The 144179-nt window shown below is 46.9% G+C and overlaps 1 protein-coding gene and 1 pseudogene across 2 annotated transcripts; both read left to right on the forward strand.

Moving 5' to 3' along the window:
* Window positions 1-9429: 9429 nt before the first annotated feature.
* SERPINI2 (serpin family I member 2) lies at window positions 9430-109802 on the forward strand. 2 transcript variants are annotated; one of them, XM_085635183.1, is made up of 9 exons: window positions 9430-9545; window positions 9926-10212; window positions 17396-17626; window positions 61639-61833; window positions 61918-62110; window positions 88811-88908; window positions 94106-94192; window positions 102667-102753; window positions 109698-109802. In XM_085635183.1, the coding sequence occupies exons 2-9, from the start codon at window positions 9948-9950 to the stop codon at window positions 109772-109774; spliced, it is 1233 nt and encodes a 410-aa protein (XP_085491309.1). In that variant the 5' UTR covers window positions 9430-9545; window positions 9926-9947; the 3' UTR covers window positions 109775-109802. The 2 variants fall into 2 exon arrangements, with proteins under 2 accessions (XP_085491309.1, XP_085491310.1); XM_085635184.1 differs by having other exon boundaries at window positions 9481-9545; window positions 9929-10212.
* Window positions 99859-101630, forward strand: LOC146785839 (mechanosensitive cation channel TMEM63A pseudogene; annotated as a pseudogene).
* Window positions 109803-144179: the final 34377 nt, after the last annotated feature.

Below are 144179 nucleotides of genomic sequence, written 5' to 3' on the forward strand. Positions count from 1 at the left end.
TAGATGGTGGGTGTGTCGCCTCTGTACAGAGAGGCTGTTTAGGTTGCCACGTATTCAAAATGCCATTTCAGGGTGTCAAAGATAGTACGTAATCCCACTCAGCCGCCTATCACATGTGTCCAAATTCAGGACATAAAGGCTGTCATTTGTGACCAAGAAAAGACAACATTTGGGGTCAAATATGTAGCACCATGATGGAGAGAGTTGCACCCTGTGACTCAAGTCCCACAACATTAGCAACATGGACGTGAGGGGTAATCACTGCCCCTACATTCATCCACACTTTCATACTTGATTGATCATAGACATGACACATCTGTGGGAGTCAGAATGTTTTATTCACATTCGGTGGAGTGTTGAAGCTGGAGCAAGACAGGGCCATGCAAACCCGTCTTTACATTGTTGCCCCGTGGACGGTCAGCCAGAGTCCTTCAGGGATTGACAATTTCATCGGTAGAGGAAGAGTTCAGTTCGCAGTCTGATTGCTGTGTTATTGGTAACCAAACAGAATATGGAAGTCCAAGTCGAGGTCCAAGGTGAGTGTTGCAGAGTTTATTGGGGGACAGTGGAAGGTGATGATGCAGAGGGCAGAACCAAGCAGAAACAGGCCATATGGCGGAGATGAATGTTACCGCTTCCTTCTTACCACTAAGGCAGAATCATCCACATCTTCGTCCTCTGATGTCTCATGTGCCTCATATGTGGGTGGTGGGATTTTGTCTGCAGTACTGTGTGCCACTGACACATCAGGGGTCGGAGGTGGAATGTCTGCCGCACTGTGTGGCACTGACACATCAGGGGCCGGAGGTGGAATGTCTTCCGCACTGTGTGGCAGTGACACATCAGGGGCCAGAGGTAGATTGTCTGCCGCACTGTGAGGCACTGACACTTCAGGGGGCGGAGATGTTGGTGGAGTAGTAGCAACAGCATTCATCCGCACCAGGCCTTGTGGCAGAAATTCCACGATGAGGGTCTGCAGGGCATGGAAGATCCCAGCTACATCTCGCTGGAGTGCAGCCGTGGCAGTCATTCTTTCCGCCTACATCTGCTCCATGTTCTCCATGATCCTCAGCATGTGTCCCAACTCCCGGCACATCGCTGGAGCCCCTCTAACTAGACAGTTGTTCTTGTCTCAGAGTCAGGACTACAGTGATGTAAGCCATGGATTGTTGAAGAACATGGAGTGGACTGTGGGTGTCCGTTAGGGACTGTAAGAGGTCCCTGATGGGACTTAGACCCCAACGTATGGCATCTAGTTTGCCTGCCATGAGGTCAAACCCCACCCACACCTGATCAGCCATCTTCTCCTGGCACCCTAACACACGGCGTTGGAATGCTATGTGTTGTTCGTGGGGGTCCTGGGAGACAGCCGTGGTGGTGGTGGGTGCTTCCTGCTGTGTGGTCTGTGCAGGGTGTGGGGTCTCCTCGATGCAGCTGGGCTGCCCTGCTCCTGGGTGTGGGGTGCTGAGGGTGTCCATGAGCTGTTGGAGGGCATCAGGGTCGATGGTGAGGAGGTCCTCTTCTTCATCAGTGAAGAGATGTTCGGTCTGCTCTGCAGGAGGTGTTGATTCTCCCTCTGCAATGTGAAGGGGAGATACAGTTCAACATTGTGTTCACATGTATGTTGACGCATTGTACAAGTTTACATACAGACTGCATGACAATGTACATTGTGACTGTTTGGGAGGAGCTGCCTATTTGATGCAGAACAGTGGACATTTCGATAACATCACGGATGTGTGTTTGTACATTATCATCTCACATTTCCCTGCTATTTACTTATTTATTTATTTATTTATTAATTTTATAAAGCGCGACAGCTACCCAAAAGGGTTTCCCGGCGCTAGAAGACGAGGGCACTAAACAGACACCAGAGGAATTATTGGTCGAAAAGCCAGTGAGTTCCATAGTCGCGGTCCCAAGTTAGCAAAGGCGGCACCTCCTTTTTTAGAAAACCTGTACCTGGGTACAGTGAATAGATGCTGAGAGGAGGAGCGAAGGGAACGTGAGGGAGTATAGTGTTTGACAAGAGACTGAAGGTACGCCGGAGCGACCCCAGTTCTGATCCTGTGCATGAAGCTCAAAGCCTTAAACTTCACGCGGCTCTCAACTCTGAGCCAGTGGAGTTCCCGAAGTCGAGGGGTGATGTGGTCGGATCTCCGACAGCCACAGAGGAGGCGGGCGGCTGCATTTTGCACGAGTTGGAGTCTACGGGTGACTGCCCTGGAAGCCCCCAGGTAGAGAATGTTACCATAATCCAACCTCGAGGTCACCAGGGCATTCACTGCGGACTTCTGCACGTCCTTGGGTAACATCCAGAAAATTTTCCGGAGCCATCTCAGGATGGTAAAGCAGGTAGCCGCAACTTTGTTTGCTTGATGTTTCATGGACAAGGTGTTATCAATCGTAACACCTAAATTCCGTACTTGCTCTGAGGGAGTGGGGAGAGGGCCCATCACAGCTGGCCAGTGCCTAGGGTTCCAGAGTTCTGGTTTGTTGCCAAGCACCAGAACCTCAGTCTTGGCTCCGTTAAGTCTGAGTAGGTTAAGGCACATCCAATCAGATATCTCACTGAGACCTGTCTGTAAGGGAGAAGGCAGAGTTGGGTCTGCTTGGGAAAGGGAGAAAACAATTTGGGAATCATCAGCATAGGTGAAAAAATTTAAACCGGAACGTTGTGCAACAAGGGCTAAAGGGGCAACATAAAGGTTAAAAAGGAGGGGGCTAAGGATAGAACCTTGGGGAACCCCGTGAGGCGAAGGATACATTTTGGATTTCGAAGGATGTGAAGAAATTTGGAAGGTACGGTCCGAAAGGAAGGAAGTAAGCCATTTCAAGGCTTTCCCACCAATCCCCATAGTTGCGAGGGATCCGAGAAGTGTCTTATGTGACACAGTGTCGAATGCCGCACTGAGGTCCAGCAGTACTAGAGCCACTGTGTCACCACGGTCAAGCAAGCAACAAAGGTTTTCTGTGACTCCCAGAAGGGTGGTCTCCGTCGAGAAGCCGGAACGGAAACCGGATTGCGAAGTGTGTAGGAGATTATGAGTGGTCACAAAATGAGACAAGTGCTGGTGGATGTGCCTCTCCAAAATTTTAGAAAACACGGGTAATAAAGAAATGGGACGAAAATTGGAGTCGACCTTAGGATCTGCTGTGGGCTTTTTCAGCAAAGGAGTAACCATTGCGTGCTTCCAGCAGCTAGGAACAGTAGCCGTATTAATAGAATGATTAAGTAAGGTGCAAATAGTAGCCAGATGGGAGGTATCCAAGTGACGTAGCACTGAAACAGGTATGGGGTCACAGGGTGAGCCTGATTTAACTTTCCCCAGGAGGTCTCCAAGACTAAGTTGATGGAGGGGAGGCCAGCACTCAAGGAGAGCACTAGAAGAAGAAATCAAATCGGTAGGCTCTCCAGAACTGTCGGTGGGTTTACAGGCTCCATGTGCAGCGATGTCGCTATATATGTTATCGATCTTAGAGATAAAGAATTGTGCTAGTTCATCACATTTAGTGTTGGATAAGGGAGGGGGTTTGGCCGAAGTCTCTGAACCAGCAAGATTTTTAACTACGTTGAACAGGACTTTAGATTTGTTAACAGCTTCCGATATCATAGTGGATACATGGTTGGCTCTGGCTGAGACACAAGCTTTATGATACAGTTTCAACTCTTTTTTGTAGATAAGGCCCGCAGCTGGACAATACTCCCTTCTCCAGATTCGTTCTAGCTTTTTACAGCGAGACCTGTCAGATTTTAAAGACACGTTGTACCAAGGAGCGGGAGTTTTGTGAGGTTTAGTTTCCTTAGCAGTGGCCGGGGGGCAAAAGTCAATGGCTTCCAGGAGCCATGAATTGACAGCGCAAGCAGTCATTTCGATGTCCAAGGAATTCGGCATATCTTTAATGGGATGGTCAATAAGAAAGGAGTTGAGGGCAGCAATGTCCAGCTTGGCCCAGTCTCTTTTGCTAGCTCTCATTGGGGTACTAGGAGGTGTGGCTTTACTTACGGACAAGGCACATCTGATCAAAAAGTGGTCAGACCAATGAATGGGCAAGGCCGGAGAACATAGCAATTGGGAAATGTTTGAAAAAATGGGGTCGAGAAAATGACCACAGCGATGAGTGGGGCCTTGGTTTTGGAGGATCAGATTCATAGCCTCTAGGTCAGCAATAAGATTACTGCTGGTGCTGTTCCTAGTATCCTCTAGATGGATATTGAGGTCACCAATTAGCATAAAATTGCTAGATGTGACAAGGACTGAGGCAATATAATCTGAGAGTAAGGCCGTCCAGGCATTCACGGGGTCTGGTTGACGATAAACCAGGAGTCCACTAAGGGTAAATTTGGGGTGAAGTGCAAGTTTAAAAAACGCAGATTCACTATTGCTGATCTTGACGGGGTCAAATTGACATTGAAAAACATTGTTAAAAATTATTGCGATCCCCCCCCGATCCTTTTAGGTCGGTCGTACCTGACTATAGCATAGCCAGTGGGCAATGCCTCCGCAACATCTGGGCCTGAGCTCTCATGGAGCCAAGTCTCCGTGAGAAACAATGCATCTGGTATGCTATGCCGAATGTGATTGGCCAGTTTCTACACACAAGCGGCACCAGTGGTGTCCTCTGTTCTGTTGTGAACGTGTCGCAGTTTCTACCACATTGTTGTCAATGTTGATGTGCTCTGAATGTTATGTGTGTGTGCTGCATTTTGGGAGAGTTGCCCCTGCAGCTCCGATTTTGCTGACCCTTATCCCTTTCAGGTGGTGTGCCTTTGACTTCTGTGCTTATACAGTGCTGAGATGCTGCACACTTGGGTAAATTGAGCTCTTGGTGGGAGTTGGGACTCTGGGGCATGGTTTGTCTGCAGATGTGTTGTTGACGTCAGGGGGTGTTTGTGCACGTGGATGTGTCAGAGTGTGACCTGCTCCTTTACGGATGAGGTCCACACTCACCCACCTCAGTGTTGTGACGTGCAACATGTCATGATATATTGACTGCAGCCATGCTATTCGTCATGCAGTGTCACTTGCATTGTCAGTGTGACTCACAGACACGCCGCTTTGGTGGGTTTGGCACATGTGCATGGGTTGGTTGTGAGATTGGTGATGTGTGGGAAGGCCCCCCTCTGGGCACGTAGTTGAGGGGGGCCTAGTTGCTCTTTCTAGGTGTGCTGCAGTGTGCCAAGGGAATCGGGGACATGATCCAGAGTCGTTGTGGGTGTCCACTGTGTTATACTTAATTGTGCAGGTGTGCCATTGTGCTCATCTCTCCAGTACCTGGTCGTTACTCACCCTGTTGCTGTTGTGTCAGGTCATGTTGAGCAGTGTCTGGTCCCCCAACTCCTGCCACCGTCTCCACACTGATGACTGTGGACACCATTTCCTCCATCTCATCCAGCTCCTCCTGTGGTGCTGGACTCCCACCTTCAGTCTGCTTGCTGGTTGTTGCCACGTTTCTGCTGGGTTTTGCATTTCACATCATTCCAGCGCCTCTTGACCTCTTCCATTGCCCTCCTCAGCACTCTGACTGCATTAACCTTGTCCACAATGGACTGCCATATTCCATTTTTGTTTTGCCAATGACACAGTGGAGGTGATGAACAGTTGTTAATGGTGTTCTATCATATTCGTTATCAGGATACTGTTTTCCTGTGGACTGAACCGCGTCTTCCTTTTCTTCTTCTCCTTGCCCTTCCCTGACCCCAAGGTCCCAGGCTGGTCCTCTCTGGGGCTTGTGGGTTTCTGGTTGTCCTCTGTACTTGCTCCGGCTACCTCCATTATGCTTTGCAGTTGTTTTGGTTTTGTTTGTGAGTTTTTCTCTGCTTTTATAGTGATTTTTCCCGCCTAATGTGTGTGAATTGCATGCCTGGCGCAGCTTGTCACTGATTTTTTTATCGCGGTTGGGCCCATCGCCACTTTTTTCACGTTTGGCTTGAGATTTTTATCGCTGTCCTGGTACTTTTATCGCGGATGTTTGATGCGTTATCTGAAAACTATTGCATGTTACCGCTGTGTTGAGAATACGACGTTAACAACGAGTTATTTTCCCGCGATAGACGGCAATATGAAAAATTGCGTTAACCTATTTTGGCGATGATTATCGCACGTTCTTGAGAAGATCTCCAATATCTCCAACTCCCAGAGAACCAGGAAGGAAAGACCACACTTGAAGTCAGTTGCTGATTTTGTTGATTATTTCACAAACAAACAGTCGGCATGGAAAGAATCGCCCAATGCGTTTCGGTGAACAAGACCTTGATTACGGGCTACATTGCATAGTCCATCGTTTGTGTTTATATACACAGCGGGTATATCTGCTATTTACAATTGAAAATGAAGGCAATGCCATGCAACCCTAAAATCAATAACAATTGAAACAAGTGATACACAATAGTTACAAGTAACCAACGCGATGATACAATGTTAACCATTTGACCTGTGCAATCTCGGTAAGGGCTGTTTCAAATGATTCTGCCATTGCAATGAATGATGGTACATGTAGTTTGAAAGAAATCTATATCCCATATAAGAAACTAAAATGAACTATTTGCAATTAGGGGCACTGGGGCCCATAGTCACATGGATACTTTTTCCACCTTGAATGCTTAAATTGATAATACAACAATATCAATCACGGGTGATAACAACACACCAAGAATCCAGGTAGCTATGGGCTCCGGTGCCCCTAACTGCAATTGGTTAATTTTAGCCCCTATATAGGATATAGGTTTGTTTCAAACAACATGTACCATCATGCATTGCAATGGTATAATCATTTGAAACAGCTCTTGTCGGGATTGCACAGGTCAAATGGTTAACATTCCATCATGGCGTGTGGTTCACTTCCAATGGCTGGGGGCAATTTATATGTACAATAAAACATGCATGTTATCCTTTTAGCAGATGGGAGTTTAGGGAACTGTTCAATTAGCACCAATTGCTGATGTTGAAATCACACATGAAATGGGAATTTCTTGAAACAGAAACAGTTTCAAAGAAAGCTCTAAATAATGTACTACTGAAAATGAATTTAAACAATGCTGCGTAATTTCAACTGCATTTTACATGCAATGGTGGAAGGTGAAATAAATCATTTAAGCAAACAAATTCAACTTTAATGAGTGAGTAAGTGAAACTTTTGCAGAGCGCCCAAATGTTTAGGCGTCTTGGAGCAATCAGTTACTGAAAGACGAGGCAGAATGCCTATTTCCATTATTGACTAGCCAAGCTGTTGGTAAACAGCCATGTCTTTGAAGACTTTCTAAAAAAAGAGTGGTTTGATTCTGATCTCAGTTCCAACTGCGTCAAGTTCCAGAGTTTGCAGGCAAAGAAGAGAAAACGTCTCCCTCCCCATCTTTCTTTTTTTTTTTCCGGACAGAGAGGTGTCTTGCAGAACTAGGGGGCATATCAGCAACAACCGGCGATAATTATCGCTAAGCGCACTTAGCGCTAGGATAATTATCGCCGGCTAGCGTGGATTGTTATCGCTGAGATAGCCATTCCATTGAGTAGTGGCCTGAAACTAACACCGTATTAAGAGAAGTCAAATGCTTTGAGATATAATTTGAGACAATATGTAATACATTAGGAGGGCAAGGGTCCGTAGGAGAACCTGATTTGGTAGCTTCTAATAACCTTCTACTCTATCTTTTTTAGTTAGGGGGGAAAAGTTCACAAGGGAATGCGTATCACTATTTTTCTCCGTCCAAGAGAAGCAGAAGTCGACCTTTAGATTTGCAGAAAAATCTTTGTACACATCATTGACTTTAGTCTGAAAGAATTCAGCCAAATCTGCACAAAATTGTTTGGTAGGTGTGAGGGTCTGCGAATTATTAAATTTAGATAACGTTCTCACGGTTTCAAAAAGCTAACTTGAAGAATCGTTGGCTCTGCTATTTTTATCTGAGTAGGACCTTGTTTTTTTAGATTAAATGACATAACTCTTTAATTACTTTACAGATTAGCGACATCTAACAGCTGGTCAGAAAGTATAAACACACAGGTTTAGATCTTGCTTTCAATAGCCCACTTTGAAAGTGACAACAATAGCTGGTCAATTCCATGCATGAAAAGCAACAGCAGGGGGTAAGGCAAGGATATTTTAAGAAGATAGAGGAGGGTAAATTTTGTTGGAGTTAAAAATTGTACCCGTATGGGGTAGTTTTTGCAAGCAACAAAAGAGTTGCACGATTTTCAGACAATTTGGAGCAAATTAGGAAATAGTATAAATGATGGGGGTAGGCTGAAGGACAGATATTTAAAAAAACTTCGCAAAAAAGATTGTTATTGATTATACATAGTATTTTTAGTTGTTTATATTAGGGGACGTTTTTTAAAAATATTTTTGGGGCAAATAATGTTGATAATTTTTATCCTTGTTACTTTTACTTACAGGTTTCTTTTGCTGGATGTCTCAGATTATTTTTTATTTTTGTCTTTGTTCACAATCATTAACTATATTTTAGTTGCTAGGCTGTTAGGCATGCTTTAGAAGCATCTTGTTATTGTCTTTTTCATCTTCACGAAAGAAGAAAGATGATAATAAAATATATAACTATAATAATAATTATTAAAATTAAATAAAAGCAAACCAAAAGCACACTGCGCTTAAACGTTAAAAATATATTAGAAAGAAGCTACTGCATAATTGCATTGAATTTTCATATTTAAATACAATAATTTTTTGTTGTTGCATATTTTAAGGTCAAATAACACTCCAAAAATGCCAGAATGGCCTTAAAAAAAACTTTCAAAAGTGAGCGGACACCAGTTTAAAGCCCAGTAATTGTCATGGAAGGGCGTCGAATCATAGCGGACTACACCTGAAATTATTATAAATTATTAATGCAGGTGTGGCATGTACATGCATGGTGACAGCGGTCACATAATTGTTCCCCTCACCAACCATTGCAACTAAATGAAATAATATGTTCTAGCATAACTGAGTTATTACCCCAGAGGCGTTAATGTTCTAATGCATTTATTTCCACTGGCCAGTGAGGCATACGGTAAGTCGAAGTATATCTAAACTCCTGATTGCGATAATGGGATTACCACATATTTCCTGATTTTTACTAGGGGTGTATCACAAGTTTGGGCATGGGGAACCTTTCAGCCCCTCCCCCCCACTCAACAGGACCCCACCCCCCATTCAGCCCAAGGTCAATTATTATCTGTGAGATATGGAAGACGAAGGGACCTTAGTTCAAATTCTGCAAAGCGACCCATCCTTCTCGGATACACCCCTTATTTTTACCAGCCAAATTCTTTATTAGTGGTCACTGTAACTGTGTGGCAAACGGAGCCATTGATTTTACTTTCCTTCAAGCCACTTGTCCTTAGAATTAATGATTGACTAATGAGTAATACATTCTATAGTTCAGAAATAGAAACACAGGCTTTATCAGCCAGCTGTGAAATACAAGTAAGACAGAATTTGCCCTTCCATTTTTTCAGTAACCTGGCCGTGCCGCGAGCTGTCTTTACTAAGCCTTTTAGCGGTGTGGGGTGCTGATACGAACAGTCAGTAGACACACTCCGCATCATGTAAGTACTACAAGCCCCTTCTGAGCTGAAACGATGCTGAAAAAGAGCCCGCCTAGCCCATACCTTTTTAACGCTGGAGAGCTATTCATTTTAAATAATGCAGGTTTATATTTAATTCATATTTCTGCTCTAGCTTAATTAAACATGACACTTGCCATCATTGTGCTGAATTCTAAATCGCAGAGCAGATCTCACAGCACAGGCATCGTGTGTAATATGTAACAGTGGAACAGTGCCCTCACATGCGTATTTCTACAGAATAATCCGTTTGTTGACACCAGGGTACCTTTTTACATTTTGTAGTACTTACTTACTTACTTATATTTTGTAACAGTTACTCTTTCTTTTGCATTTTGATTTCACTTCGTTTGATTCCCCAGAAGGCTGCAATAAATCGTTACAATGAGAAGCGCCATCTTTCACAGTTTTCTGTTGGCACTATTTGGCGGGATTGCATCGTCAGGCGCCATTTTGAGTTTCTGGAGTGACGGAACCACAGAGTTTGCTGTGGGTCTCTACAAGAGCATCTGCTCGTCGGATTCAGCGGATAACGTTATGTATTCCCCCCTCAGCGCGACACTGATTCTTGGAATGGTACAGTTGGGGGCAAAGGGGAAAACACAGAAGCAGTTAAGAGAAGCCTTAAAACTACAAGGAACGGAAGAAAGTGAGTTCATCTTCAACAAAATGACGCATTATGCTACCAACACATGTGATAACTATGAAATGGATGTAATTGTCAAAAGATAACTACTAATTTCGATTATGCCATGGCATATACTGATATAAAAATATTTTGGTGATGAAAGCAGAAAGAATTTTTAGGTCAACATACGAGCTAATTGGGGAAAGTGGCATGTGATGCTCATCAAACAAGCATTGGCATAGCCAACAGGTTTTGACTTGGCAAGCTGGCATGATGGTTATTTTTTATTTTGTTTATTGTAAGCACATCAAAGAAAATAAAAACTTGATGTTTATATGCTTGCAAAATCAAATATCAATTAGAAAAAATGTAACTATTGCACAGAATTTTATTACAACAGGCAGATCCGGCTTTCGGGCAGTGCGACTGGTGCGGTTGCACAGAGCACTGACCTGTGGAGGGGGCGCTGACCTCAAGGGTGGGGCGCTGTTTTTAGCAATAACTTATGATTGGAGAGATGAGCACTTTTGCCTGGTGTTAGTGAGAGAATCCTAAGAGGTGGTTATGGGGGCGCCAAAACTGATTGTCGCACTGGGCACCACCAGCGCTAAAGCCGGCCCTGACAACAGGATGGGTACGTCCTAACAGGCACCCACGCTCAGAATGAGTATTGAAACCCTTTGAAGGTCTGGCCTAGAAGCAGCTTTAACTGTTTTTCCAGCCTCAAGTACTGAAAACAATACATGAGTAAAAATACATACATACACACATAAACAGATGGGCTTTAGGTCAACACTCCTCACACAGCATTTTGCCTGTTCATATGCGCACTCCACATCTGACTAAAAATAAGTGTACTTAAGTGCTATTTCTGCTGATCCAATAATTTAATTCTGGTTACACTAATTGAAAACCAATAATACTTTTTCTTTACACCTATAAGGATAATATTTTTCTGTGAGAAGGATTACAACTAGAATGGGTTTCTATACCTGTTCTATGTACACAAGTCTGCTGGGCCAGCACCAATAAAGTTCCATTAAAATGGAATGCAATGATTGTTTTAAATTAAACATGTTTATTGAAAGAATATGTAACATTTATGTTGATGCATTGTTTATTTTCTCCTTTTTATTTTTATGGCAAGTGCTTTGAATTCGAAATAAAAAAAGATGTACCATTTCAACAGCTTTCCAAGTCCAGCCCTGTTTGCGAATAAATGTCAGTTTTAATGCACTTCAAGGGAAAATATGATGGTCAGAGGTGCAGTGAAAGGGTACTATGGGCTTTGAATGACTTTCCCCTGAACACATAGTTCAAATACACAAGGGTGACTAATAAAAATGATGAAAAAACAATATTGGCAATATAAAGTATTGATCCACCAACACATTCTTTTTATTTGGACATGCACATGACTTTAGTCTAAATGCCATCACTCACAGTGTAGGAGGGTCAGTGCCTGAAATGGGATGATCTATGATCCGTTCTCTGTGGGAAGAAACAAAATGTGAATGTCAGCTGAACAGACCTACGTGCGAAGAGGACAGACACAAAGCCCCTTTAAGTGTGTATGTGTATGTATTTTTGATTTATATATTTTTTAAGTCTTGTTTACATTCACACTTTTGTTTCTCCCACAGAGCATACAACAGAGGTAATAAGCCATCCCTCTTTAGCTACTGGCTGCCCTCACTGTAAGCGACTTACTTTGCTTTTGCACAATAGGCACGTCAGCCACAAAATAGACACTTTCAGTGCCAGGACTGGTAAAATAATGTGAGTGTTTTTTTCAAAACATTGAGGTGCAGATTTACAAGCCCCTTGCGCCGCTTTTACGTCGCCGTTGCGTCACTTTTGTGACGCAGCGGCGGCGCAAAACCAGCGCCATGCTGCGGGGTATTTACAACGTGACGCATCTGGGAGATGCCTCACGTTGTAAAGCCCTGCACCAGAAGTAGGCGCTCCTGTGCGGGGGGGGGGGGGCGTTCCGTCACAGGAACGTCTCCTAAAAGTCACTTTTGAGCCAATGCTGCGTCAAAACCCTGGGCCTGCTTGAAGCAGGCGTAAGGATTGACGCAGCATTGTACAGATAGGGCACCCCAGAGCCTTGCTGGAGCTGCGTCACGCATGCGACGCAACTCCAGCAATGCGCTGCCTTTATGGCACAGATGCGTCACGCATCTGTCCGTTTTTGCCCCATGGTGCGCCGCATTGTAAATGCGGTGCATCCACGGTGGCGGAGTTGTGACGCACAATAACTGGCGCATCCCTGCTGATATGCAGGGATGCGCCAGTTATTCTAAATCTGCCCCTCTGTTTTTGTTTATAACTTATAGAGACGATATATGATGCTGGGCAATGACAGTTTTCTCTATAGCAGCCTTGCTTACAACAGCCAGTAATAATCCCAAAGCAATTCTTTGCCTTAAGGCTTGTTGCTCACGTGCTTAAGGGGTGCATTATAGTATCATGTTAGAATGAAAGCTTTCTATTTATGAAGGAACTGGTTCAGTACATGGCATCTGCACGCTCAGTTGTTTAGTCTGGAAGTAGACCCATTGTCAGCTTTAACTACAGCAGCGTAGCAAGGGAGGTCGGGGTTGGTGGTCCGCCCTGTGGGGCACAACTTATGGGGGCGGTGGTCTCCCCCTTCCCCGCTCTTACCTGCGGCCATCGCATGGAGGCCGTCAAGGTAATCGCCAGCACCCCTCCTCCCCCGCTCTTACACAATGCCGTAGGGCGGCAAATGCAGGGGCCGCCATGCATGTGCGGCTATAGGTTAAGTTATTCCACTGCTCAACTATAAACATGAATTAAGTTTGTTTTCTGTGCACAAACGCCGCTGATCAATCCTCAGTGCTTATTTTTGTCATATTTTACCCAAATGTATTTGTTTATTCATTGCAACGGTCTTTCTTAATAAGAATAGAAACGTCACCTTTTAGCCCCCTACCACTGTGTTTTTGTGCGGCACTTCCCATCACAGGGCTTGTCTTTCTGTTTGCTCTGCATGATGGATGTGAGTCGATCCTGCAGACATGTACACATATTTCAGATAGATAGTGCCAAGTGGTGTGCATTAATATTAAAGTACATTTCAATATAAACACATTTAAGCCTTATAGTGGTATATGAGAAAGCGTTTTGTTGCCCTTTTCACTTAGCCACAAATGTTTCTTTTTTTCTCTATGTACACTGCATTTCACAGAAATGCAGAACACGTAAAACCAAGCCAGTGAACTGTGTGTAACACAACCTCGCACTATGGGCCAGATGTACGAAGGATTTTACCGACTAGGTAACTTGTAATCGAATTACATTTTGATTTTGCGAATATGTTATAGGAAGGAGGGTGTTTAGGGCATACCTGTCTAATACTGAATAGCACTAGTATGTCTGAATGTTTTGAGACCGGGAATGCGGCCGCAAACATTTGCAGTTACTACCAACTTCAAGTTGGTGGTACACCATTCGCAAACGGGAAGGGATCTCCAAGGGACCCCTTCCCCTTTGTCCCACGGACCACTGCCTACTCTTAAAAAACTAAAAGGTAGCTTTTCATTTTTATTTTTGAAATGCATCCAATTTTCCTTTAAGGAAAACAAGCTGCATTACAAAAAAAAATATTGTATTATTTAAAAAGCAATCACAGACATGGTGGTCTGCTGACTCCAGAAGGCCACCATCTCTGTGATTGTAGCCATTGACAATGGGTTGCAAATTATGTCCTGCCTCATGAATATTGATGAGGCAGGTCCATTTGCAACCCTCTGGAATCGCTAACAGTGTATATCGCAGTTTGCGATTTCCTAATAATGAATTGCTAAAATTTGGTATTAGGAAATCGCAAACACGCAATTAAGTACATCTGGCCCTAAATATTTTATTAGAGTGTGAGCATAGAACTTAGTTACTTCCCATGTACAAGCAATTACCTCTTGATTAGCAAGAGGTAGAAATAGTAGATTGTGGTTACATTGCTTCAACTTGACATTTGAGGCATGCAGCTTACTGAAAATAGTCGCAACAAAAAAAAAATGCTTGGTTGCCAAGGCCAGACCTATTGGCTTTGCCAAAGCTTGTTTTATTGAGTTAGGTACAATACTCTTTATTGTGGCATCATGTCATAGAAGAGACGCACAAATAAATATATTAAAGAATACAAATCATTGTGGCCATATACAAATTCCAAAGAATATAGGAATAGGCATACAAGGTGAATAAATACATTAAAAAATAATTATTAAGATCAATAAAACACGATCGTTCTCCCTATCAATTCAATAAAGATAGAAATACAGTTTGAAGCAAAAAACCCTAGCGCTCAGAAGCCCTCTCATAAGCCAATCTGCTTTATATAGAAAGAATACCAGTGGTCTCCACGTGCTAATACATTCTGGGTATGTGTTGGAGTATCATGCCAGCTACCATTCACACATTGTTGGATTAATGTAAGGCACACTCAGCAGCTTTAACCAATCGTAATAAAACGTTTTTCCTCCTTATCCGCCACGTAGTAAATAAGTACCTTGAGGCTGCAAAGACAATATGTTTGCTGGTGTCCGATTATACAATTCTACAAGCCACTACATGCTGTGAGGTACCAAGATTCCTGCCGATAGGAATTAGCCATTTGGCCCTTGCCCTTTTGTACTCTGAGCAAAAAACAGCACGTGAGCCACTGTCTCTTTGATGTGGCCTCGGGATGGACAGGCCATCTCTGCTGACCTAGCAGGGCCCACCCATTTCGAGGTATTGGTGCAGAGTGGTAAGGACCCATGTCTAAACTGTAAATACAGTTTTCTAGCCAGGCTTGGTTCAGCTTCATCTAAAAATGGCCAGTATTGTAAAAATCCCTTCCCCAAAAAAGGAGATGGTCAGAGTGCCCAAGGCCTGGGTTGACAAGAGCATATGTAGTTTAGGATTCTTAAACCACCTTTTGAGCTCCAGTTTGCTGGTAATAAGCCAGTCCCCCCAGGGTCTTCCCAAAGGTTAGCCAGCCCCATACTCAGCAGTGACTCTCTTACATATTTGATCCAAGGAAGGTTACCAGCCCCTGGATGACTAAGTATCTCCTCTAGCCCACGGCGGTCGTGTAGCAATTCCAGAGTGGCCCAGAGTTTTCTCCAGTAAATTAATGGCCTGGCTGCAATTTTTTCTGAAATTGGCCTGAGCACCAGATCTAGCCTTAGCGGGATCAGAGGAGTGCTAACCGGAGGCACAGCGCTTGCCCCAGAAACTGATTCTCAACTATTTCCTATGGTTTTGTAATCTTGTGCCCCCATAGCTCGGCACCATGATGGGCTGCACCCTGTGCTTGATACGTCTAAATCTGCCCAAGCGGGGAAACTGGTTTATAGAAAGACCCCCAGTGAACCTTCAACAGCCCACCAACATGTTTCTCCAATGTAAGCCTTCGTTTAGAGATATGTTGGGCCCAGTCCAGTTTCTCATTGAGAGTAATATCAAGATATTCTATTAAATAGACCTGTTCGAACGGGGATCCGTTCAGGGTAGGTTTGGCAAATGTCATGGGACAGGGGTTGAAAACCATGTATTTGGTTTTGTTGACATTTATTGCCAACCCTCTCTGAACACAGAAGCTACTGAGTTCATCCGAAATCTACTGTATCCCCGTAGGCGACTTAGATAAAAGGAGTGTGTTGCCTGCGAACATTAGTGCTGGGACTTTCATGTTAGCTAGCCTGGGCGCATCATTATCACAAGAGTTTAGAGACGGGCAACCATATCATTAATATACAGGGTAAAGAGTGTCATGGCAATGACCCAGCCCTGCCTAACACCCCTGTTAGCTGGGAAGGGTTCTGTCACTTCTCCTTACCGTCCGCAGCAGACCTGGGAAAAGTTCTGTTCATGCAGTCTCTCAATAATTTGACAAGAGTACGCTAGGGCAACCATCTCTGCCAGCACATGTCACAACATATTTCTGGGGACCAGATCAAATGCAGATCTTAGATCTGCGAACACCGCGTAGAGTTTGGCGCTTTCAAGCACAATGGATGTCCAATATGTTAGCTGGAGCCTGAATACTTGATCAATCATAGATGTGCAATTACGAAAGGGGCACAGAACATCATTATCCTCTAGCCAATCTTGTAGTCTCGATAAGATGACTCTACCAAAGAGTTTCTGTGTGGTATCAATAAGACTAATGGGCCTATAATTATCTGCCACCAGTGGGGTTTTATTACATGAGACGGTTGTGACAATTAAACTTGTCCACGAGCCAGTGCTAAAAACACTTATTCATTCAATGTGGGTCACTGCTCAATCTTACCTGTGGGGCATCTGTTTGATGAGTGGACAGCTCACTGCAGGATTTTATCTTTTTGTGTTAGTTGTCATTGAAGGTGGGGACAAGGTAAAGTGTGAATTCTTGTTCTTATTCTATATACCTTAGGTTTTTACAAAACACTACACAAGTTCTCATGGGATGGGACTGCAGCAAGTTCTTTAGGCCAAAGGAGGAGGAAGCATGGTGGACCTGTGTTTTTCAGTATATGGTTTGTCTTTTTGAGGAAGAGGTTCGAAGTACACTATTATATTTGCCTGGATGTTGGAGCATCATGCAAGGGGTCACTTAACATGTTAGTGCATTTATCAGTCAAGAGGCCACTGTGGGGTCTGTATGTCAAAGCAAGTATGAGAGGCCGTAGGCACAGTAAAGTTTTTAATAATGTGGAACACTGAACAGTGGGTAGCTGGCATGAGACTTGAGTCAATGTGTGGTATTGGGGAGTTTCCGCCAACAACAGGATTACAAGAAATGAGAAAACACCACAATCCGGATGTCTCTTCTTGGGACATTTTAACTGAGGAAAAACAGCCATTTTCTGAGGCGAGAAAGTGGCTGAAAATGGGTACTAATCAGGTGCAGTATTACCGATTGTCCTGGTTATTTCACATTTCTGACTGTTCACCTGTGAGGGCTAAGGAACTGGACATCCTAGAATGACCAGCTCCCCCAATATCAGTAACTGCACATGCAAAATGACCACATCAGAAATTCAACATTAAGGAACACCTAATAGTCTAATTATATCAAGGGATCATTAATCTGCAATGTGTTTTTTACGAACAATCTTTTTTTCTGCCTAAACAGTGGGTAGAGCATGTTCATGACAAATACACTGGTTCAACGTCGGTTTCATGGAAATGACAATGTGTGCATTTCGTTTAGGTGAAGAATTATCAGGCTTCAGAACGCTCTTCTCAGCCTTCTCTGACAAAAATAAAGAATTCGCGTTTACTCTTGCAAGTGCCCTCTACTTTCAAGACGGATTTACTGTGAAAGAGGAATATCTCCATAGCAACAAGGATTTTTTTCAAAGCGACATAAAGCTGGTGAATTTCCAAGATGCAAAGACTGCCGCAGAGGCAATAAATGCATGGGTGGAAAGCAAAACACAGGGTAAGCAGAGCATTTTTATTGAGTAAATATCCTATTAGTAGTTTCTTGATGTAATAATGTATTAAGGGGCATTATCTGAACTTCTAACGTGTTATTTGCAATACATTTGATCAGATACCAATAGACACAACATGCCAATTAAAGCTGTAGGAGAGAAGAGGCATAATTCTAAAAATTGCATATTTCTGGGATTTTTACTAGCACCTGTGCTTATAAAATGTTATTTTTAAAACGTACACAACGTCCAAGTGGAAAAGAGAGTGTGCCAAGCTGTATAACCCTGATCCTTTGCCCTACAATAAAGCAAAACAAAAAAAAATCAATACCCAGAGCCTTGGAAGACACATGCATTATTTCTCACCCAGAGTAAATGATTAACACACCACAGTCATGAGTTCATGTTGAGCTTCTGGAATATAAAAGATATATCACTAAACAAAGTTCTGTTCGTAGTTTGAGGTTCTTTGGTTTCAGAGGAGATAAACCATAGGAAGATAAAACTCTTGTGGCGTCAAGCTGAGCCCTGCGGTAATCCAGAATCGGATGCAAAGATGTGGTTGCAATTGCAAATTAATGCAGTAATACCACACTTTGCCACCCTGCACAAAGTCACAGTGCAAAAGCTGGTGGAATTTCTGCAGGGAAAAAAACTGGCACCTCAGGTTTTGCAGCTCCAAACAGAGCAAAGCATTCAGTATTATCCCATTGTTCCACATTCAGAGACACCACGCCAGGGGCGTAACACAGGCCCCCGCATCCCCCGCAGTGCGGGGGGCCCCCAGAGCTGCAGGGGGGCCCTCAGCACTGTACTCACACTGGAGAGCTCCAAATTGAATCCAGAGCTGGGGCCCCTCGGTGTAACTTGCAGGGGGGCCCCTTCAACTTTCGTTACGCCACTGCACCACGCGCGCCTTGCAGGGAGGCAATACTGAAAATGGTAAACATCATATGCAGGATCACTAATTAGAAGGAATGTGACCTCTTAAAATAACTCAGAATGAAGGGGCATATTATCAAGAAAGGGCGTTAAAATTATCGCCGCTTTAGCGGCAGAAAACTGCCGCTAAAGCGGCGATAATGTGCTTGATAATATGCCCTGGAGAATTCCCACAGAAGCCCATGTTCTGGTGTCAACATGGGCTTCTATTGGAATTCTCTGCAACATATTATCAAGCCCAATATCGCCGCTGCAGTTTTCTGCCGCTAAAACAGCGATAATTTTAACGCTGTGCTTGATAATATGCCCCTAAGTCCTCTAAGGGTGAACAAATCAATATTACACATTACAAAGGGGCGCCTTGTCGCCCCGCCAATCGCACTGCTGCGTAACGCCTCCTTGGCAAAACTTTATATGAGGTAATCCATTGTTTAACAATTCTTAGACAATTTTTAAACATGACTTTTACTCAAATGTTTTTCCTTTGTTTAACTAAGTCCACACACCGGATGTGTATGCCATTTCCCAAGCTTCTAATGTTCAAACTGGGTCCATACAGACTTCTTGAAAGAACACGAATAGAGCATTCTTCATAAAAGGCAGCGTTTATTCGATAAAAATACCCAATGCATTTCGGGCATGATTGCCCTTCTTCAGGGGTCACTGTAAATAATCATGAACACATTATCACAAATACTGTATAACATGATATCCACACTTTTTCTAAACAAACTGTTTTTTCGTCGGTATATGTGGTATTCCACTGTCTTTACCTTGAGCCCTTATGAGGTTTGTACGATTATTTAGATATGCCTTTGTATTATACCCGTTGAAAAATAGTCAGCCCAGGTACATAGGTTCCTCATTACTTCTATCCTAAGGCTTGTCAAAAGATCTGTGCTATTACACTGATGCGCTAACCTTTACTCCATATTAATCATACATTCCGATTTCACCCTTCACAAAAGCATCAACCCAAGTACTTGTATTCCCGTTTCGATTCTATCCTAGTACCCTTCAAGTATCTTTATTTTTCGCCCATCGATTAATCTTTAATCATGCCTCTCTACGTGGTGTTCTAAACTAATGGTTCTTCACGTACCTGCCGTGCAACGTTTAAAAACAACTCCTGCTTTGACGTTTCTTAAATCCTGGCCTAAGGCTCGACTCGTTTCTCCTTCTTTATGTATAACTTTTGGCCCCTCCCTCTTATCACCTAATTGGCTCACTACATATGAATTTCCCGCCGTTGGGTATTTTTATCGAATAAACGCTGCCTTTTATGAAGAATGCTCTATTCGTGTTCTTTCAAGAAGTCTGTATGGACACAGTTTGAACATTAGAAGCTTGGGAAATGGCATACACATCCGGTGTGTGGACTTAGTTAAACAAAGGAAAAACATTTGAGTAAAAGTCATGTTTAAAAATTGTCCAAGAATTGTTAAACAATGGATTACCTCATATAAAGTTTTGCCAAGGAGGCGTTACGCAGCAGTGCGATTGGCGGGGCGACAAGGCGCCCCTTTGTAATGTGTTTTATATTCAGTGCCAGTTGGGTAGGGCACTTAACCAAGTCTGCACGCAATAATGGAACACGTTTACAAATCGGAAAACGGAGAATTGAAACACGAGGAGTGCATCCCGTCTTTATGATTGATGTTTGAACAAATCAATAGCCACTCAGCATTAAATCCATAAATTTTGGTTGATAAGCCGTGTCCCGGGCTGGGGGTGGGGTGCCACCCTCCCCGATTGGGGAGGTGGAGAGTGCAGGCACAGTGGCGTGGCCGTAATGCAACAACCGCAGCTTCGACTTTGCATAATTTCCCAAGGATGTCGCAGTTGCTCCGGTGTAACAAAATCCCACCAACTCTCCCTGGGACATAGGCCAAGTAGGGCACAAAGCTGGGAATGTGTGTGATAGGGCAACAGGGGCAGGCAAGGTTAAGGAAGGGGGCAGGTGTCGCTAGGGGTAAGAGGTTCGAAGGGCTCTAAAAACCAGATTAGAGGTAACAGGAAAGAGAACATTGGACAGTAAAGACAGTGAAAAAAGAAGGAAATTATGGCAGGCGTGGTTCAGGGACGAGCAAGCCACTGAGGAGGAAAAGCAGAGGGTAGAAGAAGGCTAGAGGGGCCCAAGCAAGTCATGAAATGGAAGGGGTTAAGCTCAAGTTAAGAAGTTAATTAGACTGGGAAGCAAAACACACAAGATGATGGACGGAATGTTGCACATTGGCAAAACATTCACCCCCAGTCACAGATCTGGTTTAATCCATCGTTAATTTGCTCACCACGCCACCCCAGTTCAGACATGGCCATATGCAAATCAGTCTTGACCCTGTGCCTCATGGGAACAGTCCAGCCCAAACTGCCAAGCCATGTCTTCCCTGGACCCGAATCAAGCATCCTAGGACCAGTTTTGGGGTTTCACCCCTCTTCAGCCAGGATAGCTTGACTCCAGTGGCGTAGTGAGCACCGGACCCACGTCTGGGCATACCCTTCCCACATAGGGCAAACAGCAAAACACACAAGATGATGGACGGAATGTTGCACATTGGCAAAACAATAGATCTTTTTGCAGTTGTCACCCCGAGGGGGACGGGTATGCTCAGACGTGAGTCCCGTGCTCTCCATGCCACTGGAATCAAGCTATCCTGGCTGACGAGGGCTGAAACCGGTCCTAGGATGCTTGTTTCCAGTCCAGGGAGGACCTGTCCTGGCAGTTCGGGCTGGACTGTTCCCATAGGGCACAGGGTCAAGACTGATTTGCATATGGGTGGGTCCAAACTGGAATGGCACGGTGAGCAAAAAAACGATGGATTTAGGCCCAGATCTCTGTACTGGGGTGAATGTATGACATTGTTTTGCATTCTGTCCATCAATAGTTCTTTTTGCATTTGTCACCCCGAGTGGGACGGGTATGCTCACACGTGAGTCCCGTGCTCTCCTTGCCACTGGAATCAAGCTATCCTGGCTGAAGAGGGGTGAAACCCTGAAACCGGTCCTAGGATGCTTGTTTCCAATCCAGGGAGGACCTTGACTGGAAGTTCGGGCTGGACTTTTCCCATAGGGCACAGGGTCAAGACTGATTTGCATATGGCTGGCTCCAAACTGGAATGGCATGGTGAGCAAAAAAAAGATGGATTTAGGTCCAGATCTCTGTACTGGGGTGAATGAATGACATTGTTCTGCATTCTGTCCTTCAATAGTTCTTTTTGCATTTGTCACCCTGTTAGAAAAGGTAGACGGACCGGGAGGGTCGGCCGGGGTCAGGAGGAGAGGTCTCCGGGGAGAGCCGTCTCCAGCGATCGTACAGACAAGTAACTTCCCCCCCACAGACAGATATCACACACGGATAAGGTTCAGCGTTCTTTATAAGCACTTATTTAAGGTACGGTTGAATGGTACAAGGAGGTCTGGACTCAGGGGTCCCCTCGATTAGAGTCTCGCAAGGTAGGGAAGGGGGTAGCGGGGCAGTCTATTTACCAATCAGGTAGTTCTGATGAGATGATGATGAGCTCACAATCCTCGAGCTTGGTGGTTAGGTGGTACGGACCGCGGCAGCGCCAGCAGGTCCCGGTGTGGATGGTCGATACAACGGGCCGCGGCAGCGCCAGCAGGTCCCCGGAAGATATACGGTCCGCGGCAGCGCCAGCAGGTCCCGGTGAGGATGGTCGTTACAACGGGCCGCGGCAGCGCCAGCAGGTCCCCGGAAGATATACGGTCCGCGGCAGCGCCAGCAGGTCCCGGTGAGGATGGTCGTTACAACGGGCCGCGGCAGCGCCAGCAGGTCCCAGGAAGATGACTGTTGCAGAAGGCCGCGGCAGCACCAGCAGGCAGGACGATGGTTCACAAGAGCGGGCTACGGCAGCGCCAGTAGACCGTCAAGGTTGAGTTCACTCGGTGTCTCTCGACTCCAGGATACAACTGCCTTCCTGCTCCGGAGCTGCCTCAGTTATAGGGCTGGTGCCCTTTGATGTCCGGACCCTCGCACTTGGAGGTCGGAGGGTCCGGGATGAAGGTGTCCAGACACCCAGCAGGGGGTGGAGCCAGTGCCTGGGGGAGCTGGGGGCGATCGGCACCTGGCGGGGGAGAGCCCTTGACAGTTCGTTCTCCCATTGACTTGCCAAGTGGTCCGCTCACCTCCTGGGTGGATGGTGGTGCCGGGATGTCGGGGCCGGCCAGGCCCGGGGTTAGGGTCGAGGGGAGGCCATGCGGCCGCGTGGTGCAGGGCCCCAGATGGCGGCTTGACCCGGCCGGGGAAGCCGGTGGGGCTGGACCCCGTGATGAGTAGGGGTCCGAGGGCAGAGGGTCCGTCGGGAGACGGAGTACAGGTGCTTGTCGTGGGGATATGCCAGGTGGGCCGGAGTTCGGGCCCTGTCGAGCGGGGAGGGAGCAAGCCGTCTGTGAGGCCTGTCCAACATGCGTCCCCCCCAGCTGAAGGCGGGGAGAGTCACCCATCTCCTTGGGGACTCTCTTCGTCGAGGCGGAAAAAGCGGGACAGGCCATCCGCGTTGGCGTGGTCTTGGCCTGGTCGGTGCTCCACGGTGAAGTCCATTCCCTGCAGGGAAATGGACCAGCGCAAGAGTTTTGGGTTTTCCCCCCGCATCTGCATCAGCCATTGCAGGGGTCGATGGTCGGTTTGTACCCGGAAGTGGGTACCGAAGAGATAGGGTCGGAGCTTTTTGAGGGCCCACACTACTGCAAATGCCTCCCTCTCGATGGTGCTCCAACGCTGTTCTCGGGCCAGGAGACGTCGACTGATGAAGGCCACCGGCTGGTCATGACCTTCGGGGTTCAACTGAGAGAGGACGGCTCCGATGCCGTGGTCGGAGGCGTCGGTCTGCACCACAAATTCCCGACTGTAATCCGGGGCCTGGAGCACCGGGGCGGTGCACAGGGCGGCCTTCAGCTCCTCGAAGGCCGCTTGACAATCAGGAGTCCAGTTGACCCGCTTCGGTTGGTTCTTGGATGTGAGACCCGTGAGGGGCCCCACGATGCTGCCGTAGTCCTTCACGAACCGCCGGTAGTAGCCGGTGAGCCCCAGGAAGGCTCGGACTTCGGTCTGGGTGACGGGGGGCTGCCAGGACTGGATGGCAGCAATCTTAAGTTGTAGTGGGGCCACCAGCCCGCTCCCCACTTGGTGCCCAAGGTAGGTCACCGACCCTTGGCCAATCTGGCACTTGCCGGCCTTAATGGTGAGGCCGGCCCGCTGGAGGGCGTGTAGGACCTCCTGGAGGTGACGGAGGTGGTCGGACCAGTGGCGGCTGTATACGGCGATATCGTCCAGGTAGGCAGCGCTGAATTCTTCAAGTCCCGCCAAGACCTGGTTCACAAGGCGTTGGAACGTGGCGGGGGCATTCTTCATGCCAAAGGGCATGACCTTAAATTGATAGTGGCCATCGGGGGTAGAGAAGGCTGACCGTTCCTGAGCCCTGGGTGTGAGGCCGATCTGCCAGTAGCCCGCCGTTAGGTCGAAGATACTAAGGTAGCGGGCGGCACCCAGCCGGTCGATCAGCTCGTCTGCTCGGGGGATGGGATGAGCGTCGGTCCGGGTGACAGCGTTCAAGCCCCGGTAGTCGACGCAGAATCTCAGTTCAGGGGCGGAGCCGGGGGCAGCGGCCTTGGGAACTAATACGACCGGACTGGCCCAGGGACTGTCCGAGGGCTCGATGACCCCGATCGTGAGCATCTTGGCCACTTCCTCCTGTATGCAGGCCCGTACCCGATCTGGTACGCGGTAGGCCCGGTGCCGGACAGGGGGACTGTCCCCGGTGTCTACGTCGTGCAGACACCAGGGGGTGACCCCGGGGGTGAGGGAGAACAGGGCAGCGAACTGCAGCAGGAGGTCCCGGCAGTCCTGGCGTTGCTCCGAAGTGAGGGCGTCAGAGAGCCGGACCCCGTCCACGGAGCCGTCCTTCTCCTGAGTCTTCAGGAGATCCGGGAGGGGCTCGGAGTCTTCTTCCGTGCCACTGTCTGTAGCCATCAAGAGGCTTAGTTCGGATCGCACAAAGTGTGGTTTGAGCCGGTTGGTGTGGAGGACCCGAAGGGGGTTCCGGGAAGACCCCATGTCGATGAGGTAAGTGACGGGGCTTTTGCGCTCGACCACTTTGAAGGGCCCCGTCCACTTATCCTGCAAGGCACATGGTTCGGTGGGGGACATCACCCATACTTGCTGCCCAGGCTCGAATTCAACGGAGGAGGCATTGTGGTCATACCACCTCTTCATGTCCTCCTGGCTGGCCTCGAGGTTCGCCTTGGCCATCTCCCTGAAGCGCCGGGTCTGGTTTCGTAAGGCCAGGATGTATTTGAAGACGTCTGGAGGGGTCGTGAGGGGGGCCATCTCCCAACCTTCCTTGACTAGGCTGAGGGGCCCTCGCACAGGGTGCCCGTAGAGGAGTTCAAAGGGGCTAAAACCGAGGGACTTCTGGGGAACTTCTCGGTAGGCGAAGAGGAGGCACGGGAGCAGTACATCCCACTGGCGACGGAGAGGCTCTTCCAATCCCCCAATCATCCCTTTGAGAGTGCGGTTAAAACGCTCCACTAGTCCGTTCCCTTGGGGGTGATAGGGGGTCGTGAATCTGTAGGTGACCCCGCATTGTTGCCAGAGGGACTTCATGTATTTGGATATGAAATTCGTACCTCGGTCGCTGACGACTTCTCGGGGGAAGCCTACCCGGGAGAAGATCCCCATCAGGGCCCGGCCAACCACCGGAGCGGTCACTGTCCGTAGGGGCACCGCCTCGGGGTAGCGGGTGGCATGGTCCACTAGTACCAAGATGAACCTGTGTCCTTGCGCCGTGCGGGGGTCCAGAGGTCCCACAATGTCTATCCCCACCCTCTCGAACGGGGTGGTGACCACAGGGAAGGGTTGCAGAGGGGCTTTCAGCTTCCGACCACTCTTCCCGCTGGCTTGGCACGTGGGGCAAGATCGGCAGTGGTTCAGGACGTCATTCCTCATTTTCGGCCAGAAAAAGTGGGTCACCAGGCGACTGTACGTTTTGTCCTGGCCCAGGTGTCCAGCCAGGGGGACGTCGTGGGCCAGGTTGAGCAGAAAGTCTCGGAAGCGGAGCGGTACCACCAGAACTCGACCGGCCCCCAGCTCGGCGATTCTTTGCTCGATGTAGAGCAGGTCGTTATCCCAGTAGACCCAGTGGGTTCCGGTGGTGTCCCCGGCGTTTTGGGTGCTGGCTTGTTGGCGGAGTCCCTCGAGGGAGGGACAGGTCTTTTGTTCCTGGCGGAACTGTTCTTGGGTGGGCCCCCCTTCTTGCCGCCACTGAGCCAGATCCGGAAGGTCCTGGTGTTGCGCGTCTTCTTCGGTAGTCGGGTCCGGGAGGTCGGACTCGCCGTTGTCCTCTACGGGGGCAACCGGGGGCGGAGGTGCTGGCCATTCGGTTTCTTCTGATCGGGGGGCGGCACGGGCGGCCATGGATCGGGTGGTCACGCAGGCCCAGTCCGGGAGGCCCAGCATCCCCAAGTGCTCTCTTCTCTCGACGGTGGCCCACGGGGAACTCTCGAGGTCATTCCCCAGGAGGCAGTCCACGGGGGCATCGTCCCGGACCGTCACCTTCAGTAGGCCGGAGACCCCTCCCCATTCAAACGGGACGCAGGCCATCTTACACATGCTCTCAGAGTTATCCGCCGAGCGGACGGGGCAGAGAATGTTCGGCAGGATCTGCTCGGGCTTTACCAGGTGACAGCGGACGGCCGTCACGCTGGCGCCGGTGTCACGCAAGGCCTCGGCTCTCTGTCCATTAATGGTCACCCACTGACCGTATTTTCTGGTGTTGGCGGGTAGGGGAGCCCGCGGAACCATGTCTCTTCCCCCTAAGCATGCCAGGACCATGGCGGCCGGTTCCCACCCTTGCTGGGCCGGCTCATACTCTTCGGGTCCCTCCGATGATTGCTCTTCCCCGAGGGCAGTGGCAGCTACCTGGCGGGGCTTGGGTGTTTGGTTCTGCGGGCAGCTCGGGTCATTGGCGTAGTGGCCGACTCGCTGGCATCGGTGGCACGTGACGTTGGCCCGGAACCCAGGACGCAACGGGGGGTTGCTCCGGCCGGCCGGAGGCGGGGTGCTGGCCACGGGGGTTGCCGGCAAGGCGTCTCTCCCTCGCCCCTGGCCTCCTCCTCCACCCCGAGGACGGTGCTGGCTTTGGTTGCTTCGATTCTGCTCGTGTGGCCCTCTCCGGCCCACTCGGGTGCTTTCCCATCGGTCAGCTTCGGCGGCGAGCTGCCGGGGGTCAGTCAGCTTACTGTCGAGTAGGTGCTGCCTGAGCTCGACGAAACAGTTGTTTGACAGGTGCTCCCATACCATAAGGTTGAAGAGTTGTTCGTAGGTGGTGACCTGACTTCCCTTGATCCAACCCTCGAAGGCCCGGCTGAAATAGTTCACGTATTCTACCCAAGTTGTACCTGGGATCCGGGTGCAGTCTCGGAACCTCTGGCGGTACATCTCGGGCGTGAGGCCGTAGCGGGCGAGGAGGGCAGCCTTCATGTGGTCGTAGGACGACATTTGGTGATCGGGGAGCTGTAGTAGGGCATCGCGACCCTCGTTGATAAATCTCCCCCAAAGTCCGGCTCCCCAATCACTCCGGTCGATCCGGTGGGAGGTCATTGCGATCTCATAGGCTTTAAACCACTGTTGTATGTCGTCTTCTCGGACATACTCGCGGACCACATCCTTGGGGATGTGAACTTTTTTCTCAATTGGCCCCGGGGTGTGTGGTCGCTCAGGCACCCCCAGTTCCTTATTCTGTTTGCGCAGTTCTATTTCCGCCAGTCGGCGCTCGTGCTCGAGCGTTATTTTTTTCTCTTCCAGCTCTCTCTGTCTCTGCTTTTCTTCTCGTTCCTCTCGAAGCCGCATATGCTCGAGGTTGAGTTTCTGTTCAGCTAACTTGAGTTCCCCATCCATCTTGAGTCGTGCCATCTCTAATTCGTGTAATCTGACTCTGTCTCTTTCTCGTATCTCCTCCTGCGAGAGGCCCGTTCCCCGCTCCTCGGGAGCCGTGGCGTTCCCCTCTGGTGTGATGCTGTTTTGGTCTGGTGTGACGCTGCTTTGGTCGGAGGGTCCTGCGACCCCAGTTTCTGTCCATGACTCAAGAGCGCGCTTTAGATCATCCTTGGTACTCAGGCCGGTGGTAGCAATGCCAAGTTCTATGCAAAATTGTCTCAGTTCGCGGTGGTTGTATTCTTCTAATTTCTCCATTTGGAACTTCTCGGTGGAGCTGCTATCTTTGGTCGACATCGTGTTTTGTCGTGGGGTGAGCTACTCTCTGTACGATTACGCGTTGATTCGGATCGCGCCGCTGGCCACCAATGTTAGAAAAGGTAGACGGACCGGGAGGGTCGGCCGGGGTCAGGAGGAGAGGTCTCCGGGGAGAGCCGTCTCCAGCGATCGTACAGACAAGTAACTTCCCCCCCACAGACAGATATCACACACGGATAAGGTTCAGCGTTCTTTATAAGCACTTATTTAAGGTACGGTTGAATGGTACAAGGAGGTCTGGACTCAGGGGTCCCCTCGATTAGAGTCTCGCAAGGTAGGGAAGGGGGTAGCGGGGCAGTCTATTTACCAATCAGGTAGTTCTGATGAGATGATGATGAGCTCACAATCCTCGAGCTTGGTGGTTAGGTGGTACGGACCGCGGCAGCGCCAGCAGGTCCCGGTGTGGATGGTCGATACAACGGGCCGCGGCAGCGCCAGCAGGTCCCCGGAAGATATACGGTCCGCGGCAGCGCCAGCAGGTCCCGGTGAGGATGGTCGTTACAACGGGCCGCGGCAGCGCCAGCAGGTCCCCGGAAGATATACGGTCCGCGGCAGCGCCAGCAGGTCCCGGTGAGGATGGTCGTTACAACGGGCCGCGGCAGCGCCAGCAGGTCCCAGGAAGATGACTGTTGCAGAAGGCCGCGGCAGCGCCAGCAGGCAGGACGATGGTTCACAAGAGCGGGCTACGGCAGCGCCAGTAGACCGTCAAGGTTGAGTTCACTCGGTGTCTCTCGACTCCAGGATACAACTGCCTTCCTGCTCCGGAGCTGCCTCAGTTATAGGGCTGGTGCCCTTTGATGTCCGGACCCTCGCACTTGGAGGTCGGAGGGTCCGGGATGAAGGTGTCCAGACACCCAGCAGGGGGTGGAGCCAGTGCCTGGGGGAGCTGGGGGCGATCGGCACCTGGCGGGGGAGAGCCCTTGACAGTTCGTTCTCCCATTGACTTGCCAAGTGGTCCGCTCACCTCCTGGGTGGATGGTGGTGCCGGGATGTCGGGGCCGGCCAGGCCCGGGGTTAGGGTCGAGGGGAGGCCATGCGGCCGCGTGGTGCAGGGCCCCAGATGGCGGCTTGACCCGGCCGGGGAAGCCGGTGGGGCTGGACCCCGTGATGAGTAGGGGTCCGAGGGCAGAGGGTCCGTCGGGAGACGGAGTACAGGTGCTTGTCGTGGGGATATGCCAGGTGGGCCGGAGTTCGGGCCCTGTCGAGCGGGGAGGGAGCAAGCCGTCTGTGAGGCCTGTCCAACACACCCCGAGTGGGACGGGTTTGCTCAGACGTGAGTCCCGTGCTCTCCATGCCACTGGAATCAAGCTATCCTGGCTGAAGAGGGGTGAAACCCCGAAACCGGTCCTAGGATGCTTGTTTTCAGTCCAGGAAGGACCTGGCCTGGCAGTTCAGGCTGGACTGTTCTCATAGGGCACAGGGTCAAGACTGACTTGCATATGGCTGGGTCCAAACTGGAAAGGTACGGTGAGCAAAAAAAACAATGGATTTAGGCCCAGATCTCTGTACTGGGGTGATTGTATGACATTGTTCTGCATTCTGTCCATCAATAGTTCTTTTTGCATTTGTCACCCTGAGTGGGACGGGTATGCTCAGACGTGAGTACCGTGCTCTCCATGCCACTGGAATAAAGCTACCCTGGCTGAAGAGGTTTGAAACCCCGAAACCGGTCCTAGGATGCTTGTTTCCAGTCCAGGGAGGACCTGGCCTGGCAGTTCGGGCTGGACTGTTCCCATAGGGCACAGGGTCAAGACTGATTTGCATATGGCTGGGTCCAAACTGGAATGGCATGGTGAGCAAAAAAACGATGCATTTAGGCCCTGATCTCTGTACTGGGGTGAATGTATGACATTGTTCTGCATTCTGTTCATCAATAGTTCTTTTTGCATTTGTCACCCCGAGTGGGACGGGTATGCTCAGACGTGAGTCCTGTGCTCTCCATGCCATTGGAATCAAGATATCCTGGCTGAAGAGGGGTGTGAAGTACTGGGAATTTTAAGCAGAGCGGTGCAGGGGAACACACCCTATGACTTCGGGTTCTTCCTGTTTCAGACCTACAGAAACACAGAGTCTTCTGGGTGAAGTCAAAGATCAGTTTATTGGCTGCAGACCAATTACAGGTATCCTAGAAGTACAACAGCGTGTATGTTCTCAGGAGACTGCTGAAAATCACAGAAACGGGCTTCTCCTTAAATACAAAATATCCTGCTTCAGGCATACATTCCTTGGTTTACGATATGGCCATATAAAGGTATACATTACAAACGAAAAGGCAGAGTCATGATGACCATCCCACATTCCAGTTAAACCAGCCCGCAATTATTTACCCAGCAAGGCTCAGATCCCACATCAGATATCGATAGGCCCCAATAAACATGAGCATCTCCTGTTTGGAAAACAAGCCATAAAGCAGGAACAGTCAGGTGAGAAAGAGATTAGCTGGAGGCTTGTGTAGGATGAAAAGGCTTTATGGTGTGTCAAGCCCTGATGCTAATCACAGGTGGCCAGAGGACGGGGAGCTCGTGAGACCGGACTGACCGGGGGCAGCGGAGCCAAGCTGCCCAGGTCACAGAAAAGTCAAAGAAAGGCACATGTGCTCTAAAAGGCCCGTATTTGCTTCATGCTATGTAGCCTATGTGAGGGCAACCACAAGATGGCCACCGCTCTAAAATGGAACCCACGTAGTGATGTATTATAGCGTATACACAGTGCATTCATAGCTAAAATGTTACACAAAGCACTTGTACATACCGCATTAACCATTCGCGGTTCACTAATACCGGGATAGACAGGGGTAGGGCCCTGCCTCCTACGCGGTCCCAAATTCTAAAGTACGACAGACCCTCCTTTTGCCCTTACATAGGCAATAACTATACTCATTTCAATCCGAGTCTAGGTCAATATTCATGAAGTCATGGAGATGTTGCTGTAGCATCATCCTATTACTTAGCTCGTCCCTCGATACAGGTTTCCTTACACATAATGTAGCACAGAGGCCACATACCGCAGGAGCACACTGTATGCACAGACAGAACAGGAAAAGGATGGCTAAGATCATTCCAATGACCATCAGAACTTTCCAACCCCAGGCAGATATCAGTTCCCAGAACCACCCCACCAGTGACCAATCTCCTTTATCCACGTGTATGGACTCAGATATTCCATGTAGTTTGGAGATGGCTTGATAAACTGTTGGAGCGTTGTCTGGTATGAAAATGCAACAACTAGATTGGATAACCTTACATACCCCACCGCGGTCTGCAAGTATGACGTCTAGAACCATGCGGTTCTGCAAAGTCATGAGGCGATCCGCTTGGAGCTCAGCTGTCAAATTACCAAGGGCACCAGCCGTAACATTAACAGTGGATTCAACCACACGAGTCAGCTGTCTTAGGTTCCTACTATTAACCATAGGTCCCCAAAACGGCAGGAAACCCAAAAAGAAATCTCCCGCTTCCTGACCGGCAGTATCCTCCTTACTAATCACGCCTCTCACAACTCTGGTCTTGTGATAGTCAGAGGCGGCAGTAAATGTTGGTGGTAGCAGATTTGCAATATAACATGTGCCCGAGAAGTCAGGGGGCAACCATGTATATGCTCGGTCATTGCAGACAAAATATGTACCCTTGGCAGCCAAAAACGCAGGGGAAAACTGTGACGGAAAAGTATACGTTTCAGTACAGTCACTTCTTCCCAGTTGAGCTCTAGGATTCTGACCATTACCTTGCAAACAGAACCGACCTATGTGGGGTACGACCCAGTTTGGGGATGAGATTTTTCGCTGTCTTTCACCCAGACTAATACTATACCCCGTTGCGTTCCACCCTACATAAGCTCTCAGTTCTTCTTTGGGAATAGATGAGTATGCATCGATATCTCTGCTCATATCGGCAACTCCTTTCATTAAAGCTTTGTTATTGGTGCTAGGTCTGATGGAATGCGGTTGTCGCGGGGAGTACGCATCTAGAGCAAAGAGAAACATGGTCTGGAATGCCCATGACGATCCATTGTAACTAAACGGCAGCACTAGATAGGGAATGCCCTTATTAATGGTATGTGGCATTAAACCACACACCCAGCAATTGGTTGTATTCATGACTAGTTGGTGCTGGTGCAGGAGCTGAATAAACGAGTTGTTTACAAATTCAGACCGTCTAGCTTGTTCATGTTCAGGCAGAGGGTGAAAAGAGTGTGAGGAGACAGTAGGAGGAGGTATAGGCTGTACAGTGGGTGCAATGGGCTCTTGAGAGGAGAAGAATACAAATCCTACAGTAAACACTACCATACTACATAATACAAACAGGCATAAAAATACAAAACGTTTGCTCTTCATTATTTTACACATTCTTGCTTTAAAGTTCATTTCCTCAGCGAGTCTCTCCATCTTAAAAAACTCCATCCTCTAATCATGCCGCTCGCGGCGGGTGAGTATTTTCTGCTAAGGAGTACGCCTGTCAGTCCAGGGAACGCCCTAGACCAACCAGAACCGTCGACCTAACGTCTTCGGCCTGTACCCCAAAGTCTTGGCACCGCGACCCTGCGGCTGAACCCGGATGGTGGTTCGAAAAACAAAAATCAAGAAAGTCCTTCAGATGGGAGAGCTCTGGTATCAAAAAATAAAAAGGGTAAGGAAAAAGAATATTTATTTGTCCATAGGCCTTGGTCTTAGATTATATTGAAAACGGCCAGGTACTGTTTGATCTTGGAACAAGAGTTCAGGCTCTGTGGTGTCCAATCGAATTGACGGTGGCACAGCTTCTTGCAAAATATCGTCACTTTCCTGTGCTGAAGTTGTGCCTTTTATGCGTGCATCACTGAACGGCACAAAACGAGGTACAGTGTCTGTTTCAGAGTCTGCGATACCCTCCTGGACCCACTGGTCATACGGCAGAGGCAAAGGGATCCTTTTCACGTGGGCGCCGTGGATCCAGTTCTTCTTCCCCTTTACTCGAACAGCTGATCTTGTAGATAGGAGTACGAGATGAGGGCCGATCCAACGAGGCTCATCGTTGCTCTTGCGCTGAAAAGTTTTCACCAAGACCCACGTGCCAGGGTCGATAGGGTGTCCTGGAGCCTCAGAGGCCTGGGGAAGAGTATCATGCACCTGTTGGTGTAAAACACGTAATTTAGCCGTCAATTCATACAAGTAATCAAGCAGTACTGAATGTTCGATTTCACTGAATTTCGTCGGTCTTGGCACACCCCATACATTGGCCGGGCGGCCAAAAATGACCTCGTAGGGACTAAGTCCCACTCGTGAATGCACGGTCATTCTGGTGGACAGCAGTGCTAGAGGCAGAGCGTCAGGCCATTTAAGACCTGAGCTCGCTTGGATTTTGGCCAGTTTGAGTTTTAGAGCGCCATTGTAGCGCTCTACTAATTCAGCTGATTGGGGGTGATTTGCAGCGTGGAATTTCTGCTTTATCCCTACTCCCTCACACACATTCTTCATCACTTGACCCACAAACTCACTCCACACCATTCTTGGCATTCCAAACCTAGGGAAAAATTCCTTCACAAGGGCTTTGGCTGTGGACAGAGCAGTGTTATCTTTTAGGGGATAGGCCTCTATCCATTTTGAGAAAGCGCAAACAACCACCAATACATATTTCAGGTTGTTGCATCTTTCCATGTGGATAAAATCTAACTGCCAAACTTCAAATGGATATGATGGAGGCGCAAAATGACCAGCTGGAGTTGGGGTTCCCCTACCAGGGTTGTACTTCAAGCATACCATACAATTCTTGACCACATTCTCTGCACACTTAGGAATTCCAGCATTCTGCCATACTGGAGCCAACAACTTACAGATTCCTTTCGTACTGATATGTGCCATTCCATGTGCCATAGTAACCACTGGAAGCACATATGCATCAGGTAACAACCATTGCCTATGTTCTGACAAATCAATCCAACAACCATTCTCATCCAACTTACCCATACTTTCTCTCCACTTGCTCAACTCTTTCTCTGTGGCTTCAGCTTGAAGGGACTTTACACTTTCTATTGTGTTTTCACACATTCCAACATCACCAACCCATCTGGCAGGGCCTGCAACATACATTCGAGTCTTTACATCTTTTGCTGTTTCTTTCGCAACTTCATCAGCAAACGCATTACCACGACCAACATCATCAGTGATTTTCTTGTGCACACTGCATTTCATAATCGCAACTTGTAACGGTAGGGTCAGCGACTCAAGGAGATCATTCACCAGCTTGCCATTCTGAATCTTAGCTCCATGCGAAGTCAGGAACCCACGTTCTTTCCACAATCGCCCAAAACTATGAGCCACGCCAAAGGCGTACTGGCTATCTGTATATATGTTCACTTTCATTCCTTCAGACAACACGCATGCTCTCGTAAGGGCAATCAATTCTGCTGCTTGAGCCGAATTTTGTGGCACACGTGCAGTTTCCACAATCGTGTGCAAAGTCGTGATAGCATATGCAGCAGTCGTATCACCATTCGGAAGCTTGAAACATGAACCATCCACCCATAAGGTACCATCACACTCAGTCAGGGGAGTATCTTTAAGATCTACTCTCCCTTTCGTCTCTTCTTCTGTTCTGAACAGACAATCATGTTGCTCAATCTCATCTAGGTCTGCTGGAATTGGTAATAGTGTAGCTGGATTCAATGTGTTGCATCTCTTTATGTGTATATGGTTGGCTAACAGTGTCAGCTCATAACCAGATAATCGCGCACTAGTTAAGTGCTGTGTCTTAGTCCTGTTTAACAATGTGTCCACAGCATGTGGAACCATAACAATCAATGTATGATCCATTACTAGGCCAGCAGACTGTCGAATAGACATAGCTGCGGCGGCTGTGGCTCTCAAACAACTTGGCAATGCCCTCGCTACCGGGTCCAAGGTTGACGAAAAATATGCGCATGGACGCGGTCTATCGCCAAAGGGCTGTGTTAACACTGATAATGCGCAACCATCTTTTTCATGAACATACAATGTAAAAGGCTTGCTGTAGTCAGGGGTACCCAACACAGGAGCTGAACACAATGCATTACGCAATTCCAAAAAACCTTTCTGACACTCTTCAGACCATGGGATAGGATTCGGTGTGTCTTTGCATGTTAAGGCTAACAAAGGTTTTGCCAACAAGGAAAAATTGGGAATCCAATGCCTACAGTATGAAGTAATGCCCAAGAAAGCACGCACTTCTCTCTGTGTTCTTGGCACATTCAACTGTGCAATGGCCTGAATTCTTTCTGGGGTCAGTTTCCTTCCCTCCTTCGATAAGAGATGACCTAAGTAGGTCACTTCTTGTCGACAATATTGCAGCTTTGAGAGAGACACTTTGTGATGAAAGGCAGACAAATGACGCAACAATGACAAGGTAGCGTGTTTGCAAATCTTTTCAGTATCCGCGGCGATTAGTAAATCGTCGACGTACTGAATGAGGATAGCGCCACTAGGTAAAACAAGTGCATCAAGCTGCGCTTATAAAGCCTGACTGTATATTGATGGACTTTCATAGTAGCCCTGGGGAGCGCGTTTAAAGCGGAAGCTGCGACCTCCTAAACTAAAGCCAAAAATGTCTCTGCTCTCCTCTGCAATTGGGATGCTAAAGAAAGCATTCTTTAGATCGATCACTGAGAACCATGCAGCGGAGGCTGGAATCATAGTTAACAAGGCAGTTATATCAGGGACAACTGGAAACTGTGGCACAACAATCTTATTAACCTCTCTAAGATCAATCACAAATCTGTAAACAGGTGGCTGTGAAGGGTCCGTTCGTTTTAAGACAGGTAAAACAGGACTATTGCAAACGTTGCCTCTTGTCTCTTCAATTACACCCTTTTTAATCAAATCACTGACAATTGCTAACAATGCTTTCTGACCTTCATTGGAGATCTTGTACTGGGGAATACGTGGCAATCGGACATTAGCTTTTAAAGTGACCACATATGGCGGTATTTCCAAAAGACCCACATCATTGGGACCAGTAGCCCAAAGGACATCCGGAAGGGATGACAATTCAGGTGGCATTGCATTTTTAGACAAATACATTGGGGAAATCACTTTCTTGCCTAATGTAAGTTGTACTCCTGAGGGAGAACAATATAGCGTTGCATGCAATCTCTTTAGCAAATCTAAGCCTAGCAAATTTTCACCACACCCTGTCGTTAGGATGAGGGGTGCTTTTAGCTCACAAGGTCCAACAGAAAGTGACATACGACTAGAAATCAGGTTCCTAACTGGGGCACCAGAAAAATCTACTGAGACATTCATTTCGCCAGACAAAGGCGCGCCAGGGAGTTTTGAATGCATGATTGAACTCTTTGCAGCACCAGTATCCAGCAGAAAGGGCTCCGTTACATTTGCTGTAGTTACTTTAACATAGGGTCCACTCTGATCCACTGGCACTGAAACAACTCCCTCTCTCTGTCTATGGCTGTCCTAGTAATCATTATCTTCTACATTGTCATCTTCTGCATAATAATCATTATTGTAGTACTGAGCTGTATTACCAGCCGCGATGGCTTGCTGATCAAAGCTATTTATGGTATTTTGAGGCGGAAGAGGACGCGCGTTCTGGGGAGCATTTCCACGCCCTCTACCTCTAGGAGCTTGCAGACCACCTCTACCTCTTGCGCCATACGCATTACTGTTACGCTGCATTAATTTAGGGCAACTATATTTAAAATGACCTTCCTCTTTGCAATATGAACATTGGTTGGGACCTACAGGGATTCGTGGTTGATAATACCCATTCATTTGCTGACTATTCTGAAATTGTTGGGGTTGCTGATAGATACCTTGTGTTTGCCTATAATTACTCTGTCCTCCACGTGGCGGATAGGCCTGCTGTAAAAGGACCTTTGTTTTAAGTTCTTTCGTTTTCTTATCTGTTCTATCCTTCTCATCTTTGTCTCTATTCTCATAATACTGTGCAGTAGCCAGTATTTGAGCTGAAGAGGAAACAGCCCAAGAACTTTCTGAGTCTTTTAATTTTTTACACAACTCGGGGATTAGATTCTGCACAAATTTATCAACAAATAACCGTTGGCCACCTTCAGTGCTCATGTCTTGACTACTGTGGTCGATAAACGTTTCTTCAAACCTGGTGAAGAAATCAGACACTGTCTCATCTTTCTTCTGCTTACATGCGGATAGTTTATCCCAATTTACGCGCATCGCAGGCATTATAGTTTTCATGTAGGTAATAATTCGACCAGGGAGTTCTGCTACCAAAGGCTCAGGTTTTGTACCACCAATTTGTCTAGTGTCTGCGGTAATAATATTAGCCCATGTAGCACCTAGTTCTGCATCGTGATCTACATTGCGAATTGACCCCCACAAAGGCTGTGGAACAACATTTCCAAACAACATATCAATGTCAGCTAAATTCATGATACATGATCCTGCAGTTTGTGATAACTCCTTATAATATCCTGCAGGGTTTTTACGGGGATCAGGCAATGTCTGTTTAAGCGCTATTACTTCAGATCGTTTCCAAGGGACATGCACCCAAACACGCTGAAAATGAGCTAAGACAGGTGGAACAGCATTTGGATCAGCAGGTCTCCAAACTGGAGGAACCTCACGCATCGGATATTGGCGCGCTTTTACCTTTTTCCCCACAGGGAGTTCCTGTTTGAACAATGATTGCTGACAATCCCCATTTCTGAGGGACAGTAAAGTCGCAACTGCTTTATCTACATTGGGGCCCACAATTGTACCTTTTTCAAAATCAAATCGCACTCGACACAATTCCTGTGGGTTTGGGTTTGCACCATTATCCTCCAATTCCTCACAGAGGAATTCACACATTTTGTCAAAGACATACCTCTGTGTTGGGGTATCCCATTGGTGAAAAACGGTAACAACTGATTCCACATTATAAAGTAAAGGGAAACCAATCCACCTACGCGCCAGATGATCTAACACCTCTTTCTCGTCAGGACCAGGCAGCTGACTGCGCAATTGCTTACGCTGTAAGGCAGGAGTCGCACTCGATGACCCAAAGAGAGGCGACATTAAACTAGTAACTACATTAGCTAGTCGTTGTCGTGCTGAAGGAGAAGTTGAGGCGAAAACGGGGGGATAGACAGAGGGAAGAAAAACGGATTCTGATACAGGTACCTGGGTAGTGTAAGAAGGAGCGCCAGGGAAAGCCGCTGGCGTGCTAGGCAAAGTTGCAGGAAGCGCGGGGTAACAGGTAGCAAAACTGGCGGCCCTTGAGAGGGCTGCACTGCAGGGATAGGAGCCAGCTGAGGAGGAGCTGGCGGCTGTGGAAAGGCTTGCGGCATATTTACTGGAGGCTGCGCATTTACAAGCTGTGGAGGTGCTGTGGCATTTTGCGCATATGGGGGTGGTGAACTTAACAAATGGGACATTAGGGAATCTTTCTCTTTCTCTTTTGTCTCATCTTGCACAAGGGGTGACAAAACAGGGTAACATTTATCAATCCCTAGTTTGCGCTGTCTATGTAACTGTTCCTTCATTTGTTCCTCCTCATTATCTTTAAATTGCACAGCTGCTTGCATCACTGACATACCTCTTTCTCTCTTATTTCTTTTCGCTAGCTTAATTTCCTTCTGTTTGGCTTCCTTTCGCCATAGGCGGAAAGAATCAAACATCGCCGGCTGGGCTTTCTTTTTAAACAATTTAACTTCCAAATTATCTAAGATATCTGTATCGAAACTACCATTTTGGGGCCATTTTAAAACACCGTCCTTTCTGGTATATCGGATCCATACTTCATTATATGCAATGGGGCCCACGCCATGTTTTACATAAAGCTCATAAGTTGGAGTTCCAATTGGAGGAACCGGACATGAATCCTCCAACTGGAAATCCCTTTCACAACCCAAACAAAATAATCTTCCAAATACACTAGCACCAGGCATCTTCGCTCACTAGTCTAGTTCCCAACTTCAAAGGATTATCGATTACGATAGTCTCGTGAATACATGAGTCCTCTGGCTTTGGGGTTTGCAAACTCCAAATAAACCGAAATTATCCCGAAGGATACCAAACAAATTGGGAGACGCTCCACTTATACTTAACTGAATATCGATGATCAATGGCGTCACCAGAAGACTCTCTCGATTGTTTTGCTCTACCAAAATCATCAAGGGTCCAAAACAGGGCGATTAATCAGGGCAGCAGTCCTTCGTAGCCGTCGGGACGCGGAGAACCTCGCAGAAAAGACTTTCGGACCACGTCGACATGCAGGGGTCGATGAAGTGGCGGCCTTCCTCCAGAATTTCCACACGAAGCTCCTCACGAACCTCTGGCTTGGACTGGTACTGCTGAAATCGCGCCGAGTTGGGCGCCAACTGAAGTACTGGGAATTTTAAGCCCAGCGGTGCAGGGGAACACACCCTATGACTTCGGGTTCTTCCTGTTTCAGACCTACAGAAACACAGAGTCTTCTGGGTGAAGTCAAAGATCAGTTTATTGGCTGCAGACCAATTACAGGTATCCTAGAAGTGCAACAGCGTGTATGTTCTCAGGAGATTGATGAAAATCACAGTAACGGGCTTCTCCTTAGATACAAAATATCCTGCTTCAGGCATACATTCCTTGGTTTACGATATGGCCATATAAAGGTATACATTACAAACGAAAAGGCAGAGTCATGATGACCATCCCACATTCCAGTTAAACCAGCCCGCAATTATTTACCCAGCAAGGCTCAGATCCCACATCAGATATCGATAGGCCCCAATAAACATGAGCATCTCCTGTTTGGAAAACAAGCCATAAAGCAGGAACAGTCAGGTGAGAAAGAGATTAGCTGGAGGCTTGTGTAGGATGAAAAGGCTTTATGGTGTGTCAAACCCTGATGCTAATCACAGGTGGCCAGAGGACGGGGAGCTTGTGAGACCGGACTGACCTGGGGCAGCGGAGCCAAGCTGCCCAGGTCACAGAAAAGTCAAAGAAAGGCACATGTGCTCTAAAAGGCCCGTATTTGCTTCATGCTATGTAGCCTATGTGAGGGCAACCATAAGATGGCCACCGCTCTAAAATGGAACCCACGTAGTGATGTATAATAGCGTATACACAGTGCATTCATAGCTAAAACGTTACACAAAGCACTTGTACATACCGCATTAACCATTCGCGGTTCACTAATACCGGGATAGACAGGGGTAGGGCCCTGCCTCCTACGCGGTCCCAAATTCTAAAGTACGACAGGTGAAACCCCGAAACTGATCCTAGGATGCTTGTTTCCAGTCCAGGGAGGACCTGGCTTGGCAGTTCGGGCTGGACTGTTCCCATAGGGCATAGGGTCAAAACTGATTTGCATATGGCTGGGTCAAAACTGGAATGGCATGGTTAGCAAAAAAGAAAGATGGATTTAGGCCCAGATCTCTTTACTGGGGTGAATGTATGACATTGTTCTGCATTCTGTCCATCAATAGTTCTTTTTGCATTTGTCACCCGAGTGGGACGGGTATGCTCAGACGTGAGTCCCGTGCTCTCCATGCCACTGGAATCAAGCTATCCTGGCTGAAGAGGGGTGAAACCGGTCCTAGGATGCTTGTTTCCAGTCCAGGGAGGACCTGGCCTGGCAGTTCGGGCTGGACTGTTCCCATAGGGCACAGGGTCAAGACTGATTTGCATATGGGTGGGTCCAAACTGGAATGGCACGGTGAGCAAAAAAACGATGGATTTAGGCCCAGATCTCAGTACTGGGGTGAATGTATGACATTGTTTTGCATTCTGTCCATCAATAGTTCTTTTTGCATTTGTCACCCCGAGTGGGACGGGTATGCTCACACGTGAGTCCCGTGCTCTCCTTGCCACTGGAATCAAGCTATCCTGGCTGAAGAGGGGTGAAACCCTGAAACCGGTCCTGGGATGCTTGTTTCCAATCCAGGGAGGACCTTGACTGGCAGTTCGGGCTGGACTTTTCCCATAGGGCACAGGGTCAAGACTGATTGGCATATGGCTGGGTCCAAACTGGAATGGCATGGTGAGCAAAAAAAAGAGGGATTTAGGTCCAGATCTCTGTACTGGGGTGAATGAATGACATTGTTCTGCATTCTGTCCATCAATAGTTCTTTTTGCATTTGTCACCCCGAGTGGGACGGGTTTGCTCAGACGTGAGTCCCGTGCTCTCCATGCCACTGGAATCAAGCTATCCTGGCTGAAGAGGGGTGAAACCCCGAAACCAGTCCTAGGATGCTTGTTTCCAGTCCAGGGAGGACCTGGCCTGGCAGTTCAGGCTGGACTGTTCTCATAGGGCACAGGGTCAAGACTGACTTGCATATGGCTGGGTCCAAACTGGAAAGGTACGGTGAGCAAAAAAAACAATAGATTTAGGCCCAGATCTCTGTACTGGGGTCAATGTATGACATTGTTCTGCATTCTGTCCATCAATAGTTCTTTTTGCATTTGTCACCCCGAGTGGGACGGGTATGCTCAGACGTGAGTACCGTGCTCTCCATGCCACTGGAATAAAGCTACCCTGGCTGAAGAGGTTTGAAACCCCGAAACCGGTCCTAGGATGCTTGTTTCCAGTCCAGGGAGGACCTGGCCTGGCAGTTCGGGCTGGACTGTTCCCATAGGGCACAGGGTCAAGACTGATTTGCATATGGCTGGGTCCGAACTGGAATGGCATGGTGAGCAAAAAAACGATGCATTTAGGCCCTGATCTCTGTACTGGGGGGAATGTAGGACATTGTTCTGCATTCTGTCTATCAATAGTTCTTTTTGCATTTGTCACCCCGAGTGGGACGGGTATGCTCAGACGTGAGTCCTGTGCTCTCCATGCCATTGGAATCAAGATATCCTGGCTGAAGAGGGGTGAAACCCCGAAACCGATCCTGTTTCCAGTCCAGGGAGGACCTGGCTTGGCAGTTCGGGCTGGACTGTTCCCATAGGGCATAGGGTCAAAACTGATTTGCATATGGCTGGGTCAAAACTGGAATGGCATGGTTAGCAAAAAAAAACGATGGATTTAGGCGCAGATCTCTTTACTGGGGTGAATGTATGACATTGTTCTGCATTCTGTCCATCAATAGTTCTTTTTGCATTTGTCACCCCGAGTGGGACGGGTATGCTCAGACGTGAGTCCTGTGCTCTCCATGCCAGCGGAATCAAGCTATCCTGGCTGAAGAGGGGTGAAACCCCGAAACCGGTCCTAGGATGCTTGTTTCCAGTCCAGGGAGGATCTGTCCTGGCAGTTCGGGCTGGACTGTTCCCATACGGCACAGGGTCAAGACTGATTTGCATCTGACTGGGTCCAAACTGGAATGGCATGGTGAGCAAAAAAACGATGGATTTAGGCCCAGATCTCTGTACTGGGGTGAATGTATGACATTGTTCTGCATTCTGTCCATCAATTGTTCTTTTTGCATTTGTCACCCTGAGTGGGACAGGTATGCTCACATGTGAGTCCCGTGCTCTCCTTGCCCCTGGAATCAAGCTATCCTGGCTGAAGAGGGGTGAAACCCTGACACTGGTCCTAGGATGCTTGTATCCAATCCAGGGAGGACCTTGACTGGCAGTTCGGGCTGGACTTTTCCCATAGGGCACAGGGTCAAGACTGATTTGCATATGGCTGGGTCCAAACTGGAATGGCATGGTGAGCAAAAAAACGATGGATTTAGGCCCAGATCTCTGTACTGGGGTGAATGTATGACATTGTTTTGCATTCTGTCCATCAATAGTTCTTTTTGCATTTGTCACCCCGAGTGGGACGAGTATGCTCACACGTGAGTCCCGTGCTCTCCATGCCACTGGAATCAAGCTATCCTGGCTGAAGAGGGGTGAAACCCTGAAACCGGTCCTAGGATGCTTGTTTCCAATCCAGGGAGGACCTTGCCTGGCAGTTCGGGCTGGACTGTTCCCATAGGGCACTGGGTCATGACTGATTTGCATATGGCTGGGTCCAAACTGGAATGGCATGGTGAGCAAAAAAAAGATGGATTTAGGTCCAGCTCTCTGTACTGGGGTGAATGAATGACATTGTTCTGCATTCTGTCCATCAATAGTTAATTTTGCATTTGTCACCCCGAGTGGGACGGGTATGCTCAGACGTGAGTCCCATGCTCTCCATGCCACTGGAACCAAGCTATCCTGGCTGAAGAGGTGTGAAACCCCGAAACCAGTCCTAGGATACTTGTTTCCAGTCCAGGGAGGACCTGGCCTGGCAGTTCGGGCTGGACTGTTCCCATAGGGCACAGGGTCAAGACTGATTTGCATCTGACTGGGTCCAAACTGGAATGGCATGGTGAGCAAAAAAACGATGGATTTAGGCCCAGATCTCTGTACTGGGGTGAATGTATGACATTGTTCTGCATTCTGTCCATCAATTGTTCTTTTTGCATTTGTCACCCTGAGTGGGACAGGTATGCTCACACGTGAGTCCCGTGCTCTCCTTGCCCCTGGAATCAAGCTATCCTGGCTGAAGAGGGGTGAAACCCTGAAACTGGTCCTAGGATGCTTGTATCCAATCCAGGGAGGACCTTGACTGGCAGTTCGGGCTGGACTTTTCCCATAGGGCACAGGGTCAAGACTGATTTGCATATGGCTGGGTCCAAACTGAAATGGCATGGTGAGCAAAAAAAAGATGGATTTAGGCCCAGATCGCTTTACTGGGGTGAATGTATGACATTGTTCTGCATTCTGTCCATCAATAGTTCATTTTGCATTTGTCACCCCGAGTGGGACGGGTATGCTCAGACGTGAGTCCCTTGCTCTCCATGCCACCGGAATCAAGCTATCCTGGCTGAAGAGGGGTGAAACCCCGAAACCGGTCCTAGGATGCCTGTTTCCAGTCCAGGGAGGACCTGTCCTGGCAGTTCGGGCTGGACTGTTCCCATACGGCACAGGGTCAAGACTGATTTGCATATGGCTGGGTCCAAACTGGAATGGCATGGTGAGCAAAAAAACGATGGATTTAGGCTCAGATCTCTGTACTGGGGTGAATGAATGACATTGTTCTGCATTCTGTCCATCAATAGTTAATTTTGCATTTGTCACCCCGAGTGGGACGGGTATGCTCAGACGTGAGTCCCATGCTCTCCATGCCACTGGAACCAAGCTATCCTGGCTTAAGAGGGGTGAAACCCCGAAACCCGTCCTAGGATACTCTTTTCCAGTCCAGGGAGGACCTGGCCTGGCAGTTCGGGCTGGACTGTTCCCATAGGGCACAGGGTCAAGACTGATTTGCTTATGACTGGGTCCAAACTGGAATGGCATGGTGAGCAAAAAAACGATGGATTTAGGCCCAGATCTCTGTACTGGGGTGAATGTATGGCATTGTTCTGCATTCTGTCAATCAATAGTTCTTTTTGCATTTGTCACCCTGAGTGGGACGGGTATGCTCACACGTGAGTCCCGTGCTCTCCTTGCCACTGGAATCAAGCTATCCTGGCTGAAGAGGGGTGAAACCCTGAAACTGGTCCTAGGATGCTTGTTTCCAATCCAGGGAGGACCTTGACTGGCAGTTCGGGCTGGACTTTTCCCATAGGGCACAGGGTCAAGACTGATTCGCATATGGCTGGGTCCAATCTGGAATGGCATGGTGAGCAAAAAAAAGATGGATTTAGGTCCAGATCTCTGTACTGGGGTGAATGAATGACATTGTTCTGCATTCTGGCCCTCAATAGTTCTTTTTGCATTTGTCACCCCGAGTGGGACAGGTTTGCTCAGACGTGAGTCCCGTGCTCTCCATGCCACTGGAATCAAGCTATCCTGGCTGAAGAGGGGTGAGACCCCGAAACCGGTCCTAGGATGCTTGTTTCCAGTCCAGGGAGGACCTGGCCTGGCAGTTCAGGCTGGACTGTTCTCATAGGGCACAGGGTCAAGACTGACTTGCATATGGCTGGGTCCAAACTGGAAAGGTACGGTGAGCAGAAAAAACAATGGATTTAGGCCCAGATCTCTGTACTGGGGTGAATGTATGACATTGTTCTGCATTCTGTCCATCAATAGTTCTTTTTGCATTTGTCACCCCGAGTGGGACGGGTATGCTCAGACGTGAGTACCGTGCTCTCCATGCCACTGGAATAAAGCTATCCTGGCTGAAGAGGTTTGAAACCCTGAAACCGGTCCTAGGATGCTTGTTTCCAGTCCAGGGAGGACCTGGCCTGGCAGTTCGGGCTGGACTGTTCCCATAGGGCACAGGGTCAAGACTGATTTGCATATGGCTGGGTCCAAACTGGAATGGCATGGTGAGCAAAAAAACGATGCATTTAGGCCCTGATCTCTGTACTGGGGTGAATGTATGACATTGTTCTGCATTCTGTCCGTCAATAGTTCTTTTTGCATTTGTCACCCCGAGTGGGACGGGTATGCTCAGACGTGAGTCCCGTGCTCTCCATGCCACCGGAATCAAGCTATCCTGGCTGAAGAGGGGTGAAACCCCGAAACCGGTCCTAGGATGCTTGTTTCCAGTCCAGGGAGGACCTGTCCTGGCAGTTCGGGCTGGACTGTTCCCATACGACACAGGGTCAAGACTGATTTGCATATGGCTGGGTCCAAACTGGAATGGCATGGTGAGCAAAAAAACGATGGATTTAGGCCCAGATCTCTGTACTGGGATGAATGTATGACATTGTTTTGCATTCTGTCCATCAATAGTTCTTTTTGCATTTGTCACCCTGAGTGGGACGAGTATGCTCACACGTGAGTCCCGTGCTCTCCATGCCACCGGAATCAAGCTATCCTGGCTGAAGAGGGGTGAAACCCTGAAACCGGTCCTAGGATGCTTGTTTCCAATCCAGGAAGGACCTTGCCTGGCAGTTCGGGCTGGACTGTTCCCATAGGGCACAGGGTCAAGACTGATTTGCATATGGCTGGGTCCACACTGGAATGGCATGGTGAGCAAAAAAAGATGGATATAGGTCCAGCTCTCTGTACTGGGGTGAATGAATGACATTGTTCTGCATTCTGTCCATCAATAGTTAATTTTGCATTTGTCATCCCGAGTGGGACGGGTATGCTCAGACGTGAGTCCCATGCTCTCCATGCCACTGGAACCAAGCTATCCTGGCTGAAGAGGGGTGAAACCCCGAAACCAGTCCTAGGATACTTGTTTCCAGTCCAGGGAGGACCTGGCCTGGCAGTTCGGGCTGGACTGTTCCCATAGGGCACAGGGTCAAGACTGATTTGCATATGACTGGGTCCAAACTGGAATGGCATGGTGAGCAAAAAAACGATGGATTTAGGCCCAGATCTCTGTACTGGGGTGAATGTATGACATTGTTCTGCATTCTGTCCATCAATTGTTCTTTTTGCATTTGTCACCCCGAGTGGGACGGGTATGCTCAGACGTGAGTCCCGTGCTCTCCATGCCACTGGAATCAAGCTATCCTGGCTGAAGAGGGGTGAAACCGGTCCTAGGATGCTTGTTTCCAGTCCAGGGAGGACCTGGCCTGGCAGTTCGGGCTGAACTGTTCCCATAGGGCACAGGGTCAAGACTGATTTGCATATGACTGGGTCCAAACTGGAATGGCATGGTGAGCAAAAAAACGATGGATTTAGGCCCAGATCTCTGTACTGGGGTGAATGTATGACATTGTTCTGCATTCTGTCCATCAATTGTTCTTTTTGCATTTGTCACCCCGAGTGGGACGGGTATGCTCAGACGTGAGTCCCGTGCTCTCCATGCCACTGGAATCAAGCTATCCTGGCTGAAGAGGGGTGAAACCGGTCCTAGGATGCTTGTTTCCAGTCCAGGGAGGACCTGGCCTGGCAGTTCGGGCTGGACTGTTCCCATAGGGCACAGGGTCAAGACTGATTTGCATATGGGTGGGTCCAAACTGGAATGGCACGGTGAGCAAAAAAACGATGGATTTAGGCCCAGATCTCAGTACTGGGGTGAATGTATGACATTGTTTTGCATTCTGTCCATCAATAGTTCTTTTTGCATTTGTCACCCCGAGTGGGACGGGTATGCTCACACGTGAGTCCCGTGCTCTCCTTGCCACTGGAATCAAGCTATCCTGGCTGAAGAGGGGTGAAACCCTGAAACCGGTCCTGGGATGCTTGTTTTCAATCCAGGGAGGACCTTGACTGGCAGTTCGGGCTGGACTTTTCCCATAGGGCACAGGGTCAAGACTGATTGGCATATGGCTGGGTCCAAACTGGAATGGCATGGTGAGCAAAAAAAAGAGGGATTTAGGTCCAGATCTCTGTACTGGGGTGAATGAATGACATTGTTCTGCATTCTGTCCATCAATAGTTCTTTTTGCATTTGTCACCCCGAGTGGGACGGGTTTGCTCAGACGTGAGTCCCGTGCTCTCCATGCCACTGGAATCAAGCTATCCTGGCTGAAGAGGGGTGAAACCCCGAAACCAGTCCTAGGATGCTTGTTTCCAGTCCAGGGAGGACCTGGCCTGGCAGTTCAGGCTGGACTGTTCTCATAGGGCACAGGGTCAAGACTGACTTGCATATGGCTGGGTCCAAACTGTAAAGGTACGGTGAGCAAAAAAAACAATAGATTTAGGCCCAGATCTCTGTACTGGGGTCAATGTATGACATTGTTCTGCATTCTGTCCATCAATAGTTCTTTTTGCATTTGTCACCCCGAGTGGGACGGGTATGCTCAGACGTGAGTACCGTGCTCTCCATGCCACTGGAATAAAGCTACCCTGGCTGAAGAGGTTTGAAACCCCGAAACCGGTCCTAGGATGCTTGTTTCCAGTCCAGGGAGGACCTGGCCTGGCAGTTCGGGCTGGACTGTTCCCATAGGGCACAGGGTCAAGACTGATTTGCATATGGCTGGGTCCGAACTGGAATGGCATGGTGAGCAAAAAAACGATGCATTTAGGCCCTGATCTCTGTACTGGGGGGAATGTATGACATTGTTCTGCATTCTGTCTATCAATAGTTCTTTTTGCATTTGTCACCCCGAGTGGGACGGGTATGCTCAGACGTGAGTCCTGTGCTCTCCATGCCATTGGAATCAAGATATCCTGGCTGAAGAGGGGTGAAACCCCGAAACCGATCCTGTTTCCAGTCCAGGGAGGACCTGGCTTGGCAGTTCGGGCTGGACTGTTCCCATAGGGCATAGGGTCAAAACTGATTTGCATATGGCTGGGTCAAAACTGGAATGGCATGGTTAGCAAAAAAAAACGATGGATTTAGGCGCAGATCTCTTTACTGGGGTGAATGTATGACATTGTTCTGCATTCTGTCCATCAATAGTTCTTTTTGCATTTGTCACCCCGAGTGGGACGGGTATGCTCAGACGTGAGTCCTGTGCTCTCCATGCCACCGGAATCAAGCTATCCTGGCTGAAGAGGGGTGAAACCCCGAAACCGGTCCTAGGATGCTTGTTTCCAGTCCAGGGAGGATCTGTCCTGGCAGTTCGGGCTGGACTGTTCCCATACGGCACAGGGTCAAGACTGATTTGCATCTGACTGGGTCCAAACTGGAATGGCATGGTGAGCAAAAAAACGATGGATTTAGGCCCAGATCTCTGTACTGGGGTGAATGTATGACATTGTTCTGCATTCTGTCCATCAATTGTTCTTTTTGCATTTGTCACCCTGAGTGGGACAGGTATGCTCACATGTGAGTCCCGTGCTCTCCTTGCCCCTGGAATCAAGCTATCCTGGCTGAAGAGGGGTGAAACCCTGAAACTGGTCCTAGGATGCTTGTATCCAATCCAGGGAGGACCTTGACTGGCAGTTCGGGCTGGACTTTTCCCATAGGGCACAGGGTCAAGACTGATTTGCATATGGCTGGGTCCAAACTGGAATGGCATGGTGAGCAAAAAAACGATGGATTTAGGCCCAGATCTCTGTACTGGGGTGAATGTATGACATTGTTTTGCATTCTGTCCATCAATAGTTCTTTTTGCATTTGTCACCCCGAGTGGGACGAGTATGCTCACACGTGAGTCCCGTGCTCTCCATGCCACTGGAATCAAGCTATCCTGGCTGAAGAGGGGTGAAACCCTGAAACCGGTCCTAGGATGCTTGTTTCCAATCCAGGGAGGACCTTGCCTGGCAGTTTGGGCTGGACTGTTCCCATAGGGCACTGGGTCATGACTGATTTGCATATGGCTGGGTCCAAACTGGAATGGCATGGTGAGCAAAAAAAAGATGGATTTAGGTCCAGCTCTCTGTACTGGGGTGAATGAATGACATTGTTCTGCATTCTGTCCATCAATAGTTAATTTTGCATTTGTCACCCCGAGTGGGACGGGTATGCTCAGACGTGAGTCCCATGCTCTCCATGCCACTGGAACCAAGCTATCCTGGCTGAAGAGGTGTGAAACCCCGAAACCAGTCCTAGGATACTTGTTTCCAGTCCAGGGAGGACCTGGCCTGGCAGTTCGGGCTGGACTGTTCCCATAGGGCACAGGGTCAAGACTGATTTGCATCTGACTGGGTCCAAACTGGAATGGCGAGCAAAAAAACGATGGATTTAGGCCCAGATCTCTGTACTGGGGTGAATGTATGACATTGTTCTGCATTCTGTCCATCAATTGTTCTTTTTGCATTTGTCACCCTGAGTGGGACAGGTATGCTCACACGTGAGTCCCGTGCTCTCCTTGCCCCTGGAATCAAGCTATCCTGGCTGAAGAGGGGTGAAACCCTGAAACTGGTCCTAGGATGCTTGTATCCAATCCAGGGAGGACCTTGACTGGCAGTTCGGGCTGGACTTTTCCCATAGGGCACAGGGTCAAGACTGATTTGCATATGGCTGGGTCCAAACTGAAATGGCATGGTGAGCAAAAAAAAGATGGATTTAGGCCCAGATCGCTTTACTGGGGTGAATGTATGACATTGTTCTGCATTCTGTCCATCAATAGTTCTTTTTGCATTTGTCACCCCGAGTGGGACGGGTATGCTCAGACGTGAGTCCCTTGCTCTCCATGCCACCGGAATCAAGCTATCCTGGCTGAAGAGGGGTGAAACCCCGAAACCGGTCCTAGGATGCCTGTTTCCAGTCCAGGGAGGACCTGTCCTGGCAGTTCGGGCTGGACTGTTCCCATACGGCACAGGGTCAAGACTGATTTGCATATGGCTGGGTCCAAACTGGAATGGCATGGTGAGCAAAAAAACGATGGATTTAGGCCCAGATCTCTGTACTGGGGTGAATGAATGACATTGTTCTGCATTCTGTCCATCAATAGTTAATTTTGCATTTGTCACCCCGAGTGGGACGGGTATGCTCAGACGTGAGTCCCATGCTCTCCATGCCACTGGAACCAAGCTATCCTGGCTTAAGAGGGGTGAAACCCCGAAACCCGTCCTAGGATACTTGTTTCCAGTCCAGGGAGGACCTGGCCTGGCAGTTCGGGCTGGACTGTTCCCATAGGGCACAGGGTCAAGACTGATTTGCTTATGACTGGGTCCAAACTGGAATGGCATGGTGAGCAAAAAAACGATGGATTTAGGCCCAGATCTCTGTACTGGGGTGAATGTATGGCATTGTTCTGCATTCTGTCCATCAATAGTTCTTTTTGCATTTGTCACCCTGAGTGGGACGGGTATGCTCACACGTGAGTCCCGTGCTCTCCTTGCCACTGGAATCAAGCTATCCTGGCTGAAGAGGGGTGAAACCCTGAAACTGGTCCTAGGATGCTTGTTTCCAATCCAGGGAGGACCTTGACTGGCAGTTCGGGCTGGACTTTTCCCATAGGGCACAGGGTCAAGACTGATTTGCATATGGCTGGGTCCAATCTGGAATGGCATGGTGAGCAAAAAAAAGATGGATTTAGGTCCAGATCTCTGTACTGGGGTGAATGAATGACATTGTTCTGCATTCTGGCCCTCAATAGTTCTTTTTGCATTTGTCACCCCGAGTGGGACAGGTTTGCTCAGACGTGAGTCCCGTGCTCTCCATGCCACTGGAATCAAGCTATCCTGGCTGAAGAGGGGTGAGACCCCGAAACCGGTCCTAGGATGCTTGTTTCCAGTCCAGGGAGGACCTGGCCTGGCAGTTCAGGCTGGACTGTTCTCATAGGGCACAGGGTCAAGACTGACTTGCATATGGCTGGGTCCAAACTGGAAAGGTACGGTGAGCAGAAAAAACAATGGATTTAGGCCCAGATCTCTGTACTGGGGTGAATGTATGACATTGTTCTGCATTCTGTCCATCAATAGTTCTTTTTGCATTTGTCACCCCGAGTGGGACGGGTATGCTCAGACGTGAGTACCGTGCTCTCCATGCCACTGGAATAAAGCTACCCTGGCTGAAGAGGTTTGAAACCCTGAAACCGGTCCTAGGATGCTTGTTTCCAGTCCAGGGAGGACCTAGCCTGGCAGTTCGGGCTGGACTGTTCCCATAGGGCACAGGGTCAAGACTGATTTGCATATGGCTGGGTCCAAACTGGAATGGCATGGTGAGCAAAAAAACGATGCATTTAGGCCCTGATCTCTGTACTGGGGTGAATGTATGACATTGTTCTGCATTCTGTCCGTCAATAGTTCTTTTTGCATTTGTCACCCTGAGTGGGACGAGTATGCTCACACGTGAGTCCCGTGCTCTCCATGCCACCGGAATCAAGCTATCCTGGCTGAAGAGGGGTGAAACCCTGAAACCGGTCCTAGGATGCTTGTTTCCAATCCAGGAAGGACCTTGCCTGGCAGTTCGGGCTGGACTGTTCCCATAGGGCACAGGGTCAAGACTGATTTGCATATGGCTGGGTCCACACTGGAATGGCATGGTGAGCAAAAAAAGATGGATATAGGTCCAGCTCTCTGTACTGGGGTGAATGAATGACATTGTTCTGCATTCTGTCCATCAATAGTTAATTTTGCATTTGTCATCCCGAGTGGGACGGGTATGCTCAGACGTGAGTCCCATGCTCTCCATGCCACTGGAACCAAGCTATCCTGGCTGAAGAGGGGTGAAACCCCGAAACCAGTCCTAGGATACTTGTTTCCAGTCCAGGGAGGACCTGGCCTGGCAGTTCGGGCTGGACTGTTCCCATAGGGCACAGGGTCAAGACTGATTTGCATATGACTGGGTCCAAACTGGAATGGCATGGTGAGCAAAAAAACGATGGATTTAGGCCCAGATCTCTGTACTGGGGTGAATGTATGACATTGTTCTGCATTCTGTCCATCAATTGTTCTTTTTGCATTTGTCACCCCGAGTGGGACGGGTATGCTCAGACGTGAGTCCCGTGCTCTCCATGCCACTGGAATCAAGCTATCCTGGCTGAAGAGGGGTGAAACCGGTCCTAGGATGCTTGTTTCCAGTCCAGGGAGGACCTGGCCTGGCAGTTCGGGCTGAACTGTTCCCATAGGGCACAGGGTCAAGACTGATTTGCATATGACTGGGTCCAAACTGGAATGGCATGGTGAGCAAAAAAACGATGGATTTAGGCCCAGATCTCTGTACTGGGGTGAATGTATGACATTGTTCTGCATTCTGTCCATCAATTGTTCTTTTTGCATTTGTCACCCCGAGTGGGACGGGTATGCTCAGACGTGAGTCCTGTGCTCTCCATGCCATTGGAATCAAGATATTCTGGCTGAAGAGGGGTGAAACCCCAAAACCGGTCCTAGGATGCTTGTTTCCAGTCCAGGGAGGACCTGGCCTGGCAGTTCGGGCTGGACTGTTCCCATACGGCACAGGGTCAAGACTGATTTGCATATGGCTGGGTCCAAACTGGAGTGGCATGGTGAGCAAAAAAACGATGGCTTTAGGCACAGATCTCTGTACTGGGGTGAATGTATGACATTATTCTGCATTCTGTCCATCAATAGTTCTTTTTGCATGTGTCACCCCGAGTGGGACGGGTATGCTCAGACGTGAGTCCTGTGCTCTCCATGCCACTGGAATCAAGCTATCCTGGCTGAAGAGGGGTGAAACCCCGAAACCGGTCCTTGGATGCCTGTTTCCAGTCCAGGGAGGACCTGGCCTGGCAGTTCGGGCTGGACTGTTCCCATAAGGCACAGGGTCAAGACTGATTTGCAAATGGCTGGGTCCAAACTGGAATGGCATGGTGAGCAAAAAAACAATGGATTTAGGCCCAGATCTCTGTACTGGGGTGAATGTATGACATTGTTCTGCATTCTGTCCATCAACTGTTCTTTTTGCATTTGTCACCCCGAGTGGGACGGGTATGCTCAGACGTGAGTCCTGTGCTCTCCATGCCATTGGAATCAAGATATTCTGGCTGAAGAGGGGTGAAACCCCAAAACCGGTCCTAGGATGCTTGTTTCCAGTCCAGGGAGGACCTGGCCTGGCAGTTCGGGCTGGACTGTTCCCATACGGCACAGGGTCAAGACTGATTTGCATATGGCTGGGTCCAAACTGGAGTGGCATGGTGAGCAAAAAAACGATGGCTTTAGGCCCAGATCTCTGTACTGGGATGAATGTATGACATTGTTTTGCATTCTGTCCATCAATAGTTCTTTTTGCATTTGTCACCCTGAGTGGGACGAGTATGCTCACACGTGAGTCCCGTGCTCTCCATGCCACCGGAATCAAGCTATCCTGGCTGAAGAGGGGTGAAACCCTGAAACCGGTCCTAGGATGCTTGTTTCCAATCCAGGAAGGACCTTGCCTGGCAGTTCGGGCTGGACTGTTCCCATAGGGCACAGGGTCAAGACTGATTTGCATATGGCTGGGTCCACACTGGAATGGCATGGTGAGCAAAAAAAGATGGATATAGGTCCAGCTCTCTGTACTGGGGTGAATGAATGACATTGTTCTGCATTCTGTCCATCAATAGTTAATTTTGCATTTGTCATCCCGAGTGGGACGGGTATGCTCAGACGTGAGTCCCATGCTCTCCATGCCACTGGAACCAAGCTATCCTGGCTGAAGAGGGGTGAAACCCCGAAACCAGTCCTAGGATACTTGTTTCCAGTCCAGGGAGGACCTGGCCTGGCAGTTCGGGCTGGACTGTTCCCATAGGGCACAGGGTCAAGACTGATTTGCATATGACTGGGTCCAAACTGGAATGGCATGGTGAGCAAAAAAACGATGGATTTAGGCCCAGATCTCTGTACTGGGGTGAATGTATGACATTGTTCTGCATTCTGTCCATCAATTGTTCTTTTTGCATTTGTCACCCCGAGTGGGACGGGTATGCTCAGACGTGAGTCCCGTGCTCTCCATGCCACTGGAATCAAGCTATCCTGGCTGAAGAGGGGTGAAACCGGTCCTAGGATGCTTGTTTCCAGTCCAGGGAGGACCTGGCCTGGCAGTTCGGGCTGAACTGTTCCCATAGGGCACAGGGTCAAGACTGATTTGCATATGACTGGGTCCAAACTGGAATGGCATGGTGAGCAAAAAAACGATGGATTTAGGCCCAGATCTCTGTACTGGGGTGAATGTATGACATTGTTCTGCATTCTGTCCATCAATTGTTCTTTTTGCATTTGTCACCCCGAGTGGGACGGGTATGCTCAGACGTGAGTCCTGTGCTCTCCATGCCATTGGAATCAAGATATTCTGGCTGAAGAGGGGTGAAACCCCAAAACCGGTCCTAGGATGCTTGTTTCCAGTCCAGGGAGGACCTGGCCTGGCAGTTCGGGCTGGACTGTTCCCATACGGCACAGGGTCAAGACTGATTTGCATATGGCTGGGTCCAAACTGGAGTGGCATGGTGAGCAAAAAAACGATGGCTTTAGGCACAGATCTCTGTACTGGGGTGAATGTATGACATTATTCTGCATTCTGTCCATCAATAGTTCTTTTTGCATGTGTCACCCCGAGTGGGACGGGTATGCTCAGACGTGAGTCCTGTGCTCTCCATGCCACTGGAATCAAGCTATCCTGGCTGAAGAGGGGTGAAACCCCGAAACCGGTCCTTGGATGCCTGTTTCCAGTCCAGGGAGGACCTGGCCTGGCAGTTCGGGCTGGACTGTTCCCATAAGGCACAGGGTCAAGACTGATTTGCAAATGGCTGGGTCCAAACTGGAATGGCATGGTGAGCAAAAAAACAATGGATTTAGGCCCAGATCTCTGTACTGGGGTGAATGTATGACATTGTTCTGCATTCTGTCCATCAACTGTTGTTTTTGCATTTGTTCACAAATATATGCCTACTCATAATCCAGCCACCTGTTGTGTTGGGACAAGGGATGCCCCACCTTTCGAAGCAACTGAGGGGGGTTAAAAGCAGAGGAACCTGCCACACATCACCCAAGTGGTATTGGCCATGAGCTGACGGGGGGAGATATTAAAAAGACCTGAGGCCTGGAACTAGTGACTGAAAGTGAACTACATTGGTGACGGTTCTGTGTTCTTTTGCCACGCGTGCGCTTTCATGTTCAGGCTGTGCTCAGTATTTAACAAATTGGCGACGAGCGTGAGTTTCGTTTCCCCACCCGTGCACCCGATCTGGTATTGCGGCTCACCTGCAATACGCCACCTCCCGCTGGTGCTGCCTGTGCCATATGCCTCATAGTTACCGGCTGCCGAGAATAATCATGTCTGCTCCCCGGTCTCGCCGCACACCACGGTATGCAGTTGCTCATGCCCATTGAGGTGAGCTGCATTGCTTTTTAACCCTGATGGTGAAACCTACAAAATAAAAATATTTTGGTTCTCACCACTCAGTTTTAACTTCACCACACTCTTTTTCCTAAATTAGCTTATTGTTTGCGCTGCTGTTTTCTCACTCCACTCACCGCATAAGGGACTAAAAAGGATCTCCTTTGTATACAGCCTCATCTTTACATATAACATCCCTGGACTCCTCCCTCACAGTGAAGGGGTTGTAGCCCTCGGTGGAACTAGGTTTTTCCATCGGGAGAAAGAACTCAATGATGAAGCATGTCACCTAGGATGAGTGAGGGTTCCAGTCCTATGTAAAGGGAGTTTTCCTAGTGGGAGTTTCCCGTAACTAACCTCTGTCACTTGTCATCATTGTTCACTCTTAGACCCAAGATAGTTCTTTGTGTTTTGTAGTATTCTTAGGGTTCTTCAACGCCACTCCCACTGGCAGGGGTTTTTACCACAGAAATCTCACATGAATCAGGTAACACACGTGTCAAGGTATATGTCACAAAGAGTGACTCTGAAATGTTACTGAGCTGTCGAACGGCGGAACAACTTCACCTAGTTTCTTTTACTCTGAGTGTGCACTTTGGGAGTATACACGATCTGCTGACTGAATTCTTGCAGTTATTTCAAGGTCTTAGTTGTCTAAAAAAAGTCTCATACACCTCCACATAGAAGGGTCGATGCAGCCGGTTGCACTCAGATATTGCCGGTTGGCCTTCCATCTGCGCCTTAAGGTAGAACAAGAACAGAGAAAACTGGAACAGGCGGACATCATTGAGTAAGGAGAGGGTCCTACACCTGGGCGTCCCCAATTGTAGTCGCTTGCAAGCCTAAACAGCCCGGTGAAGTTAGAATCTGCCTCCACATGCGACTACCCAACATGGCCATCCGACATGAATGCCGACTGTGAATGATATCGCAGCAGAAGTGAGTGGTTCAATATGGTTCTCGAAGATGGATCTCCGAGCAAAATACCATCAACTGTTACTGGCTCTAGAATCTAGAGCCATCACAACTTTCTTCACACACATGGGTCTAACAAGATACAAATTCTTCATTTTCAGGGTGTCAAGTGCGGCTGAAGTCTTTCAAGATACCATCAGGGGCATGTTGGCTGGTCTTGAAGGGAATCATCAATGTTAGTGATGACATCCTACTGCATGCCCCAACCATTGAACAGAATCTTGACAGGCTCAAGGTAATATTCAAGCGCTTTCAGAACAGTGGACTCACCGTGCACCGTAGTGTGCCTTTCTCCAAAAAAAAATTTCATTCTTCAGCTATCATTTCTAAGAACATGGGTTCATGCTAGATCCCGCAAAGGTTCTGAACATTCAGTCAGCCGCAGCGCCAATGAGTGTTACAGGCATCCGCAGCCCCTTGGGGATTGTCACATACTGTGGCCGATTTATTCAAAATTTGACTACACTCACAGATCCTCTTCAGGAACTGACAAAAGCAAATGCAGTTTGAGGAAGGGGACCTGCCCAGAGGAAGCATTCCAAGTGACAAAACAAGCTCTGTCAGCACGAACCATGCTGGCTTACTTTGAGTGTCGCAATGAATCAGAATTATCCATGGGCGCCAGCCGTACTGGCCTGTGGGCAATGCTCTCTTAAAAACAGGTCAATGGTGAATAGGCTCCGGTGGTGTACACTATTCATGCTCTAACATATACGGAGCAGCGTTACTCTCATATTGAGAAGGAGGCTATTGCAGTCCACTGGGGTGTTGCCATTTTTACCTTTACGGCCATCCTTTTATAGTTCACATGGACCACAAGCCATTGATACCTCTAGTCACAGGGTTCTCGTCAAAACTACCTCCCAGGATCGAAAATGGATCCTTCAGTTACAGGAATACCGTTTCACAGTAGTGAGTTATCCAGAGTCTCAAAACGCATCCGACTATCTCTCCAGGTATGTGAGACCAGCCACTATCGGTGAAGAATCAGATGCAGAAGATGTGGAGGAGTACGTGTGAATGATGGTAGAGTGATCCAGGCCTCTGCCAATCTCTCTGGATGACATTAGCTGCTACCCAGTCAGATGACTGTTTTTAGTTAGCAATATCAGCAGTGTTTTCAGGAAACTGGCACACTCTCACTCACCAGGCCTCTCCTCGAACAGATGATGCCCAATTGACATTTTCGTCACCACATGATGTCGAGCATGAGCTTGCTGTGTATCCTGAAGGAAGTCTATTAAGACATCCTTGATTGGTAATTCCGGCATCACTGCAAAAACAGGTGGTCTATTTAGCCCATTACGCACATCAAGGAGTGGTGAAGATAAAGTCCGGGCTCTGATGCAAGGTCTGGTTCCCTGGTTTAGATGACTGGTTGGAACGCACTGTGATACAATGTTCCATGTGCCAAGCGGTTGGCCCGGCAGATCCACCAGCACCTCTCATCACTGAACTCATTCCTCTTATTCCTGGACACCAAGCGAGTGCTGATTTTGGAAGTCTGCCCACTGGCCGACACATTTTGGTAATAATAGACGATTTCTCAACATACCCGGAATTTGAGATTCTAGAGTCAATGACTGCCGGCCAGACCTTAGCCTCGGTGGAAAAGGTTATGGTAACTCATGGTCTGTTGAATGAATTCAGGACTGACAACAGTCATCCCTTTTCTAGTTAGGAGTTTGCTGAGCACCTCACTTCACGAGGCCTTCATCATAGGAAGATCCTCCCCGCTGGCCTCAAGCTAGCGGTGGGGCAGGACAAATCATGCAAACTTTAAATAAAGTCCTGAGAATTGCATTAGCTAACGGTCAGAACATGGAGTGCTCACTTTATGCCTTCCTTCGTGAGTACCATCTCACTTCATATGCCACCACTGGAGTGTCCCCTAGCACTTTGTGCATGAATCGGATGGTGAGTGGTACCAGTCGTGGCTCGCAATACTCGCGGGTGTGGGCAGGGGCATCGTGCGTGGGTTACCATGGGTTAAAAAAAAAAGAAACTTACCTAAGCGGTTCCCGCTCCGTCTCTGCTGGAACGCACAGCCCGCTTTCTTCTCTGTCTTTCATCTCGCTGCTCCAATGCACGTGACACATGCCACCATTGCGCTTTGTTAGACCTTTCTTTTTCATTGCCTGAAATTTCTGATAGCTTCCAGAAAATTCTGTACTGAGTCTGCCCAGAGTGCACAGCAGGCACAGTCGGCACACTGTAGTGCTGGTGCTTGAGGTCAGACCCTGTCCTTAGCTTTCTCCCAAACATCTCTCTATCCTATTATTATCTGGCTTTGGTGCCCTGTAATCACCTGCATGAACATAGGGTGTATTATCTTAAATCCCTCCTTCCTGGACGGAGACGCCAGGCTGTACTTATGGAGCAGGCGATAAGCTTCCTGTAAAGGCGGCAGTGCCCTGTCCTGGGTCGGGTCCAGCGCCAGCTCTGCTCCTGAACAGGAACAGGCATGCTCCCTCCCCTCCTGTAAGCCAATCACAACGTTGCAATTGCAGCGTTGTGATTGTTGCGGAGTCCCAGACAGCGCCCAGCCGGGCACCTGTAGGGAAGCCATTTTCTGGATGTAGGCATCATGCAGCCTACATAGAGAAAATGTAGAGTGCTCATGACTGCTTTGGTCAGCGCCAGGGCCGACCAAACAGTGAGGATACTCCTCCCGACCCGACCGGACCACCCACCTGCCCTCAACCAGGCATGCCCTCCCACCCACCCCCAACCAGGCATGCCCTCCCACCCGCCCCCATCCAGGCATACCCCTGCTTTCTCGCAGCGCGAGCAGCAGAAAATAAAATTGTATTTACAATCCCATTTTATTTTCTGCTTCTCACACTGCAAGAAAGCAGTGGGGCGGCGCTCCTCCACCCTAATGGATGAGCCGCTGCTGGGTGGTATCATTCATCATATCGTGGAAAACTTCTGAGATTGGAGAGAAGGCTGCAGAGGCTCTGCAGCAATACCATGCATGAAATGACAGCACATCAAGGAAATGACGGGCCAAGCCGTGGCATTTTCAAATTGGTGACTTGGTACTTGTCAAGAATCGACGTATGGGAAGCAAGTTTCTTTTGCCGTTTGAGGTTGAGCCATAAAGAGTGAGTGCTGTGAAAGGAACTATGATCACTGCCCAGAAGCAAGGGGAGAGAATAGCAAGGAGTGTATCTTTCTTCCAACTGTACCGACAGCCGGAACCTGAATCAGAGAGCACTAGCGGTGTGTCTCCTGTGATTGATTCTGCAGAGGATGAGGACAACATGAGAAGTCTGCAAAATGGTATTTGCTCCTCCCCTATGTCACTGCCGAGGGCTCTTGATGTTCACCACCAGCAAACCAATTCCTCAGTGTCTCCAAGGAATTATAGGCGAGACACCAGTGGTGCAGGTCCAAGTGCAGGGGGTCACTCAACCTTTAGATGAATGGGACGGAAGTGAACCAGCCCTAGTTGGCACTGTATGGGGAGATATGACCTACGTCCCCTACCAGTGACCTCCAAGGAGTTAAAGGATTTTGTCTTAATCTGATTTTTTTTTTTTCTAATGTTCAATTGTACTACTGTGCCTGGGTAATTTTTTCCTTGTTATTCAGGTAATGATAACGGCATCATTTATGACAAAGTTTGCATGATGTTTGTAAATGATCAATCGCCATGCCATTCATAGCATATTTTTGATGTTTTGTTTTGGTGAAGGAGGTAGGTAGTCTTGGTAAATGGAACATCCCACCTTAAGAACCAATTGAAGGGGAAAAGCGGAGAAACCCATCACGCATGACCCCAGTAGTATCGGCCATGACTTGATGATGTGACCTCGTGGTCACAAAGTAAACTTAAACATTGGTGTTGGCTATGCGTTCTTTTGCCACACATGCACTTCCAAGTTTAGGATGTGCCCCGGTGTTTAACACCAACCACTACATGACCACCTACTTTCAACTATTAAATCTATCTATGAAAGTAACAAAACCATAAATGCCACAGTGGTCAGCATGGAGTCTAGAAAGAAAGAAGAACAGTACAGAGGCAAAGCACCAGGAAAGCAGAAGAGTACTCATGTGGATGCCAATTTCTGTGTGTCCATCCCACCTTGTCAGGAGGGAGTCAACACCCAAACCTTTCATCAGTTTGGAGAAAGCCCCTCCTTCTGACCTGATCAATAAGAGAATACTACAACAAGGTCATTGGGGCATCGTGTGGGTCTGTTGTCATCTCCGCACCCCTAAGCAGCCTAGTGGTTTGCGGTAAAGTTGTGGAATTTGCAGACATGGATTTCAGAAGTTCAATAACTAGCTGAGATGACCTTCCCACCAGTACAAATAGATGTAGGTGATGTGAGAACAATATCACCACTGAGTTTATGGTTCTAGCAGTACACTAGAAACCCCCACTACTGGCTATGCCACACAGTTCTGAAAGTATACATTTTTTGTGTTACCTATTTTGTCAGGAAAACACATTTTAGAAAACATTACATATCAAATCTCGAAGACCAGTGTTACCTCTCCTTAATTTCTTGACAAGCAAACTTGAATTGAGGCATATCTTGTCTGCTATGAGTAGCAGAGCTTGGTTGTCACTCGTGACATGTTGATGATCAGTTTTGGTGCATTAATTCACTTATTTTTGTGTCAGAATGCCTTGTCTGACAGCAAACAACAAGAGAAGACATATATTTTTTAAATTATTAATTGAATATGTATTTTAAATGGGAAATAGTTAACTTACTGTTGTACTGTAAGTAATTAAAATAATGCGAATAACTCATTAGTGTGCCGAGTTGTCTAGCAATATGGTTCAGTGATTAAATGCGTTCAGTAATGAGATGCTGGACAGCTGTTTGATACCCGGCAAAGCCACAACATCCTTCCAAGTTCAGCAAATTGTGTAGTACTATATCTGGTAAGTGTGACAGCTGTTAATAAGCACTTAGAGGTGCTGTATGGAGCATCGTATAAAAAATATTGGGCCAGAGTTATCAAATTATTGCGTTGACCTTGCGTTTATCTTGTGTCACACAAGATAACGCAAGAGCAACGTAACGCTAAAGTCAGATTAACCAAGCCATGGAAGGCCACCCTGCGTTGCCCTGCGGAGCTTGATAAATCTGGAGGCTGCACAGCCTTCATAGAGAAAATGGCCACCCTACAGGTGACCGGCTGGGCGCTGTCCGCACCAATCACAAAGCTGCCATTGCAGCATTGTGATTGGCTTACGAGAGGGGAGGGAGCATGCCTGATCCTGTTCAGGTGAATGTCAAACGTGGGACGAGGCGGCGTGGGGGCGTGGGACCCGGTCAGATAAGTTTTTTTTTGTTTTAACCCCCCTCACCCCCGCGCGACCCCCCGCCCCCTCACCCACGAGTATTGCGAGCCGCGACTAAACATGTAAGCATTTTTCAACATTTAAACAATTTATCTGATGTACTTTTCACAGGCAAAATCCACAACTTGATTTCTAGTGAAGACTTTGGAACTCTGACAAAACTTGTGCTGCTGAATGCAATTTATTTCCGAGGGGAATGGAAATATAAATTTCGACCAGAAAACACTCATTTGATGGAATTTACAAAGAAACATGGTTCTGTAACCAAAATACCAACGATGCATCTCCAGCTGAGAACAAAGATTGGTAATTTTCCAACAAGTTTTAAACACTTTAGTGTAGGTTAATATGCTGCCAGTTAACCGCATTTTTAAAATTCCTTTCTTTTAGGAACTTTTTCAGATAAGGATGTGAGTTATCAGGTTTTGGAATTACCTTACAAAGGAGAGGCGATCAGTTTAATTCTAGTGCTTCCTGCAGAACGTGTCACCATTGAAGAAATGGAAAAAGTAATTACAGCTGATCTGATAAAAGCCTGGATCTCTGAAATGGAAGAGGAGGAGGTGGAAGTGAGCCTTCCAAGGTGGGCCATAAAGCTTAGTTTCATCTGCTTTGTTCACTACTCCCTCTTCTTATCTGTGCTCTTGGACAGCCTTACAATGACATAACTGCTTTTGAATTCAGAACATTGGGTCATAGAAGTCATTATCACAGGCCACTGTTTCATTTAACCATAATACAATGCTATGATCCTTGGACACATTTTTTTTCAATATATATAACTTTTCATTTTTGAGAGCTTACATAGCAGGTAATTATGAACAAACTACAAATACATTTAAATGAAATATATGTAAAAATGTATGTCATTATTTGCATGCTTCTTTCGGGCTTGTTTTATTCTTGTTTCTTATTTCTAAAGTGGGAAGTAATGCATTATGGGAGAGAGGATCCACATTCACGGAGCCAGGATAATTAAGGGGTTTTACTGATGTGGGCTGATTTGCACGACTGACACAGTGGCTGCGACAAGAAGGTTGCTACTCATTAAGACACATTAGTTTGGGATTCTTCACCCAGATTCACCTGTTCATCCTTGATCATCACTATTTGCTTTCCTTTATTGGAGCAAACCTTTCCTCTGTGGCCCAATCCTCACTCTGACCACCCCGTCATTTCGCTATTGCCCTTCTTCTTGAGATCTCAGTTTCAGCCAAATTCACAAATGAATGAATGAATGAATGATGCTGTTTTGTAAAGCGCACAGCTACTCAAGAGTGTCCTGGCACTGGAGCACAAGTACGCATCAAATACACTGAAACCCTAATCAGAGGAGGAGAAAAGCCAAGTTTTCAGTCTCCTTCGGAAGATGTCCTCTGAAGGAAGCATCGGAAGGCCCCATGGGAGCTGACTCCAGGCCTTAACCGCTAAGAATGAGAATGCTGACTTCCCTTACTCGTATGCTTAATGCGAGGCACTACCAGCAAAGCGGCAGATGCCTAATGCATCGATCTAGTAGGGCAATAGGACAGTAACCTCTCTGCAAGATAGCCAGAGCTGGCCTGAAACACTGCTCTATGGACCAGCTAAAGAGATTTAAACAAAATCCATTTTCCTAATGGTTAACTGTAAGACCTGGCATCTTTTGGTGGGGTTTCCCCTGACTTTTTGCTTTCTGACCTCCAGTTTTGACTATGTGCTGAACTCTGTTTTTGCTGGCTTTAGGTTCAGACAGACCACAGGCCCCTCCGATGATTAATGCAGATGAGGGCTGAGAATCCTCAACTGTTATGGTGGTCCATCTCCCTAGAGGGAATGGACTTTACGGTGGATCAGAAAATGGCTTGGGGGACCATGCTTTCACTGCTCAACAACGAGGGCCTAGATCAACCTGTAGCCTTCATTTTTTTTTGTGTAAAATCATTTTTATTGGCATTTGTATTTTGAAAGTACAGTACATCATAAGCAAATTCTGGTGGAACATATTCTGATCAAGTATACATCTGATCATGGGGTAGAGTATTGTCTCAGTACATGACACCTTCAACTTTTCAATAAGTAGTAATGTCAACGTAGAGAGAGGTGTGAAGTGAGTCATCCGGGCATCTGATGAGCTGTACTGGGAGTCGGGTGTTCGCTCTCACCATCAACCCTACGCTTGGTGTGGGGCTATGCGCCAGTTAATGATTCAAACTGTACAAACCAGGGGGATAAAACTGGGGTACGCTGTATCTGATGGCATGTCGCATGGTAGGAATCCGCAAGCCACTACATTCTAGCTGATTCACGATTTAGGCACGCGCGGGGGAGGGAGCTGGAAGGGACTGCTGGGAGCGATTTATGTGTTGTCCATTTACGACCTCTAACCCCAACTCAGCCTGTGCCTGTTTAATGGTGGGACTACCGGGGTCTGCACTAGGGCGCACGTACGCCATGGGGGATGGGGCAGCCTGGGATAATGGCACCTCTGATGTTTCCTGCACAAAAGAATGGAAAAGGATAGCCCATGGCATGGACAAAGGATGCTTGCGGATTCCCTTGACTTCTTCGGACCGGAAACCTGTAGCCTTCATAAGCAGGATGTTGAAATAGAGGTGGAGCGCAATAGAAAGGGAAGCTGTGCTGTGATTTGGGTGCTATAGAGGATAAGACACTACTTGTTTGGGACTCACTTCCAGGTTCAGACAGACCACAGGCCTCTCTGATGGTTAATGCAAATGAGGGGTGAGAATCCTAAACTGCTGAAGTGGGCCATTCAACTACAGGGAATGGACTTTACAGCCAGACACTGTCCTGGAACTGAACACGCCAGTGCTGATGGTCTTTTTTCAGGCTCTTCCGCCTTAGTGATGAGAACTCCCAAAGGGTTGGCAGTTTTCACTGGGGGAGGGGGGGGGGGAGGGGGCACGTGCTAGGCCTGGCATCTTTTTGCATGGTTTACCCTGATCTTTTGCTTTCTGATCTCCTGTGTTGACTATGTGCTGAACGTCTTTTTTGCTGGCATAAGGACTCTGTGAAGGACTCTGTGCAGTTTTTCACTGATGACCAGTGCTAAAGTGCATGTGTCTAAAATGTAATGGCATTTGGATTCTCTGTGATTTGCTGATAAGTTCCTAGTACAGTGCACTACGTGTGCCCAGGGCCTGTAAATCAAATGCTACTAGTGGGTCCAGATCATTGATTGTGCCACCCACATGAGCAGCCCTTAAAACATGTCTCAGGCCTGCCACTGTGGAGCCTGTGTGTGCAGTTTAAACCTCTATCTCAACCTTACAAGTTAATCTATTTGTAAGGAATAAAACTTCCTTTATATTACAAATAGGTCACTCCTAGAGCATTCCCTGGACAGCCCATGGGCAAGGTGCAGTGTACTTACAAGGTAGGGCATGTACTTTTCAGTTTTACATGTCCTGGTAGTGAAATACTCATAATTTTTTTATTTTATTGCTGCAAGGCCTATCTCTCCCATAGGTTACCATTGGAGCTGCCTTGTAAGATGTTACAAGTGTAACTGTCAATTGAGAAACAAACGGAAGAGTAATTTTGGTGTCTCTGGACTTGCAATTTAAAAACACATCTTATAGTGAAGTTGTATTTTCAATTGCAGGCCTGAAAAGGCCACATTTAGCAAGTTGGAATTTTCTTTCTTTAGCCATCTCTGCCCTCTGCCTGTCTCTGTACTACACCTCTAGGTTGGGTGACAGCTGGACTTTGTGCATTCACCTGGACAGTCACAAACAAAGGGAGCTGAGGTGTTCAACTCACATCCTGATGGCCCATCCCCAAGCAGATGGGTCTTCCTCGGTTAGAGTAAGAGGGAGGAGATGACACTTGTACCTGAATAGACCTTTCTTTCAAGTCTTCCTACTTCAAAGGCTAGAATGGGTATAAGTATTGGACCTCTGACACCATCTATTCAGAACACTCAGGACATTCTACCAGGAAGAAGAGCTGTTGTGTCACTTTGAACCTTTTTTGCTGTGTTGGCCTGCTGACTGCTGCTTCTTGCCTGGGAGCAAGAGAACTGGACTTGACTCCCTACATCCTGGATCTCCAAACGTTCTTCAATGGCCTGTTGGGCTTGCCTCCTGTTTCTGAAGTCTCGGGGATATCAAATACTTTGCCTGCATCTTGCTGCCAGCACCTGGGCTCCTTTTCTGTGAGTCCTGCTCTGCCAAGTGGTGCTAAATCCAGTCATGGGCCCTTGGAAGTGAGTGTTTGGTGCTGCAACCCAAGGAACCAAAACATAGACACCAATGCGCCCATCAGAATCGGCACATTCCTCTGCAATATTGATGCATCACAGTTGCTTGCACCGAAGCCGTGGACAATCCTTGCCAACTGTGTGACGCAACAACCTCAACTTATAACTCAGCCTTCACTGCTATGGCTTTGGAGGTAAAGGGCACTACCCACACCTACTGCCCTTTGGAGTCCTGGAATGGCTTCAACCAGTCCCACACCAAAGTTCCCATCCCCAGTTTGGATGGTGTTGTAAATGAATGGTATGAGGGACAGTATCAAATGTGGCAGATAGGTTGTTAGAAATGGGGACCCTTGCTTCTAGTCAGGGTAAGGGGGATACAAACTTTAGATAACCCATGCTTGGCACAAGCAGATAAACTTATCCCAAAGGCAATGTGTAAAGTATTTGTACTCAAAGACACAGTAATACAGTGATAACAAAACACCAGTTTAGGAAAAATTAAATATCTTTATCTAAACTCAACAAAACTAAAATGACAAAAACCCAACATACATGTAATAAGATTATGACTTTAAAAAGGTTTCAAGCAACATGGTCTATAGAAAACGATGGATGCTTGATTTCTCACAAAGTACCTGTAGATGCGTAAAAATTCACAAGGTCAAACAGCTGCATAGAGGGGAAGCGTTGAGAAATAAAGAGATGCATCAGTTCCTGAGGCCTTGGGGAAGGGATGCAACAGTTCTGCTGCATGCTTGAGAAGTGATTCGTCGAATCTGGACTGGGGCAAGTGATGCATCGATTCCAAGATGGTTCTGGTCTGCGGGTGATGTGACGGGAAAACTTGCAGCACAGGTACAATGCGTGGAAATCCAGGATGCACTGGCAATCGAATGGGCAGCGGAAAGCGGCGCTTCATCGATTTCATTAGCCGCAACCCCACGATGCGTCAGTTCTTGCAGTTACAGGTGCTGCATTGTCTCTGCAGCGGCATAGCTGTAGTGCGTGGAAATTCTTCTCGTACGGCGGTGCTGCATTGGAAAGCCCACAAGAAGAGTGATGCATTGAATTCTTCAGTTTATTCAGGTTCTTCCTGCTCCCAACAGCAGTAACAACCTTACAGAGGCCCCAGACTGGAACAGGCACCTCCTGGCCGGCCAGAACACTAAGCAGCAGAGTTCAGGGGAGCTAGGGATGAATTCTTTGTGTGCCTGAGACTTCAGAGCAGGAGGTAAGCACACACTTGGAGAGTCTTCTTCAAGCTGATTTCGACAGAGAAATGAGGGAAAATTAGGAAAAAAGCGATGTGTGTGTTCTGCTCCTTGGCATCTCACAGTTCTTCCGATTTGATTAACTTAGTGTTCACAGGATGAGCTTGATAGGATCTTAGGCCATGGATTCCATCTGGTCTGTTCTTTCCACTTGTAATCTCATTATGTGTGATAAGTGGGCATTTGCTACCTCAAGCTCATGTTCTCTAGTTGCATCATCCTTTGGTATCTCTTTGCTTCATGGGTGTGCGTCAGAAGCCAATATAGTTGGTACAGCTATCACGTTTTCTTCTCTATGACTCCTTCAGACTGTCTGGGATATTATCTGCAAGAACAGATGACCCGCAGTGAGGTTGAGCCAGGGCCTCCACTGAATTCAGATTCTGAAATAAAGTGCACCTAGTCTGCATATGTTACCTTGAAATCATCTACCACTCTTCCACACACTCTTATTGCCAGATTCTAGGTAGGTTTCTTCCCACATTTGCCTCCATTCCCTTCTTTGCCAACATGAAAATCTCTCATCGTCCTCCTACACTCTTCTACAACTCTGCCAACTTTTACCTCCTTTCACTCGTCATACATCATATTGCACCTTCTGGCTCCTTATGCGTAATGCCCTTGACCTACAACTACTCACCCAGTAGAGACCAGCTTTCTCCACCATATCAGCCTATGCTACGCTGTACCAAACATTTTCTTGTCAAATATATTCTCAAATATATATCCTAAAACTCAACTCCCTAACCACTGATGGTAATCATGACATTGAATCCATTAATTAATGTTGTGTCTCTTTGCGTTACCTGGGATTATCTTGCCCCACAGTCCAATATTCTGTTGACCAGCCAGCAGTCTTGCTGTCCCTCCTTTTCTTGATTGTTCATCTTGACTCTTGCGCCTCACCTAAAATATCATCAGGCCCACTGTCTCTGCAAGTGACCTGCTCAATTCTATCTTCAGGTGTAGTTGATCGATTGGCATATATTTTCTGGACTATTCCTTTCACAAATTCTGCATCCTTTTCTGAATTTTTAGGGCCCCTTTCCTAATTAAATCCTGACTCCATCCCTCTGCCACTTCAAATACACCCTGCACCACAGGTTCTGAATGGCTAACCTTAAACTCATAAATACCTCAGTTTGACAGAAGCAGTGATCGCTAATGGTAAAATGATCACATCACAACCTTAAATTGTACCAACTACGCTTATAAATATAAATGGTTGAAATTCTTGCACAATGTGACAGGGCACTTTACCTTGTCTATCGTGAAGCCTGATGTGAAAAGAGCAGGCATGTAAATAAAAATAATATATAGTTACGTCACAATCAAATAAGGAATACTACATGGCTACAATCATCAGTGCTTTAAACACCAATAAAGAGGCATTCTACTTCCTGGAGAAATTTACGACAGCTCTCTCATGCCATTCTCTCAGATTTCCCTTTCACAGACCTTCAACCATGAGCGGGCCCTTTTCTTTAAGGAGAAGATTCCAACAATCCCAGTCACTTTCCCCATCCCATCTTAGAACACTCCTTCATTCACTGATCTCCATCCATAAGCATGTTTACCCTAAAATGTTTATGCTCTCTTCCCCCTAATTCTAATCCTTTTTTCAGTAGACAACTAACAAATAACAAAAGCCCAGGATACCCATTTGACCCGTTCCTACTCAATTTTTCAGAGTGATGAGTCATATAATAGATTCTGTAAAATGCAGGGTCCTTTCCTTCTTGCCTTTTCAACCAAGTGCTTTCTAATCTAACGTTGCATCTTTTACTGGCTATTGCCCTAATAATAAGAAGCAAGTATGAACTTTAATTCATTTAATTAGGGAACAAAGAATATGTATTAGGAGACAAGGTAGAATAAAGTATGTGGAAAACAGAAAGAAGTAGCTTAAATGTATGAAACTACAATGTTGATTAATGAGACAGGCAAAACTAGTTCTATGTTAAAACCTATTTCATTGGGTGACTAAAACACAACAGAGGGTCACGAGCGTCTGGCTATATTTCATTATTCTTTCTCATGTATACCAAGAAAAATTAGATAGATGCTCTGGTGAGTATCAGTGATATAAACACTAAAATAAAGAAGCTTGTGCGTGGTTCACAGGTCCTTCACATATATGCAGATGAGATAAGCAATTAGTTCAGTGAAGTCTTTACATCATGATGCAGCACTGAAACAGCATTATAACAGTATCACATTAATAACAGACAATGTCCTCTTGATCTCAGATTAGGGTAACCTGGCCTTTTGATACTTACTGGACCTCTCAGCTGCCTTTGTCACTGTTAACGGTCCAACCCTCATACATACTATACAATCTTGTATGGAATTCACTGGCAATTTCCTTGTGCCCGCCTTACATCATCAGTGATGTCATTAGTGATGCCACTGACCATGTCATGAGTGATGTAATATGTGAGGTCACAAGCAGTGCATTGCGGGTACATAAGTTATTGTTAGCTAAGTTAACTATAACTGCTGAATTTCTATACTTTTGTATGAGTGAAATCTGAGCCTAACTATAATGTCCCTGCAACCTTACATTTTTCGGTGAATTTTTAAAGGTTTTTTTAATTCTATTTCCTAACCATAACGTCCCTGTAACCTTCATTTTTTTCCGCGAATTTAAATGTTTTTTAAAATTCTATTTCCTAACTATAACGTCCCTCCAACTTTTGGTTTAACAGTGATTTTCTATGGTTTTAACTGTAGCATGTCACCTTTGAGAGTGGGTGTATGAGTGACTGTGTGGGTCTGTGAGTGCCTAGGTGTGTGTGAGTGGATGTGTAAGTATCTGTGTGGGTGTGGGTGTGCCTGTGTGGCCCTGTGAGTGCCTGTGGGGCTCTGTGAGTGGGTGTATGAGTGGCTGTGTGGGTCTGTGAGTGCCTTGGTATATGTGAGTGGATGTGTGAGTGTCTGAGTGGGTGTGTGAGAATCTATGTGGGTCTGTGAGTGCCTTTGTGAGTGTCTGGGTGTGTGTGAGAGCCTGTGTGGCTCTCTGAGTGGGTCTGTTAGTGCCTGTGTGGGTCTGTGAGTGGTGATATGGATTTTGGGCATTTACATATTTAGGGTATGTAAAAGCGAGAATTATGCACTCTGCTCTCACCAGGAGAGGATGAGAAAGAAATCACTCATCAAAGTCAACCCAGATAACATTGCGCTCCAATAGATAAATAATACAGTCACCTCCATTAAGGATTACAGATAGTTTTTCAGCATGGAAATCGAAAGGCAACACATTTGCTTTGCTTTCCCTAAGCCCAAGAATTTAGGATTGTTTGTGCTATACTGAATTAGAGCTTCCACTTGGGCACCTGCTATGTTTAAATTTAGAAGTGCTTCCGATTGAGGTTTAATTTCTGTGAAATACGCACCAGTGCCTGAAAAGAACCTAATTTTTTCCAAGAAGAGTCCCCAGTTTTGCCGAAAAAGTTTATCCGACTAGAGTGCTTCCATCTGGTTAATTAGTAAGTGCTACCTCACTGGGTAAATGTCTCGTGCATATCCTGCACTGTGGCTCCGTAAAGGACCACGTAGTAATGTTTCAAGTGACCTTGTGTGCATGTCATTTTGGCAATGTAATTGTTCCTTGAGCGTCTTCATCCACAAATTTGTGATAACCTGAATCCTTGTCAAGAGAAGACGACGAGGCTACACTGAGGTGAATCTCCACCAAACAGGGGTGCCTCCTCTTAACTAAATAAAACAGCTGGAAATGCAGCTCCCTGCGTTCAGGAGTAATCATTTAATCTCTTTGGTTGCCCGCATGTCTGTGGGCAGGGAAAAAGATGAAACGTATGCTTCCAGTAAATGGGAGCACTTTCACAGCTCCGCTTGCTGGAAGCAGGGTGTTTGCTTTCGCTCGGCAGGAGCTGTTAGCTCCAGCCGAGTGAATAGCTATGTCCCGGTGGTGGCATCCCGAGACATAGCAGGAGCCGGTCCTGGGGGGGTGGTGGTCCCCGGGCCTGAAAACGTCACAGGGGCAGACTGCCCCCCCTCCTTCTAAAAAATAAACAAAGCTCCGGGGAGGTGGTGATTCCCTGGGTCAGGGGTCCTTGTGGCCCCCTGCATGTGTATTTTAGCCCCAGGTAGGTGGTGGTCCCCAGGGCTTCTTAGAAGCCCAGGAGAGGGGTCTTCATGCCCTCCCTTCATTATTCAAAACAGAGCCCCGGGGTGGTGGTGGTCACCAGGGCTTCTTAGAAGTCCAAGAGGGGGTCCGTCCGACCACCCTTTATTAATTAAAGCCCCCGGGAGGTGGTGTTCCCAGGTGCTCAGGGATCCTCAGGAGGGGGGCCTATGCACCCCCCTCCTTTAAAAAAAAAAAATGCCCCCAGACCTGCCCCACCCTGGGGTCCTTTTCAAATCAAGCACTGGAGCCTGCCTTTGGTTTTTTAATTCTTTTTGCATGAATTCGCAAATTATTGTGATTTCACTGCAACATTATTTAAAAATATATTTTTTTGCCATGGAGGGGTTCTAGGAGGACCCCAAAGCCAAGGCTTAGGGGTCAAGGTATTCCTACCATGTCCCCTTTTCTTTTTTTGACGTCATTTTGTGGGACTCGCCTGAAAGCAAATCCCAAGATGGCTGGCAACACTTCCTGGTTGAAATGTTGACAGCTAATCAGAGCTCTGCAGATCTCTGCATGAGTTCATCATTATTCATGAATTAGCCCCGATCGCGGCTATACAAATTTCCTTTAATTTCTCAACAATGACTAAATGGATTTACACCAAATAACTGAAAGCATGATATGCATAACCAAATCTAAGTTTGTGCCAAATTCGGTGTAATTCCATCCAACAGTTCGGGCTGTTGTCATGTTCAGAACTCCAATGAGAATTAACATGGGAAACTCAACTTTTTTGACCCCCTTGCCTTTCTCAGCCCCCACTTGATGAATCTCCCCATTTTTTTCAAAACATAATTTATTGATTTTCCACATATATCTGTTATATTCAAACATGTTTAAGCATTTGTACATTGATACCATTCCGTTTAGTACTGCCTGTAACATAGTCATCATATTCTCTGACATGTCCTGCTACATATCAATGTCATGGTTATTCGTCTTCAATGCAATTGTATGTTGAGACATAAGTATGCAGTTATCAATAATAATAAACTTTTAACAAGTAACACCTATTCACCCACCCTCCCCCCATACTCTGGCATTCTTATTCACCTCATGATTTCCTTTACGCCCGTTACTGTTTGCATTTTTCTTTACACATTCTTGTGCACCTTCCCCATCTCTGTTCACTACATGACAATCATGTATATCTCCTCTACACTATAACCTACTGTGTGTTCAGGGTATCAGACATTTTGTCAGGGTTAGTGCTTTTAAAGGCTTCTAACATTATTTTCCATTCAATTGATATTGGATTTTTCTGCAGTCTGCGGGCTTCCTCTCTTTGTATGGCAGCGCTTTCGGCCCCATATTTTGCTGTGCCATGTGTATATTGCAGGGGGGTTAGCTGATTTCCATCGCATGGTAATAGATCTCTTAGCAACTATAAGTGCCAAGTCCAGGAAGCGTAGCTGGAACTTCTGCATCAACCTACGCTTACGGAGGCCCAGCCGGCACTCCGGCACTGAGCCGTCTATTTGAAGATACGTAGTCTCCTCTAGTATTCGTTTGACCTCTCCCCAGAACTCTCTAAGGCTCGAGCATGTCCACAACATATGAATTAAGCCTCTGCCAATTTGCATCTAGGACATTGATGTGTCGTGTTTGGATACATCCGCTGTAAGCGGTGTGGTGTGAGATAAGTTCTGTGCAGGACCATGCATTGTATTAACTTAAACTTTGCATTTCGTGATACCTTCTTTGGATGCTCCAGAATATCCGCCCATTCCCTGTCTGATATCTTTTATCCCACGTCTGCCACCCATTGAGCTCAGAGGGCGTCAAGAGTCATTTTAACGTGTGCCCAGATGCTCAAGTATAACCATTTGATAAAGTGACTTCCCTGCCCCATGTAGTATAGAGATTTGACTAGTTCATGCGTCTGGGGTTCTTCCCAGCGGAGGACCAGTATTTCTTAACAAATTGCAGTATTGCAGCGTGTAACATATATAGAGCGCTTATTGCCCCGATTGCTCGTATATAGTTCTCGTGGTCTATTAGGCTCTCCCCACTAAAGAGCGCCCCCACCGTCTCCACACCTGCATCTAACCATGCTCTGATTTTGTGTTTCGTGAGTGTACTGCTCAGTAGTGGGATCCCCAGCAATGGGATGTTGCCTGCATGGGGGGCACAGCTAGATGTATATTGCAGTGCTTCTCCCCAGCATATCAATGCAGTGTGTAATAAAAGCGATACTTTTGAGGGAGTTTAACACTGTGGTAATAATAGTGTGTGTAGTCCCTGTTCAATGTTTCGTATAGTAAATCCGATCTCTTGCAGGTTGCGACCTGCCATCCAATAGGACAATCACTGCAATTGGCTTGCATAATAATAGGCTTGGATATCCGGCACACTGAGGACTCCTCTGTTTGTGTCTATTTGTAATTTCCTAAGGATCACTCTGCGGCGGCCCGTTCCCCATATGAGATCCGATAATATAGTGTTAAGTGTGTTAAAAATAGTTGGAGGTATTATAATCGATAAATTGGTAAAGGAGTCGGGGGATTACCACCATCTTCGACACTGCCACTCGGCCCATCGCTGAGAGAGGCAACATAGTCCAAAAAGCGATCTTTGAGCGTATTCCCCTAATAGCCCTATTTAGGTTACCTTCTAGCATGTCCGTTGGGGATAGGTATATGTTGATACCCAGGTATTTAAACATGTGTTGTGCTACCAGTAGGGAAAGCAGCCCAAGGTTGATTCTTTCAGGGCATGAATGATCCTGGAAGAAGAAGGCGTTTGATTTTGATTCGTTTATGGCTAAGCCGGATATCTGTTGGAAACATGCAAAAATTCCCGGTATTGGGTGTAGCCCTCCCAAGAGATCCTGCGCATAAATAATTATGTCATCCGCATAAGCAGATATCAATTGCGTGGATGTGCCTATTGGTATCCCACACTGAGCCGCCTCCTGTCTCAGCCGAAGTGCCAATGATTCTAGTGCCAGTACGAACAACAGTGGGGACAGGGGGAAGCCCCACCGTTTGCCCCTGTGCACCCGGTATTCTCGTGAAATGTGTTTACCAGATCGGACCCTCGCCGTCGCGGCCTCGTACAACAGGCGTATCCATCGGAGATAGTCGGGAGACAACCCACATTTTTCAATATCCTTGAACATATAATCCCATGACAGCGTATCAAATGCCTTGCGTAAGTCCAGTGCAATACAACCAGCATTTTTGTATTGTTCTAGATTAGCTGCCATTATACGGTGCAGCCTCCTTATATTTAATGACGTGCTGCATGCAGGTATGAATCTACATTGGTCAATGTGTATTAACCTATTTAAGTAGGGTTGTAGTCTGTTTGCCAAAATTGTACTCAATATTTTGTATTCTGTTGCCAATAACGATAGTGGGCGATACCCCGATATGTCAGTCGTATCCCTCCCTGATTTTGGTAGTGATACTACTAATGCTTGTACAGTAGTGCAAGGGAACTCAAGCGACTTGTTGTATAGCTCTTCCAAGTGAGGAAGTAAGACCTCCGAGTAAGTATCAAAAAAATTCCACTGGTAAGCCGTCCAAGCCCGGTGCTTTATTACGCGGGAGCCCATTATATAGCGACCTTAATTTCCGCCCTGGTAATGGGGCCCGCCAAAGTGTCTTCCATGTCTGCTGGGGCCTGTGGGTAAGGTAAGTTTTCTAGGAATATGTCTATTAAGGTGGTGTCCAGAGCAGGTGGTTTGCTATACAGTGTTTCATAATATGTACTGAAGGCATCATTAATGTCATGTTGCGTATATACCTTGCTACCCCCGAGCGTGGTAATTTGACGGATGACAATGGTCGGTGGATCTTCTCTTAGTATCTGTGCTAACAGGGTCCCTGATTTATCTGCTTCAGAGTGTTTTATCTGGGTAAAGGCCCTATAATCGATAATCCTAAGGGTTTCTAGTAGCTCCGCATGTTGAATAAAAGCCTCTTGTAATGGAGCCTGTTTGGTGGGATCAACTGCCGCTTCTTGTTCTAGCCCTTTCATGTTATCCTCTACTGTCTTCAGGCTCTTATGTACCTCCTGCCTTGCTCCCACTGTGACGCTGATTGCAGTTCCTCTGATTACTGCCTTTAGTGCGTCCCATTCAACTAATACTGAGGACGCAGTGTTGCTGTTTTCAGACAAATAAGTGTAGTTGACAGTGTATTGCGAAATACTGTATTTTCTAGTAATTGGGGCAAAGCTTCCATGTAGGCACCGGAGTGGGTATTCTACCCCAGCTAAGGGAAATCTCCAGAGGTTTATGATCTGAAAAGGTTTTTGCTAAATATGTGGTGTGCGTCACCTGGTCAGCTATAGAGAGGAAGCACATGATTCTATCTACTCTGGTATGTAACTGGTGTACCTGGGAATAAAAGGAGTATTGTTTGTCAACAGATTCTTCAGTCTTCATACATCACATACGGACCATCCATCCACCCAATTGCATAATGCCCCTACCTGTTTGGCTGCCACTGTTCCATGGAGGGACGGGTGTGAGCGGTCAAGTACAATATCCATGACCGCAATACAATCGACCCCCACGATCCATGGGTATGCCTCTCAGCCTGCCAGTTTCGTGTGTAGCCCCCAAAAGTATTTGTTTTGATCAAAATTTGGAGCATATATGTTCCCCAATATAACATGTATACCATCTAGTATTCCGCGTAGAAATATGTATCTACCCTGTGCATCTATCTTCTTATCTAATACATCAAACGGGACGCCATATCTGATCCAGATCGTTACGCCACTGGCGAATGCTGAGTAATTAGTAGAGAATATCTGACCCCTCCATTTCTTCCGCATTTTTGCGGCTTCCGATTCTGTCAAGTGGAGCTACTGCAGAAAAACTATCTCGCCTTACACCTAAGCAATTGCGCATGCACCCCATGCTGTTTCTGCACTGATCCTAGACACCGAACATTCCATGTAATCAAGTTATATGTGTCGAGCTTGTGCATTGCATGTTAACTGCGGTGTGTGTGTCCAGGTCAGGGGATATTAAATGCAAGATAGGGTATATCAGCTGCTGCTTGCCAGAACCCCTAAACTCCCACTGTAACATTAATACAGGGCCCTGCTTGTGAACTGAGCAAAGCCAAACTAAAAACATAACATATTGAACTTTGTTGTAGTGAATTGTTGCATTCGCAAATAGGGGACTGACTTTCACACCAACCATGTGATATTATTCACAGTCAGTAGCTCATCTGAGCCCGGGCTAATACATCTATCATTATCATGCCATAATATTCACATTAGAAAAAGGATATGTGTGTCCATGAGTTCTCGTACCAACACCATCGTGTTTCGCTGTCACATGCGGGTACAGGGTAATCCATTCATTATTTCACGAACCCAACAGGTCATCTGCGGTTTGCGGATTCACTGTGGGGAATAGTGCCAGGCTGCTCTCTGAGTCAGATCTCACTGTGCTGCCCTCTGATGATTCCAATCCTGAGGCGTTGTCTCTGAACGTGGTTGCAGCTGCCAGAGCTGTGTCTTTGCTTCTCCGAACCTGGTCCTGAGTAGGGCAGAGAATTGGTGGATTATCGTAATCCTTGAGTTGCGGCGCAATTGCCGGCCTTGTAATCGTTTGGGGTTGTTTGTTGGCCTCCGGAGGACCTTTCCAGACAATGAGTTCGGGTCCATGACTTCGACCCACTCCTCTGTATCTTCTAAACTTTCAAAGAAATACATTTTTTGCTCATGGATTATTTTCAAGCGTGCAGGAAATAGTAATGCGTATTTTAAATTCAAATCTCGTAATTTCCTTTTTACCGCCTCAAAGGAGGATCTACGGCGTTGGACCATAAGTGTATAGCCAGGATAGAGTGATATCTGACTGTTTTCAAAGCGGATCTGAGGACGCTCCTGTGTCTTCTGAAGTAGGATATCTCGGTCTCTGTAATTTAGGATCCTGACTATCAATGGCCTTGGTGGTGCTCCTACCTTCGGTCTTCCAGTGGGGATTCTGTTGGCTATTTCATTGCAGAAGAAATCCGACAATCCATCGGGGGCTACATGTTCTCGGAACCACTGTTCCATAAAGGTTGCGGCGTCTGTGCCCTCGCTTTGTTCCGGGAGTCCAATTACGCGTACATTGTTCCATCTGGCTCTTCCCTCTGCATCTTCAACTCTGTCTAGAAGGCCTGTAACTTGCATCTATAGCGTCTGAATTTGTGACGTGGGTTCTTTGAGTTGAGGTAGTATTTATTCCAGAGCTAAGCTGCTATCTTTCACTGTGGCCGCTCGTTTAGCATGATACGCCTTTAGCAGAGTGAAGCCGGTAGTGAGCATGCCGATTTGTTGTTCTATCGCTCTTCTAGACTCCTTGACCTCGCACAGTATCAGGTCTAATTTGTCCGGGGTTTCCATGTCATTCGTGGGTGGTATACAGGTAAGCAACGGTGGATTTGTATTGAATTCCTGGTTGTCTAATTTGTGAATTTGTGGCGGCCGCCTCTTGTAGCTTGTCTTGTGGGCAACCCATGTCTCACAATAAGTGCCCACAAATATCTGCTGTTACCCAGTGTGGTGGGGCCCTCATGCTTTAAACGGTATTCAAGCTGTAGCAGTCACTGTGTCGTAAATGATAGTTAAGGCAATACTGCTATCCAAGCTATGACCTAGGTAATGGACTCAAAGTTCCCCAGTGTTGCTGTGCGGTAGGTTCGTGCTGTGGCGTACTACTATACAGGTAGTCTCAGTTCAGGCTAGGCATTGTGCAGCCCGGACTGAATTTATTCACTTTTATGCTGCTTTTCTGTTTCTGGTGCTCCAGGGGCCTAAATGGGGCTCTCCCCCTCTCCCGGAGTCCACACCTCGTGGCAGGCCGCGATGAAAGCACACACCTCGGTGAAGTCAACTGCAGTGTTCACCTTTACGCCCTTGTGAGGCCAGTAACCCCCTCTCATCGTGCTTGTTTCCTTTGTGCTAGTGGTTTGTCGTTCAATGGTCCATACCGCAGTACATGTCCTCAGACATGGATCTTCTGCCAACCGCTATGCGCCGTGGAACAGCCGGCATCTCAGGCACACTGTAGTGAAACCATTGCGAGGCCGCAGCTCTCACGCCTACTGGTTCCGCTCAGACTGCCCCTATGGCGTCCGGATATATTTATGACCTATTCAATTATGTTCAGACTCTGGAGGAGCCAGGGAGGATAACAATCGGGCGGTATCCTCAATTCAGGGATACCTTATCAGAGGCCAGTCTGTCCCACGGTGCTATTCTCCTCCTCTAATGCCAGTGCACCACGCTGGCTGCTTCATACTCTTTTAATTATGGAGGAGTGGGGGGTTGGAGGCGAGGCTGGGTATGGAAAGACAAGACGGGTCCTGCATCATCAACTGCTGCGCCCGGAGCGTCGCCCAATATGCACGCTGGCAGGATCGACTCCACTAGGCTAATCAGCAGGTCTGTAATGCCGCTCTAGCCGTGCGCTATCTGCAGTTGTTTCCAGGGCTTTCTCCAGCCCTCAGTTGTCTCCTAGTCCCGCCCTCAGCAGCCCCTTGCGGGGTAAAGAATCAGCCAGTTCGTCACGGCGCCCAGCGCCCCAAGTGGCTCGTACAGGCGGGCTCCATCCCTTCCGCCCACTAAGGGAACCGTCGGAGCTCAGGGCCTCCAGTGCTTCGTTAGTCTCCCCTTCGGTGGGTCCGGGGACAGCGGGGGCTTCTACAAAAGGTAGGCACCTTTTTCATCTGTTTTCACGGGTCACAGCGCGGGTCTCACTGGCCTGTTTCAGTACTGCATAGTTCTCAGCCTCACTTGATTCGTCATAGGCAGGCATTGCGTAGGCTTCGTTTCTGTTACCGCTGCTCGCGCGGGTGGATTCAAGCCCCCCGCACTCTAAGGGAACCATCGGAGCTTAGGGCCTTCGGCGCCTCTCTGGTCTTTTCTCCGGTGAGGCCAGGGACCGTGGAGGCTTCTGCAAGGGCTAGGCACCTTTTTCATTAGTCCTCCCGGGTTGCAGCGGGGGTCTCACCGGCCTTCTTCGGTGCAGCATAGTTCTCTGCCTCACTTGTTCTGTCACAGGCAGCCGTCGTGGATGCCTCGTTTCTGTTGCCACTTCGTGCAATGGCTATGGCGGCTTCAGGGCACCTGGGTGGCTAGCCTTTGATCTGCACACAATTTTGCTCGCCGGATGCAGCATGATGGGCTCGGCACACGATGATATTGCAGGATCTGTGTGTCTGGGCTCCGGAGCTCCTCTATGCTGCGTCTGCCATGATCAGCGGTCAGCCACGCACCCCTTGACGAATCTCCCCATAACTCTCCATGTGCAACAAGATTCACTCGGGGCACTTTTTGGGAAAATTCTGTGAAGATTCATCAAACGGCACCAAGTCAAAAAACGTTTTGCCTATGGAAACATGGTTCTAACTATAACTACCTAGTTACTTATCATATATATATAATATATATATATATATATATATTATATATATATGATAAGTGGCCGAGGTATGGAACTTTCCTTTTATAGCATGTTTGCACTCGGAACACAGTGAAATCAGTGAAATTTTACCAAAATTGACATTGGGAACCAGTAAAACATTAAGAACAGATGTGAAGCATTGTGGGAGATGAAGTCCCGAAACTAAGCTAATAATGAAATTAATGTGGCAACGAAGGAATACAATGAATAACAACCACTTGGGGTGTAAAGGATTAACCTAAAGAATAATGAAAGCATTGTACTTACCCTCGCTGCACAAAGAATGTATAAATGAGTGATGCAACTTTGAACACTGGAAAATGTATCTGTTCCTTTAAGCTGGAATAATTGTCCCTTCTCAATGTTTAACAAGCTACGTTTTTAAAAAGCTAACGAACCTACCGTAATTGCAGCTAGTGGCATATGATTAAGAGTCGCAGGACTCGAAACGCGTAATGCCTGTATGGTTTGTTTTAATAAATGAACTGGTTAAAAGCACTGTTGGTGTGGCCCGTTTGACGCTGCTGGAGGAAGCGCGCGTTTTCCTGAGGATAGTTAAGAGGTGTCTGACACACCTCAACCGGGCCCCGAATCCGAGAGGCTGAGGCATTCTTTATGTCAGGAGTTGTGTGGAAGCTGAAACTTGTGAAGGAATGCCAGCCGGCTGCGATACTGAGCAAGGACGAAGCTCTGATGGAAGGGCCACGTTGTGAGGCCCGCCCGAACTTGGGATGTGTATTGTTTTGCAGCCAGGATTTCAAGAGGAATGTTCCTTTGCACTTCGTGCTTGATATCACCTTGAAAAGGCGGACTATGAGCTGTTAAAGAATACGGTAGTAGTGGGATTTCCCTGTTGAGAACTGTGACCGAGGTATGGAACTTTCCTTTTATAGCATGTTTGCACTCGGAACACAGTGAAATCAGTGAAATTTTACCAAAATCGACATTGGGAACCAGTAAAACATTAAGAACAGATGTGAAGCATTGTGAGAGATGAAGTCCCGAAACTAAGCTAATAATGAAATTAATGTGGCAACAAAGGAATACAATGAATAACAACCACTTGGGGTGTAAAGGATTAACCTAAAGAATAATGAAAGGATTGAATTTACCCTCGCTGCACAAAGAATGTATACATGAGTGAAGCAACTTTGAACACTGGAAAATGTATCTGTTCCTTTAAGCTGGAATAATTGTCCCTTCTCAATGTTTAACAAGCTACGTTTTTAAAAAGCTAACAAACCTACCGTAATTGCAGCTAGTGGCATATGATTAAGAGTCGCAGGACTCGAAACGCGTAATGCCTGTTTGGTTTGTTTTAATAAATGAACTGGTTAAAAGCACTGTTGGTGTGGCCCATTTGACGCTGCTGGAGGAAGCGCGCGTTTTCCTGAGTATATATATATATATATATATTATCTACTGGCGGTCGCCAGTAGATAGTTATAGTTAGGACCATGTTTCCATAGGAAATCCGCAACATTCTATTTGGAATAACTTTGGCGCCGGTCGACAAATCCTCGCGAAAGTTTCAAAACTAATGGGGCGCTACGCTCCGTTCCTACCCTGAAAGTCTCGGGGGGATTCGTCAAGCGGGGGCTGAGAAAAAAGGGGGGTCCCAAAACACGTTTTCCCCATGCATTTTTCCATAGGACCTTTAGACACAGCTACAGCCCGAACGGCTGAACAGAGTTACGTGAAATTTGGCAGAGAGGTAGTCTACAGGTCAAGGAAGTGCCTTTTGTAGGTTTGGTGTAAATCTGTTCAGTAGTTCCTGAGAAAATAGCATTTAAATCAATATATATATCTGTGGCAGCGCTCCGTGCGCTTACCGTGCGCTTATGATAAGCTTACCGTACGCGTACGGTGCCGTGCGCGAGTGCGATTCTGATTGGCTGTTAGATCTTAGTAAACATTTGAATCGGTCGAAACCAGGAAGTGTCGGCCGCCATTTTCTCTCTCGCACTCTGAGGGGGGGAGGAAAAGCAAAGTTGGATAACATGAAAAGGGGCAGGCTAGACAGCTCCTAACCACCCAGCCTTGGTTAGGGTGTTCCAAAAGAACCCCCAAGGCCCAAAAATTATTATTATTTTTTTTTTTTAAACGCCGATTGTGCTTACCGTACGCGTAAGGTCAAAAAAAAAAAAGCCACATTTTTCCCCCCCCCCGTGTGCAAAAGGTGCCCGTAGGGCAGCTTTTGCGCATGTCTTATATACGAATTAAACATTTAATAGATAACCTTTCACAACGAAGCGCATAATATGTCCTCCGTGTGCGGACGGTGCGCGAAGCGCATCGTGCGTACATGGCCCATCCAGCGTAACGTGGGCACATATGACATATGTGTCTTTATGAAAAAAAAATATTTGTAATATATGTATAGCTAAAATTTAATGGAAGAAGACATGGGCAAATAAGTGTCTAAATACAGTATTAGCATCAGCAGAGGATTGCGGTCGCGTGAGTTATAGTTGCCTGCACTAACTATAACGGTGGAATTTCAATGGTTTTTCACGAGTGAAATGTCCAGCTAACTATAACATGTGTGAAACCTATAGTTTTTTCACTGAATTTGCAAGGTTTTTTAAATGCTAATTCCGAACTATAACGTGTGTGAAACCTATGGTTTATTCAGTGAATATATATATATATATATAGCTCTTCACCGGTTGGAAACGGACCTCCTGCGAGTGCCTCTCGAGCGTTGGGTAACCTTTTCTTCACATTAATACGGCCTGACCCAGGTCGGGAGAGGCACCACTGCGTGATGCGGATCCGCCGCTGTTGAAGCCAATAGCGGTCAGCGGAGCAGGAGGAGCGGTAAAGATGCTTGTGTGGAAGCCGTGTTGTTAAGAACTGTACTTGTGAGACACCACCAGCCCACATGGGTTCTATGATGGACTTCCAGTCCCAGAATGCTTGCGGATTTTACTCACCTGAGTGTAATCATGCTGAAAACGAATAAAACGAGGGAATATACTGGGCTCCACTTGTTGGTGTTTGATGTGCAGCATACCTTTGAGAAAGGGCGTAGCCCGAAACGCGTCAGGTGACGCGGCAACCTTGAGCTCTTCACCGGTTGGAAACGGACCTCCTGCGAGTGCCTCTCGAGCGTTGGGTAACCTTTTCTTCACATTAATACGGCCTGACCCAGGTCGGGAGAGGCACCACTGCGTGATGCGGATCCGCCGCTGTTGAAGCCAATAGCGGTCAGCGGAGCAGGAGGAGCGGTAAAGATGCTTGTGTGGAAGCCGTGTTGTTAAGAACTGTACTTGTGAGACACCACCAGCCCACATGGGTTCTATGATGGACTTCCAGTCCCAGAATGCTTGCGGATTTTACTCACCTGAGTGTAATCATGCTGAAAACGAATAAAACGAGGGAATATACTGGGCTCCACTTGTTGGTGTTTGATGTGCAGCATACCTTTGAGAAAGGGCGTAGCCCGAAACCCGTCAGGTGACGCGGCAACCTTGAGCTCTTCACCGGTTGGAAACGGACCTCCTGCGAGTGCCTCTTGAGCGTTGGGTAACCTTTTCTTCACATATATATATATTTATATATAATATGCTCTGGTGAGTATCAGTGATATAGACACTAAAATAAAGAAGCTTGTACGAGGCTCTCATACCCTTCACATATATGCAGATGAGAACAATTAGTTCAGCGAAGTCTTTACGTCATGCTGCAGCATATATATATACATATATATATATATATATATATATATATATATATATATATATAGCTAGCCTTGGGAGGGAAGCATTTGTTCTGCACACAAATGTAAAATCCACATTAGCTGTGGTGAACTGCACGTACAAGCCTTCATCAATGAAATTCACAATTCACTACAGAATCCAGGACAGGGAGAAGTCAGGGGTGTGCATATTGACAAAGAGGAAATCGCTCTCATTAGCTTCAATGGGTCGAAGGGCGGCACAGAAAAATGCTACAGTCAAAGGTGCTTGCAGATAAAACACTGCATTTTCAGCCAGTGAAGCACATCAATCACTCGACAAAGTTCAACCATCTTTAAGAGCATTAATCCAAGACCTGCAGGAATGTTTGTCAAAAGACACTTTCATTTATACAGTACTATGGCAGGGACGCAACATCTCCAATGTCAACTTTGATTACAACACAAAGCATTTATAAATTCAATTTTTCATTTAAGAAATCATATAAACATACATGGTGTCAAAGGCTAAAATACACCTTAGAGGGAGAATTCCATGGTATGTTTAATTTGAACTACAGGACTGCAGTAACTCTCAATGACAAATGGGCATAAGTCTGATATTGGTACAGTGCTGCTTGCTAGAAAAGAAGCACAGATGTCTGCTGATCACATCTCATGCCCTCGAGGGGTGCATCTTCCGGAGAAGAACATGTTATTTCTCTTACTTCTTCAAATATGTTGCAATACATGTTCATTGGTCGACGGGATGTTATATCCCAACATTAAACAACTTACATGTTATGTCCTGTGGTACCCTGGCATCTGATCACCACATGAATCTGGCACTAGGCAGGATGGCAGGGCACAGAGGCTGCCCTACTGTATATTTAATTTATACTAGAGGACTGCCTTGAAAGGGTGGTCAATGTAGGTCCTATCCAGGTGCAGTGCTTTTTGGCCTGACACTGGCTCAGACTGCTGCTTACCTATTATGTAAAGAACCCCATATCACATAATACGATCCTTAGTTCACATCAGCACGAGAGCACGAACAATAACTTGTACGCCTTTATCCAGAATGCAACCCTGCCATCCTTACAAAAATATTCAACTTGTGATGCCACCATGCAGAAGGAAGAAGGGGGCCCTGGAAGGGTGGAGAACTTGTAGCTAAAGCAGCAGCTACCCTCTGAGGTTTGAGGCCGCCATTATCTCCTGGTGAGGTTTTAAAACCATCAATGACTTAAGAAGGCTTCACTAGCTTCACACAACCGACTTTGTATAATGGTTTCCAGGTCACCTTGGCGTTCACCGTATTATAATGTCACTTCATGGAGTGGTAAGAATGCTGAAACGTGAAGACACACAACGATGACATTTGAGTTAGCAGGTCTGAGAATGCAAGTAAAACTTTAATATAATTAACCTCAAGTTGCTCTGTGAAAATGATGCCCAAACTACGCACCCCCCAAACTCCCCGATTTAATAGGTGTCTCCTGAGCAGTGATAGGAAGGTAATCATTTTTAAAAAGGCAGCAAGATCTCCACTGCTTAGCCCTTAAATTATCTTCCCCAAAAAATTTAAATGCCACACCTTTTACAAAGGACTTTTTAACCTCCTGATGGTTTGGCTAGGCCAGGGGTCACACAGGACATAACCACCGCAATAGGTCTCCTCAATTCAGCTTGACTTATCTTTCAAATTCAACTTTAAATGTCTTTTGGAATTGCAACCTTTTGTCTCCACCAGCATATCAATTTCTGAAAATACACAGATTTTTCTATCACCACTTTCCATTTTGGGCAAACAAACTACATTTTCGTGAAGAAAACCCTTGTTTGAAAAAAATGCCTTTCAAATACACGTTTTCATTTTTAGGAAATACATAGTTTCCAAACATCAGCTAGTCATTTTAAACAGGCACTCACCTTTACAAATGCCTCACAACATGGACACACTGCTTCAAATGCTCAGGTATTAGTCATAATCCATGGCACCATAGCACCAAGGACGACTGTATAATGCCAATAATGCCCACCAGTATAAATTGTGCCAAGTCTGGACACCATAAAGACCAGGATGGCCACCATATCATTAGTCATGGTCATTATTATGCAAGAGGCAGCCAAAATTATATCAGGGACACCTAAATATAGTGTAGTCATGCTCTTAATATGTCACTGATGGCTGACGGTATACTATAACTAGACAACGAATACCCAAAATAGTAAAGGATGGTCATAATTATGTCATTGGCACTATTATGCCATGAACTGACACACTTGTGCCACAGACAAAACCCATATGATGGGGGCTAGCATACCCATTTGGTAGTCCTTGATACCAGGTGTATCTTACAGGAAGCAACAGTGTTTATAATGGACGCACACATAGATGAATGCAGATAAGGCTCTTCATTTTCTCTGCGCAGGATCATAGCTTTCCTCAACCCTTGGCTGCTCATGCACCCAACTGAAACATTTTCACTCTGACTCCTGCAGTCCCACACTTTAGTGGGTCAGCAATGATTACTGCTCAGGCTACCACTGCCACTCTTCATTTATGGCCCACTGTTCACACACATGGTGAAATTGATAAAGCAGGGGACTACCACATGGCCAACCACCGTGTGACTTAGTCCGAGACTGGATAAAGGTGACTGGCAGACTCAATAGGCAGACACCGTGCGTGTTTGATTGTTAATATGAGTCCCTACCGTATGCGGGTTGGCTAAAGATCTTCAGATGAGAAGTGCTGCCTTTTTTAATATGCTTAGAGTCTCTGCATAGACTCTCTGAATGAGATACTGGGATTGACTTCACCTCTGAGAGCTACTTTGAGGGTACTGGCGAGCTACCAGTAGCTCCCGAGCTACTCGTTGGAGACCCCTGGGCTAGGCATTAGGAATTCCATAGTCCTACTTTTCCTGTAAAAAAGAGTAAGATAATGGAATTCCTTTTTTCAAACCTTTCCAAACAAACTCTGCAAGATTACTGGACATCATTCTAAGCTCTGTGCTAGTAAATTTCAAAATATGCCAGATGGTGGACAGTTTATACCTATGATTTGCATCGATTTGAGCAGCTTATCTCTGTCTTCTTAAATCCACGCGGACTTGATATAGCACCAACAATTCTTGGAGGATTCTATTCCCCTTTCTCTTTTACTGGACCTGTGTAATTATTCTTAGGCTAAAAAGCCCCATTTCTTAGCCCATGTTTTTCTTCTTAGTCCATAAAAAGTCTCCTTCTTGAAAATAATGATTAAAGCGGTTTCCGGCTCTATTTGATTGTATGTATGTATGTATATGGTATTTCTGAAGCGCAAACCTAGCCAAAAGGCAGAAGAGCCGAATAGGAGTCACATACTTTGCTCTTCTTGACATGTATCCTGGTATAAACTGGCACTCCTATGTCAATTCCCTCAGATTCCCAATATGTTTTGATTCATTAATAACTTGCTGACTCATGAAATGTGGTCTACGTTTTGGACACATTACTTATATTGTATTTGACTCATTATCATAATAACCTTAAGATGTCAAAATTCTAGCTCACTCAAAACACAAATATTTCTCTAATACAAACATTATTTTTCACTAATGTGCAAAAGTCCCACCACTGAACTCGTTAATGCACTTATGTTTGAAATATGTTAGGTGTTGCTAATAGATGAAATACGCCAGAAGGTACCAATGAACAAGCGGCCACCATGTGTACATCATCTACACGATAATTATGTGGACATCAAAGGTTGGCACTTCAAGTACTTCAAGTGCTACCAGCAAAGGAAGTATCAGAAGAGTGCCCAAGAACATGCAATGCCACAATATTCACACCCACAAAGCTTTTCTTAGGCACAGGATATAATGTTGAATATTTACTCCTGTAATGGAAAGGAGTAAATCAGTTTCCAGGAAATGAAAGGGAATCGGACATCTCCAAAATTGGAGGGGGTTTAGTGGAAGGGGTTTCTCCACAGGGAAGAATATATTTGTATTCATGCAAGGCATTTCCCCATGTGTAAATGTGCACTATGTATTTTACAGCATGTTAAAAAACCTTCACATGTGTGTACACTCCGGGACATATTACAGATGCAGCTCATTTTCCTAGATTGCGCAAGAAGCACCTTTCAAAAGGTGCACCCAGCACAATCCAGGAAAATCCACCGCATCATGGTGAATGTGCTACCCTCATGGCAGCCACAAACTCATGCTGCCCTTGGGTCAGCAGCACATTCCTGTGAAAAACGGAGCAGCTGCTTTAAAGCCACTCCATGTTTTCACAGTGCAGGGAACACCTGCCTTCACTTTTAAAAGGAGTTAGAGATCCCCTTCTAAGTGGGTGCAGTCATGACTGTCTGTGCCCCTTCCCCCCGCCAGAGGACTGCCATTGCACCTCCTGACAGCTTCTTTGCCTCGGCAAAGTGATTCCCTCATTTGCATGGGGCACGCCCCATGCAAATGTGGGAACGCCCCCTGAAGATAGTGCTGGCGCTCTATGTGTGCCAGCTCTATCGGTATTACAGAACAGGACGCATACGCGTCTGCAACCCCTTCTGCAATACCAAAGTGCCCCAGGAGCTTGCAAAGGGGCGCAAACTCCTGCTGCACCCCCTGGGCACCTTGTGTAATACAGCCCCTGGAGACATATGATAGTCTTTGCTTCCTAGGCGTTTTCCTGGAAATCTTAAATATACCTAAAACGTAAAAGGAAACCCAAGGGAGTAAATGTCTCTTTCTATTAAATCAAGCCCCACATTTTTAGAGCATGGATGTAGGAATGGGTCGCAAGCATTGACACGAGATCAAGCAACAGTAAGCAAACAAGAAATGCCCACAAGAAACAGTAAGCAAACAAGAAAGCAAGCAAAATGCCTAATGCATATATTGTGTACATTACCCATACAAAAGAGTACTGAAATGGACATATTACCACTTGATGTAAATATTAGGGGGTTGCAAAATTCATGTAATTTGCCTTTGCAAAATTCTGCAAATATTACTCGATAAATACTCCCTTCCTTCTTCCCATACAAAAGTTAGAGCCACCTGAACAACAGTCACTCAATTTCTGGTCATTTGTCTTGCTTCCATGCTCCTGTGCTAAAATCTTATTGCAATGTAAATGCACTAGGTAATGTAATGGCACCATTTCCAAAATTTCATGGTACAAGAGTATCACAAAATTCCCTACATTACATCAGCATAATAGAAATTTTGCCTGGGTCTAGTGAATACTATATGCACATAGACTTAGACTGTATTCAGTGCAGAACTAACACCAGATACTCGTGTGTATGTTTAAGGTGCATATTTGTTTAATTCATTATTGATTACATTCATCATTTTATGTGACTATCTTAAGATCTGACCCTCGTGGACCTTCTTTAGACACTCTTGATCTTGTAATTTCAAAGTTCTCAATGTAGAATGTCTAGTTATATAATTGTAAATAATGGCCTAGAGAGAAACACTTGCATTTAGACTATGAGACAGCAATCAAAAGGTATATCTAACGAGGCTCCTTGATTTATGTTTTCTAGATTCAAAATAGAACACAAACTAGACTTGAAGAAATCACTGCCCACGCTAAATGTAACTGAGATATTTAATCATGGTTGTGACCTGAGTGGAATAACAGGTACTGAAATTCAGTTTACTGTCTTTGCCCAAAGACATGGTTGTTGCTTTCAACAGTTTATTAATAACGAGCTACTCTTCTTGACTTCTAAAAGATGTAATGAGTCAGTGTGACTACATGGTGAAAAGGCAGGTCAGCAATGTGAAATGGGGTTAACACTACATACTGAGACCATATTCCATATCTCCACACTTCACTATATTCCATCTGTGAGCAAAACCCCCATCTCCTCAACTCCTTCTAAAAGGCCTACACCATTTCTGCTGGCAGAACTTGGGTTGTTGAACACTTGCGGTATTTTTAAGCTTGCCGCGAGGCTCTGTGGCTGAGTTTCCAGCAAAACAATCTACGAACCTCTAAAACCTACCACCTCATCTGAAACAGGGGAACCACCCAAGTCTGTAAAGAATGCTCAGAGTGCCAAGCTTCAGGTCATCCAATGTCTGCAAGTCTAGGTAACTGATCCAGCAGGGATAAAGTAGTTGGTTGGTTCAAAGGGAGCAGTTCTAGGGCCGAGGGAAAACAAAGTGAGGACTTAGATAATTAACTGAACTCAAATCAATAAAGTGCGACCAGGGCTGGAATTGAGTTTAGCACCCACAGAGAAGTCCCTCAGTGTGACCCATCCTCAGTTGTCTGTACTTCAAAAGTGGAGAATTGACCATGGCAGCCGGTGATTGACTCACAGATTCTACCAGTTGGACCTAGTGAAGCCACTGTTATTTCCCATAGTGATATCTCCAAAATGACACATGATAGTGATTTCTAAAGGTTCTGAAATCAAAATGACCAGTTGCAGCAACTGGATCAGTATTCCAAGGATTGGTATGAAGACAAAACCCCTCTCTGTGCCTCTGAAACTCTAATTCTCCTCATAGCAGGGGTGATACCGGCATGTTGAGGTCTATGCAGGGTAATACTAATCCCAGAGCTGGCGCAGACCCCTTCACATACGGAATCGATGGCTGCTCAGTTGCTTCTACCATCAGTTTTAGCCCGCTAGTCTTCAAGGCCTTTGTTGTTCCCTTGTTGTCCTATTTTTATTTATTTTTCTGTTTTAAAAATGTATGTTTTAAAGACAAGTGTCTAAACATTAATAAAGTTGAACTGATGATGTCTGGGTGTCTCACCCTATCAAGGTGCCCTTCACAAGGCTTCAGTCATTTGGGCATGGCAGTCATCATCATCATCAACGTTACTCGGTTTTCACAAGAAAACCATAAAAGTCAAACAAACACCTTAAAAAAATTCCATCAAAAAATGTAACACAAACAGTACATAATGAAAACAAAGTTAAATAACAGACACTTTTGACGGATCTATATGAAAAAACAATTTCATATTACCCCAATGACCCAAATTTAACCATAAAAGTTAATCGCAGCTGGACATAAGCCTAATTGCAGCCCGTGGAAAGCTAAGAGCATGTAGTACCACGTTGCTTTAGAGCAATTGTAGAAAGATATGGCAGTCAATCCTCTTGTGAAGGGGTCAGCTCTTTCCCTTTCAGCAGTTCAGTTCACTCTCACCAGGTCACAGGCACTGGCTTCTACAGCTCTTAACATTTAGTCCCATCCACAGAGAGGGAGAGGGGCTGATGCACAGATTTTCCTTAAAGTCCAAACAAAGTACAGGTTATTGGTTGAAAGGGTACCCGTAGATGCCCTCCTTTGGGGTTCTGCAGTAAAATTGAGCTTTCAGGCCAGACTACATATTCAAAGGCTTTTGTAGTGCACAGAGAAGGCAGGGTGAGCCACTGATGTCAACTAATGGAGGGTTTGGGTATTCCCTGGATATCCACTACCAGACAGGTAAAAAAGTGATACAGAATGTGTAGTTGTGCCATTAAAACTGTGTACAATAATGTACAATAAAAGTAGAATATGAATATATAAAATATGGGAAACAACCTTTACAACGCAGTCATTACATCGCACTACATTAACAATGCAGTCATTACATCGCAGCATCCTTTACAACGCCTGTCACTACAACGCAGCCATTACATTGCATGTCACTGCAACGCATGACACTACAACCCATGACACTACAACGCATGTCACTACAACGCAGGCATTACATCGCATGTCATTACAACGCATACCATTACAACGCATAGTACCCCTACACTATCCAACACTTACCCTACTGTTGCTCCCCCTGGAATTAGAATAGTAATTTTTACCCTTTCACTTTCCAACACTTACCCTACTGTTGCACTCTCTGGAGGTAGAATAGTAATTTTTACCCCTACACTATCCAATACTTACCTTAGATGCAATTTAATGGTATGCATTGTAAAGGTATAATGCGATGTAATGGAATGCGTTGTAAATGTAGTTTTAAAAAATGAGTTGTATTTGCATGCAATGTGAATGTATGCACTGTAAAGGATGTTGCCATGTAAAAACTGCGTTGTAAAGGCATGCGTTGTAAATGTATGCGTTGTAACGTCATACATTCATAAAATATATAGCTGTAAAAGGATGAAAAGACAAGGCGAGCTAAAACTGTCATCCCCAATCCAGATCCACATGAACAGTTTGTGAACTTTCCTCCCAGAGTTTAATGGTCAGGCTGACAAATGTTGTAATGTGAGCCACAGCTTTTGGAGAAGTGCCCTTGAAACAGAATAATAGCGTCTCTGAAATTGTTTTCATAACTTCTGCCTTAAAGAGGGGTTTTAGGCCTCGAGCACTCAGGTACAACTCAGATCTTCAAGACTGTAAGGCAGTGCTCAGCACAACACAGGAAGGGTTCTCAGGTACAGCTGTAAACATAAAGGGACACATTGATTTGTCATTGAGCAAATTTAAATTTCCCCAACTCGCCAAACACCATGTTTTAGGTCAGGGACCAGGGAACCAAATAGATGCAGTAGCCAAGTCCATGGGTTGCTAAGGGAAAACCGAAGGGGAACCACCATGTTTAAATATTTTTTCCCTGGATACCATCCACCCTTCAGATGGTGCCTTGGGATCATACATATGTAAAACAAACCACAAATAACGCACAACACATCAGGCTCTATGGAGAATGCAAGGACCCCTGCTATGAAGGGCTGCCCATATTTTACAGGAGAGGGATCAGTACACGTTTTATCTCTCCCAAGTGTACAGGTACAAGACCTTTACTCTGTGACTGCACTCCACTAGCGCCAGGTATCATTCACCATGTAGTCTAGTATGAGCGAGAGGTAGACAAACTTTATTATTACTAGACTTCCAGTGGTACATTCACCAAGAAATCTCCCAGCAAGCTACCTTGCTGCGCTGTGTTAAAGGGAATGGGCAGAAATTCACTGTGTTTGACATTATACAATAGATTCCTGTGTTTTCCTTGCGCTGGAGCACAACGTGCTGCCTAGCGCCAAAGCAGCTACCCTTTGCACCATAGTGCAAGGGTGCCTGCATTGTAAGCAGGATTGTTTTTGTGCCGGAAGATAGACATTCCTGCACCAAAAAACACCCACTAAGGCATTTTCTTCTTTCTATCTGTGCGGCAGTATGCAAAGCACATAGAAAGAGGAAAAATGAGGAGAAATAAAAATATTTCTCCTAGTTATGCCTCACTGGGGAAGGCGTAGTATTTTGCTACATTCCCAGGTCTACCAGTAATGGTAAATCTGAGAATGCGCCATAATCCATAGTTGGGCACATGGGAACATCCATGCTCCACTCATGGAATGCCTCCCTAAGGCAGAGTAAGGCAACACAGCGATTTGCACTGCGTTGCTTTCGTTACTCTAGATTTATCAAGTCACTCAGGGCCACGCAAGGTGGCCTTGCATGGCTTGATACATCTAACTTAGTAGTTATGGTGATCTTGGGCCCTGTAGCATGGTGCAAGGGTGACACAACTCTTTGATAAATGTGCACCACATTTTGGATGGACCACTAACCAGCAAAGGATAGACCCTGCTTTTGAATGTTGTAATAAAACATGGAGAAAGGATTTTCAAGTCCACTAGGAACAGCACAAGGAACAAGTAGGCACAGCTTCTACAGTCATGATGGTTTGCTCTGTGGCTGCACTGATGACACAGCTGAATTTTCAAAAAGCTGCTGATGATACCTGCAGGCAGATAGCTTTCGCACAAAGAAATGGCTTTGTTTACACATTCGTGTTTGAATACCGAAACTAGGTTACTTATATCTTGGTAAAAGTGTGCATGTTGAGTGTTGTGAACTGTTTAAAACCTTCCTGCCTAAAATACTGGGAAAACCAGCTTAGCACATTTTTAAATATAACAACTCTAATAAAAAATAAAAATATAATGTCAAACCTTCCTTGCAAAATAAGCGGTATAATGTGAGCAAACTTCATTCAGTGTTATGCCAGAGCAGACACACTGTGTATTGGTAGTCTAAGCTTAGAAAAAGACGAAAATAGTAGTAATAAGTCTTGGCGGAGAGAGAAAGTGTGCATGTTGCAAACCCACTCTGTCTGCCTTATCTTCATGAGCAGGTTTTTTTCAAGTCATTTTAGCCGTGCACAGTATTCCTTAGTGAAATTTAATTTGACCAGTGAAAAATGGTTTTGTGCTGGATGAAAATCTTGGCTTACATATTTTTGGAAATCCAATTAACTGTCTTGGAGAAAATTCCAATTGATTCCATTTTCCTGTTGATGGGCGAGGAGGTTAATGTTTAATAGCTGCATTAGATTGAGTGCCTATTTTTAATTACATTTTTTTCGCGGGGCATAGAAAATTAAAACCTATATATTGGAACTGGATCCTGTATTTTTTTATTTGAATTTAAAAAGTACAGCATACACTCAAATCCATCTTGACGCTTGGGATGCATAAGAACAATCAAAATATCACAATTCCTCGTAAAAAATTGCTGATAATGTGGAAAGGGCATGTTTTTACAGCTTTATGGAACTTCACTAGATTGGTTTCCGCTTCTAATAGTAGGTGGCGGTTGATTCCATTTACAACCGGCCAAATGGAATTTCTCCCAGCTTTGACGACGCCATTATGAAACCACCTTTACACTACTTGCATGTCACCCTACTCCATTTTATTTGCTCAATGTACATACATAAATTCCGCCACATCATAAATTCACTGCTGAAATTGCCACTCTGCCTAAAGCATGAGGCACTTATAGCCAAGGTGCGGCCACGTCCAGAAGTGATTTTGAAATTATATATTCAATCACTCTACACGTTATGTTTGCTTTCTCTTTAGAACCTGCGGACATATATGTTTCTAAAATCGTCCAGAAAGTCTCCATTGAGATAAACGAAGATGGGAGCGAAGCAGCTGCATCAACAGGTACAATATTGTTATTTTTGTATTTTTTTTTTTAAGAGGATTTCTTATCAAGTCGCCTTAAGTGTGAACTGTGCTTGCTAAGAAAACAGGAACACTGTGTTCATAGTGTAATCGCCGCTGCCCTGTTGCAGGGGATTGTTTTAAGTGGGACGGGCCATGTAGGGGCTCAAGAGGCCGATGTAGCAAGGACTCCACCCCGGGATGTAGCTGAGCTTGGATCAGGGTCTGGTTGTAGGGCGCGGCGCCAAAGCACTGGATTTGTGACGGTAATTCCGTGGGTATCAGTACAATATTACCATCCTCGAATACACGTCATGAGTCAGAATGCTTGGAGTCAGTGGATCTTAACCTTAAAACCATGGGAAGCCCAGGAACATTGTCCGTCTTTAGTGTCTGAGGCCTGACTCAAGGGCATTTTGAAGAGACCCCTGTGCATCGATTTATTTTCGAGCTGAGATTTAGTTCCTGCTGTCCAGCTGTACACAGAGTGCTGGGAAGCAAATCAAAAAAAGACTGCAGTTATTTCAACATATAGGGGTCGATTACGATGCAGGCTGTAAACGGAGCCATCAGGGCCGCATTGTAATGGGCCACTCGGTTTACTTTCTGGCCGCCTAATTATGATTTGGGCGTCAAGAAAGTAAACCGGCCGGTCATTCCGGCTGGCTTCTGACAGGCTCCAGGAGCCTGTCGTCCAGTCAGAAGCCGGCCAGTAAACTCGATGGCGGGCCTTTCCGTCCTTGAGATTACGATGCATGGTTTCCAGCATGGTTTCCATGCCGGCCTGTCTGACATGGAAACCATGTCAGAAAGCGTGCTTGGGGGCCCCCTTATGCTTGTGGACTCCGGTTTTGAGCATGTTGATACCCCTGAGGTGCCTGCCACGGGGTGCAGGGATGAACTGCCCCCCTGTTGATACCCATGAGGTGCCTGCCACGGGGTTCAGGGATGAACTGCACCTCCCATTTCCCTATGGGAGCATGTATTATGGCCGGTTTACAGGGGTAATGCATACTCCCATAGGGAAATGCAGGAATGCGAGCGAACAGTGTTCAGTTGCATCCTAATGAGGTGGTCAGGACAGCCGACTAGAGGAAGGTCGGTCCCAGGACCGAGTCGGCGTCGGGCGAAAGCAATTCTGCTCGACATCGAAATCGGCCCCATAGTCTATTAACACTGTCAATGACATAAAGGTTTGAAGACAATGTAGTCCTGCTCCACTACCATTCATGTACAGGATAAGATGAGGACGCATGGAGGAACTGCCTGGTGGGATGGTTGACATGATGGAAGAGAAATAGGTTCTGATGGGCAAGGGAAAACCAGGAGGTCCAGGATGTTGAAAGTCAGACCAGTAGATCTAGGCTGCTCCGTCCATAATGTGGAGAACTGAGTCAATAGGTCTAGGAAAGGGAAGATTCACGGATAAATTAAGGATATGTAAGGATTGAAGGGTAGTTCCAGGATGTGGAAAGTCAGACACTTTCAGGATGTGAAAGTGGGCTGGTAGGTCCAGGATATTATCAGGTTTGCCCATTCTTGTGTGCAGGACCCAATCCGATGTTCTTTCCCATCTTTCACAATCCCTGCCAATGACCATATATGGTAAAATATGAGGGACAGCGGTAGAAGCAAGGAAAGTGGAATGGAACAAGAGAGAAAACATAGACACATGACCCCATACCTTGTAGCGTTTCATCTAGGGTCAAAGAGGTCTGCTGGTTATAGTTCATCTCTACAAGATAAAGAGATGTCTTAAGTAACTTGTCATTGGATTTCTAAATGTAAATATGATTGTGAATAGCTATAGCTCATCAATGTCACTGTATAACCAACTGTCTATGCTTCTGGAAGCTTAACACAAATAAGCAGGAATAGCTTGAAAATATATGTGCGCTCACATCTCTTCCTATATAGAGAATAACACAGGAACTCTTCGCAGAACATAGAACCCCAGTCTTAGGAATGCAGATAATTGTAACACAGAAGTTAATATAAAAAATAATTGTTCAAGAAATAGTTCATAGTTTGATTTCAGTCACAGGCAACTTCATAATACCCCTCTGTCATCTAAAATACCCAAAGTGCAATCTTTTAGAAAGCAGTTGAAATCCAACATCCATGTAGTGAGATCCTAGTGGCAGCAATATTGGAGGATGATTGCCTAGTAAGGACACCCTGCACCACAAGGAAACCTATACAAGAAGATTCAAGATGGTTGCCGACTGGCTAGAAATGCAAAAGTGTGTAACTTCCTGGGAACCGCGGTTCACTGCTGGTGCTGTGCTGCACAGTACAGTCTTCACGTACATTTAGCCTGAATCCAGTCAGTACCAACTCTCTGCAATGAGTACCAGACGATCATTGGTGAAAGGTAGGATGGCTTCAAAGTACTGTTTCTTCACACTCAAACAAGGCTTAATGATAAGCAGCATCTCCAACCTCACTTCCTGACAGATATTTAACAGATAATGGTATGACCAGGATGGTGTAGAAGGACCTATAGGTTCAGGAACAACAACCTATACGTTGCAGGGGTGTGAAACAAAGTAGTAAAAACTGCTATGTAGGGGGAAGGCGGGTAGGTAGATGTGGGGGAATGGTAAGCCCAAGTGAGAGGGAATTAAGAGGAGCCTGCAGGATTTGTTGATTGATGGATAAGTTTGCGTTTTACCATTATATTCAGTTAGGAGGGAGGAACAGTAAGGTTCAATCTATCAATCAATCATGAAATTTGTAAAGCGCACTACATACCCGTGAGGGTCTCAAGGCGCTGGTTCAGCCTTATTTGTGAGTGCAGACCTCCCACATGAACTCATCCTATTTTATGCACTAGTTCAAGGCGTAAATACAGCAACTTTAATATATGAACATTTGCATTGTCATCAACCATACGGCACCAACCTGGGATGTTTGCACACTATTGTGCTGGATTTGTATTAATGTTGTGGATTTCATATCTGCTCTTCCACGCAAAAGCTGTAAGATTCACAAATAAAAAAACAAAAAATGTTTTTTAAAGTACCTATAAAAGATATTTACACGTTGTAGAATATAAAATACTTTAAAATATATTTTGGAAACTACACAGTATTTTTGTAAACTACACAGATTGGGAGAATGTCATTCCAATGCTTTGAACATAGCTTGTGACAAAAAAAACAAAACACATCATACCCCTCTTTTTTCACAAAGATTATGTATATGATCTTCTTTGAGTCTGCATCTGTTTTCAGTGCGCATGCACACACACACACGCACGCATGCAAGCACACACACACACACACGCACACACCCACACACACACTTACTTTTCTGCATTAATCCCAGATCTGCAGTTTCCCCTAACTGATGCATCTGGGATGTTCTTACATGGTAGCCTATCTTTTTTTTTTTTTTTAACTGTTCCTTTAGTAACTGTTTTAGTTTCTTCTTCAGTATGAAGTTTGAAGAATGCGATTATTTGTGTTTTGTGTCAAAGGATTCTTTCTTTTTTTATATTATCATCTTTGTCCATTTAAAGTTTATGTGTAAAGATTTTCAGAATGGCAAATTTAAAAGGATGGAACAGTAATGTTCTCTTATATAGAGGTTGCGGCACCCCTGGTGGAATGGATGGTGCCCCGTCCCTGTCCAAGATCTCTGATGTTGGCTTTACACTGATTTGAAGGGGATAAAACTTTATGTCTCTCCACAAGTTGAAATGTGCCCCTCCTCTCTCACATGGCCACCATGCTGAATCCCCCTTGATCATTGGTAAGGCAGCTAATCAAACTGGTTGATCTGCCTTCTGGAAGTATGGGGCAGGGGTCTGTCGGATGTCTACTGCGGGGCCATAGCAGTGCTAAGTAATGTGAAATGATCAGGATTGTACTATTGAGCAGGCTGAGTAGAACCCCTGCACATTCAGGGTTTCAGCTTTCCTCCAGATGCTTTACACTCGCCACATTCCTGAATGATTAAGTTTACCAGTAAAATAGCTCATGCAGGGTTTATCCCCAACATTAGCATAGGAAAAGGGCGAATCATTTGCTACATGACCCACCCACAAAAAGTACAAAACACCCTTTTAGGGTGGTTATGGCTGCCTTCTGCCTCGGTTTTCATCTGTGGCAGAAGTAGCTGAGCCACATTTTGCTGATTTGTGCCAGGATCTGCTTTACACTGAGGAAATAAGGTGACAGTTAGAAGGCTTGAAGTAGTCTCCACCATTGGTAATTACTTGGGCAGCTTTCCAGTGATCATTTTGCCCACTGTGCCACTGTGGACAGAGATGGCCACATACAAATCAACCTTGGTCCTGCTCCAATAGGATGGCACAGCATGAAATGCCAAGCCAAGACCTGCCTGAATGGGAACACAAAGAACCTCAGATCAGTTTCATCCTATTTGGGCTTCAATAGTAGGGTACAGCTTGATTACAATGGCACAATGAGCACAGTATCCATGTCTGGACATACTTGTCACACTTAATGCATGGCACAGAGGGAGGCAAAACAAAGTGATGGGTGGAGTGCTTGAATTAATCTCAGCCACTAGTAATTACTCAGATCCCATTCCATGCCCATATTTCTATTGCATACTATGGCAATCTAGACAGAGGCTTGTCATATTCAGATCAGTCTTGGAAAGGTAATTCTGCCACCAATCTTGCACCAAGATCTAAATCATTGATGTTTTAAATGCCATTATCATTGTAACTGGCCAGAAAGGTCCTGTCTGTATCCATAAACAAAATGTGTATCAGGCCTACCTGATGTTTGTGCTTCCAGTGTTCATTATGTGTATTTTGAAGTCATACCCTCTTCTTCAGAATTTCTGAAGAAGTTGACAGAGTTTGGCCGTGTTTGGCCTTTAGGAGAGGAGTTCTTGAATGTGGGGAGGGGGGTGTGGTAAGCTCTGCTCTGCCAGCGGAAGTCGCGGAGGTTGCCAACTCCACGCTCTGCTTGGTGGAGTTTACCAATGCCCACCAAATCCTCTTTCTGCTTTATTCATGTGACGGACCATGGAAAAGAGCAAGAGTTGAATCCACCCAGACATGGCCGCCGTGCTTGAGAGACTCTGTCTTTTTTCTCTGCCTTTGGCCACTGTAATCCGGACATGTTTACCAGCCATCTTTCCCCATGGTGATGTCACTCAGCAGCCTCCCAGGCCATCTGCCCCCTCAAGCAAGGGAAGTCACACGAGTCTTCCTCCACCACAGTATGACTTCGGGGGCCTCAACACCTTCTTCACTAATTGCTCGGTGGGTCCTCCTGGATTCCCAATCCTTCTTATAGCAGCCCATATCACCTCCTAGCCACACGGTATCAGTGAGTGACTTCCGCAGGAGTCTCTGCTCCATGAGTCTTCCCCGACCAAACAAGATGGAGGCGCCCTGCAGCACTGGAATGTGGTGAGAGGTAGAGACTCCTGGGGTGTTGCTGGGGCCACCTAATAGCGAGGTGAATCTTTCTTTAGTAGGAGGAAGGTTGTCCAATTTGTCATTCGTTTGTCCTACAGGTAACGGAATGCTTCCCCATAGCACCACAAAGTGTGCCTTTACCTGTATAACTCTATTAACTATAGCTCCCCCTGTATGCCAGCTTGCGCTGCTGGCTTGTATTTGTGGCGGTTAGTGGAGTTCTGTGGTGGGCCCCTCGTTCTGCTTGTTTTGCTTGGGCATGCACCGGCCCAGGCGGAGCTGGGAGTGTGGGCTCACAGGGTCAGGGTAGATTCCCAGGATGCATTACTCGCGACTCGCCAAGGATAGCGATATCTTTCCTTTTTCCCCATGGATTCCTTCCAACGGAACACAGAGCAACGACACTTGTTTCCAAGCGGGCACCAAAGGGAGCAGCGTGCTGCAGGGAGTCACCTTTGGTGGGATCCCTACTGTGCTCCTTTTGGATGTGGGATGCTTTGTGGTGCTGATGTTGATATTTTCCATCATAAGAAAAAGAATGTGGGACTATGGTCGGCTGGCACTGGTGACTGAATTTGATAGTGAACCTGGATCGCGATATTACCATAGCCCATCGGTTTCAAATGCAGACCTCGACAATGATGCGGGGTTTTGTTCCTGGATAGTGTCTGCCTTTCAGATGCATGAGCGACAAATCCAAGAGCGCTGTGGTGAGGATGCGGTCTTCTACCTCTCCTTCCAGAAGCACCTCATCTGTCTGATGATCATCGTCGCCATTTGGTCGGTGGGAGTTATCCTGCCTGTGAACCTTTCGGGGAACCTGCTCGATAATGATGCCTACAGTTTTGGAAGAACAACTATTGCAAATTTAAGTAAAGAAAGCGACTTCCTGTGGCTGCACACTGTCATGGCCGTAGTCTACCTGCTCGTGACGGTGCTTTTCATGAGGCATCTAATGTCCGCCATTAAGTACAAAGATGAAAATACTGCGCGGCAAACATTATTTATAACTGGACTTCCACAGAATGCAGAGAAAATCACCATTCAAGAGTACTTTAAAGAAGCCTACCCAGAGGGCCATGTGCTGAATGTGGAGCTGTGCTACGACGTCTCCAAGCTTGTCAACATCTACCAAGAAAGAAAGAATGCAGAGAAAACCCTGAAGTACTTTACTGACCTGCAAGCTAAAACATGGCACAATTGTGATGCTAAACCCCAAGCCATGTGGACAGTTTTGCTGCTGTGTCTTCCGCGGGTGCGAAAGGGTGGAAGCTATTGAATACTACACTGCTAAGAAGGACGAACTGCAGCAGGAGTTTCTGAAAGAGATGGAGACAGTGCACAATAGACTCCTGGGAATGGCTTTTGTAACCTTTGCTGAGAAATCTACGTCCACCGTGATTTTGAGTGACTTCAATGCCTTGCAGTGCCAGGGATGCACGTGTAGAGCACTCAAGCAATCAACACACAGCAAAGAGCTCTGCACTGCCCGCTGGTCTGTGGCCTACGCAACCTATCCAGAAAATATATACTGGGGCAACCTCTCAGTACAAGGACTTCGGTGGTTCGCCATTAATCTCGTTATTTCTTTTGTGCTGTTTTTCTTGACCACTCCTTCCATCGTCATCAGCACCGTGGACAAGTTCAATGTCACCAAACCCATCCAGTACCTTAATAGCCCGATCATTAGCCAGTTCTTCCCAACTGTTCTCCTGTGGTCCTTCTCAAGTCTCCTTCCATCCATAGTCTACTATTCAACCCTGCTGGAGTCACACTGGACTAGGTCAACAGAAAACAGAGTCATGATGTACAAAGTCTACTTTTCCTGATCTTCATGGTGTTGATTTTACCGCCCCTCGGTTTGACTAGCTTGGCTTTCTTTTTTCGCTGGGAGCTTTCTTCGTCAACTATGTGATTGCTGCAGCCTTCATCGGGAATGGGATGGAACTCTTGCGTTTACCTGGACTCCTCAAGCTTGTGTCTGGCTCTCTGCTCAGTCCTAGCTATGACTTCAGGCCTTTCACTACCCATTAAGCCACTCTAGTTACACCATTAGACTTCTTCTGCTGAGAAGTCCCTCCACTAGCACATATCTGAGCCAGCCAGTCAAATTAATAAAGTGTAAGAAGCCAATAAAGGTACACACACAGCCTGTGACTTACGATCACTGACATCAAGCAGGTTCTTAGAAGACTCACGCAGCAGAGAAGGCAACATCTGCTTTTGTTTCATGCCTTTGTCACTGACTACTATGCAGATCCTTAGTAAAGATGTGAGAGGGGAACATGTTTAAGCAGCTCTGTGTACCCCAGGGGGCTCTAATACAAGGGAGAACACACCTGCACCACTAAGGCTGTCATCTGATCAGATTATGTAACCGATTCCAGATGCACAGAAAAATACATAAAGGTAGGATTTACGTGCGTTTGTACATATGCTATGGCATACCAGGCACTCCACAGGTGGGCGGAACTCCGCAGAATCTAACAGAGTTGTTATTTATCTCCGCAGAATTCCGCGGAGTACACCTCCAGGAGTTCTGACCACCCCTAGTCATAAGACACTGGAGCTTAGTACCAGGAAATTTATACAGGATAGAAGCTACAGCAAAGAGAGCTGGCTGATTTCAAAAGAGAGCTTTTTCAGGAGCGTGGGTAAAGCACCTAAAATTGACAGTCCTCACTTCCAGTGAGTTTTTTTTTCATTGTGCTGACGAACTTGTATTGACCGGTCTTGTTAGTGTGCAATTAATAATTTAGTTGAATGAGCATGTTGTAGGTCTCATTAACACACCTGAAGGGCCGCAAATGTTTTAATTTTTGCATGTAAAGCCTTTTAAGCATAAAGGGGCCTTTGGCAGGCATGATTCATGTAATCATTGATGTGAAGTAACATGTAATTGAGACAATGGAGAAATCAGAATTTCTATTGGAATATGAGTAAATTAATATTAAGGATTTAAATCAAAATGGCTTTTAAAACAGAACATTTCACAACTGAGTTACTGTAAACCACTTTAGTTGTTTGGTTGACAGTTTCTACTGAACTTTCTTTACTTTTGTCTTTACAGGCATGGATATTTCAGCAATGAGCATGACGCGGTACCAGTTTGTGGCCAATCGTCCGTTCATGTTTATAATTAAAGATAACCTGCTGGGTATGTCCAATGAAAGTAAATGTGTAAAGTACTTTTTTTTTAAGTGGTGGAATTTCATACATTTTATAAGTAGAAACAAGCATTGGTAAAGCCAATTGGCCCAGCCGTTGCAAGGCGCTGGGTTAGTTAATTTTGTGGTATTTCAAGCATAGGCCATAAAAATAAAAAGAAGCATAAAAGAAAATACACCACTGCCTAAATGTGGTGGCTGTATACTTGAAATGAAAGTTTTAAATTAGAAACAATAGAGATTGCACAGTATTTTGATAGAACATTAGAAGTAACTCTGAGCAGACACGTAGAACAGGAAGAGAAACCCTCTTTATTATTATTATTTCAGGATTTATAGAGCGTGTCAACTACTCAAGGAGTTTCCCAGCACTAAGTAGCAAGTCTGATCCCTAAAAACAGTGGTACTAAAAAGCCGGGCTAAAGAGCCAGGTCTTAAGAAGTCTCTTAAATGTCACAAAGTCCCTAGAAGCGCGAAGCTGAACTGGAAGGGCATTCCACTCCATGGCAGCCAGATAAGGCCCACTTTTTCTGACTGAAATGTGGAGGTGAATCCCTTAATGCATTAGATGATCGAAGACACCGTGTGGTTGGTAAGGTGTAAATCTATTAGACAGATACTGAGGACATTTATGATAAAAAGCTCTGTGTGCCAGATTCAAACCTTAAAATATTGCACATTTTTTTATAGGCAACCAGTGTAATTCCTTTAAACCTGGTTGAATGTGTGCTCTCCTGGGAAGGCGTAATAAAAGCCTGTCGGCAGCATTCTGCACCGGCTGTAGTGTGTTCAGGAGGCAGGCAGGTAGGCCCCACTACAGAGGTTTTGCATAGTCCAACCTTGCTGTAATCAAGGCCTGGATCACCGTTTTCTGCTACAGAAGGGGGAGGAGGAAGAGAATTTTTTTAAACATTTTTCGCAGGACAAAACAGGTGCCTACCAGCCTTGCCTCCTGAGGGGCAAAAGAGGCCACTGTATCAAATTTTACCTCAGAATTGTGCGCTACAGTAGTAGGGAGAGGAAGCGGGGAAATGCCCTGAGGCCAAGGGTCATTGTCCCAGCTAGGCGGGGGGACCCCAAAGAGCAGAATCCCTGTTTTATTAGTATTGCATTGGATGCCGCTGTTGCGCATCCATTGAAATACAGACAGAATTTCTGCCAAGAGTGAGAAGCAACAGCGTATCGTCTGCATAAGATATAGTCTGTACTCCAAAAGATTCTATTAGGCTATCCAAAGAGGTCATGTACACATTAAAGAATGTGGGGCTGAGTGCAGACGCCTGAGGGACCCCTTAACACAATGGTTTAGAATTTAAGGCAAGTAAAGAAGAAAAATGACATATAATGCAAAGAAAATAAGCAATGGTAAATTCATGCACTGAAATGCAATTCTTATTAGGCAGATAAGTTCATGTGTTCAGGCAAAATTCCAACACTCACAGTGCAATCGAGTCAATGGCAGAAGTTGATTCATCATTGTTCCTGCTACATGCTGAGGTGGGCCTAAGCAAAATATCATTGACTGCTGAACAGGTCAACGGATGAAAATGACTGATGCAAAGCACCCCCTATGATGATATGTATGATTTTTATATTAGCGTTTTTTGTTATTTCATGAGGCTGATGAAACAACTAAACCTGCCTTGTGGCCAGTCCTACTTAAGATCTTGATGTGGTAATGGAATTAACATGGTAATGGAAAAATATACAATTACTAGGAAAAACACTAAGGGAAATAACCAGACAATTCCCTCTACCACAGTGAAGTGAAGGGGGCTGAAATTCCACCAGTCAACTCCCCTGTGAGTTAGCATTTCCTCCAAAAAATACAGAGGACTTTTCAGCACCACTAAACTCCATACCAAGTCCTAAGTCTCAAGAAAAAGCAAATATACATGCATTTCAATGCAATATCATATTCCACAAGAAGAGCTATGTACACGTATTTTACAAACAATGGTGCCGATTCCGATCCTGGAAAAACCGGGTACGAACCGTCGGTCGGAGCGTTTTCTCCGTCTGACTCGTACCCGGGAAAAAAACCCTACAAACTTGCATGTACGATTCTTACGGAAACACCATTTCCGTACGAGTCGGACAAAACACCGACCGACAGTAAAATACATACGAATGTGATACGGAGTTAGGCATGTTTTTACGTACCAGCAAGTACGATTCGTACCGACAGCAGTCCGGACGGCAACATTTTTACGGCACCCAAAAAGTGCCGGAAAAGGTAAGTACGCCGCGATGCGAGCGGTATAGGGGGCCCGGTACACGCTGCCCCCCCCAGCCCCCGTATGTACGCGCTGTCCCCCCCAGCCCCCCGTGTATGTACGAGACGTACCCTCACCCGTGAATGTACACCCGTGTATGTACACCCGTGTATGTACGAGACGTACCCCCACCCGTGAATGTACACCCGTGAATGTACACCCGTGTATGTACACCCGTGTATGTACGAGACGTACCCCCACCCGTGAATGTACACCTTTGAATGTACACCCGTGTATGTACGAGACATACCCCCACCCGTGAATGTACACCCGTGTATGTACACCCGTGTATGTACACCCGTGTATGTACGAGACGTACCCCCACCCGTGAATGTACACCCGTGAATGTACACCCGTGTATGTACGAGACGTACCCCCACCCGTGAATGTACACCTGTGAATGTACACCCGTGTATGTACGTTGAATGTACACCCGTGAATGTACACCAATGTATGTACACCCGTGTATGTACGAGACGTACCCCCACCCGTGAATGTACACCCGTGAATGTACACCCGTGTATGTACGAGACGTAACCCCACCCGTGAATGTACACCCGTGTATGTACGAGACGTACCCCCACCCGTGAATGTACACCCGTGAATGTACACCCGTGTATGTACGAGACGTACCCCCACCCGTGAATGTTCACCCGTGTATGTACACCCGTGTATGTACACCCGTGTATGTACGAGACGTACCCCCACCCGTGAATGTACATCTGTGAATGTACACCCGTGTATGTACGAGACGTACCCCCACCCGTGAATGTACACCCGTGTATGTACGAGACGTACCCCCACCCGTGAATGTACACCCGTGAATGTACACCCGTGTATGTACGAGACGTACCCCCACCCGTGAATGTACACCCGTGTATGTACACCCGTGTATGTACGAGATGCACCCCCACCCGTGTATATACACGGGTGGGGGTACGTCTCGTACATACACTGGTGTACATACACGGGTGTACATACACAGACGTACATTCACGGGTGGGGGTACGTCTCGTACATACACGGGTGTACATACATGGGTGTACATACACGGGTGTACATTCACGGGTGTACATTCACGGGTGGGGAGTAAATGACCTACCTTGGTCGATGTCAGGCAGTTGCATACGTGGGATACAGATGTGTAAATTATGCATAAATCTGAAGAACATATCTCTGATTATAAAAACAGCTGTAAGTAGCACACAGATGTAAACTACAGGTGTAAACTGCCCACGATGTAACTGACACCAGCTTCTGTGAGTCATTGTAGTAGTTACCCGGTGACATTAAGCCTTCTGGAGAGCAGACAAGATCTAAAAATCTCAAAAACAGAACAAGCGCGCGAGCTAAAAGTAAAAAAAAAGCGTCGGCAAAAGTGAAAGCGTTTCACTTGCGGGAGCGAGCAGCGCCAGGAGCGATAATTGCTAACATATGGCACCGCTCGCTCCCGCAAGTGAATCGCCAGACGTGCACGCGTTGCGATTGAAGGCAATGGAACGCGTGCCCGTTTTTGGCTGAAAAGCCGAAGCGATTGCTAAAGGTCTTTTGCCTACGCAGCGCATGCACGCTGCGCAGGCGAGACCTAAAAAGGGCAGAGCTACTATTTCCTATACAATTATTGTAAAACGATTTCTTAGCCCTTATACATATTTGGTTTGTCATGGCATAGCTATAGTGTCAACAAGTCCTTGATAAAATACATATTCTACAATAGCAAAATAAAAATAAAACAGTACTCCCTAAAATATTTCATTACTTGTCCCTGTTCAATGGCCACTTAAAATGTTCCTTCAGCATAAGGCCCATGCTAGTGAACTCACAACTCCATGACCTGTAGAGGATGAGGGCAGCATTCACTGGTATATCACAACAGGTCACACTTGTGCAAAATGGCAATTTTTTTTTTAAAGTACCGGCCTAAGTCTGGATGAAGTACATTTAAAACAATACTTGTGCAGAGTTAAAAAGCATTGCTTCCTACAGTACAACAGAGCCCGTCCCTGTTCTATGACTAGTCAAATTTTTCCCTTCTGTGTACGGCCCCTGCTAAGAAACTCTCAACCCCATAACATATCAACGGTGAAGACAGCATTTGCAGATATATCAGGGCAGGTCTTACTTGTGAAATGTGGCAATTTTTTCAAAGAGGTAGGATATATTTAGACCGAAGATCACTATAAAAACCACAAAAAAACATTAAGTAAAAATAGATCTTGGTCTGAAAAATCATCACAAGAACAAGGCTTTAGGGTCCCAGTCTTAGAGAAACCCTTAGGGACTGAGAGACACCAGTGAATATAATTAAACCTAAATCTTTTAATGTCTTTCACCTCACCAAGGTGCAACTGTCTAGGGTGCCTAAAAAGCTTGGGCGCCCTAGTTCCATTAGCTGTTGTGAGATATAGCCTAACCAGGGGATATCTGTGGCCCTGTCAAGCCTTTTACAATATTCTAAGATAATTTGGTTTAAAGATGGTGTGGGTCTAGACCATATTTTTAACCACCTTATTATGGGGGCCCCTGCTATGCAATCTGTAATGTAACCCTGCCCTAGTTCTTCATGCACCATAAAGGCGGGGGTACTAGAAGGTACAGCTAGAAGTTTCCGTAGGTATTTATTTTAAGCCCCTGGCAGATCACTGACCTCCTTATAGCCCCAAACCTCACTACCATACGTTGCCAAAGGGACACATTTCTCATTGTAAACCTTCAATAATGGTTTTAATGGTTCGCTCCCTAATCTCCTGGCAAATTCCAGTGTTGCTCCTGCTGCTTTAGATAGGTTGTTTTTCTTGAGTGTACGCTGGGCCACCCAAGACCCCTTTTCAGCTAATAAAATACCTAAATATGGAAAGTTGCGACATTAGTCAATTCCCCACCTTTACATATAAGCGCTCGCTTGTCGTGCTTTATATTGCCTGATGACATTATATGGGATTTTAAAAAATTGATAGAAATGTCGAGTGAAACCATAAAATCAATGAAAGTGTTTACAAAACATTTCAGCCCTATTGGTGTCCTAGCAATTAAAACTGCATAATCAGCATATAATAAGGCGGGGATGGATTTGGAGCCTACTCTAGGAGTATCCTTGCTGGCGCTGGATAGAACAGCCCCCAGTTTATTGATATATAGTGTGAATACAACCGGAGCCAATACACAATGTTCTCTCGTGACGCCTATCCAAGACCACCCCTTTTCACACCATTTCAATGTACCTACAGAAAATCCAGAAAACTAGTGGTTTTTTTGCAATTGTGAGTTACTGATAAATGTCAGAGAGACAGGTTCTGTGAATCCGGATTTTCCGTTTGTGGATACAGTTGACACTTGAAGAAAATAAGGGTTTGGCACAGCCGCGGCCTGTGGAGGGAGTTCCGTGGGGCGCTAATGCGATGCAGCGTGCGCTACGAAATTCGTTTTATTTATTTAATTGTTTACTTACCTGCAATTGTCCATATTCCGTTTTTTAGAACCCCCCACCCTGCCCCTCCCCCGCCCCGCCTTACCGCCCCACGGAACTCCCTCCACGGGCCGCGGCTGGTTTGGCATTGATATGCCCACAAGAGCTGGAGCTGTAATGGATGTTAAGTTAGGAGGACTTGTCCTGGACTATTGACTTGACAGTTGCCCTGAATGAACACTTTCTAGGGATTAGCAACAGACTTACTTATAACCCTCATGAACAGTTCCCCATATTACATAAAAGGAAAGGGGACTCTAGAAAAATGGGCTTTTCATTGTCCCAGTCAGTAAATTATAACTGGGTCTCGAACAACAAGTGATCTGTAATATGTTTCTGATTCCCGAAAACAAAAGATAGTTTTGAGCATGAATAACAAACACATCTGTATTTATACACATTGCTATTTTCCGGAGTGGCATATATTCCATAAACTTTTTTTAAAAAAGTCTGTCCTTGAACGGTGTTTATACATGTGCATTGTTTTTAAAATTTATTCTTTTATTTATTTAGTGTTCTTTCATTCTTTACCTTACTCACTTTTCCCGTGTCAGTATTTAAATTCACATTTTATGATAATGTTTGGTATAATAGGAGGTGAACTAAGTCAAAATTCCAGTTGGGGCCCTCCTTTTCTCTGACATCGATAGATTTTGATCACCTGAAAATCATTTTGTGCCCAAAACGTCAAGTAATTTGAGCCTGGAAACTCTACCCTTTCGAAAAGCTTTACAGCACACTTAGAAAGTCTTTGTATAACAGTTAAAAGATAATATACAAGTATTGTCAAATCAAATAATTAAATAAGTCTGGCTTGCATTGGAGACTGGCTAAAATATTTTTCAAACGCCTACAGCAATGAAAAAACAAAACAAAAGCAATCGCCTTCTGCATAGAGTGCATTTATGCAATAACGAATTTGATGTGTGATGATTCAGTGTAATTTTGAAAGCAAGCACGCCATAGGAAGTGGCATGATACATCAAACAGCCAATAGTATGAGGCGAGGGAGGAGCCAAAGCCTACTTTATTTGATGTTTTTAAAAAACAAATTGAAATTGTAAATCAAGCAAGAGCTAATACGGGAATGGAGGCAAATTTGACAGCACACAGACAGCAGATTTATGTTACAATCTATTGCTTAAGAACAGTTTACAACAAGCAAACCTTAACCATGTGTTTTTTCTTCTAGGTTCAATTTTGTTCATGGGGAAGCTGACAAATCCTGACACTAAAAGTGCACGAGGAAGGGATATGGATTCGTTGTAAATAAAGTTTGAAGCATTAACTTCTTACATTTTGTTAGTCTTTTGTAGCACCTGAATTTTAAATGAAGATATTTAATCATGCTGTTTACACCGTTAAATGTTTTGAATATTTTAGTAACAAGGTTATGTAGGTTTGTGTTTCAAGGCAATGTCTTTTGTGGCTAATTTACAGCCCTTTTTGTATGCTTAAAGGAAACCTGTGCAAAAAGATATTTACGATTTCAAATATGGTGACTATAATCTTTGGCATTGTTTATTCTAACTGTGGGAAGCGGAATCATTTGGACGCACATTTCTATAGGATTGATCACCTTTTCAACTGTGCCAATGGTTTCGATGAACCAAGGTTTAAAAACACTTTACTGTAGCCCCTTCTCCATGGATCTCATGTGGGGGTCACGGCTGCCCCTGACTTACTCTTTGCGGCTCCTTTGTGACCCCTGGCCTCAGAGTGGGTCTGTGACTAGTGGGGGTGGCTAGCATTATCGGTGTCAGGCTCCAGTCTTCTTTTCTGCTCATGTTTTATTACACTATTAGTAAATAATAATCTATAATTCACAATGAATGCAATTAAAAGTGGAGTTCCAGTATCTGTAATGTGACCTTCACTGTCATCTTAGGTAAGTAAAATAAAATGCTTTTCAATATATGTTATATGCCTATATGTGGGTGAGAGAGCGTGTGTATGATTGAGCATGTATGTTAGTGTGTGTAAGTGTGTAAGTGAAAAAGTATAGGTGAATAAGAGTAACAAAAAGAGTGCAAATGAGTGTGTAAGGGTAAGAGTGAGTGCTATTATTGTGCTGTCATGATCGTTAAGGTAATGTCACATCACGTCCTGTGACGTCATTAAGGTCAAAGGGTGTATGATTTGACTTGCGCTACCCGTCACATTTTGGTGAATCAAAGTCCATGATTTTCTCCACCAAACAAATTGGAATTGTTTCACTATGGAGAACCTCAGGTGTTGAAATGGTCTCTTGGCTTAAACACAATAGATATCATTTGAGACCATGAACATGAAAAATTAATTATGGGACCATAAACACATTAGATGTGGTCTGTGATCATAAACACAGTAGATGTCTGGTTATACTTCACCACTTTTACTCAGCACAAATTCAATAGCAGATCTAAGTATGTTAATTCCCAGAAGTCAAACTGCTCACCTGACATTTTTTGCTGGGATGGCATAAACACAGCAGCTATGACATCACTGTCCTTTACTGCATTACACAAAAATGTGCCATAGATTAAAAAAGTGACAATGTTGCTTCATCTTTTACCCTGAAGCTGCTCTCCCAGATCTCTTTGCATATATCCACTCCCCTTTGAAGTGAGACTCTAGTGGGGGGCCTTATTCTCCATCATCCTCTCTACAACCCTTTCACCACTGCCCAACAACTCACAATTGCAGCGGTTTTCCAGCTGTGGCCTTCAATTGTGAGTTCTGTGCCAATTACAATATCTCTCTGCTGATGACCTTGGACATCTCATCTCCTGTTAGTTTAACGTTAGGACTGTTTCTTTTTCTGCAATCCACCATTCCCGATCCACTTCTGCGTCTTCTCCTGAGTCCTACGCCACTCTTCGAGATATCTGGTGCCTACATTCTGCCCTAGGATCCCTAGCTTAGGCTGCTCTTCCCCCAGTGCTTTCTCCAGATATTCCAGTGGCCTGTCTTCCCCTACCCTACAGTTGACCGTAGGAGATCCTGTGAAATATGCAGGAGACACAGATAGGACAGCACTGTGTCAACCTCTGTCATGTTCATAGTGCCACAGTTTCAATCTCTGTGCGATGTGGTGGTACAGATATGGTGCCTACTTACAGTGTCTACTTCTAATTGCTTTGTAAGAATGAAGCACAGTATCTTAATACCTCTTCTCCTGGCTGAGTGGTGGAGCTAGGCTGCTTCTCTGAACTCTAGTTAACAAAAAAAGCCTATTTCACCTCTGTCCAACCCTTGAACAGATCCTCTGGGCTTTTCTTGGATGCCTGACCTCAAGAGATGTCCCTGTATCTCAATCTTTGTGCGACTCGTTGGCACAGGCCTTCGAGGAGAAGATTGCCACCATTTTGAGCAACCTTGCTATTTCATCAAGCTCAGGCACCCAGTCTTTGCCCACTCCTACCTTGACATCTGTCATGGAGGGAGATGTTGGTTTAGCATGCCTGAATAGTTTCCCGGTTCCATCTTTCGAGGAATTTAGTGCACTGGCTAATAGCGTCTCCTCGGGCTCGCCCCTTGATCCACTTCCTCACAAATTTTGGAAGCTATTTCGGGAAGAACTCTGTCGACTTCAGCCACGCCACAGAGCTTCAATGGACGGACCACAGCTGCGTCCACTTCACCTTCAAAAGAACGACGACCCACCACCACCACCACCACCAGCAACAGGCTGCCCGCAGAAGCTGGAACCAGATCACAGCCGACCAGCTCGCCCCCTCCCTGAGCCAGCACCCTCCTGCCAGCTCAGCGAACCCCAGCCAGGCCGCCGACAACCTCACGAAGTGTATCAGCAACTGCGCGGAGGAGCTCGCCCCGCTGAGGACCCCGCCCAGCAGACCCGGCAGCAAGAAATCCCCATGGTTCACCGACGAACTCAAGAGCTCCAAGAAGAACTGCCGAGCCCTCGAGAAAGTCTGGAGAAGGGAACCTACACCGGACAACAGGACCTCCTTCAAGCTTGCCACCCGGAAGCACCACCAGCTGATCCGCGCCGCCAAGAAAACTGCATTCAAGGACCGGCTGGACAACAACGCACACAACTGCAAGGAATTCTTCAACATCGTGAAAGAGCTATCCAACCCCAGCGCAGGAAACAACGACATCACCCCATCGCAAGACCTCTGCAACTCCCTCGCCTCATACTTCCACAACAAGATCGCGGACATACACAACAGCTTCAACAACCAACCAACACACACCACGACCGAACAACCACCCCCCACCACCACCCTCCACGCCTGGACCCCGATCAGCACTGAAGACACCATCCGCACGATGAACTCCATCCACTCCGGATCACCGACCGACCCCTGCCCTCACCACGTCTTCAACAAGGCCGACGCTGTCATCGCACCCCACCTGCGAGACATCATCAACACATCCTTCGACACCGCCACCTTCCCCGAGAGCTGGAAGCACGCCGAACTCAGCGCTCTACTCAAGAAACCCACAGCGGACCCCACCGAACTCAAGAACTACCGCCCCATCTCGCTCCTCCCGTTTCCAGCCAAAGTCATCGAGAAGACCGTCAACAAGCAGCTGGCCGCCTTCCTCGAGACGAATGGATCCCTCGACCCCTCACAGTCTGGCTTCCGAGCCAACCACAGCACCGAGACCGCCCTCATCGCCGCCACCGATGACATCCGAGCCCTGATGGACAACGGAGAAACAGCGGCCCTCATCCTCCTAGACCTCTCCGCGGCATTCGACACTGTCTGCCACCGCACCCTAGTACAGCGCCTCAGCAACGTCGGAATCCAGGACAAGGCTCTGGAATGGATCATCTCCTTCCTCGATGGAAGAACACAGAGAGTCCGCCTACCACCGTACAAGTCAGAGGCCACCGAAGTCATCTGCGGCGTCCCCCAAGGATCCTCGCTGAGCCCCACCCTCTTCAACGTCTACATGAGCCCCCTCGCGGCCATCGCACGCCAACACAACCTCAGCATAATCTCCTACGCCGACGACACCCAGCTGATCCTCTCCCTGACCAACGACCCCGCCGCCGCAAGAGCCAACCTGCACGAAGGGATGAAAGAGGTAGCCGAGTGGATGACGACCAGCCGCCTGAAACTGAACTCAGACAAGACGGAGGTCCTCATCCTGGGCTCTTCACCCTCTGCCTGGGACGACTCCTGGTGGCCTCCCGCCCTGGGCACCGCACCCAAACCGACAGACCATGCACGCAACCTGGGCTTCATCCTGGACTCCTCCCTCTCCATGACCAGACAAGTCAACAACGTCTCCTCGGCGTGCTTCAACATCCTACGCATGCTACGGAAGATCTTCTGGTGGATCCCCACCGAGACCAGGAAGACCGTCACCCAGGCCCTCGTCACTAGCCGACTGGACTACGGCAACGCCCTCTACGCCGGTACCACCGCCAAGCTCCAGAAGAGACTCCAGCGGATCCAGAACGCCTCAGCCAGACTCATCCTCGACATCCCACGAACCAGCCACATCTCCGGACATCTGAGAGACCTACACTGGCTCCCCGTCAACAAAAGAATCACCTTCCGCCTCCTCACCCACGCACACAAAGCCCTACACGACCAAGGCCCGAGCTACCTCAACAGCCGAATCAACTTCTACGCTCCCAAACGCCACCTCCGTTCAGCCAACCACGCCCTCGCCGCGGTCCCCCGCATCCGAAGAGCGACTACAGGAGGAAGGTCCTTCTCCTACCTGGCCGCCAAGACCTGGAACTCCCTCCCGACCGACCTGCGCCTGACCCAAGACCACCTCTCCTTCAGGAAGAAGCTGAAGACCTGGCTGTTCGAGCAGTAGCGGCACCCCCCCTACCCCCAGCGCCTTGAGACCCTACGGGTATGTAGTGCGCTCTAGAAATGTCTTTGATTGATTGATTGATTGATTGTCCGCCATTATTTGCGACCTGCTGTCAATCCCTCAGGTCTGCACGAGTACCGGATTGCTGGAAGTTGGCAGTGGTGTCTCCACTTCTTAAGAAGGAAACTTTGGATCCTTCTTGCCCTGCCAATTACAGGCCCATTTCCCTTCTCCCTTTTCCAATCAAAATCTTGGAGAAATGGGCTACAAAACATCTTTTCAGCTATCTGGAGACCAATGCATGCCTGGATGTGGCCCAATTTGGTTTTAGACCAGCCCATGGGACAGAGTCAGCACTGGTGACTGTGCTAGATGACCTCAGGACGCGTGCCGACCAAGGACGGGCAGCCTTTTTAGTGCTGCTCGACATGTCGGCCGCGTTCGTGTCGTGGTCCCAGTGCTTCTTCTCCTCAGGATCGCGTCGATGCTATGTGTGGGCCCCCCGCCCATCCGACCCCTGTCCGGTGCACGTGAAATACCCTCGGACGAGGAGACAGGTGGGCGAGGGAAGGTCGGGAAGGGACAGCAGGGGAGAGACCTGGAAGAAACAAGAAGACGGGTTAAGCCACAGGCTCCTCTCTACCTCCCCCACACCCCCACTTCGTTCTTCCCCCTACCTGGGGTTTCTGTCTTCCCTATGGCAGCTCTCTGCGAGTCCCTCTCCGTTACTTCACGGATGGGACGAAGAGAGAGAGAAGGTCTCGCTCGCGCTCCTCGTTCATTCACGGGGAGGCGCCAGGAAAGGCTTGAGACAGCCTGCGGACTCAAGCGCTGCCACTCACGCCCAGAAACTCCGGGGGCGGAGGAGCGCAGGAGCCGCTGCTGCTTGAAAGTGTCGGGGGGGGGGGCGCTGCCACTCACGCCTGGGAATCCGGGAGGCGGAGGAGCGCCGGGAGGTCTGTGAGAGCGGGTGGCGCTGCCACTCATGCCCCGAGGTCCTGGGGCGGAGGAGCGCCGGGAGGTCCGTAGAAGTAGGTGGCGCTGCCACTCACGCCCGGGAAATCCAGGGGCGGAGGAGCGCCGGGAAGTCTGGAGGAGCAGAGAGTGCCTCAGGATCTGCTGAGGCGCGCCGGAGAAACCGCAGCCTGCTTACCTCCTCAGAGTCGTCGAGAGATCAGATGTCGAGATATCCACGTCGGGTCACCGGCTGGATGGAAGACAAGGAGTCGCGGGACGATGCGGGGGTTTCTTCGTAGCCGTTAGAATTCACTAGTTCGAACGGGAATCATTGGCCCCGCCTACCAGGTTGCCGCGCCTTTTATACTTGCCCGGGGTGCGATGACGTTTCGTCCGGCGGGTGGCCGCGGGGGCTGCTGGGATTTGGAGTCCTATCCTCGGAGCAGCGCCGTCGGCCCCTGAATCATGACAGCACACCCCTCTTCACCCCGGCCACCGGACCGCCGGAGCCTCCGGGCTTGGAGGGCGAACGGCGGTGGAAGGCCGCCACCAGTCGGGCCGCGTGTACCGCCGTCGCCGGTTCCCATGAGTTCTCCTCGGGCCGTATCCCTTCCAGGACAAAAGATACCAGAGCTTGCCCCTCACCAGTTTGGAATCCAGAACACGGCGAACGACGTACTCCTGCTCGTGGTGTACCCAGACAGGCGCAGGAGGCTTCTTCACCGGGCACAGAGAGGGTTTCAGCAACGACACGTGGAACACAGGATGGATGCGCAGATGCGGGGGCAACTGCAGTAGCACCGCCACCGGGTTCACATGTCGCACCACCGGGTATGGTCCAATGTACTTCGGGTGAAAAACACTGGGATAGCGGAAGCGGATGTTTTTCGTGGACAACCATACCTTCTCCCCCTTGCGATACACTGGTGCGGGTCTCCGCCGTTTGTCGGCTTGGGCTTTATAGCGAGTCTTCGCTACCCTCAAGCTGGCCCTGGCCTGTTTGAGAGCAGTGTGTATGGTGCTGAGTCTTGTCTGCAAATCAGGAAGGGACACCGCCTCCCTGGGGAGAATGAAGGGGACAAATCGGGGGTGGAACCCGGAAGCAAGAAAGAATGGAGTGTGGTGTGTGGATGAATGTTGTGCATTATTATACGCCACCTCGGCCACCCAGAGCAAATCAACCCAAGAGTCCGCCGCTTTAGCGGCGTAGCAACGCAGGTATTGTTTCAGGGTTTGGTTGAGTCGCTCTGTCTGCCCATCCGTCTGGGGGTGGAAGCTCGTGGACAAGGAGGAATGGATGCCGAGCTGCTCACACCACACCCTCCAGAACCGGGCAGTAAACTGCGATCCCCTATCCGAGACGATCCCCATCGGGAGTCCATGAAGTCGCACCACGTGTCTCAACAGGAGGGACGCCAATACCCCTGCCGAGGGGACTTGTTTACAGGCGATGAAGTGGCCCATCTTTGTAAGATAGTCAACTACAACAATAATGGCGGTACATCCCTGGTCCTTCGGCAGCCCCACCACGAAGTCTATGGAAATCCGTTCCCAGGGATTCATCGGGGTAGGAAGTGGCATCAGCAGTCCTTGTTGTCGCTGATGGTCGGGTTTCATCTGGGCACAAACCGCACATCTCTTCACCCATAGCAACACATCAGGTCGGACAGTAGGCCACCAAAACTGTCTCAACACCCTCTCCAGGGTTTTTGTCCCTCCCATGTGCCCCGCGCTGGGCACTTCATGGCACCATGAGAAGACGAGCTTTCGGAGTCGTAACGTGGGGACTAATACCCGGGACCCCCACAAGGGGATACCCTGGAAAAGATGCCATTCCTTGTGGCTTCGTAACCACGATGACCAGGTGAAAGTTTGGATTCCTTTCTTTACCCCCTGCAGGAAGGATTCGGTCTTCAGACTACCTATGACCTGATTCGGAGCGAGAATGGATTGCTCGGGAGACACCGTAGGGAGACATGGAGGATTTTGGCGTGAGAGAGCGTCGGCTTTTCTGTTCAATGCCCCGGGACGATAAGTCACCACGAAATGATATTCAGCAAAAAAGAGCGTCCATCTCTTTTGCCTTGGCGACAGGTGGCGGGCTGACCGTAAGAATTGCAGATTGCGATGGTCCGTGTAAACGGTCACCTGGTGACGAGCCCCCATCAACCAATGCCGCCACTCCAAGAAGGCTTCGCGTATAGCGAGCAGTTCTTTCTCCGCGATGGTGTAGTTGAGCTCGGCCGGGCTCAGTTTCCTGGACATGAAGGCCACTGGATGGAGCAGCCCTGTCTCCTGCTGGCGCTGGGAAAGAACAGCTCCCACTGCTTCGTCTGACGCGTCGGCTTCCACCAGGAACGGAAGCTCCGGTTGGGCATGGCGAAGGACGGGCGCGGAGGTAAACGCTGTCTTGAGCTGCTCGAAGGCCGTCTGGGCTTCTGGTGACCACAGGAAAGGCGTTCCCTTACGGGTTAGCTTGGTTAACGGGGTTACCGTTTGGGAAAAATGTTGGATAAACCTCCGGTAAAAGTTCGCGAAGCCGAGGAAGCTCTGCACGTCTTTCACTGAGGTCGGTTGTGGCCAATCGGCCACGGCTTTGACCTTCTGGTCGGTCATGATCTGCCCTTCGGGGGTGAGCAGGACGCCAAGGAACTCCACGGTGGTTACGTGAAACTCACATTTTGTGAGTTTGCAGAATAGTCGGTGTCGTTCCAGGGCTCCCAGCACGGATCGTACGTGCTCTTCGTGGTCCTTGGGATCCGACGAAAAGATCAAAATATCGTCGATATAGACCACGACGTATTTGTCCAGATAGTCCCTCAATACTTCGTTGAGGAAGTATTGGAAAGCGGCCGGGGCGTTGCAGAGGCCGAACGGCATCACTAAATACTCGAATAGGCCGAATCGGGTCTTGAACGCTGTTTTCCACTCATCCCCCGCGCGTACCCGAACCAAATGGTACCCCCCTCGAAGGTCCAACTTTGTGTAAATCCGTGCTCCCCGGACTTGTTCCAAGAGGACGGGAATGAGTGGTAGGGGATACTGATTCCTGATGGTTATTGCATTGAGGGAACGGTAGTCGATGCAGCAACGTAACTCCCCGTTGGCCTTCGGAATAAAAAACAGGGGGGACGCCGCCGGAGAGCTGGAGGGGCGTATAAATCCCAGCTTCAAGTACTTGTCTATGTACTCTTTGAGATGACAGGTTTCCGGACCGGTAAGAGCATACACCCGGCTGCACGGAACGCTGGCTCCTGGGACCAGGTCGATGCGGCAATCGAATTCCCGATGGGGTGGTAGTTCTTCGGCTTGCTGCTTATCGAAGACCCCGATATAGGGTGCATAGCAGTCGGGGAGGACCACCTCCTTCTCCGCTGCAGTGGCCACATGGTGCGTGGTTCCGTCGCCCGTCCCCAGAGGTTCCTTCATGAGACGGCAACGGGTTTGACAAAACGGAGAAACGAACGTAACCGTGTTCGTCGCCCAATGTATATGTGGTTCATGCAGCCGTAACCAAGGCAACCCTAGGATGATCCTGCATCGAGGGGCTTGTATGATATTCAGGGTGAGCCACTCTCCGTGTTCTTTCCCTATTGTAACCCACAGGGGCGGAGTGACCTGTCGAATGGGACCGGATTCTAACTCCTTGCCGTCGACAGCATACACCGTTTCGGGGACGTCTTTGGAACGGAGGGGGATTCGCAGCCTCTCTGCTTCCTCGATATCCATGAAACATCCTGTGGCCCCGGAGTCGATCATGGCTCTAACCTCCAGCGTGCAGTCATCAACCGTCACTTGAGCGGTGATAAACACATGGTCGGGTTCCTGGGTGACATCGGCTTCCAGCGAAGGGATGAACTGACAGCTTGAAGGCGTCCCTCCTCTTTCCTTCAAGCACGGGGGTTTTCCGCCGGTCCCTCAACGAGACTGGCCGTTGTTTGACCCGTTCGGGGCCTACCGGTCTTCGGGCGCACCGGGCATTCGCGCAGGAAATGGCCCTTCTTCCCGCAGTATAGGCAGAGGCCCTGCTTTCGTCGGTGGTCCCGCTCCGAAAGGGTCAGAGAAGCTCTCACCGTCCCTACCTCCATGGGGATGGGCCCGGATGCAGTAGCGTCCGACAAGCGGGGTGGCTCGTATGGCGAGGGTGGCTTGTCCTTTCGTTTATGATCGCCTTTCCGTACCCGGAGGCGATATTCGAGCCTGGACGCCAATTCTATCATGGCCGAGCAGGTGAGTGGCTGGGGGTCGATCTGGGCGATCACGTCCTTTAGCTCCTCCGTGAGCCCTCTATAAAAGATCGCTGTCTGCTTCGTCTCTGGCCAATCGGTTTCTGCCACCAGACGGCGAAAGCTGTTGATGTACCCTAGGAAATCGGAGGGGATCTGCCGTAGGTCGAGAAGATCATGGTCGGCTGAAAAGGTGTCCGCTCTACGGTCGAAAGTGCGCTCAAATTCCTGCCGAAAGGAGTCCCAATCGTAGAGAAGGGCATCGTCTCGCCTTACTAAGGGGACCGCCCATTGTGCTGCTTCCCCGGTTAAGTAAGAGATCAGAAATGCTACTCGGGCCTGGTTCGTGGCAAACAGTTTAGGTTTGCAGTGGAAATTGAGTTGCACTTGGGTGAGGAAGACCTGTACTTTCTGGATATCCCCGTGGAACCTCTCCGGAGGGGCCAAGGGGACGTGAGCTGGCATCTCCACCACTACCTGTGGAGTGGTCACAGGAGAGGGCATCCCTGCGTCGAAGGGATTGCGTTGCAGGCGATCCAAACGGCCGTGCAAGGCGACTGAGTCCGCTCTGGATGCCGTTAATTCTAGCTGGATCTGGGTCAACAAGGCCATTACGTTGTCTAGTGATGCCATGTTTTTGCGTCAACGAGATCAGGAGGAGAAATATTCGTGGGCCAATGATTCTGTCGTGGTCCCAGTGCTTCTTCTCCTCAGGATCGCGTCGATGCTATGTGTGGGCCCCCCGCCCATCCGACCCCTGTCCGGTGCACGTGAAATACCCTCGGACGAGGAGACAGGTGGGCGAGGGAAGGTCGGGAAGGGACAGCAGGGGAGAGACCTGGAAGAAACAAGAAGACGGGTTAAGCCACAGGCTCCTCTCTACCTCCCCCACACCCCCACTTCGTTCTTCCCCCTACCTGGGGTTTCTGTCTTCCCTATGGCAACTCTCTGCGAGTCCCTCTCCGTTACTTCACGGATGGGACGAAGAGAGAGAGAAGGTCTCGCTCGCGCTCCTCGTTCATTCACGGGGAGGCGCCAGGAAAGGCTTGAGACAGCCTGCGGACTCAAGCGCTGCCACTCACGCCCAGAAACTCCGGGGGCGGAGGAGCGCAGGAGCCGCTGCTGCTTGAAAGTGTCGGGGGGGGGGCGCTGCCACTCACGCCTGGGAATCCGGGAGGCGGAGGAGCGCCGGGAGGTCTGTGAGAGCGGATGGCGCTGCCACTCACGCCCCGAGGTCCTGGGGCGGAGGAGCGCCGGGAGGTCCGTAGAAGTAGGTGGCGCTGCCACTCACGCCCGGGAAATCCAGGGGCGGAGGAGCGCCGGGAAGTCTGGAGGAGCAGAGAGTGCCTCAGGATCTGCTGAGGCGCGCCGGAGAAACCGCAGCCTGCTTACCTCCTCAGAGTCGTCGAGAGATCAGATGTCGAGATATCCACGTCGGGTCACCGGCTGGATGGAAGACAAGGAGTCGCGGGACGATGCGGGGGTTTCTTCGTAGCCGTTAGAATTCACTAGTTCGAACGGGAATCATTGGCCCCGCCTACCAGGTTGCCGCGCCTTTTATACTTGCCCGGGGTGCGATGACGTTTCGTCCGGCGGGTGGCCGCGGGGGCTGCTGGGATTTGGAGTCCTATCCTCGGAGCAGCGCCGTCGGCCCCTGAATCATGACAGTTCGACACGGTCAGCCACACGATCTTGATCAGGAGGTTGGAGGAAGTGGGGGTGACTGGCTTGGCCCTTGATTGGCTGGTGTCTTATCTGGATAACAGACACCAGGTAGTGGCCCTGCCACCGTTCAAATCCACCATCAGAAGGGTTGGGCAGGGCGTGCCTCAGGGGTCAGCCATCAGTCCTATCCTTTTCAATCTTTACCTCCGCCCCCTGATCAAGCTGATAAAATCTTTTGGCTTCGCAGTCACCAACTATGCGGACGACACCCAACTTATCTTCTCGTTTGAGGGTAAGGAGGCAGTGTCGCAAGAGGTCTTCCACCGTTGCATGACCTCTACGGCAGATTGGTTATGCCACAACTCCCTACAATTCAACAGTTCCAAAACGGAGGTTTTACATTGTTCAATAGACCGTACCCCCAGGCCTCTTCCGTCGGACTTTTGGCCCCCTTCCTTCCAGGGCACTAGTGCACCGGCAGACTGTGTGCGGAATTTGGGAGTATTTTTCAGCTCCAATCTTCAATTGGATGTATCCGTTAACAAAACAGTGGCAACGTGCATGGCTTTGCTTCGCACGCTGAGGAAGATCCTACCACTGCTCCCAGCACAGGCTAGACCAGAGGTAGTGCGGAGTACCATCTTAAGAAGACTTGACTACTGTAACACACTACTTCTGGGAGCCCTGGTGACTCTGGTGGGAAAATTGCAGCGCGTGCAGAATTTTGCTGCTAAATTGGCCCTGTCACGCCGGCGTGCTGATTCCTCTACCATTGCGCTCAGGGACCTCCACTGGCTGCCAGTCCCTCAGCGGATCGAATTTAAAGCCCTCTGCATAGTTTTTAGGACGCTTTATGAACAAGGTCCCATCCCTTTGCAGAACATGTTCTCGTGGTACACTCCGTCTAGATCTCTCCGCTCTGTCACAGCCTGCTTGGTGGTAGTCCCTAAAATCCTGAGGACTCGGTTGGGAGGCCGGTCTTTCAGGTTCTCAGCAGCAACTCTGTGGAACTCTTTACCGCTGGCTTTGAGGAGTGTGGGAGATCTTCCTTCTTTTAAGAAAGCTTTGAAAACACATCTCTTCCCAAGAGTGGCGTAAATCATACAGTGGTTGATAACATCGTGCAGGTTCCATCAAAAGTCTAAGCGCCAGGATGCCCGTTGGGTGACAGTTAATGCGCTATACAAGTATACCTATACATACCTATACATACCACGTCAATAGTCGCGAGAGGCAATAATATTAGAGAGAGGATGTGGTTTGACCGCTAGATTGCTGACTTTGGTGCTGGAAACCAGGGTTCGAGCCTCGGGGTCGCGTCCACATCCTGTGATTCTGGGCAAATCACTCAATCTCCCCGTGCCTGAATGTGTAAGTAACCGGTGCTCATGTAAAGCGCTCCAACACCTTCGGGTCGAGTTCGTTCTATATAAATCTGCATACAAAAAAAAAAAATAATAGTCCTTGGGCTGTTTACTGAGTAATCTGGCACCTACTCAGTAATTTCCAACTCTATCACAATCAGACACTTCTTAAAGGAATCCCCCAAAAACATTATTTTCCCAGAAAGTGGCCCTAGTAATCCTGCATGCCTTGTCTTTTGGAAGCAGATATTTTATCTCACTACACCTGTGCTCAGGGCACTAAATTAGTTTTCCACTAGAAACGCCATAAATAGGGTACTCTTAGAGACCGAAAGCCTCCATTATGAAACACCGCTCCAAGGACGTGACTGCGAGCAGCCAATGTGTGACGGACGGATCCGCACAAACCGCATATTTGCACAGGGATCGGAATCAGAATTTTAGAAGTAAATACAGCACATTCTCAAGCTTTCCCCAGGTGAATTTTGACAGATCAGACCAGCTGAAATTTACCGGAGTATACCTCATTTGAATGGCGAAACCTCATGATAGCAGTTATTTATTGCCCCTAACGAAGGTCTCAATGATGCTGAAACAAAAGTGAGTAGTTGGATATTGACACCTATATGGCCCAGACAAAACGGTTTGGTTGATAACTATTAAATATCTATTTCTCATGTACATATTGTGGTAATTCCTAATTCATTTAATAACTGTAGTTTGTACAGTATTTTCAACATCCTATGTAACAACAAAAAGTTATTTGCAAATTTGTGTGTGACTTTGGTATTGCTAATTAAGCTGTATGTAATATGCTTAGGATACCAGTCATTCATATCCTTTATATGTACTTTTGCATCAACTTTTCTTTAGCTACAATATTTACTGCATTGTGGTAAATTTTTAGAATGCACTTATATTCTCCCTTATGCGATGTGGAATTTTTAATTTGGTTGCCGGGTTAAATCTTATCTACATTGAATGGGTAAAGATGATCTTTCTCTTTGTAAGGCGCTCTGGTGCTCATTCGAGTCTGTTACGCATTATATGAAACCTCGAAATACATAAATAAAATAAATATTGCGTCAAATCAATTCAACCAGAAACCCTTCCATATGCAAACTGTCTCTCTTTGATTCACCCAGATTGCCTTCTGGGAAAGGAGTATGGCAATGGAGAATCAGCATACGGCACACTGGACCACATGCATTTTATTGCATGACAACTATTTTGTATCCACAATCTTTTCACACCACTACATCAATCAATCAATCAGGATTTATAAAGCGTTTCATTTTTCTTTTCGAAATGCATCCCGTTTTCCTTTAAGGAAAATGGGCTGCATATAAAAAAAATGCTTTATTGAAAAGCAGTCCCATACATGGTGGTCTTCTGACTCCAGCAGGCCATCATCCCTGGGAGTGCCAGCTGTTCCCAATGGAGTCGCAAATTGCGACAGCCTCATTAAAATGTATGAGGCATGCAATTTGCGACCCAATTGGGAACCGCAAACAGTATCTCAGACACTGTTGTGAATCCCAATTTGTGAGTCGCAAATGCCACGCAATTTGTGATTCGTCAATTGGTGGGTGATTCATCTGGCCCTTAGTCATTATTTCAATATTTTATTTTACCCAAAAATGTTGAACTGAGTTCCGTAGAAGCCTTTGGTAGCAAATGTTCTTTCTGACTTTTATTGAATAGTAACCCCCATAATATTTTTTTTCTTACACTACTTTTTGCTGACTTTGTTGTGGCAAGTATCTCATAAATATTTCCTATTGCTAGGGAAATGTATTAGTTGTAGCTAGTTGATAAAACAATAGGTATATTGGCAGTTTGCCAGTGATCAGGTTGTTGTGTATGTTTTGTAATAGCACACACGTCTTTGTTCACTTACACTTTTTAGTCTATTAGACTATTCTCAAAGCATACTTCTTTCTTAAAAATCTGGGGCCAGATGTACCACCGTTTTTTGCAGTCGCAAATGGGAAATCAGCCCGTTTGCGACTGCAAAATAGGTCTGGCCCATATACAAACCCTGTTTTGCACGTCAGTAACCTATTACCGATTCGCAAAATAGGGTTTGTGATTCGCTATTAGGAAGGGGCGTGCCAAGGGCGTCCCTTCCTAATAACGAGTTCCAATGGTAAGTACCATTATTTTGTGACTGCAATTGCGGATGCAAAACACTCGCAGTTTACCACCTACTTCAAGTAGGTGGTCAGCCACTCGCACAAGGGAAGGGGGCCCCAGGGGACCCCTTCTCCTTTAAGACTGGCATTTAAAATATTTTTTAAGAGCAGGCAGTGGTCCCACGGACCAGGACCTACTCTTAAAAAATGAAACAGTAACATTTCATTTTTCTTTTTTCAAATGCATTCCGGTTTCCTTTAAGGAAAACGGATTGCATTTTTTTAAAAAAAAAAAGCTTTATTGAAAAAGCAGTCACAGGCATGGTGGTCTGCTGATCCTAGCAGGCCACCATCCCTGGGAGTGCCATCCATTCCTAATGAGGTTGCAAATTGCACATGCCTCATGAATATTAATGAGGCAGGCAATTTGCGATCCCTTTAGGAATCGCAAACAGTGTCTCAGACACTGTTATACATTACATTTTGCGGGTCGCAAATTGCGAGTCACAAAACGACGCAATATGCGACTTGCAAATTGTAAGGGACGTACATCTGGCCCCTGGAGCAAAACCAGAATACTGTAAGAAAGAAACTCAGAACAGGATCAAATACCTAAATAGACAAGCTTCTATCAGAGCAATACAAAACTGATATTCAATCAGGCAATTAGATACCACTGCAAATGTTCTGTTAGGAGGGCAAGAAGACAATCAGGACTTAACTACGACTTTACGCAGAGTGGTGGCATGGCGGTGCCAACCGATTCCCACCGCTTCTCTGAAGGTCGCTAGCCCCCTCCCACCAAATTACAACTTTTGTTGTCTAGTGGGCAGGCGGCGTGACGGTCCCGCTGCAGCGCATCATTCAAAGGCGGCAGTGCCTTTGAAAGAGGCACCTCAATGGGAACGCCACACCAGGTTTCTGCACGGCATGGACTCAAAAGTCCATTCCTTGCTGGAACCTGGGTGCATGCACACAGGGGGAAACATGGTGTGCTCCCCTGCATGCATCGTGAGGCTGAGGAGGCACAGGTGGCCCTGTAGGGCCCCCTTTATTTCAGCACCGCCAACCTTTTCATGGAGGAAAAACCTCACTGAAACCCCTGCCTGTCTGGAGACTTGCAAAATGCATGGTGGTGCTGCAGTAATTTGGTCCTCAGTGTTCAAGACTCAATTCACCTTTCTTAAAGAAATGACACTGGCCAGACAAAATCAGATGACATGTGATTGCACTTCAAGGCTTACCTAAACTTATTAAGCACCCTACCTGATAGAAGACAATAAAGCCTATGACTATTTAAAACAGTCATAAAAATCACACAGTTAGATTTCAGGCCATGGCAACCATGCTTGGGACAATTCAAATTTCTACAGTGCTCATCAAAATGCGGACTCGGACAGCGGTTCTCAGAAAAAGCCCAATATGAAAAATTGTCTCTTCATCATTAAGTAAGGGCAATAAAATAAGCTTTGTGTACATAAGATAAAAATCACAGAAAAATAGAAAATGCAGTAAAGATTGTCCAGATTTCCCATCACATGGGCAGGGAGAAGAATAAAGGTTAAGTTAAAAGCCTAAGGGGAAGCATAGCAAATACATAACAGTGCCTGCCCCAAAGTGAAACAGTAAGCTGTGTTCTCAGTCGCCCAATGGTTTCGTTGAAAACCCTGCAATTTGGCTATCGTTTTTTGATATTTGAATAAACTGCCACGCTCATCTTTCTAGACTCTGTGGCCAATCTTTTATCATGAAAGCATTTATACAGGGCTAGCCAAAGATGCTTTCTACTGAAAGAATGAACACCTTTGGGGTTCTCAAAAACATGTAAATAACCAATCTTGTCCAGACAAGACTCTACCCATTCCTATAATGTGGGGCTTGGGAATCCTCTCTTTGGATTAAACTATAATGACATAAGATATACTACTCCACTGTGACAAGACTTGCTTTTGCTTACCATGTGTTACCACCATCCTAAATAGGCCATTTGCTTGATACACAGAAAAAGAAAGAAAATCGTAATAATTGCTGTATCACTATTTACTATAAATACATCAGCTATTGTATATTGACATGTTTACATCCCGCTATGACCTCTTCCCTGGATGGCTGGCCAGCATAAAACACATCTGTATGTGTTCATGAAAAATAACCTCTTATTAAAATAATTCTCTGGTTACATTGCAGAGCGCTGGATCCTTGCTAGATATGTGTAGGATAGACACATCAGATTAATTAAAATACAATTAATCTAAATGGAATTCAATTAAATAGTCAGTGGTTATCTCAGAAGTCTGGCATATGTCATGTTCTCCTAGCCCTGCATTGGACACATATGCCTTCTGTTATGCCTGACAGCCTTAGGGTGGTCTTCCCCCCAACTTTTTGATTCCTCCTCTACTTTTCTGGCCCCATTTTTTGCTGGTGTTACGGTTCTGCCCACTTTATCACAGCTAACCAGTGCTAAAGTGCTTGTGCATATTGGTAATATTGGTTCATACCCAATTGGCATATTTAATAAGTCAGTAGTAAGGTGCACTACATGTGCCCGGGGCTTGTAAATGAATGCTACTAGTGCGCCTGCAGCACTGATTGTGCCACCCACGTGAGTAGCCCCTCTAACCATGTCTCAGGTCTGCAATGGCAGAGCCTGTGTGTGCAGTTTATATTGCCACTTTGACCTGGAAAAAAAAACCTTTTGCCAGTTCCAAACCTTCCTTTTTTTTTAAAAAAGTATAAGCTACTCCTAAGGGAGGTCTTTGACACCCCAAAGGTCAGGTTGCAATGTATTTCAAAGGCAGGATATGAACCTTTAAGTTTCATATGTCCTGGTAGTGAAATACTCTCAAAATTGTTTTTCACCACTGCAAGGCCTACCCCTGCCATTGAATAACAATGGGATTGCATTATTACATTTTATAAGTGTAAATTTCCGATTGGGAAAAGATAAATCCCTCAAGTCTGGTGTCTTTGGAATGACAGTTTAAAATCCAAACTAATTGTGAAGTCAGATTCTTCTAAACTGCAATTCAGAATATTTCACTTTTAGAAAGTTGGCATTTTCTTGCTTTAGCCATTTGATGCCTGTAGCCTGTCTCAGATCAAGTGACTGGGTGTAGTTGGAAGTTGGGCGTTGTGTATTCCTCCTAAACAGCCAAACACAATGGGAGCTTAGAGGTGTCTCAATGGGCCCTCTCTGGCAGGATGCGAGGGAGGAGCTGGGTACAGCCTCACTTACACCTGAAAGGCTGTGTCCTGTCCACACACAAAGGGCTGCATACCCCCTGTAGTAAGTTTGAAGCCAGTGCAGGAAGGTAGAACCTCTCTGCACTTCCAAGGCATGTCTTTGAAGTCTCCCCACTTCAATGACACCACTGGATATAAGTACTGGACCTCAGACACCAACAAGACAGTACGCTTCTGGACCTGAAGATACTCTGCCAGGAAGAAGGACTGATGTGCTACTGGAGTACTGCCACTCTGCTGGACTACCTCTCTGCTGCACTCTTGTTTGCTGTGCTGGCCAGCTGCCCTTCTGCCTGGGTTGCATGGACTGGACCTGCATCCCTTGACTCCAGAACCGAGAGTGACTCCAAGGGCTAGCTGGCTGATCTGAAGCCTCAGGGACATAACAGGATTCCAACCCCTGTACCTGGACTCTGCCATTTGCGAATCTACCCTTCCAAATGGTGCCACTCCAGTCCTGGTCCCCTGGAAGTGAACCTAAGGTGCTTGCCAACAAAGCTGATGTATGTTCTCTGCTGAGCAGCACATCTGTTCTGTAAGCATAACTTACACATCTTTGGCTGAGCAGTGCGTCCCCGAGCAGAACTGACCCATCACCACTGTTGCGTGGACTGGACTTGTCGCAAAAGACTTGCATCACTGCCATGTCCCGCATCTTGGGACTGACGAGTCATCTTCAGAACCGCCAGTGCATGACACTTTTTCCCGTGATGGCAGCCTTGATGATGATGCAGAAATTCTGCATTGCAGCTCACCACTCAGCGGAATCGACGCATAGACTCGGCTGTGCCTTGCATTCTCGACTCGGACCTTCGCATCGTCCGAGTGCAGAGATTCCATTCTGCACCAGACCGTGTGCTGAGTGTGCTGAGTAGAATCTCAGCACTCAGGCAGAGAGTGCACCCCGAGTGCAGATACTTCACCCTGAGTGGAGACGTAAAGATACTACTCGTAACTTGCCTTTGTGAATACCGAAAGTCATAAACTTAGACTTTTGGTCTAAGTTTTCCTTTGTGAATCTGGCCCTAGATTAGGTCCAAAAAGGATGATATAAGTCAGGGATTACTTTTGTCCTGGGTACTTTGGTCTAGGCTGTTTGTATTTCAGCATGAGTAGAGTTAATTTACATGAGGTTAATCTCTGAATTCGAGCAGTAAGCAACAACTTGAATGGAATGCAACCAAAAGTAATAATCTGTGGCTTCATTTAAATCCAACATTACACTCCTCATGCTTTTGTTTAACTCTGCCTGCATACATTTTGTTTTGCAGAACAGAACATGCATGAAAGGAATTTGCATTATCAAAAAGTGCTTTCACAGGGATGTTGGACCCTCCTTTGGATTTGTTCTCCTAAGGCCAATGTTTACCTTACCAGGCAGACTTTGGAACCCCTTTCTCTACAGGTCTGTATGAGTGCCTACCATTCCCCCAACTCTAGATGAAACTCTTCAGCCCAACAGCATATCCCAGCTCTGCTGCAAACATAAAAGCAGAGCTGACACAAACAAACCCTTTCAGACCTTTCAAAATGTCCCTAGATGTGTTTTTTGGTGAGGAGGAGGAGTAGGAGAGTAGAGAGGATTTTTAGGCAAAGGATAAACGACTTTTGGATGGCTAGCCAAGATGACAGGGCCAGATACCATTTCCCCCCAGATGTCATCTTGGAGATGTTTTGTGAGTTGGAGCAGGATCTTGACTTTGTGACCTGCCGCTCCCACGCCATCCCAGTCTATGTCAAGATTCTAGTAGCTCTCCAGTTTTTTGCTACAGGATCATTCCGGAGGCTCTGCGGGAACCTTGTGGGTATCTTTTAGGCAAGCCAACCCCGATGCTTGCAACAGGTACTGTGCTGCAGCAATAGGAGAGCCTATCTCCACATATGTAAGCCCCATACAATGGCCAGAAGGCAAAGGGTAGCTAGGGATTTCTACCTCATTTATCACTTCCCACGTGTGCTTGGTTTAATTGATTGCACCCATGTGGTTTTTCAGCCACCTTGCCACATTGCACACATCTTCTGTGGCAGACACTAATGGCATTCCATCAATATGCAGGGTGTCTATAATGCCACTGGTAGCTTCATTGATGTGCATGCAGTGTTTCCAGGCAGTACCCATGACAGTTATGTATTTCGTAGGTCACCTCTTGCCCAGTGGATGGCAGCGGTAGACTTTGGAAATATGTGGCTACTGGGTAAGTACCAAGCACCATACAAGTCTGATATGTATAAATGTTTTGTAAAATACACAACCATATTACAACACTAACCCTCATGCCACATACATGGCCCCAACAGACACTGCATGTACCATATCATACATCATGTACTCTACAGATACAAGAGGGACATGTAAAATTATTTCCTCACTTTCCTCCTCATGTGATGTTGGAAATGCACTCTCCTATCATCTCCTCACACCATACAGATATGCAGGCACTGTACCTCGGTGGAGGTACAATAGGCCGCACATACGCACTTGAGCCATCATAAAGAGCACTTTTGAGTTCCTGAAGTCACGATTCAGATGCCTTGACCATACGGGGGTGCTTCTGTACTCTACGAGGTTGTGTGCAAGGTCATAGTAGCCTGGTATGTCTTGCACAACATGGCTTTAAGTCACAACTTACACATACCTCTGGACCCTCATCTATGTATGAATCAGGGCAACCGGGCTATTGGACAGAACAGAGGGCAGGGTATGAAGGTTTGTGACAAGCTGGTTGACACTTTTTTCTCCTGAGCAACCTGTTGTGTTATGGCCTATATGTGGTTTGCAGTCTGTTGTCAATAAATATATTTGGACATTTAACATTCTGTCCATACATTCCATCCTGAGACTACTTTGTAAGCCATACATAATGTCTGTAAACAAAAGCTATTGAATCAAAAGATTGGCCATGCAATACGTTAAGTGCACATGTCAGTGATTAGTCTGGACAACATCTCTAAGGACTCCATTATCTCAGGGGATTAAATGTTTGTGCATGTGTGAGACTTCCCTGGGCAGGTTGACAATAAGGGCCTGATTCACTAAGGGCTTCCGCTTTTGGTGCAGAGGTGCCGCAGTTGTGGAGGTTTGTCTGTGCTCAGTGTGCAATTGCTAATATATGTTATCTGATTGCAGAGACCCCACCCCAAGTGCGGGCATTCCACCACAACTGATGGGTCACCGCCATGAGGGCAGAGGCCGTTTTGTGAAACATGCCCCTTGTATGTGTGGGTGCTGCAACTCATGTGACAGTGTGGCCATATGTATGTTATATGTAAACTATGGTTCAAGTGGACCTGTGTGATGACATAGATAGTTCATGCTCATAGCTGCCATGTTTGCCAGCACCACATGTGAAGTGCCACTCCAAGTCTGTAGGTAAAATATGTGACAACTGGGACTTGTGTACCTGTTTCAGAATCGAATGAAAAATACTAAAAGTCCCAAAATTCAATGACATTCTACTCCTCCCTCCAGCATTCCATAATATGACATGCCCACATTCTAATAGCATAACTATGGCCCCTTGCATAGATAAACATTCAAGAAAAACATCTTCCTCTTTTAAAAAAATTGAAATACATTTCCATAAATTCGATAGGCACAATAAATTGTAAGCACAATACCCATTGAGCATGAAGTCAACCCAAAGGGGTGAAAACATTTAATGCTATAAACTTACCCTATAAACTAACTAAGGGCCTGATTTAGATGTTGGTGGGACCGCAACGAAGTGGTCTTTTTTGGCAGTCTTCCCGCACGCCACACTGGCAGTCCACCCGTCTGATTCAGATGCTAGCTGGCAATGGCAGAGAAGACCACTGTGATCCTGCCAACTCCGCCTAGACTTTGCTCCCTGCCACTATGGTGGGATGAGCTGCAGCAGGAGGCGGTGAGACTCCATCCTGGATTCCTGCCCTCCAGATTTGAATGCAGGCTGTTTCGAAGGGGATCCTCCTACTTCTAGTCAGCAGAATGGGATGACAAGGGGTGAAAACTCACTTTTTTAGGGTACAGTCTGTGATTTCGTCCTCTACTCCTTCACCCAGGTCCCCCCTTACCAGCTGCACCTTGACTATGACAGACCCGCACCCAGTTTTAACAGATCCAAAGGTAGGTGTGTGTGGGTGTGTAGGTTGGTGGGATGCAATGCAGATTGTACAAAATATGCTAACTGCACATAACCTACATACACATATGTACACATACACAACATATAACTGTTTTACATAAATAAAACATTTTACTTACCTGTCTCCCCACCACCACGGTCGCCCCGATCAGTACTCCGCCAACAGGACAACTCCAACCCAACAGAAACATCCAAATCTGCTCGGCTGGACCCCGCTGTCGAGACAGCACAGAAGAGCGCTCAGAAGACCACCATTGAGTCGTCTTCTGTGTATCGCATATACATCTAACTATTGCAGGCAGAAGACCATCAGCTCACCGGAGTACTTAGTTCCGCCGCCGTGGCAGGATGGTGGTTGGACCACCAAGATCAAAATCAGGCCCTAAGTCACATAGCCTTTCAAATATAATGGGCATTTAAACTCTCTTCCATATTCCATATCTACTATTGGAAGAATTAACTGAATGGGTGTGAATTTGAATTCTGAATCCCACTTTGAGTTTCCTCCGAAATGTGAACTTCACTTTTCCCGGTGTAAGCCATCTCCATTTTCAGTCATGTTTGTCTCCAACCAGTTGTAAATTGTTCTCTCCATTCACAATCTCATCTTCTTTACTTACCTTGCAGTCCAGTCCAGGTTTTCATTCTTGACCGCCAAACGCCAGTTGCAGTGCGAGGAAGACACGAGGAGGATGCCGCATGCCTGCCTTGATGTTTCCCCGCCTGCCGCCTCCCGCAGTTACGGCTCCCGCAAAATTGTGCAGAGTGAGGGGGACGCTGCATAGCTGCATAGCTGCTTTGCTGCCTCACTGTTTCCCGCTGTTTCCTGCTGTTTCCTGGCCTGCCGCCTCCTACGGTTACGCCGCACACAAAAATTGCCAAAGCCAGGCGTCGCCGGGCGTCACTGGCTAAATTGCTGAACTGAATACCGGCCCCCGCGGTATTGAGGAGCGGGTCGACCGGACCTGATACAGAACCCTGGGTCAAGGGCCCACCAGCGCCATGTTGCGGATGAACAAGCGCATTGGCACACAGCGGAGCAGCTGACCCGGGGAGGCAGGAAAAGACCGGGGGTGAGAGGTGTGAGATAGAGAACTTGGACAGCCTTGTCCCTTGCCAGCCCTAGCAACTCACTCGGCACCCCTGGCACCCTCACATCCTGCAAGGAGGAGACAGAGACAAGGACTGCCAATACCTGCTTCTAGCGGGGGGTATAATAGCCAGTCAGCTGGTCGGCGGCAGGTTACTTCCAGGTAGCTTGGACACCTGAGGATTTGATGGACCAATGGGGAAGGAGCAAAGAGAGCGGGTAAGAGCAAGCAAGTAAGACAGCATGGCTGCCACTATTGGCGGCTGCTGAGTGTGAGCCCGGTAGGTCCGCGGAAGCGGCCCAACTAGGTTGGGAGCGGTTAGTGGCTTGCCAGTGTGTCCTGCTTTCGGTTCTTTCGGTTCTCCTGCTCCCCGGCGCTCCTTGCCCTTCAGCCTCTACCCTCTTAGTCCTTCTCCTGTCCAGCCTCCTGCTCAGCATACTGTCTGCTGTCCGCCAGTCACCCGCCCATTCGTTTATTCATCTTCTCCCCTCCCGCTCTTCAAGAGTCCCATTCAAATCCATCGCTCCTCAAATTTCTTCATTGCCAGTAGCTTTTAATATCCGCAGCCGATTTTGAGCGGCACTGGGAAACTTCAAGCTTGGGGATTCGGTGCAGCGTCTTCATTGGCTTCAAGGCAATTACAGGCACCCTCATTGAACAAGAGATGCCTCAGCCACGAGTAAAGCATAAGAGGCTCGCCTTAAACCCAAGCCCTAGCTTAAGTTCTAGCTGGGCACCAGAGAACGATTGGAAGATTGGCCAGAAACGGCAATAGCATAGCAACACAACTCGAAATAGAGGAAATAAAGACTCTCAAATACATTTCCCAAAAACCATACAAATAAGGGAAAGCCAATAAATTCCGGGAAGATGAGATCAGGAAAAATCTGCCAGGTGGCAACAAGGAAAAATAAAAAAAATACCCCCAAACAGCTCAAACCCCCACCATCAAGTAAAAAAGGAAGGTCTAGTGAAAGGCTAGTTGCTGCACCAACACCAGAACCTACACTTTTCAATTTTGGCAATAAAAATGGAAAACTTAAATTCTTCTTCATAAAGGACCCAATGGCTACAATCTATGCCCCAACAAATGAGATCTCAGGATTGCCTAGCCCCATAATGCCAAACAAATCAGAAAAAAAGGCCATTACAGTCCAGGACGGCCAGAACAACTGGACATGCCCGTCTTCACTAAAAGAGTTTTACTTCCCCCGAGGCAGACCGAGGCAAGGTTCAGAGAATCAAGCCCCACAGGGAATAATTGTAGCAAGCAGACAGTTAACCACAACAGCACAAGTCCACCTGAATGTATCCCCCGAGAAATAACAACAAAACAGGAAGAAGCTTACAAATGGGCAACAATAATGCAACTGCAGATCCGCCAAAAAACCCTGGCAGCCAGGCAGCTAATCCGGACGAAGCTTGGACCTGCTCCTTCTCTTTTTCCTCTGACGCCAATCTCCTTCAAATCTTGGAAATCAATACAATAAAACCAGATACAACTGCCTCAGCAAAGCAAGGGAAATTTCCATCAAACATCTCCCCAAAGGAATGGACATCCGATGGAGAAGGGGGGGCAGTCTCTACTCCCCTCAACCTGACTCCTAGAAACATCCCAAAAGAGAGAAAGTCAAAAGAAGGAAGCTTCTTAATAGAAACCAATCCCACATGCCCATCATCTCCGATAACAATTTCATAGGTAAGCAGGATCGAGTCACATTCGGGGTCATTGGGAATACTTACCCAAGAGATACCAACTGCCCCATGAAGTAAATCCTTGCTAAGTGCACTGGAGCAAGCAACAAGAGCTCTACATTTTCAGTCAGATAAAATGGAGGTGCAGATAGACCTCATCAACTTAATTGCAGAACACATAGCTGGTATAAACGTCAAATAGGACATAATCACGACGCAACTCAACGGCAGGGGCTGATCAGAACTTCAACAGCAGGTCACCTGTGGTTGTGGTATAATTATCGACAAACTGGCCACGCTCCCAGAAATACTCACAGATATATTGGGGGCAGTGCAGCCAACATGCAAAGCTGAACCTACAGAAGGACCACAAGAGATAGTCGAGAATAAAGCCAAAGCAGAGTCCCTAAAGACACCAATAGAGACTACAGCGACCAATGGCAACAAAAAAAGGGGAAGCAGAGCAAAAGGAAAAAACAGGTGTAGGGGTTAATCTAATAGAGGCAAAATCGTCTTCTGCTAACTTCTCTCAAACAGGGAAACCAACCAAAAGACAAAGAAAGCGTGCAAGGAAAGCCAGATTAAAGCAAACCACTCAAACTACACCTGGGCCAGGGAAGATTTATCCAATTTTTACCAACCAAATCTTGATAACGGAAAAAAACAGGAATCTTAAAGAAGAATCTTTAGATTTATCCATCATAGGGTCCAACTTATCAAACATGGCCACGGACCCAAATAAACTGATCATAACATACCCGCCTGCGGTAGTAAATGCTTCAAGCAACCAAGAAAAAACGAGTCAGGAATACATCAATACAACTAAAAAACAAAAGGTCCACAAAGGGGTTCAAAAGATAGGCTCCTAGAAGGAGAAACTAAAGCAAAAATACTTGAGCAAAATTTGAGAAACTCCACGGGCCCAGACAGAACTAGCACCCCAAAGCCGCAGAGACCAAAGCCAAGAAAAAAGGGGTACAAGGTAGAAGCGCAAAAAAATCAGAGGTAAAAGCAGAAGAAAGATCAGGGGCACAATCTCTGGATGAAATTAAAAACGAGTATTACAGTAGCCCAACCCCGATAATAGTTACTCGAAATAAGAAGGGTCGTACCTGTAAGTTTCCACCGTCAGAACAAACAAGCATTGGCATAGCCAATAGGTCTCGCCTTTGGGACCTTAGAAGTGTTTGGCGAGAGCTATTGGCTTTGCCAATGTGTTTAATGTATGTTGTAGAGCAACTAGTTGGAGCCAAAGAAAAGGAAAACTGATAGGGTATAAAAATATAAGCTGCCTTTAACTGAATTGTACTCTAAATGTTCCCATTTGAAACAAAAATAGGACGAAAAGCTAAAATAAACAATGGAAAATGAGAGGCAATCAAGAACTAAACTCTGAGCAATAACCACTGTAGTTGCAGAATATAACCACCTAGAGGAAAGCCTCCTTCCAAATATTGTATGAACATCTGGACTCCATCTGGTAGGATGTGGCCATAGAGTAGATACTGCAGCTCTCGCAGAGCAGCGTCCTCGGGGAGGATAAAGGTATTTTCGGAGCTGGAAAATGAAAGGATTTCAGACTTGTGCTGCAATATGAACAATGAAAATAGGCATTTGTCTCTGAAAGAAAGGTGCAACTTGGTTACTTGAGGGCACTAGGGAATAATAATGACATGATTAAACAACAACCAACATCAACTGCTGCAACCAGAAGCTGGCTGAACAAAACGTGCACACACAGGCTAAACCGCATGCCTCGGTTTTTAACCCTTACTGTCTGCAGGTTATCTGAATGCACCAACAGCCTGTGTCACTGCCAGCAGGTTGGCAATTGTCTCTTGTTTTTGGTGTAGGGTAGGCCATGACAGAGTGGGGCCTTTCATGGCTTTAAATCACAGTTAGTGGGATGGGTGCAGCTTATTCAGTCACCACAGCAATAAAAGGACAAAGACCCATAAGGGCAGTGCAGAGACCGTTACGAGGACCTTGTTCAAGTAGAAACAGTGCTGTGAGGAAATGCTTGTGGCATGCAGCGCTTTATAAAAATGCGAAGAGACCTGTAATCCACCAGTTTTGCAAGCCCCACTCTTTCAAGCATGTTGTGGTAGGAGGGTGTAAGGAAACGGCAAAACAATCTGTGTACTAGAAGACTCTGTGTAGCTGTCGCCTCGTATTAAAGTGCTGCAGCAGGCAACCAAAGTCCTGTCTGCTTGGTACGATCACAGGTGATCGTACCAAGCAGACAGGACTTTGGTTGCCTGCTGCAACACTTCTCGGGATATTCGTAAACCCGGAAGGAGGAAGAGAGTTGACCGGACTCTTTAATACGAGGCGACAGCTACACAGCAGTCTGGAGCTTCCGTAGGTGTGGTATATTGAAGGACCCTTACATCACGCTAAAACCAAAAGCGTATTGAATAACAGTGGGCTACTGCCTCCGTGTGAGTCTTCTCTCACAGGGCACCCGGCTGGGTACCTGTGAGTATTTTATCCTTTCACTTTGAGCACGGTGTCACTGTACACTTACACGCTAGACCTGTCCTGGGCGATAAGGTGTCCCTATATTAGACAGTCCTGACGAGACCCTTTAACTTGGAATAGGGTCGAAACGCCGTTGACGCGATAGGCAAATCACTAAATCAACACCTATAATAATTAAGTGTTGCTAATTTGAATTATTAATTGTTGGTGATTGCCTTTGTAAAGAGAAATGGAAACCTTGTTTGTATGTCGCATTTTATGTTATTTGTCTGTTTAGGTTTTTTTCATTGGGACACTAATTTGTCATTTGTAATTTGTTTGTTTAATGTCAATTTGTATTGTGAATTCATGTCCACTTCCTGTGTAAATATTCTAGTAATATAAACGAAGAACATTCTTCACAAAAAAGACCTAACGTGTATGGCTTTGCCTTTTCTTCTGACATCTTTCGTAATCCCCTTTTCTTTTTTGATCATTATTTTAGATTACATACCATATTGTTAAGTATTAATCCGCATGGACTTCAAAAACGGGGCAGTCGCCTGGAAAAGGCCAAACATCTTGTCTACGTGGCGCTAGATACTCCTCGCTAATCATGGAAAACAATTCAACACAGAAAAATGAAACAGCAAACCCAATACACTCTGACCAGAAGCTATGCATTAGTCAAGATTGGTCCTGGGTTCCAATGGCCCTGACTAAAAATCGTACCTGACGAAAACCCATGAATTGATTCCGATAATACAATGAGGGAGCACCAAAGCACCAAGACAGGAACAAAGGGAATGTTTTAAAGAACACAACAAGGACCAACCAAGGTTCAGTAGAAAAACATCCTGAATTAATAAAGTTTAGCTCTTGGAATGTTCATGAATTTGGAGCAATGGGTCAAGATCACGATACCCTGTCCTTTATTCAAAATCAAGATCCAATATTGCTCCAAGAGACATGGAACACAAAACCAGTTGCATCTCCAGGTTACGCAGGACATCATATCCTGGCAGAAAAATTCTCGAAGTTCGGGTATCCAAGGGGAGGTTTATCATTTTTCACAACGGCAGAATATGACTGGCCCATAGAAGAATTAGATGCTGGTGAAAACTGGCTGCAAGCACTAACATTGACTGGTAAACATCATTCTAACAAGCTAATCTGGCAATTAATAATAATTAACTAATACATCCTCCCAGAGAGAAAGCAACAGAAGGAGAAATTTCTAACATTGGTGAACTTAGTTAAGGTGCAACAAAAGACCTACGAACACTGTAATTTGATAATTTCAGGAGATTTTAACAGTAATCTTACCAACAGCAAACAGTTCAGAAGCAAGAGGAAGGATGCCCCAGGAATTAAATCAACAATCCAAGAGCTGGAAGCCTTAGGCTTAATCACCTTGAATGGCAACGTAACTGGATGCAGACCAGCGGCCCCCATGTTTCTGAGTGGAAAAAGCCAATCAATCATAGACTTCCTATGAAAAATTCCTTTCAAATCAGCCTACGTCCAGAAAGTGATCATTTTCCACAGATTACGAAAATTAACATCACTCTAACCCAGACACAAATATTAAAGTCCCTGGCACAATAACCAAAAAAATATAATTTGAGGAAACTGAAGTGGTGAGGACAAGATACAAATATAATAATGGACACAATCCAGGATTATGTGAAGCAACAAGGGACACATAAAGAAGAAGAAGCACAAGAAAACTTGGGAACTTTTGGGGCAGTTCCTTATTCAAAAATTCCCAGCTATTCCAGGCCGACAAATTAAGATAGAAACCAGGAAGGAGCCATGGTTTAATATCCAATTGCGAGATCTTAAAAGGAGCATAGCTAGAGAGGTCCGCCTCCTACCAACGGCAGCAAGAACGGGAACAAATCTGATAATGGTAATCTTAAGGAAATGCGGAAAAAATATAAGACAAATGTAAGTGAGGCAAAAACAGCATATAAAGAATTCATCTGGAATAAACTACTATTGGCAAGTAAACTGCCAACAAGCTGGGAATTCTGGGGAATAATCAATAACCTGACAAAGGGTGCAAGACTCTAACAAAACACCGAAACAGGAGAAGACATGTGGATCAAACATATTCAAAATATGTACAATAATTTGGATTACAACAAGCACGTTAATGCAGCCACGGTCCTGAAAGAATCTGGAGAACATCTTAGTCCCCAGCCTCATGAAGTCCACCCTCAACAAATCCTAGAGATTAGCAGTAACGAGCTAGAAAATCCATTCAATATCAAACAATTGAAAGGAATAATAACAAAACTAAGAACGGAGGAGGCAGCAGTACCAAACGGGCTTCCAAATGCACTTTTTAAGAATGCACCCGATTTTAGGGCAAACTACTTTACGCCCCTTTTTAACTACATTTATAATCAGAATATCATACCATATTCCTGGAGAGGGAATATAATACATCCAATATTTAAAAATGGCATTCATAGCAAGTCAGAAAAGTATAGATTGATATCTCTGATTGATGTGGAAGCCAAATTATATGCATCATGTCTTCTTATCCACCTTCAAGAATGGATGAATGAGAAAAGTATAATCCCAAAGTTTCAAACAGGTTTTAGGTCAGGAATGGGAACAACCACAAATTTGGCAACTTTGGCTCTTTTAAGCGAGAAAGCACTAAAGAGGAAAACAAAATTATTCGCATGCTTCATCGACCTGAAAGCCGCGTTTGATAGAGTGACTAGAACTCGACTTTGGAATAAATTAAAGACCTGGGGGCTACCGACCAAACTTTTGGACGCAACGATCGGCCTCCACACGGAAGCCTGGGCCAGAGTGAAACTAGGCGACAGAAGTAGAGTATCCGCAAGAATAAACACTCAGCAGGGCTTAAAACAAGCCTGCGTCCTGCGTCAAGTTTATTCAACTTGTTCTTAGCAGACATAACCGAGCATATGCAATCAGCAATGAGCCGTCTGCCAATGTTGGCCAAAGAGCCTCTACCTTTTTTCCAATACGCGGACGCCATCATAGTGCTAAGTCAAAGTCCGATTGGTCTGCAAAGAGCAATAAACAGCTTAGTAATTTACCTGGACCAGGAAAATCTAGAGTTAAATTAAAAAAAACGAAGGTGGTACGCCTAGTGGACCCCAAGAAAAATAAGTTTAAATGGTACGTTAAGGGAGATCAAGTGGAAGAGCAAGCCTCCTATAAATATCTAGGCATAAAACTAGGGCGCTGCATTTCTTACAAGGACCATTAACTTTACCATTTAAATGCTAAAGCTCCATCATTAATTTTTGCTTTTCGACTGCTGAACAAAAAATTGAGCTGTCCGGCTTATACTCACCTCCTAAATGTGATGGCAGCACAAACTTTACCCACTCTGTCTTATGGTTTGGAAACATGGTGTGGCAAGGAGGCAGAGTTACTGAACGAGCTCCAGACCAAGATATATAAAGCCGTTTTTAATCTTCACAAGTCTGCATCTCCCGCACAGGTACGGCTAGAATTTGGCCTTCAAAATAAGAAGTTCCGGAGCATGAATTTCCTTTGCGAAGCTCTGCCATAAATTTCGATCCTCAGAGCCCGGTACACTGAACAATCTATGCTGGGATGAGATAAAAGCACAAATGGTGCAAGAAGTACCTATATCTTGGGGAGCCTATTTGAGGAAATCACTGGTGGAACTAGACACTCAAGCAGAATGGGAGAGCATGGAAGAAAAGACAATATTTGATAAAGCCAGTAATCTGTCAGCCAAGAAGATATTGCTCCCATTTTAGCTCCGAGATAAAAAAGAGATTTATTCACTATCGGCAGAGAATCCATGACTCGAAGGACTTAATGCCATCATGGAAACGCAATTATCAAGAGGAGAACTGTCGTCTATGTGGTTATTCGGACGAAACATTAACCCATTTGTAGTGTGTATGCCCAGCTGTAAGGGACCTAAGGATATCCTTTTTAAAATTGATCTGTAACGAGCTAAACATTCGTACATGCAGACAAGCTGTGATTAGATGGATGGAGGGTTCATAAATTATTCTGTCTTGTCGAGGTGCAAAATATTTTGCACATATTAGGAAATTACTCCGGCAAGCAGATCAAGCAAATATGAACACTGGTTGAAATAACACGATTATAGGTGGTCTGAACATTACAGGCTATACAGCACTAAGCACTTTAAAGGCATTTTAATCGCATGGCTGGTTTTAAACTAGCAGCTCTTCATCCACCATTGCTGGTTGCGTATCCCCAAATAAGAGACAGTTGCGGTTTGTGATAATGATTTTTTATTATGTTAGTTGATTACAAAAAGACATTTGACTTCAGATAAACCATCTTGAAACGGGGGGTGGTCCTGCAGTTCTTAAAACGAATTTCACCCGATATAGTATTTCTGCAGGAAACACACCTCATTGGCAACTCCTTTCGTGCCATGAACAGACGGGGCTATCGCCTTATAGCCCACTCGGGCTTCACGTCTGGTTCGAGGGGTGTGGGCATTATGGTTAAAACCTCGCTCCCGTTGGAAGTTGATGAGGTGCTCCATGATGACAGGGGACGATATACGGCTCTGGTGGGTAGATTGGAGGGTAGAGTGATTGTTTTCGTCTCTGTTTATGTCCCGCCAGGGTTGCAAACAACGACTTTTGCTGATCTGGGGCGCCTCCTCCTTGGCCTTCCGGAGGGGATTCTAGTGGTTGGGGGGGATTTTAACGCTGTAGTTTCCGGGACTGAGGATCGTCACCCTCCCAGGGATCTCCCCCGTGCCCGAACTTGGTTATCCGGCCTCTTGGATACCTTGGGGCTGGTGGATTGTTGGCGGCTGAAACACCCTACGCAGATACATTACACCTTTCATTCCGGGGCTCATGGCAGTCTTTCGAGGCTTGATTATGTCCTGATGCCAGCGGCACAGGCGGGGAGGGTTGGGGAGGTACGACATTTGGCGCGGGGTATTTCAGACCACTCCCCGCTCCTGTTGCACTTCGACATTGTCCCGAGGGGGGAGGGGAGGGTGGTCCCGATTAATCCCTGGTACCTGCGTGACCCCACAATTCGCGCAGACTTGGTTAAATCTCTTGAGCGATATTTTGAATACAATGTGGGGTCTGTGTCGTCTGCGGTCTCTCTGTGGGAGGCGTTTAAGACGGTACTCCGGGGGGAGGCCCTATCCCTCATTTCCCATTCCCGGAGGCGTGAGCGGGAGGAGGTGACCCGTATTGAAACTGAGATAACTGAGTTGGAGGGTGATCTGGAGTGTGGGGTGACGGATGATAAATTGCATGCTCTCCGACTCAAGCAGGCGGACTACAAGGCCCTCGTCACGGAGGCAGCCAGGGGCCTCAGTAGAGAGCAACAGGGGAGACTGTATGATGTGGGTGATAAGGCTGGTAAACTGATTGCGTGGCTGGATAAAAAGGAGAGAGCGAGTCGAGTTGTCCCGTCGATTGAGAACTTGGATGGTGTGTGTGTCACCGAACCAGGAGAAATTGTTGATTGCTTCGCAGAATATTTCCGTGGGGTGTATTCCCCGGTATCTTCCCGTTCGGAAGAGGATTCCCATGCCCTGCTTAAAGACATTGCGCTGCCTTCCCTTTCGGAGGAGGATAAAGTGTTGTTGGACGCGACCCCAACATCCGAGGAGATTGCCCTCGCCATACGTTCGGTCGCCTCCGGCAAGGCCATGGGTCCTAATGGCCTTCCCATCGAATTGTACAAACTACGACCAGATACGCTGGCGCCGCATCTCCGTGCTATGTTCCTCGCGGCCCGCTCGGCGGGTTCCCTCCCGCTGGACCAGCGTCTGGCCACTATCGTGGTTATTCATAAGGAGGGGAGGCCGCGGGATCGGGTCACGTCTTACAGGCCCATTTCGCTGCTGAATGCGGAGCCCAAAATTCTAGCCAAGGTGCTGGCCAATCGGCTGGTTGGCGTGGTGTGCGATCTGATTCACCAGGACCAGTCCGGCTTTATCCCTCATCGCAACACCGCGCTAAACCTGCGGCGTTTGCATGGGGTGCACGCGCGGATCCCGTTCATACGAGAGCCGGCCATTTTGGCATCCTTGGACGCCACTATGGCGTTCGACACGCTCGAGTGGCCATATATTTGGGCGACGCTGGCTAAGTTTGGTTTTGGCCCGGGATTCATTGGTTGGGTGAAACTGTTATACTCCGGACCGCTGGCACAGGTGGCGGTGAACGGTAGAGTGTCGGCTCCGTTTGAACTGGGCAGGGGCACGCGGCAGGGCTGTCCGCTGTCGCCGCTCCTCTTCGCGCTTGCCTTGGAGCCCCTGGCGGAGTGGCTGCGGTGGCATCCTTCTATTCGTGGTCTCCGATGGACCCCCGAGTATGAGGATCGCGTATCCCTTTACGCGGACGATATTCTTTTATACCTCGCTTCCCCGCGTAAATCGCTGATTGTGCTAGTGGATGTTTTACATTCATTTGGCCGCAATTCCGGCTTAGTCATCAACTGGGCTAAATCCTGTGTGTATGTCCTCTCCGGGGAGGCTCCTATCCTTCCGCGGGGTTGTCCTATCCAGGTCGCTCCGCAGGGATCTAAGTACCTGGGTATCTTTGTTACCCTGGACGCTGAGGCCCGATATAAACAGAACTTGCTCCCCCCCCTCCAGCGCCTGAAGGAGGACGTGGCATGTTGGAGGCGCTTGCCGCTCTCACCGCTCGGTCGTGCGGCATTGTTTAAGATGATGTCGCTGCCACGTTTCCTATACGCTTTACAGAACACGATGGACGTTGTCCCGGCGCGCTACTTTCGCGAGGTGGAGGGTCTGCAGCGACACCTGTTCTGGGAGGGGAGGCCGCGTATCGCCCTTGCGAAGCTGACGCTCCCGTGGTACGACGGGGGGGTCGCCCTCCCAGACATCAAACGGTATTACTGGGCCTCCCAGTTGGCTGCGAT

The sequence above is a fragment of the Triturus cristatus genome, chromosome 11, assembly GCF_964204655.1.
Source record: "Triturus cristatus chromosome 11, aTriCri1.1, whole genome shotgun sequence".
Classification (NCBI taxonomy): domain Eukaryota; kingdom Metazoa; phylum Chordata; class Amphibia; order Caudata; family Salamandridae; genus Triturus; species Triturus cristatus.

Coding starts and splice junctions, on each gene's coding strand:
- SERPINI2 (XM_085635183.1), top strand. CDS start 9,948: ATGAGAAGCGCCATCTTTCACAGTTTTCTGTTGGCACTATTTGGCGGG. Junction 62,111..88,810: donor GTGGAAGTGAGCCTTCCAAG/GTGGGCCATAAA, acceptor TATGTTTTCTAG/ATTCAAAATAGAACACAAAC. Junction 94,193..102,666: donor CGAAGCAGCTGCATCAACAG/GTACAATATTGT, acceptor TTGTCTTTACAG/GCATGGATATTTCAGCAATG.